Source organism: Dendrobates tinctorius, unplaced genomic scaffold (assembly GCF_039654945.1).
Source record: "Dendrobates tinctorius isolate UK_male_01 unplaced genomic scaffold, ASM3965494v1 ptg000265l, whole genome shotgun sequence".
In the NCBI taxonomy this organism is placed as follows: domain Eukaryota; kingdom Metazoa; phylum Chordata; class Amphibia; order Anura; family Dendrobatidae; genus Dendrobates; species Dendrobates tinctorius.
In genome coordinates this window covers 14,920,723-15,064,901 of record NW_027361932.1, presented here as the reverse complement: position 1 = coordinate 15,064,901, position 144,179 = coordinate 14,920,723, and the positions used below count along the sequence as shown (strand labels likewise).

General features: G+C 44.8%; 1 protein-coding gene across 1 annotated transcript; it reads right to left on the bottom strand.

The window, feature by feature from the left end:
* Positions 1-79,853: 79,853 nt before the first annotated feature.
* Positions 79,854-140,932, bottom strand: LOC141069551 (carbonic anhydrase 15-like). The gene is made up of 8 exons (XM_073559203.1): positions 140,866-140,932; positions 130,310-130,345; positions 120,204-120,374; positions 119,983-120,128; positions 118,597-118,689; positions 118,455-118,521; positions 117,453-117,616; positions 79,854-80,198 (listed from the first exon to the last, which is right to left on the bottom strand). The coding sequence occupies exons 1-8, from the start codon at positions 140,930-140,932 to the stop codon at positions 79,992-79,994; spliced, it is 951 nt and encodes a 316-aa protein (XP_073415304.1). The 3' UTR covers positions 79,854-79,991.
* Between the last annotated feature and the right edge of the window lie 3,247 nt (positions 140,933-144,179).

Here is a 144,179-nt window from a genome sequence, read left to right as displayed (position 1 = left end):
CATAAAGGGGACTTGAAGGATATTTACTTTTGTATCCTAGAAATAAGACCACATGCGAGAGGGAAGAACCATGATAGATGGATACTACAAAAAGAGAGTGAGTGATCTTTCGCATGGACTCCTTGGCCCTAAGAGGCTTGAATGAACACAACCGTAAGGCTGCGTTCACACGTTCAGGTTTTTTCGCGTTTTCATGGTGGTTTTTACTGCGAAAGCGCAAAAAACAGCATCCTATGCATTCCTATGGAATTCCACAATGCTGTGCTAATGCTGCGGATTTTCCCGCGGCGGAATCGCATCGCGGAAAAATCCGCAGCATGCTCATTAATTTGCTAAATCGTGGCGATTCCGCCCACATATGAATGCGTTGTTCTGCTTACTTTCCGCATGTGGCTTTGCCCACCATGTGAAAAGTAAGCAGAACATTTGCGGATGGTACCCAGGGTCCGGAGGAGAGAAGACTGTCCTCCGGGCTCTGGGTACCATATCCCTGTCAAAAATAGAGTTAAAATAAAAAAATCGGGTTATATTCACCTTCTGACGTCCCGCACAGCGTCCCCAGGCTTCAACGATACACGCGGCAGGTCCCATTCCCAGTAATGCATTGCGATGACCTTTGCTGACATCACATCTCGCGATGCTGTAGCGGTGTCGCGAGACCGCGACATCTTCAAAAGGTCATTGCCGCAATGCATCACTGGGAACGGGACCTGTTTGAGCATCGCGGAGACCTGGGGATGCTGCGTGGGACGTCGGAAGGTGAATATAACCCGATTTTTTATTTTTTTTATTATTTTTAACATTAGATCTTTTTACTACTGATGCCGCATAGGCAGCCTCAATAGTAAAAAGTTGGTCACACTTGTCAAACACTATGTTTGATGACTGTGACCAACCTGTCAATCAGTTCTCCAAGCGATGCTACAGATCGCTTGGAAAACGCTAGCATTCTGCAAGCTAATTACGCTTGCAAAACGCTAGTTTTTCCGTGGGAAAATCGCGGGAATTTAAAATGTGATTTTCCAGCGGAATGGAATTCCGGAATTCTAGCGGCAACTTCCGTGGGAGTTCCGCAACGTGTGAACTTAGCCTTATGCCTGTTTTTTGTAAATCATTCTAGCTTTTTTTGAGGAAATTTTTTTAAAAAAGGAGGGCACTACATACAGTATATATAAGTGTTTACTTGTCATTGCTATACAAAGCCTATTTTGATTAGGGATCATAGTTCAGTGTGGAAAATAATTATTACATCCTGATTACTAAAAGTTTATCTACACCGCCATCTGAGCCATAGCAGTGAATCCACAACAGCAAAATATAATTCTTACTAATTTTCTTGTTCCCCTCGGAGTTAAGAGAAGGAGTCTAAATGATTGTCCAGTTAGATTGAAATTGAGTGTCCCACTCTATCTGTTAAATCTGTATGTATCTCAGAATAAGGAAGTGACGGAGAACTACCCCAAGGGATAACTGAGGGATATACTACATAGAAAATTGTGGCTAGAAATGATGCTCTTAACTTACTTAGGCTGGAGTCACACACAACGAATAAAAAATAGGTCCCATTTTAACGGTCCGAAATCGCACAAAGGTATCAACCAGTGATGCGTTTTTGATGCGATTTTTCATCATTGATCCGATTTTAATCGCATGTAAGCATCCTTTTGACATCCGTCTGGCGAGATTTTCTCGCAGGATAGCAAAATGGACATATAATGGAGCCCAATGACAGGTTTCCCCACACAAACGAATTAATAGATCTAGACACACATATATATATATATTTAGATATATATATATTTTATACATGTCATAGAGACACATTTATACATATATTTGACATTCATACAGTTCATCATAGCAGAATAGCCGCAGAAACATTTGCCAGCTTTTGTATAATTATTCTCCTGCCCGACATGAAATGACACATGGTTTACATATAGTTAACCATTTCATTTCATGTTTTTTTTGTAATGTCTATCACTATTAATTAGATGAGTGTTTGTGGGTAAAAATATGGAGTTGTAGGGGTTAATTTAAGGGGTTAATTCGTTGTATTAAATTATGGGGACTCCCTGCAGCCTCAGTGACGTCAGCAGGAGTCCCTGCAATTTAATACAACAAATTAATCCCTTAAATTAACCCCTACAAACCCATAATTTTACCCACAAACACTCATCTAATTAATTGTGATAGACATTACAAAAAAAACATGAAATGCAATGGTTAACTATATGTAAACCATGTGTCATTTCATGTCGGGCAGGAGAATAATTATACAAAAGCCGGCAAATGTTTTTGCTGCTATTCTGCTATGATGAACTGTATGAATGTCAACTATATGTATAAATGTGTCTCTATGACATGTAAAATATATATATATACATACATACACATATATATATATATTGTGTCTAGATATATTAATTCTTTCTTTATTTAACCGGTCTCTGAGATTTTACTGTATTGGAATAAAGAATTGCCGGCTTTAGCTAAAGGACACCGGGTGCGATTTAATCGCAACTCACACATCGTGTCCGTTTCTAGTCCCATTTTTTCTCGCCCCCATAGACTTGTATTGTCGAATCCGATCCGAAAATCGGTGACAATCGCAGCATGCTGCGATTGTCTCGGTCAGAGGATCGGATGCGATAAAAAATTCGCAAGATGGGAGCTGCCCCATAGAATAACATGGGTTCGAATGCAATGCGATTTTTTATCGCATTGCATTTGTCCGTTTTATTCGCCAGTGTGACTCCGGCCTTATAAATGTAACTGGTTCCAAATGAAGCTATTGCGGTTGCCATGGTGAGGTGTATATTGCAGATGGCCAGAGCTGTGAGAAATACATCACATCCGGTGGTATGTGCTCCATTGTGACACGCAGTGAGACACGAACATGCACAGTCATGACCCGGAACGTCATTTCCGGTCTCCCAGATACCTCTACCGTCAAGAAGATTGCGCATATGCAGTCAGACAATGGGGACAGGAGACATCATAGAGCAACATACAAGGCTTACTACCTGTATCAATGGTCCTCCAGGAGCAGGGTCATTGGGAGGGGATACATCTTTAAATGTTTTGACACGAGCATCGATATTTATATTTGTCCATTACCCCCCTTTTGATTAATTGTTAATTGTTTGGCAGTCATCAAAATTAGGACACCAGACCACTTTTTTGACTGTGATCTTGCAGTCTTTTCCCTTTTTTTCTTTTGGGTTTATGGGAATGTTGGCACTTACAGTGGGGGAAAAAAGTATTTAGCCAGTCACCAATTGTGGGAGTTCTTCCACTTAAAAAGGTCAGAGAGGCCTATAATCAGGAGTGAACCTAGCCTCTCTGCTGCCTGAGGTGAACAGCAAAATGACGCCCTCCACACACACAAAGTAAATTTTTATATCTATCCTGTAAAACTGAGTACAATAGTGGACATTTTGATTTAGATAAATAGAAAAAAAAGGTGTCCAAACACAAGGATGTCAGCGCCATCACACGCACATACAAGAACAACACAGAAGTATCCAGAACAAGGGTCATTAATGTCAATGGTAGGCCTGGCACAGGGCCGGACTGGGACAAAAATGCAGCCCTGCCACACAAATCCCACCAGCCCACAAACTATAACACTCATCAGCCCCGATCAGTGAATTTTTGCAATACTTTGTCATCCCCTTATCACTCTCTTAAAGGAGTTATTTGAAGAGCCACATGTGAATGGCACCACAGTGAGTATGATTGACCACAGCTCCATTTACATGGTGCTCTTCAAAGCTGCGCTTCCCAGGATGATGGGGGTCCCAGCGGTCAGATCCACAACAAAGAGTCATCCCCTATCCCCACATAATGCTCCATACAGTATTATGGGCCCCATATATTACTGCTTACAGTATTATCAGTATTATGGGCCCCATATAATGCTCCATACAGTATAATGGGCCCCATATATTACTTCATACAGTATATTTGGCCCCATATATTACTTCATAGAGCATAATGGGCACTATATATTACTTCATACAGTATAATGGGCACTATATATTACTTCATACAGCATAATGGGCCCCATATAATTCTTATCCCCATACCCCGCTGCTCTGGTCTCCTCAGTGTATTCTGATCCTCCGCACTGCTTGGCACAGAGACATCATTAACTTTATGTATATAATTGTCCACATGGACTGATAGTAATAGTGATTTGTTTGTACCCTGTTGTCTGGGGCTGGCTCACTTTATGGGGGTACTCAGGGCATATGATTATACATCAGTAAAAAGTATGAGAGGCTCAATGTGACCAGTGCCACCCAGTTTCCTACCCCTCTTATTCTCGTCCTGTTGTAGTTTGTGGCTAATTATGTCCATACCTTTTGTGTGTGAGTAATTGAATAATAAAGACTTTTGTACATTTTTATACTGATTTTGTCAATTTTATGCACTATTTTCTTCTTTTGAGATATGTGCTCCTGTTCTCCATTTTTCAGGATGATATGCTCACTGTACATTATGTAGGTCATACTGCTACATCTCTATATATATATATATATTATATAGGTGATACTGCACAATATTTTCTATATATTGTATATACAGGAGTATCACCTATATATTGTATATACAGCATTCTGTACACATTATATAGGCGATTGTCATGGGACAGTAGTGGGAAAACAGGGGACAATGAACCAGGGCCCCTGAAATGCCCCTCATTCTAAGGGGGTGCCCTGACTTTCCTTAACTTGGGGGGTACACTTGATGGTATTGAGGCCCAAGTCCCTGACCTGTCCCTGTCTCCTGTTTAGCCCTGAACTAAACCCCCAACCCCCTCCCGAGGAGGTGATACAGGGAATAAAGTGAACTGCACAAATAACAAGAAAGGAAAAGATAAAACAGACACCATGGGGTTACAGCTAGCGTTGAGCATTCCGATACTGCAAATATCGGGTATCGGCTGATATTCGCGGTATCGGAATTCCGATACTGAGTTCCGATACTTTTTGCATATCGAATACCGGAATCGGAAGTTCCCATAATGCTATGAATCAGTTTGATTTGATTCAGCAATGACAATCCTCAGAAGTGTGGGCAGTGGGTGACCGGATCTCATATGGGGGGAAAAAAATGTCGGAATCTTGTTCGTCTGGACCCCACAAAACGATTCCCCTTTCCAGATATTGAGATAGCCAAAATTTGAGCTCGATCAAACGACATTAACCCGTGCCGCTCGTTGCTCAAAGTCTGAAAAAAATCCAAATTTTTGGCCAAAAAGCTGACATATGGAGCCATAACTCCAGAATGGTAAATAATAAAAACACGCTTAATATCTCAAAAGAAAGCTGATGTTGTTCTTCAAAATTTATATGTTACACACAGGGTGCATGTAATTTCTATTTTAGGGATGGTGATTTTACTTCAGCGTACAACCGACCTTTTATTTATTCAGTTTAGTTTCTAAAGTGCCTTTGAGATGGTTAGATCGAACAATTATCCAGTGAAGATATTTTAACGTTTTTTTTAAATTTTCCAAGTGTGTGTGTTATTGTTTTTATAGCTATTATTATTATTATTATTATAGCGCCATTTATTCCATGGCGCTTTACATGTAAGGAGGGGTATACATAATAAAAGTACAATAATCTTAAATAATACAAGTCATAACTGGTACAGGAGGAGAGAGGACCCTGCCTGCGAGGGCTCACAATCTACAAGATGTGGGTGATAATACAGTAGACGAGGGTAGAGCTGGTCGTGCAGCGGTTTGGTCGATCGGTGGTTACTGCAGGTTATAGGCTTGTCGGAAGAGGTGGGTCTTCAGGCTCTTTTTGAAGGTTTCGATGGTAGGTGAGAGTCTGATATGTTGTGGTAGAGAGTTCCAGAGTAGGGGTGATGCGCAATATTATAGTATTATTTTAAAAGATATTTGAAAATATTTTATTGAAATTAAAGTTTGTAAGGGTATGTTCCCACGTAGTTTTTAGTCTCTGCGGATTTTGTAGAGAAAACCGCAGGAAATCCGCAGGACAAAGTGCTGCGGTTTTTCTGCGGATTATCTGCGGATTATCTGCATTTTTTCTGCGGTTTTGCCCTGCGGTTTTACACCTCATAATGGATGAGGTGTAAAACCGCAGCGTTTCTGCACCAAACAATTTTTTTATTTCCATAGGAAATAAAGGTACTGTACAACGCAGCAAAATCTGCTGCGTTTCTGCAGAGCCAAAAACGCTGCGGAAACGCAGCAGAATCCGCAGCGTGTGCACATACCCTAATATATTTTGTTTCGTTTTTCTAGTTAACTGTTATTTACCTATTGGACTCTGAAATGGCATTCACATCAGGTGTACAAAGCCGGAACAAGGATAAATTATTTCTTGTGGGCTATCCCATTCACCAGATCACCGGTTGTAAACTACCCTCAAATCGTCAAGTCTTATGTGCTTTATTTTATAATTTACGTACTGTGAAATTAACTGTAAGAGAATCAGCAAAACTGACCATACGAGAAGTGTTCATTTTTTGGGGGAAAGCTTGAATCCCGACTAAACATGAGCAAGATGCAATTACTAAGCTGGAAAAACTTCACGCCGAGTGGAGAAGTCTTCAAAAAGACCGGAAGAAAACATCGGAAACGGCCAAGAACAAATTTAAACAGTTTGTTGAAAAGTTGAATGATCTCTTTGATATTGCTCAATAAGCTGCCTTGGCTCTGATTAAATTGGAAGAAGATAAGGCATTTCTCGTGAAACAGAGGCAGAAGGGCCGCCCAGGTTCCATGGCTGGAGTGGATCTCAAGTTGTCTCGAGCTTTAGAAATCAAGGCGCAAAAGGAACTTGCAAAAATGAACCGACAAATCCAAGAAGAAACTTCTGATATTGGTGAGTTTATTTTATTATTATTATTATTCTAAAAAGTAGATAAACAAATAAGTAAATAGTTTCATTATAATTGAAAGAAAATTGTACATGAGAGCATCATTTGGCATCTTTATGATTGAGTTTATATTCTTAAAATAATACCTATTGATAATCAGAAGTAGGTAATTTAGTACCTATGTATTATTAATATTCTGCTAAAATGACAAGTTTTTATACTCTTTTTTTTCTCTTTCTTTTGTTGCTTCTTAGAGACGGATGATGAAGACAAGCTCGAAGAAGGAAAAGAAGAAGATACTGAAGAGGACAGCATCTACCAGGAACTTGAGAGCTTGGAGGAAATGGACATCCCTGAAGAAGCTGCAGAAGATCCAGGACCATCTGAGAGCAAGAGGATGAAAGTTTCATTTGCAAGGGGCGTTAAAGAGATTTTAAACATGAAATTATCCATTGTATTAGATCGATGTAAGGTATCCGACAGAAATGCCACGAGAATTTTAATAGCTACTCTAGAAGCACTAAACCTTGACCCTCTTGAGTACAAAGTCTCGAAAACTTTATTACATTCTAGAAGGCAAATGTTCAGAGAACAATATACTAAAAAAAATTTAGATAAAGTAAACATTCCTGAAAAAGAGCCCGTGGTTGTCCATTGGGATGGTAAACTTTTACCAGGTGTTTTAAAACATGAGCAATGTGAGCGAATAGCTATTGCTATTTCATATGGCGAAAAGGAACAGCTGCTGGGAGTTCCTGTAACAGCAAGCAGCTCTGGAGAAGAGCAAGCCATAGCCATATATGAATGCCTACAGGAATGGGGTCTTCCCAACACCGTCAAGGCGTTGTGCTTCGACACTGCAGCATCGAACACGGGAAGACTCAAAGGAGCATGCATCCTATTGGAGCAAATGTTAGGAAGAGAATTGCTACACCTAGCTTGCCGTCACCATATCTTGGAAATTGTGTTAAGAGGCGTATTCGACACAAAAATGGGATCAACCACTGGACCTCATCGAGACATTTTCAAAAGATTCCTCACTGCGTGGCCCAAGATAGACAAAGGAAAATACGACACAGGTATCAGTGACAATCTAATACAAAAGCAGCTAACTCCAGAAGTAATTGCAAATGTTACTGCTGAATTCGAGACCAAATTAACTGAGAGCCACCCCAGAGATGACTACAAGGAACTGTTGCAGTGGGTTCTCGTATTTGTTGGATCACTAGACGGCAATGTTGTGGGTTTTAGAACTCCAGGAGCCATTCATCACGCTAGGTGGATGGCAAAGGCTATTTACTGCTTAAAAATGTTCATTTTTCGTCGTCAATTTAAGACGTCTAAAGAAGAAGAAAGTTCTGTGCGTGCCATTTCTGTTTTCCTAGTTAAAATTTATTGTAAAGCTTGGTTCAATGCTCCAAAAGCTCATCTTGCACCAAAGCAAGATTTAGGTATTTTGCATAGTCTGTTAGACTATAAAGAATGTGACAACGACATTGCAGAAATAGCCCTGACCAAATTTTCGAACCATTTGTGGTATTTGAATGCAGAGTTGGTGGGATTATCGTTTTTTGATCCCACCATTACAGACGATGAAAAGTTGTTAATGGCTAATAAATTGCTCAGTAGCACAGATGAACCATCAGAGCATGCTAGGGTTGTAAATCCAAAAGTTAGGAAAGAAAAATTAAAAGAGGTAGTTGATGGAGGATTGGTAAATTTACTTACCAAAGAAACATTTACATTCTTTGACCGATTTAATATAAAAACAGATTTCCTAAGACAAAATCCAAACACCTGGCCTCAAAATAATGACTTCCAAGAAGGATTGAAAATTGTCAAAACATTAAAAGTAGTTAATGATATGGCTGAGCGTGGTGTTAAATTAATAACCGACTTTAACGACCTTCTGACAAAAGATGAAGAACAAAAGCAATATGTCCTGCAAGTTGTAAGCAAATGCCGAACATTATATTCTGACGTTTCAAAAACTACTTTAACAAAAGCACTAGAATAGATTAGATAACTATGTAAAATTATCAACTCATGTGGGTACTATGTCTCTATCTTTTCTGTGTCTGTTTTGTATGTATTATATACCTCATTTTTTTATTTTAAAATAAAAAATGTCATTAGACTTATCAGTATTACTTGTTTTTTTGTTATATTTCTACTTTAAACTTAAAAATATACCAAAAAAAAACAAAATTTATCACTTAATAACAAAATATACGAAGTATGCTCCATTGCTCCTAGTGGTACCAGGTCACGTTCTTGGGGCTAAAAGCTGTTGTAACTCAGTTTGACTTAAAATAACAACAATTATGTATAAAATATAAATTTTGAAGAACAACATTAGCTTTCTTTTGAGATATTAAGCATGTTTTTATTATTTACAGTTCTGGAATTATGGCTCCATGTCAGCTTTTTGGCCAAAAATTTGGATTTTTTTCAAACTTTGAGCGACGAGCGGCACGGGTTAACGTCATTTGATCGAGCTCAAATTTTGGCTATCTCAATATCTGGAAAGGGGAATCGTTTTGTGGGGTCCAGACAGACAAAATTTCAACATCGATTTTTTGCGGTCACCCTAGTGGGCACATCCTGTTAGGCATGTAGGCATGTTAACTAATGGCATGGCTGTGATTGGCTGCTGAAATGATGTCATGATGCACTATAAAAGCCGCCGCCGCCACCATTTCGGATTCACTCTGCTGTGAATTCAGTTAGGGACAAGCTGCTGTTCAAGACTCTGAGGGACAGTTAGAGATAGCGATTTTCAAAATAATATTGTGCTTTACCCAGGCTACATTATCAATCAGTGTAGCTTTCTTTTGCCTTGCAGCACTGTTCACAGCTGTCTGCAAGGTCTGTGTGAGTGCAGCTCACGCCAAGTAGTGTGTCCTGCAGCCACGTCTGGTTGTAGGCCGCTCAGCGTGCATCACTGCCTCATACATATTTTTCTTTTATTGCTGCAAATTTTTCATTAATTCTCCTATTAGTGTGCATCCATCCGTATCCATCTACATTGGTTGCAAACACTATAGGAGCAGACAGCGGAGCCTTTCTGCAGCTTTTCAGTGCTAGAGCCCAGTTATCTGCACTGTTCACGGCTGTCTGAGAGGTCTCTGTGTGTGAGTGCAGCTCACGCTGTAGTGTGTCCTGCAGCCACGTCTGGTTGTAGGCCGCTCAGCGTGCGTCACTGCCTCACACATATTTTTCTTTTATTGCAGCTCATTTTTCATTAATTCTCCTATGAGTGTGCATCCATCCGAATCCATATACATTGGTTGGTTGCAAACACTATATAGGAGTAGATAGAGGAGCTTTTTTTCTGGCTTGTGCCCTGCAGCTGCAGCCAGATTAGTATTACCCTATTTTTTGGAGCCTCATCTATTGCATTGTAGTTTACCTTCCTGCATTGTAATAGCTCCAAAAAGTTTGTGATACTATCGCTTTCACAACTTTGGTCACATCCTTTTTGTTTTTTTGAAAAAAAACACCAAAATAAAGTTCACCAAACACTCCACTTGACAGTTGTGTAGGCCACATTAGCTCATATTAAAGTGTAGTCCACACACTTTATAAAATTAGTGTTTCTTATACCTGTTAGCAGCTGTTCAAGAATGAGCACACTAAGCCCCCTTTATACTTTTCTGCCTATCTTTATCAGTCTACCAAGATGAAGAAGGCAGGGAGTAAGGCACGTGGTCGTGGGCATGGAGTTGCAGAAGGGAGAGGACGTGGGGATTCAGCAGGGAGAGGACGTGGGGATTCTGTGCCTGCTGCGGACACCAGTGAGTCAGCATCCCCCAGTTTTACCAGGCAACAGTCCTTTCTGCGCAGCTTTGTAGGACCTCACCGTACCCCACTGCTGCTGGACGAACAAATTGAATCCGTTGTCGGATGGATGGCAGCTAACGCATCGACTTCAATGACTTCCACATCCTCTCAGGGCCAGAGAACTGAAGAGCAACCATCTGTCTCTTCACCACCTGCCAAAGTGCCCAGGCAGTCAGAGAGCCCTGGACAGGAGCCATCTCAGTCTCTACTTCTGTTCTCTGAATCTGTTGGCTTGGAAAGAGGGGGCCAGCCAAGCAGCATTCAAGAATGTGAAGAAGAGGGAGTATGCAGTGATGCGCCACTGTTTTGTCCCTCTGAATCTGAACAGGCGGGTGGGCCAGTGCCTATGGTCAGCACACCTCAGTACGCATCAGATGATGAGACTCAGGTGCCACTTTCTGGTGCGTACGGTGCTGGTGAGACTACCCAGGAGAAGCAGGTATTTGAAGAGGGGAGTGTAGATGATGAGGTCCTTGACCCATCATGGCGTGAGGAACAGGAAGGTGGTGGGAGCAGCTCTGAGGAAGAGATTCCCCGAACGGCCAAAACAGGAGGGAGAGGGAGGGGGCAGACTTGGTTGCCTGTAGCCTCCACTTCGGCACCCGTTAGGAGCATTCCTCTTCCAAAAGCTAAAACGGGCGCTCCCAAGACTTGCAGTGCGTGGTCCTTTTTTGACACAGTTGCAGATGACATTTACTTTGTCAAATGCAAGCTGTGTCACCAGAAAGTCAAAAGAGGGAAAAGTGTCAGCAACCTCAATACCACAAATATGTGGAAACATGTGCGGTTCAAGCACGTGGTGGAGTTACAAAGACACACTGAAGACTAAGGCCAACCTACAGCACCACCTACCACCTCTTCAGCTCGTGTTGTAGCCTCTTCCTCCAGCTCACACACAGCTGGTTCGGCTTTCTCACAGGATCGCCATGGAAGAACCTCTGGCACTATTGTCTAGAGACCCAATGACATTCCACCCACAGCACCATGTTCCCGTTCATCCTCACACTCCCAGGCCACTCTACAGCCATTGGTAGCACAGGCATGGGAGAAAAGGCGGCAATACTCAGCAAACCATCCCCGAGCACAGGCTCTGAATGCTGGCATTGCCAAACTACTGGCCCTTGAAATGCTCTCATTCAGGCTGGTGGAGACAGACACCTTCCGGAACTTCATGGCATTGGCAGTCCCACAATACACCGTGCCCAGCCACTTTTATTTTAGCAGGCAAGCCGTCCCTGCCCTGCAAAAGCATGTGGAGGGAAAAATGAAACATGCGCTACTAAACGCCATCAGTAGCAAGGTCCACCTGACCACCGATGCGTGGACCAGTAACCATGGACAGGGACGATACCTTTCCCTCACTGCCCATTGGGTCAATGTTGTGGAGCCGGGTACAGATCTTGAGAGTGGCGCTGTACATGTTCTGCCAACTCCAAGGATTGCAGGAATCCAGTCTGTACACATTGACTCCTCATCATACTCCAGTTCCTCAGAATCAGCGCTGCAGGAGCCTGTTACGACCGATATGAGCACAGCCGTGGCCAAACGTCAACAGGCCATACTGAAATTAATTTCTTTGGGGAATTGAAGCCACACAGCCCAGGAGCTCTGAAATGCCATCAAGCAGGAGAGCGACATGTGGTTTGTGCCAGCGAATCTCCAGCCAGACTTGCTAGTGTGTGACAATGGCCGAAATCTGGTGGCAGCTCTGGGCCTAGGCAACCTCACTCACATCCCATGTCTGGCACATGTGCTGAACTTGGTCGTGCAGAGCTTTCTGAGGGACTATCCGGATCTTGATGCACTGCTGCACAAGGTCCGCATAGAGTGCGCTCACTTGCGGCGTTCCAGCATGGCAAGATCGCGTATTGCAGCTCTGCAGCGCCGATTACGCCTTCCGGAACATCGCATCATATGTGACCTACCCACCAGGTGGAATTCAACGTTACATATGTTGGAGCAGTTGTGTGAGCAGCAGGCAGCAGTAATGGAGTACCAGCTGCATCAGGCGCAAACAAGTCGCACTGTGCGCCGGTCACACTTCATCACCACTGAGTGGGCCTCTATGAAGGACATCTGCCTCGTTTTGCGTGCCTTCGATGATTCCACGCGGATGGTGAGTGCAGATGATGCACTAGTCAGCATGACTGTCTCCCTTATCTGCCTGCTTCAAAAAACACTGCAAGCACTAAGGAATGAGGTTTTGGAAGAGGTGGAGGATGTGGAGTCACAAATGCCATCTGCTTCTGGACAGTCTGCGCTACGTGGTTCCTCACAAAGGCCTAGGCATGGGACACTTTGTGAGGAGGATGAGGAGGAGTCAATGGAGGATGAAGACATCTCTCCAGAGGAGGGAGGTACATAATGCTCTAGTCAGTATGTACAGCGAGGGTGGGGTGATGCAGAGCAGGCAGAGATGATGCCTCAAGCAGGGGACAGCGTTTCCTTGGCAGTTGGGAGTCTGCAGCACATGGTTGATTTCATGCTGCAGTGCCTGAGAAACGACTGCCGCATCGCCAACATTCTCAACACGGCTGATTATTGGGTGTACACCCTCCTAGATCCTCGCTACCGGGACAACTTACAAAGCCTCATAACACCATTGAACCGGGAGCGTAAAATGCAGGAGTACCAAGAGACACTGGTGCATTCCATCATGTTCTCCATTCCACCCGAGGGCAGTGCTGCTAGTGCTTTACAAAGCAGCTCAGTGAGTCGAGGCAGTGGAGGAAGATCTGCACAAAGAGGGAGCAGAGGCAGCTCCTCAGCACAAGGCAAGACCAGTATGGCCCAAATGTGGCAAAGTTTTGTGTGCCCGCCACAAATGTCTACACCATCACAGACGGCTCCAGTCAGCAGGAGGCAATGTTTCCGTCAGATGGTGACAGACTACATGTCTTGCCCTGCCAGTGTACTCCCAGATGGCTCTTCCCCTTCAAGTTTTGGGTATCTAAGCTGGATACATGGCCAGAGCTTAGCCAGTATGCACTGGAGGTGCTGGCTTGCCCTGCTGCTAGTGTATTATCGGAACGCGTCTTTAGTGCCGCAAGTGGTGTACTAACAGACCGTCACACGCGACTATCCTCCGATAATGTTCACCGGCTTACTTTTCTGAAAATGAACAAGGCCTGAGGAAGCGATACCTTGTGTACGCGAAACGTGCGTCGGGGTATATGACCTAGGTCTAGACGGGACTTTATACATACCACTATGGGTAATTATTTTGTATCACTTTTCTTACAAATCTCTCCTTTATCATGCATTGAATTATACACTTGTAAAGACGCTAAGTAGTGTCTATGGGAGGTTGTTTACTTAGCGGTATAGGAATTGTACACTTTGGGGAAGCTATTATTGTTTAATCCCTATCGCTGGATAACATATGTCTGTAAATTACCTATAACTTTTTACATGATCTTTTTTGAATACTGCATGTGTTATTTAAATATTGGGTCCCGCCTTTTCCTGGTCATTATTTTGACCCATGGAGTTAGTCACATGACATTTATGTATGCCCATGCATGTATGTTATATACATATGATATTTGTATTACATATATTTATTAAAGTATTACTTTTGATAAATACAATTGTCTTCATCCAACTTTATGGCTATATATACTCGTTGTTCCTCCTTTATTGATGTATGATATTGAGTCGCCTTAGAGCATGGACATTTGATATACTTTCTGCTGGTGTTTCTATTCATAAGGCCTGGATCTCGCCAGAATTTGCCAGTCCTCTTCCAGAATAAATAATTGGTTGGCAATAGTATCCAGGTCTCCTGTTGTGTTCATGTTTCTACCACCTGAACTGTAATCCCTGGGCTCCAACACCGCCAGTTGTTGCTCAGAAGTGCCGTCTGCACAGAGAAAAACACATGCTCCAGTGTTAGTGGGGTTCAGTAATGCCAGCTGCTCGCCTGCTGTGTGTCCGGCAATGTCTACTGCTGCCTCCACATTCACACTACTACTGATTTTTAACCGTGCTCCAATTAGGCCTCTGGCTCCATTGTCTCTAGTATTTACCCTGTCCTCCAACACCGGCAGTTGCTGCTCAGAAGTGCCGTCTGCACAATCAACACTTGTTCCTGTGTTACTGGGGCTCAGTAAAGTCAGTTGATCCCCTGATGTGTGTCCGGCAATGTCTCCTGCTCTGTCCACATTCCCACTACTAGTAAATGAAATTAGGCCTCAGCCTACACCCAGATTGACCCTGGCTCCAACATCGCCAGTTGCTGCTCAGAAGTGTCTTTGGCATGGGTACTCCCTACTGCACAGCCTGGTTCCAGCACGCCTGCTGTTTCCGTGTTGTGTCAACGTCACTTTGCCACCAATACGTTGTCCTGTCGTGTTGCGGTCGGGTTAGCCGAGTCTATGGTGCCTGCAGTTTAGGTGCTTCCTATGTGGGCTGCGGGTTCTGGTAATAAAGGCTGGTTCCGTAGTGCCAATAGGACAAGCACCCCCTGTAAGGACTGTGGGTTTCGGTAACTGCGGCCAGCTAGCAGCCTTGCAACTTTGTTTTTCATGGGTACCTTCTGCTACCCATCCGGGTTCCAGTACCGTCAGCTGGTTCTCGGCAGTGCCTTTGGCTGAGGTGCCTCCTTCTCGGTATCAGAGTTCCAGCAACGTCTGCTGGCCCTTGGTAGTGCTTTCTAGCACAGGTACCTCCTGCTTAGTAACAGTTTTCCAGCACCGTCAGCTGGTCCTCGGTAGTGCCATTGGCTCTTGTTCCTTCTGCTGCCCCTACGGCTTCCAGCACAGTCAGCTGGTCCTCGCTAGTTCCATTTGCTCTTGCAGCTTCTGCTACCCATCCGGGTTCCAGCACTGTCAGCGGGTTCCAGCACTGTCAGCTGGTTCCAGGCAGAGCCTTTGGCCTAGGTGCCTCCTTCTCGATATCCGAGTTCCAGCAATGTCTGCTGGTCCTTGGCAGTGCTTTCTAGCACAGGTACCTCCTGCTTAGTAACAGGGTTCCAGCACCGTCAGCTGGTCCTCGGTAGTGCCATTGGCTCTTGTTCCTTCTGCTGCCTTTCCGGGTTCCAGCACCGTCAGCTGGTCCTCGCTAGTTCCATTGGCACTTGCAGCTTCGGCTACCCATCCGGGTTCCAGCATCGTCAGCTGGTTCTCGGCAGTTCCTCAGCCTTCTTGTACCTTCTGCTACATTTCCAAGTTCAAGCTTTTGGAAATGGTTTTTGTTTATTATCACTCTGGATCTCCCTGACAACAACCCTGAAGACCACCCCGAAGAAGACAACGACCACGAAAATGATGACCCTGAAGACGACGACCCAGAACACCACCCCGAAGAAGACAAAAAAGATGACCCTGAAGAAGATGACAAAGAGGACAAAGAACATGAAGACAACCACCAAGATACAGAACAACAAGAGACAGAAGACCAAGAAGCAGAAGACCAAGAAGCTGCAGAACAACATTAAGCATAAGACTAAAAATCAGAGCAAAAGACATTATCTAAAGTATAAGCAGAAGAAGACTAAGCAGTGTATGGGGGTGAGTCCGTTCCTTCTCGTGGTGCTCCTGGAAAATGACTGCTGCTGCAGGCCAAACTGAACGTGGACAAATCCTGTTGTAAATCTTTTGTGACAGCAGAACGGAAGGTGTAATCTTCAAACTTTTATAGATAACTACAGGAATGCCTTTCACAAATAAGAATATGATGAAGAAGAAGAATAGGAAGAAGATGAAGAAGTAGAATATGAAGAAGAATAATAGTTGAATAAGAAGAATATGAATAATGTAAAAAAAATAGGAAGAAGGTGAAGAAGAAGAAGATGAATAAGGTGAAAAAGATGCTGCTGCTGCTGCTGCTGCTGAGGATCATGAAGGAGAAAGTGTGGGAGAAGTAAAAAAGAAGGTGAAGAGCATGGAAGTAGTGAAACATACATATCTATCAAAATATAAAAAAGCGGATTAAAAACACAAATGTGACATGCACACATGTGAACACGTCGATCAGACAATGCTCACACCACCCACTAACTGAGATACAACAAGAAAACACAGAATGACAGATTTGCAAAAATACTCTGCAATAAAAAATGGCAGTAATCAGCAAGTGCTGGATAACAAATACAGGGTATTTAGTCGATACGTTTTTTTGCGCAAATAAATGAACACCAAGCCGCTCTACCACGTCATGGTAACCCTATTAAAGCAGTCCCTATCTAATGTATTAAAAACCTGAACATGTGAACAGTGTCTAATATGAACAGGATTCAGACAGGCTGCTCCCTAGTATGGGATTGTGGTCTGAGACAGCTCTTATGTACACGTCACACAAGAGAGGGGTGGGGTCTCCCAAACCATGCTAAGCAAGGAAAAAAAACGGATTAAAAACACAAATGTGACATACACACATGTGAACACGACGATCAGACAATGCTCACACCACCCACTAACTGAGATACAACAAGAAAACACAGAATGACAGATTTGCAAAAATACTCTGCAATAAAAATGGCAGTAATCAGCAAGTGCTGGATAACAAATACAGGGTATTTAGTCGATACGTTTTTTTGCGCAAAAAAATGTACACCAAGCTGCTCCACCACGTCAAGGTAACCCTATTGAAGCAGTCCCTATCTAATGTATTAAAAACCTGAACATGTGAACAGTGTCTAATAAGAACAGGATTCGGACAGGCCGCTCCCTGAGATACAACAAGAAAACACATGTTCACATGTGTGAATGTCCCATTTGTGTTTTTCATCCGTTTTTTTCCTTGCTTAGCATGGTTTGGGAGACCCCACCCCTCTCTTGTGTGATGTGCACATAAGAGCTGTCTCAGATCACAAGCCCATACTAGGGAGCGGCCTGTCTGAATCCTGTTCATATTAGACACTGTTCACATGTTATGGTTTTTAATACATTAGATAGGGACTGCTTCAATAGGGTTACCTTGACGTGGTGGAGCAGCTTGGTGTACATCTTTTTGCACAAAAAAGTATCGACTAAATACCCTGTATTTGTTATCCAGCACTTGCTGATTACTGCCATTTTTTTATTGCAGAGTATTTTTGCAAATCTGTCATTCTGTGTTTTCTTGTTGTATCTCAGTTAGTGGGTGGTGTGAGCATTGTCTGATCGACGTGTTCACATGTGTGCATGTCACATTTGTGTTTTTAATCTGTTTTTTTCCTTGCTTAGCATGGTTTGGGAGACCCCACCCCTCTCTTGTGTGACGTGCACATAAGAGCTGTCTCAGACCACAAGCCCATACTAGGGAGCGGCCTGTCTGAATCCTGTTCATATTAGACACTGTTCACATGTTCAGGTTTTTAATACATTAGCTAGGGACTGCTTCAATAGGGTTACCTTGACGTGGTGGAGCAGCTTGGTGTACATTTTTTTGCGCAAAAAAGCGTATCGACTAAATACCCTGTATTTGTTATCCAGCACTTGCTGATTACTGCCATTTTTTATTGCAGAGTATTTTTGCAAATCTGCCAATCTGTGTTTTCTTGTTGTATCAAAATATAAAAAAGGTTAACATTGTCAATATCTTTGTAACTCCGAACGTCTTTAAAAAAAACTAATTCCTGCTATTCCATTTGATTGGGCTAAACCTCTATGCCTTTAATTTCTCCTCCACCTCCCCCAATACATTCTACATTATTCTTAGTTGTTTTTCTTCTTGTAGAATTAACCTACAAGGAAAGAAAGGGTTTTTTTTCATTCCGATATTTCTGTCCCATTGACTTGAATGGGACTTCCGGTATCAGAATCGGCGATACCCGATACTTTTTGGGTATCGGCCGATCCAATCCGATCCGATATTTCTCAATATCGGATGGTATCACTCAACACTACTTACAGCATCTAAAAACCAAAATCTAGCTTCATCTGCTGCCAGTGCTCCAAGCAGCAGAGTAATGCAACCGATCAGCATTCAGCAGCATCTCCACTGCTCCAGAAAAGCTGAACCCCCTCTGCACCAGGTAGGTCCAGTCTTCACCAAGGTTGGTTAGCAAATTACCAGTGTTACCAACAGTGATCTGCAGCACCAGGTGGCCTTATAAAGGGAAGTGGGTGTAGTCACCACCTGCTGACTAACTAAACATGTAGTAATACCAGTGGCCACCGGGGGGGGGGAACCCAGCAGCCGACCACCTAAAGTCGCAGTAACACCAGCGGCCACCGGGGGAAAAAAACCATATTAACCCCCGAGGGCCAGAAAGGAAAAAGGTTTATATAAGAGAGTCCAGACTCTGACACAGATCCAAAAATGGATCGTGACAGCGATACTGCAATTATACAAAGCAGTTGCTGTAATATAGATAGACTGTGGTGTATAATTGCAGTGTCACCTACATGACATATTTACAATAGTCACAGTATAACCTATGTAATGTATATACACTAATCTATAAAAGTTATATAGGTGATACTACTGCATATACATTATATAAGTGATTCTGCGACTACACACAGCAGTTGTAGTATCATATAAGTAATATATAAGCAGTAGTCTCAATGTGATATATATTCAGCACATGCGGTGTCTCCTATCACATTCAGACTGCTGTATATACATTACATAGGTGATATTGCAACTGCTGTGTATAGTGGCAGTATCACTTATATAATGTATATACAGCAGTATCACCTATATAATGTATATAGATTGGTGTATATACATTATATAGGTGATACTGTGACTGCTGTATATTTGTTATACAAGCAAACGAAAAATGGCCTAGCTATTAGTGGCACTTCCACAATTAAACATATACCTACAAACATACGGAAGCAAATGCCAAATATTTTTATTTAAATGTATAGATATTTATTGAACAAAAAATTATAAAAAATGCAAAATTTCAATGGGAAACACAAGTTACAAAACGGATCTGCAAACAAAGGGCTAGCTATACCTAAAGTATATGGTATGTTAGGTATCAACTTTAGAAGTAATTAAAATTCTTTGTATATAAAGGATGAAAAGGTGGTAAAAATGAGTAAAAAAGTAGTTCCCTTATGTGAATTTAACCCATATTCATTACATCAAGAAAAGGGGATAGACTCTCTCAGGACATATATTTGCACGGTTAGTGCTTGTGAGAGTCAACTTACAAAAACCAAGTCCCGTAGTATCAAGAGTATACATAGTGCTAAGGTGCATGGTGCCACTATAAGTGCTAGTCGGTTAGGTAGATGGTAAGGGAGAGAGGAAAGCTCTTAGAAACAAAAGGTATACATGACCTGGTTGCATAGTAGCACCCCGACACGAGTTTCACATTAGCTTCTTCCTTTGGGGGGTCAGTGGTCATGACCATACACCTTAGCACTATGTATACTCTTGATATTATGGGACTCATCTCAGATACTGTTTACTGCCATTAACTTCATTTGGAAGCTTCGAGCATTGTAAATTGTACCTTCTAGTATACTTTACCTATTGGATGTATAATGTCTGTGTGCATTACTTTTAGTGAGGAGTTGTCACGCCGGCGCCGACTGTCAGGTCTGTACCAGCGCTGCCTGTCAGGTCGAGGCCGGCGTCACCTTTCTTGCCTGGTCCCGCTCTGCCTGCTCTTGCTCCCTGGGTCTCCCCCCAGCTCCCCGCTCACCGCTCCAGCCGGCACACGGCACCCCCGGTCTTCCGTCCTGCAGCTCTGCACAGGGCTTCCTCCTCTTCCTCTGCTCCTGTCCCGGGCATGTGCCTTAGGCCACGGGCGCGCGCTCTTCCCCTCTCTTAACCCCTTCTGCACCTTCCCTGTGGAGCACTTGCCAATCAAGCTCCAGCACAGGGTATATCAGGAAGCTCCTTCCTCATGGAGGTGCCTGATTATTGTGTGCCTTCCGTATGGTACTCTGGCCCCGTCTGGTCACTCCTGGCCCCGTCTGGTCACTCCTGACTCCGGTCGCTCCTGACCCTCTGCCTTGTCTGTCTCACCCGCACCTGAGCAGCCCCTCTTGGTATCGGCTGTCACGGTATTCGACTCCTTTGGGCCTGCTCCTAACGGTCCCTGTATAGGGGTTGGCACCACCTGGCCAGCTCGCCCCAGGGATCTCGTTACCGTGACCCAGATGTTCCACTCTTGCTACTCATAACAGTATAATCAGGCCATGAACCCCGCTGGTGCCTCGGCAGCCACCCAAAAAGGAATTACTCTTTTTGCGGGAGAACCAAACCCGGATTATGGCTTATATGAAGTCCATGGACACTCGCTTATCCGCCATTCAAACCTCCCATCCAAGGAGCGCCCCTCTGCTGGCGGGACTGCAGCAGGAGCTCACGCAGCAGCGTGATACTCAGTCCCATATTTTAAATTACATGGCGTCTGTTGATGAACGTTTGCAGTCCCTGCAGTTGTCCGCAGCGGCCTCTGCCCTGCCCCGTGACCCTGCACCTCACCCACCGCCACGTTTGGGGAAGTCTCCTAGGTATAGCAGGGATCCCAAATTATGCCGGGGGTTTCTTAACCAGTGCCGCCTACATTTCGAGCTGCTGCCCCAGCAATACCCGTCTGATAGGGCTAAGGTGGCATTTATCGTGTCCCATCTCGAGGGGGAGGCCTTGGCATGGGTGAACCCCCTGTGGGAGCAGGATGATCCGGTGGTATCCAGTCTACACGACTTCCTGGATACTTTCCGCCGGGTCTTTGACGAGCCCGGGCGTCTGGCCTCCACCACGGAGTCCCTTTTCAATCTCCGACAGGGAACTCTTACTGTGGGACAGTACGCTATCCACTTTCGGACCTTGGCTTCAGAGCTCAGTTGGAATAATGAGGCGCTGGTAGGGGCCTTTTGGAGGGGGCTTTCGGGGAAAATCAAAGACGAGCTTGCTGGTCGGGACACTCTCACCTCTTTAGAGGACCTTATATCCCTGGCTACTCGTACTGACTTGCGGTTCCAGGAACGCTTCCGCGAGACAGTCAGGGAGAGAGGCCCGTCTAGGTTCAACCCTGTCCCCAGTCCCTGTTTGTTCAAACCTGCCAGTAGTTCTGCCCGGGAGCCCATGCAGGTGGATCTCGTTAAGCTATCAGAGCTGCGGCGCAGGGAAAGGTTAGAGCAAGGTTTATGCCTTTATTGTGGTGGAACCAACCACTTCCTGCGTTCCTGTCCTGAGAGGCCGGAAAACTCCTCTGCCTAGGCCAGGTAAGAGAGGCCTTCCTAGGTGACTCTGTTCCCTCTCTACCCCTTACTATCTCAGCTTTAATTCTCCTAGGTCGGGAGCGTAGATCTGTGGAGGTGTATGTGGACTCGGGTGCGGCGGGCAACTTCATTCGGATGGAAGTAGTGGACAAGTTTTGGATTCCTGTCGTCACCCTTGAAGCGCCGCATGTGATCACCTCGGTGGATGGCAAGCCATTACCTGTTCCTGTCACTACGGTCACTCTTGAGCTGGAAATGCAGATCGGAGCTCTCCACCGGGAGAGAATTGCTTTTTATGTTTTGCCAAATTTGTCTCACGCTCTGCTCCTTGGCCTGCCCTGGCTCAGGTCGCATGAGCCAGTCCTTGCTTGGCGCTCCGGGGAAGTCCTTCGCTGGGGTCACTCTTGCCAAGAACGTTGTCTGCTGCCTGTTACCCGTACCAGTCTGCACCAAGTGCCCGCGTACCTTCGGGGGGCTTCCCGTGGCCTAACATTCGTTTGCGGATGTCTTCAACAAGAAGGAAGCTGAGACCCTTCCTCCGCATTGGGCCTACGATTGCCCAATCGAGCTAGTTCCTGGAGCTACTCCTCCCAGGGGAAGAATATACCCGTTGTCGCCTGCATAAACCTCAGCCATGACGGAGTACATCCAGGAAAACTTGGCCAGGGGCTTTATCCGGAAGTTGTCTTCTCCAGCAGGGGCCGGGTTTTTCTTTGTTCGTAAGAAGGATGGATCCCTTCGACCCTGCATATACTACCGAGGCTTAAATAACATCACTGTCAAGAATAGGTATCCTTTACCACTTATCCCCGAACTGTTTGACCGCCTGCGTGGTGCCCGGATCTTTACCAAACTGGATCTACAGGGGGCCTACAATTTGGTCCGAATACATGCCGGAGATGAGTGGAAGACCACCTTCAACATGCGGGATGGCCATTATGAATAGTTGGTCATGCCCTTTGGACTTTGTAATGCCCCAGCGGTCTTCCAAGAATTTGTTAATGACGTCTTCCGGGATCTTCTATACTCATGCCTCGTGGTGTACTTAAATGACATCCTCATCTTTTCACCAGACCTGTCCTCTCACAGGAGGAGTGTTCGACTGGTCTTGCAATGCCTGCGGGAGAATCAACTTTATGCCAAGTTGGAGAAGTGCCTGTTCAAGCAGACCTCCCTACCTTTCTTGGGGTATATCATCACGGACCCAGATAAATTGTCCGCGGTGCTCAAATGGCCACGACCTGCCGGAGTGAAGGCCATTCAACGGTTCTTGGGCTTCGGAAATTACTATAGGCAATTCGTCCCGCACATTTCTGCTTTAACCAAGCCTATTGTTGCCCTTACCCGGAAGGGAGCAAGACCGAACATCTGGCCCTCAGAAGCTGAAGACACATTCCTTGCCCTGAAGCGGGCCTTTGCCATGGCTCCGGTTTTGCATCGGCCAGAGGTCGGCAAGCCCTTCGTCTTGGAGGTAGACGCATCTTCTACTAGGGCTGGGGCGATTCTTTCCCAAAAGACGTCCACTGGGCGCTTGGCTCCGTACGGGTTCTTCTCCAAGTCATTTTCACCCGCTGAGTGTAACTACACGATTGGGGATCAAGAATTTCTGGCCATAAAGATGGTGCTGGAGGAGTGGCGTTATCTCCAGGAGGGTGCAGTCCATCCCTTCACCATATTCACTGACCACAAAAACTTGGCCTACCTTCAGTCGGCTCACAGACTTAACTCCAGACAAGCCAGGTGGTCATTGTTTTTTTTCTCGCTTCGACTTTGAGCTCCACTTGGACAAGAATTCCAAAGCAGATGCCCTCTCCCGGTCCCTGCAGTCACCCGAAGTGGACGAGGCTCTGTTGCATGTTATCGATCCTGCCCGAGTTATCACGGTAGCTCCTGTGAATCTTCATTCCGTGCCGCCTTGCAAGACCCTCGTCCCGCAAGACAAAAGGGCAGATGTACGATGCTGGGGCCACTCCTCCAAGATTGCTGGACATGTTGGCATCAAGAGGACCCTTGCGCTGGTTTCCCGTTATTACTGGTAGCATTCTCTACGCCAAGATGTGTCAGACTTCGTGGCCTCCTGCTCAATTTGCGCCAGGAACAAGGTACCTAGAAGCTTGTCCTCCGGTCTCCTTTAGCCGTTGCCTGTTCCCGAAGCTCCTTGGCAACACATCGCTATGGATTTTGTTACCGACTTGCCCCGCTCTTCTGGATGCACGACTGTTCTGGTGGTAGTCGATCGGTTTTCCAAAATGGCCCATTTTCTCCCGTTACCCGGCTTACCCATGGCCTCCGAATTGGCTAAAATCTTCATTCATCAGATTTTCAGATTACACGGACTTCCTCAGCGAATAGTGTCCGACCGCGGGGTACAGTTTACCTCCCGCTTCTGGAGATCACTCTGTAAACTCTTGGGCATATCCCTGGATTTCTCTTCCGCTTATCATCCACAGACCAACGGGCAAGTCGAACGGGTCAACCAAGTCTTGACCTCCTACCTACAGAACTTCTCTAATGCCCATCATGACAATTGGGTCAATCTTCTTCCATGGGTAGAGTTCGCCCATAACAATCACTCCAATGAATCCACCACCAAGTCTCCGTTTTTTGTCGTCTCCGGTCAGAATCCAGGTGTGCCTCTTCCAGGATCTTCATCCTCCGGCATACCCGCCGCCGATGCCCTCTCCCAAGAGTTTTCCCAGGTCTGGAGGAAGACCAAAGAGGCTCTTATTCAAGCTGCGGCCCAGATGAAAAACCATGCAGACAAGAGGCGGCGGGATCTCCCACCATACCATCCAGGAGACAAAGTCTGGCTGTCGACCAAGCACATCCGTTTGAAAATCCCTTCGTATAAATTGGGCCCCCGGTACATTGGTCCCTTCGAGATTCTTGGATGCATCAACAATACGGCTTATAGATTGAGGCTGCCTGCTTCACTCTGGGTCCATAACGCCTTCCATGTCACGCTCCTGAAACCGGTCATCCTCAATCAGTTCTCTCCAGCGCCTCCTGTTGTTCCTCAGCCAGTAGGGGCCAATGACGTCTTTGAAGTGAGGGATATTTTGGCCATGAAAAAGGTTAGGGGAAAAACCTTTTTTCTCATCGATTGGAAAGGGTTCGGTCTTGAGGAGAGATCTTGGGAACCGCGAGAGAATGTGGATGCTCCGCGCATCATGGACCGATTTTTGACCAATCATAGAAGTATGAGATGTAAAGGGGGGGTACTGTCACGCCGGCGCCGCCTGTCAGGTCGGGGCCAGCGTCACCTGTCTTGCCGGGTCCCGCTCTGCCTGCTCCTGCTCCCTTGGTCTCCCCCCGGCTCCCCGCTCACCGCTCCAGCCGGCGCGCGGCACCCCCGGTCTTCCGTCCTGCAGCTCTGCACAGGGCTTCCTCCTCTTCCTCTGCTCCTGTCCCTGGCATGCACCTTAGGACACGGGCACGCGCTCTTCCCCTCTCTTAACCCCTTCTGCACCTTTCCTGTGGAGCACTTTCCAATCAAGCTCCAGCACAGGGTATATCAGGCGGCTCCTCTCTCATGGAGGCGCCTGAATATCGTGTGCCTTCCATATGGTACTCTGGCCCCGTCTGGTCACTCCTGACTCCGGTCGCTCCTGACTCCGGTCGCTCCCGACTCCGGTCGCTCCCGACTCCGGTCGCTCCTGACCCTCTGCCTTGTCTGTCTCACTTGCACCTGAGCTGCCCCTCTTGGTATCAGCTGTCACGGTATTCGACTCCTTCAGGCCTGCTCCTAACGGTCCCTGTATAGGGGTCGGCACCACCTGGCCAGCTCGCCCCAGGGATCCCGGAACCGTGACCCAGAGGGTCCACTCTTGCTACTCATAGCAGGAGTAGGTTGCTCTATACATCAATTTTATGAGCGCTAACCGTGAAATCAAATATGTCTGATTGCATACCCATTTTCATTTCTTGGTGTTGAATTTCACACTAGTGTCCTCTCTAAATTAGACCTCCGTATGATTGCACTCAATTTGTGTCCATTTGGATATATACTAACTGCTGTTCAACATATAGCAATCTTTGGACTTCCAATGACTGCTATTAGGCCTTAAAAATTTAATCTGACCATATCAGAAAATCTCTTTTATTCTAGTACTTGGTTTTTGTACATTGACTCTCACAAGCACTAACCGTGCAAATACATGTCCTGAGAAAGTCTAACCTCTTTTCTTGATGTAATGAATATAGGTTAAATTCACATAAGGGAAGTACTTTTTTGCTCATTTTTACCACCTTTTCATCCTTTATATAAAAAGGATTTTAATAACTTCTAAAAAATGATACCAAATATACCATAAACTTCAGGTATAGCTACCCCTGTGTTTGCAGATCTGTTTTGTAACTTGTTTTTCCCATTGAAATTTTAAATTTTATGCAATTTTTTGTTCAATAAAGATTTATCTGTTTTTTAAAAAAATATTTGGCATTTACTTCTGTATGTTTGTAGGTATATGTATATATGTTATGTAGGTGACACTGCAATTATACACAGCAGTCCATCTATATTACAGCAACTGCTGTGTATAATTGCAGTATTGCCTATATAATGTACACAGAATGCTGTATATACAATGTATAGGAAATACTGTGCAGTATCACCTATAATGTATATAGAGCAGTATCACCTATATAAAATATTGAGAGCAGTCTGTATACATCATATAGGTGATACTGCAACAGTTATATTTACAATATATAGGTGATAGTGCAATTATATAAATCAGCAGCAGTATCACCTACATATTTTGTATACACTGCTGCATATACATTATATAGGTGATACTGCTAGTGCTGTATATACATTATATAGGTTACACTGCTACTACAGCATCACCTGCATAACATATATACAACACTAGCAGTATTACATATAGTATGTACATGGACACATTGCTCTTGGCTGGGACTTACTCAGATCCTTGTGCTGAAGAGGAAAGCGATAAGGAGCTGCAGCACGTGCAGTGACAGACATGCAGAGGAGAGGAGGCTGGAGCGGATCCTGAATTTTGCCGGTGACAATGAGGCTGGGTTCACACGTGGCGTTTTTTTCGCGTTTCCGCGGCTGTTTTAACCGCGCGATTTTGCCGCGAAAAATAAGCATCCCATGCATTCCTATGGGATTCCGCAATGCTGTGCTAATGCTGCGGTTTTTACCGCGGCGGAATCGCTTCGCGATGAAAACCGCAGCATGCTCATTAATTTGCGGAATCGCGGCGATCCCGCACCCATAGGAATGCATTGTTCCGCTTATTTCCCGCATGTGGCTGTGCACACCATGCGGAAAGTAAGCAGAACATTTGCGGATGGTACCCACGGTCCGGAGGAGAGGAGACTGTCCTCCGGGCTTTGGGTACCATATCCCTGTAAAAAAAAGAATTTAAAAATAAAAAATATTGTTATTCTCACCCTCCGACGTCCCGCGCAGCCTTCCCGCTTCTCTTCACGCTCCCGTTCCCAGTAGTCCTTTGCGAAAATGCCCACGATGGCGTCCGATCTCGCGGGATCGCGAAGTCTCGCGGTCATTCGCGCGACGTCATCGCGAATTACCGCGAGACGTCGCGATCCCGCGAGAACTGACGTCATCGCGGGCATTTTCGCAAAGGATTACTGGGAACGGATGCGCGGGACGTCGGAGGGTAAGAATAACACTATTTTTTATTTTTTTTTACATTTTATCTTTTACTACTGATGCTGCATAGGCGGCCTCAGTAGTAAAAAGTTGGTCACACTCGTCAAACACTATGTTTGACGAGTGTGACCAACCTGTCAATCAGTTCTACAAGCGATGCTACAGATCGCTTGGAGAACGCTAGCATTTTGCAAGCTAAATACGCTTGCAAAATGCTAGTTTTTCCGCGGGAAAATCGCGGGAATTTAAAATGCGATTTTCCCGCGGACTGGAATTCCGGAATTCTCGCGGTAATTTCCGCGAGAGTTCCGGTACGTGTGCACTTAGCCTGATAAGGAAAAAAAAACTTTTACATAAAGCCCCTGTGTGCGCCGTCCCCCGCTGAGTGCCATGCCGTCGCGGCCGCCGTGCATGTGTCATGACAAGTGCCGCCACAGTTGCCGTGTGTGTGTAATCAACAGGGGCCACCTCGGCCGCTGTGCACGCTTTAGGGAGGGCCGGCGCGCGGCCTTGTCAGCGTGTGCACAAGAGACAGTGTGCGCTGACCACCTTCTTCAAAAGTTTTAAAGGGCCTGTGGCGAATTTGCAACTCAGAGCCGCCGGCCCACCGGGTAAATGCCTTCCTGGGCAGATTATCAATCCGGGTCCTCGACCGCTATGTGGTATGAATCGGTGACCACTGATAATCTCCCTAGATCTGGGGCTCCACGCAAGATCTCACCCAGTGGGGTCAAAATGATCACAAGAACAGTGAGCAAAAATCCCAGAACCTCACGGAGGGACCTAGCGAATGAGCTGCATAGAGCTGGGACCACTGTAACAAAGGCTACCATCAGTAACACACTATGCCGCCAGGGACTCAGATCCTGAAGTGCCAGAAGAGTCCCACTGCTTAAACCAGTACATGTCTGGGCCCGTCTGAAGTTTGCTAGAGAGCATTTGGATTATCCAGAAGAGTATTGGGAAAATGTCACATGGACTGATGAAACCAAAGTACATTAGAACTGTTTGGTAGAAGCAAAACTCATCATGTTTGGAGGAGACAGAATGCTGAGTTGCATCAAAAGAACACCATACTTACTGTGAAGCATGGGGGTGGGAACATCATGCTTTGGGGCTGTTTCTCTGCAAAGAGACCAGGAAGACTAATCCGTGTAGATGAAAGAATGAATGGAGCCATGTATCGTGAGATTTTGAGTGCAAATCTCCTTCCACCAGTAAGGGCATTGAAGATGAAGCATGGATGGGTCTTTCAGCATGATAATGATCCCAAGCATACAGCCAGGGAAACAAAGCAGTGGCTTCGTAAGAAGCATATGAAGGTCCTGGAGTGGCCTAGCCAGTCTCCAGATCTCAACCCCATAGAAAACTTTTGGAGGGATTTGAAAGCCCACGTTGCCCAGCGATGGTGTTACGCCGCGGGTGACAGATGCAAGAGTGGACCCACTGGACCGTGACGCCAAACCCTCCCCGAGCGAGCGCGCCAGGTGGGACCAACCCCTATACAGGGACTGTTAGAGAGTAGGCTCAGGGAGTTCAAGCACCACGGCAGCCAGGACCAGGGGTCGGCTCAAGAGGATAAGCAGATGAAGAGGAGCAGCCGGGGATCCGGAGAGGGGTCCGGGAAACCAGAGTCCAGAGGAGGAGCGAGTAGGAGGGAGGACGGTGGAGGGAAGCGGGACCCCTGAAGGAGACTCGGCTGGAGCAGGAACTGTAAAAGCAAAGAGCACACAGGGAATTAGCAGAGGACAGAGGCAGGCAAAACAGGGCTCAGGGATAGCATGCAGAGGCAAGCAGGGCTAGCGGTACCGAGCAGGGCCTGGACACAAGGAGTTGCTAACTCGATAGTCAGGTGCCTCCACTAACGGAGGGCGGCCTGAAATACCTGGTGGGTGCCTCTGATAGGTCAGAGGGAGCGTCCGGGTCAGGTCATGTCAGAGGGCATAGGAGCTGCAGGGACGTGCGGTCTGTCCCTCCGGCACATGTGCAGAGGCACAGTGCATGCGGCCGATGGGAGAGAAGTGCACCGGGAAGCCGCCTGCCGGAAAGCAGGAGGGTAGGAGGCGCACGCCGGAGCAGTCAGCGTGGCAGTCCCCGGGCCGGTGATGGTGAGTATAGAAGTGACAGTGGGGCCAGCCGCGGGGCAAAGCGCAGTGCTAACAGTCGGGCCCAAAACATCACTGCTCTAGAGGAGATATACATGGAGGAATGGGCCAACATACCACCAACAGTGTGTGGCAACCTTGTGAAGACTTACAGAAAACGTTTGACCTCTATCATTGCCAACAAAGGATATGTAGCAAAATATTGAGATGAACTTTTAATTAGTTAATGACCAAATACTTATTTTCCACCAAAATTTGCAAAATAAATCTTGCCAAATCAGACAAGGTGATTTTCTGGCTTTGTTTTCTCATTTTGACTCTCATAGTTGTGGTCTACCTATGATGTCAATTACAGGCCTCTCTCATATTTTTAAGTAGGAGAATGCTTTTCACATGTTTTACTACTATCTATTTACTTAATGCAGGGTACAGATTCTTTATTTTTATTCTAGTGGAGGCAATCAATCTGGAAGTCTTTATCTCAAAGACCACCTATATCTCCGATTTGGAATTTTTATGTGTCAGACAGGGTAGTCCATAAATTTGTAAGGGTGTGCACACGCTGCGGATTCTGCTGCGGTTCCGCAGCGGATTTGGCCGCTGCGGGTCCGCAGCAGTTTTTGCTGCGGTGTACAGTACCATTATTCCCTATGGGAATAAAAAACCACTGTGCAGACGGTGCAGATTTTTCCGCGCGGTTTTCCTGCGGTTTTGAAACTGCAAAAATAATTGACATGTCAATTCTTTCTGCGGATTCCGCTGCGGTTTGCCATCTCCTCCATTGTGGAGATGAAAAACCGCAGGGCAAAACCGCAGAGCAATCCGCAGGGAAAACCGCAGGTCTTTAGACCTGCAGATTTACCTGCGGATTTTACAAAATCCGAGCAGCCAAATCCGCACCCCATTCCGCAGCGTGTGCACATAGCCTAAGATTATGACTTATGGGAGGAAGTGTAGGAATTTGCTTAGTTTCAGATACCCTCAAGATGAAAAGGTTTTCAGGAACCGAGTTGTAAATATGGTGTTATAAAGCCCCAGTAGTACAAATTATTTATGGGCATAATTCTGCATTTATGTATCATTCAATCCAGTCCATGTTCCTCTGTAAGTTCCCAAAGTACATAGAATATTAAATGCTGTATTTTACTGTTGTGTCATCGCGTTTTGTATTTAGGCTTACATATGTATTACCTCTAAGCATGTGTTGTATCTTTAGGGAAAGGGTCATAGATGAGCAGCAGCATGTTTAATTACACCTTAGAGATCATTGGTGGCTTCTAACAGTTTGTCCTTAACCAACAGAACAAACAGGCACAATTCAGACACATTACAGGGAATATCCCAGCACATGTAAACAACATGATTATGTACATTAGTCACCATCATAGGATATGAATCTAATATATTCTAAGTGGACGCATCATGATACAGATATTCAATATTACATATTTAATAGAAGAAACTTGGTTTTCCTTTTTAAAAAATAAATAGTAAGAGTTATCAAGTCAGAAAAAGAGTCCCCTTTTATATATATATTAGGAAATATTTCTGCCAGAAGTGCAGCCATAGAGGGGGCAGAGGTGATTCTCACATTGTAACCCTACTGCCCGAAATGTACCAATGATTTTATGCAACAAAGGAAGACTATGATATTATTATTATTATTATTATTATTATTATTATTATTATTATTATTATTATTATTATAGAGAAACATAAACTATGAAAAATACAGCTCTAAAATATTGCTAAGTAATGTTAGCAACAAAAATATTAGCTTTAACCCCTTCATTCCATTGCCTGTTTTCACCTTCCTGATCAGGCCATTTTTTTCAATCCTGTCACTTTATGAGGTCATAACTCTGGAATGCTTCAATAGATCTCAGTGATTCTTTTTTTTAATAAAATATTGTAGCTTATGATAGTGGTAAAATTTGTTTGATATGATTTGTGTTTATGTGTGAAAATATCAAAAATTTGGCAAAGATTTTGAAAATTTCAAAATTTTCAAACTTTAAATTTTTGTGTCCTTAAACCATAGAGTTGTGGCAAACAAAATAGTTAATAAAAACCATTTCCCACATATCTGCTTTACATCTGCATCATTTTTAAACATGATTTTTTTTGTTTAAGAGTTAAAATCTGATCAGCAATTTGTCATTTTTGCAACAAAATTTACAGTACAAAACCATTTCTTTTAGGGACCTCATCATATTTGAAGTGACTTTGAGGGGTCTATGTGACACTAATCTAATAACTGCACCCCTCAAAGTGCTGAAAACCACATTCAAGAAGTTTATTAACTCTTCAGGTGCTTCACAGGAATTTAAATATGTAAGGAAAAAATGAACATTTACTTTTTTCCACAAAAATGCTACTTTAGCCTCAAATTTTTTTTTCACAAGGGTAACAGGAGAAAATGGACCCCAAAATATGTTGTACAATTTCTCCTGAGCACGTGAATACCCCAAATGTGGGAGAAAACTACTGTTTGGGCACATGGCAGGGCTTGGAAGGGAAGGAGCACCATTTGAATGAACGAATGAACATAAAATTAGCTTGAATTGAGAGCGGACACAATGTCTTGTTTGGAGAGCCCCTGATATGCCTAAATAGTGGAAACCCCCCACAAGTAATGCCATTTTGGAAACTAAACCCCTCAAGGAATTTATCTAGATGTGTGTTGAGCACCTTAAACCCAAAGGTGCTTCACAGAAGCTTATAACGTTGAGTCGTGGAAATTAAAAACAAATTAAACTCACAAAAATGTTGTTTTAGCCTTAATTTTTTTAATTTTTACAATGGTAATAGGGTAACAAAATTTGTTGTGTAATCTCATCTCTCCTGAGTACAGTGATACCCTATATGTGGGGGAAAACTACTGTTTGGGTGCACGGTAGGGCTCGAAAGGGAATAAGTGATGTTTTGGAACGCAGACTTTGATGGAATGGTCTAAACAGTGCCTAAACAGTGGAAACTCCCACAAGTGACCCTTTATTGGAATTGATCTAGTGTTTTCCTGCTATGTGAATTTTATAATGTGGTGGCATACATAAGTTGTGTAGAGTGCATTGGGTAAGATTGGCATACATAAGTTATGTAGAGTGCATCAGGTTGGCGTATATGAGTTGTGTAAAATACATCAGGTTGGTAAATGTGATTTGTGTAGAGTGCATCAGGTTGGCATATGTAAGTTGTGTAAAATGCATCTTATTGGCATATGTGAGTTGTGTAGAGTACATAACAACGTGCAATAAAATGTAAAAAATAGCATGGGGGGCCCCCTCTATTTGACATGCCTGTGGTGTGTACCCACACAGAAAAGTTGAAACTTTCAACAAGCTTTTTAAGTCTACCAAACCCGAACAGGAAACCGGATGTACAGTAAGAAGTCCATGTTAGGGGGTTCAATACCAGACACTAGGTGTCAATTACAGATCCCAAACTTTACAGTTCGGGTCCTCTCATCCCTTGTTTTGAGGTAACAATTGTTGCACATATAAATTGGTCCAACAAGAGATCTATAAAATTCTTAGAGAAAAAAACTTTGAAAAACTACAGCCGGTAGTGTCAAATTGGATTCCTGATCAGGTCACAAAATCATAAATATATGGCTCAGAATCTTTGTAGGGGTGAGGTCCATAGGAGGTCACCAATGGTGGGTACTGACTTATTTGCTGTCCTGGGGCGTCTGTGTGGCAGTTCATTATCACTTGAGGAGGAAAAATAAAGGAAGGTGGCATCCTCTCCCTCATTATCAGCGTCATAGGCAAGGAAGGCGTATGCCTCCTTGGCTGAATACCGTAACTTAATTAAGCTAACCGTAATTCTATGCAGTAGAAAAAACTGTAGTAGTAAAATTACTGAGCGCTCACAACTATCTGACACTAATCCTGACTATATTCAGTAAAAAATACTGTAGTAGACGTCAATTACTACAGTATTATTTTTATTGTCCCTAATCTAGTCCTATCAACTAATCTAAATTATTATTTTTATTTGATTCTTTTTTCACACTTGTTAAATAAAAAACAACAACCAGTTGCCTAAACATTGAAATCACTGTGACTGGCTGTTCAGAATTGAGTAGCCAATCACAGCAATCATAGTTCTGGGGAGGTGTTCAAAGCCACCCGTGGAAACAAGAAACAGCAGGAACCTTCATGCAATCAGTGTACCTTCAGTTACAGTGCCGCATGATCGCCAGGAACCCGTGGAAACAAGAAACAGCAGGAACCTTCATGCAATCGGTGTACCTTCAGTTACGGTGCCGCATGATCGCCAGGAACCCGTGGAAACAAGAAACAGCAGGAACCTTCATGCAATCAGTGTACCTTCAGTTACGGTGCCGCATGATCGCAAGGACGTATCCTTATGTCAAAGGTCGGAAACCCCCTTCCCAACCAGGACGTGTGGATATGTCCAAGGTCGTGAAGGGGTTTGTTATGAAAACATGTATTAGAAAAATAACCACAGTGACACAGATGGGGAAATTAAAATTCTAAATGTAATGAAAATGTAGGGAAAAGCAATAAATTATATGCTATTTATAAATAAACAGTGGTGAAACCCACATTACAGCACGCAGCATTGCAAGCATTCCAGGGTTGCCAACGCTCCATAAATTCACTAATAGCTCGTAAAAATGGGAAACTCTTTCTTGTGTCTGTGCAAAAAAATTCTTGCATCTGTGATTTTCTTTGAGGCTTGATGAGCTTGTGGATATTCTTATGATTGTAACTCTTATGTTAGACTCCTTCCTCATTTTATAGTTAGATATATATATATTTTCTAGTCTTGGATGTTGTATTTCATAATCTTTATCATTTGCTTATTTCTTGTGTTACCCAATTTCTCTATAAATATATTATTTACACTTTGAGCTTTATATATATATATATATATATATATATATATATATATATATATATATACAATATAATTATATATATATATATACACTCACTGGCCACTTTATTAGGTACACCATGCTAGTAACGGGTTGGACCCCCTTTTGCCTTCAGAACTGCCTCAATTCTTCGTGGCAGAGATTCAACAAGGTGCTGGAAGCATTCCTCAGAGATTTTGGACCATATTGACATGATGGCATCACACAGTTGGCGCAGATTTGTCGGCTGCACATCCCTGATGCGAATCTCCCGTTCCACCACATCCCAAAGATGCTCTATTGGATTGAGATCTGGTGACTGAGGAGGCCATTTGAGTACAGTGAACTCATTGTCATGTTCAAGAAACCAATCTGAGATGATTCGAGCTTTATGACATGGCGCATTATCCTGCTGAAAGTAGCCATCAGATGCCTGTTCTTAGCTGAGAGGAGTGGTACCCAGTGTGGTCTTCTGCTGCTGTAGCCCATCTGCCTCAAAGTTCGACGCACTGTGCGTTCAGAGATGCTCTTCTGCCTACCTTGGTTGTAACGGGTGGCAATTTGAGTCACTGTTGCCTTTCTATCAGCTCGAACCAGTATGCCCATTCTCCTCTGACCTCTGGCATCAACAAGGCATTTCCGGCCACAGAACTGCCGCTCACTGGATTTTTTTTCTTTTTCGGACCATTCTCTGTAAACCCTAGAGATGGTTGTGCGTGAAAATCCCAGTAGATCAGCAGTTTCTGAAATACTCAGACCAGCCCTTCTGGCACCAACAATCATGCCACGTTCAAAGGCACTCAAATCACCTTTCTTCCCCATACTGATGCTCGGTTTGAACTGCAGGAGATTGTCTTGACCATGTCTACATGCCTAAATGCACTGAGTTGCCGCCATGTGATTGGCTGATTAGAAATTAAGTCTTAACACACAGTTGGACAGGTGTACCTAATAAAGTGGCCAGTGAGTGTATATATATATATATATAAAATATAATATGTAGATAGGGGCAAAATTGTTTGGTGAACTGGAACGCGTGGGGTTAAAATTTCCCCTCACAACATAGCCTAGGATGCTCTCGGGGTCCAGACGTGTGACTGTGCCAAATTTTGTGGCTGTAGCTGCGACGGTGCGGATGCCAATCCCGGAAATACACACACACACACACACACACACACACACACATACATACATACATACATACACACTTGAGCTTTATATATTAGATATATATATATATATATATATATATATATATAGTGCAGGAATAAAGAAATAATCAGCTTGTATATACTGTACATACAATCACAAATAATTTATATATTTATGGAGAAATTGGGTAACACAAGAAATAAGCAAATGATAAAGATTATGAAATACAACATCCAAGACTATAAAATATATATCACTATAAAATGAGGGAGGCGTCTAACATAAGAGTTACAATAAAAATATCTACAAGCTCAAAGAAAATTACAGATGCATGCATTTTTTTGCACGAACACTATAAAAAGAGTTTCTCATTTTTAAGAGCTGTTCGTATAATGTAGGAATAAAGAAATAATGAGCTTGTCAACCCTGATGTACTTCATCCTTTAAGGTGTGTAGAACACAACAAGTCATTCCATGTTCCCTAGGGATCTACTTGTCCTTGTATTATCTGGTTGCCACAGTAGCTGTGACATAAATTCTCCAAGGAGTTGCAATGCTTTGTATGTGAAAATCTTGGGCTAACACACTCAGCCCTGCTTCTCAACCAAGATGACAAACCACAGCACTATTGGTTTCCTTTACACTATCTCAGAAGGCTCACAGAGTGAGAGTCCATCCATCTCACCTCAGAGTGTAGGAAGTAATGCAACGCTAAATGACATGGAGCAAGAGCTAAAGACACCACAATCTGGAAAGCAGGATGATGGAAGCAAAATTGGGAAAAATGCACATTTGAACCAAAGGAAAAGCCATCCAAGGCTGGCTCAACTGCGAGGACAAATCCGGGCACAAATCAGGGAGCACAGCCCTAGAAACCAAATGATAGAGCTTGTAGATAAAGTAGCCAATGGACATCTAAATAACAAGAACATTTTAGAGAGAAATAAGCGAAATGGATCTCTAGAAAGTACCAAATATTGCCACTGCTCCAGCCCTTGTTTCTTGGCTTCAGAGCTCGATGGAAAACTGCAAACTGAGCTAAGCGCACTCCGATTAGAGATGAGAAATTCTCTTGAAGCTATGAGAACAGAATTAGGCCAGGAACTCCAAGCCCTACATAAAGAAGTTGCAGGGTGTTGTTACCACTGCCCTCAGAAGGAAGCAGAAGTGTCAAAAGAAGCCGCAAAACGAACTGAGTGGAAAAGTGTCTACAAAAAGGTCAATAGCAAAGAAACAGAAGAAACAAAGGCACCTGCTAAACTGGATGGACAAATGAAAGCAAGGTCTGTGCCATCACTTGTACATCATTCAGGTCCCAGCAGGAACCAAGTACTTTTAAAGGCAATGACCACCATTGCTGCTAAAAATGCGCTTGTGTCTAGACTTGGGACAAGATCAGATTCTGACCCTATCCAACACACTGCTGGAAAACAGATCCACAAACCTGTTGAGAAGACAGAAGAATCACCTACCCATTTAAAAAGTAATGGGAACTGGAAGAGGATAAGCAAAACTGTGGCACCTCTCCCACAAAATGGAATTTCAATTGGTAAACCTCACTAAAGGCTTCTAGCAAGCTGTATACTGTAATGCAAAGGTCTTGATAATTCAGGCTGTGAAATGGATAAGACTTGTCTCTTTGATACTAGACTGGAATGCTACAATATCCAGTAACAAGATTTACATCTGCTTCACTCTGTCTCACAAGTGTCTGGTTGGTTGATGGGTGGACTTATTGTATGGACAACCTTTGCAGAAGGACAGGGGCCTAGTAAAGGGTGAGGGGCCCCGTGCCATCATAAAAGCACCTAGCTTCTTCTTACTGTATATTAGACTGCATGTAAAGAACTGAGCTAATGAATTTCATAGATGGATTGTTGGAAAAAGGCATAAAGCGGGTGATTTATAATCATCTATTGGAAAGCAAGGGGCTTATACATTGTTCTTGAATAAGGGATCTTCTGTTGTCTGCATCTACCCCTTAAGTGATTGAGATGCTTTGATTTAAAAAAAACTGTATTAAATATAGCTTAACCTTCTCTAGTCATGCTGTAAATGATTAAATAACAAAGCACTCTGTGAAAGAGATATGAGTGCTAATACTTATAATTCACAAACGCTGGTTGTACAACCTAATTGCAGTTTTATTCTACAATAGATGATTGGAAATGTAACTATTTCCATACTGAATACATAACAATTATAATTTATTTTTCCAATATGTTAGATTATAAAAAAGGCACAATTATTTTGTTCTGTTTCTTGCAATAAATATTTGTATGTAATAATATATATATTTTTAAGATGTATTTATAAGCAGTCTTTTTAAGAAAGTGAGCAGAATAATAGAGCTGTGGTAATGCTTTTGCTCATATACTGCAATATTTTTATGTGCTCCTTTTTTAAGCAACTCTTTTCAACATCAAATGGGTCTTTATTTCAGATGTCCAAATTTCTCATTAAGTAATAGGGCACAGAACCTTACAGGGTTACACAATATTACTAAGATGTTCAGTAGTTGCATAATACCTTCCTGTTTGGCATAGAACGGGTTAGTAGGCTGGATAAAGCGGGAACAATAGTCTTGGTATTTTCACTCTCTGCAAGAATTTCCTCGATATAGGAAAATATGTGAGGTCACAAAAGAATTGATAGGCTGTTAAGGAACAAAAGTATAAGAAGTCAGGCATTATCCCTCACGCTCTTAAAGACAGGGATAGACTTAAGGTGCTGTCACACTTAGCGATGTACCAGCGATATGACGCGGTCAAGATTGCTGGTACATCGCTAAGTGGTCGCTAGTGAGCTGCCACATAGGCAGATCTCACCAGCGACATCGCTGGGGTCGGGGGTCACTACTTACCTGTCACACTAGGCAATCCTGCGTCCTCCCGCCCGGCTCCACGCTCGTCGCTCGTCTCTCCACAGGAAGCGCCGCAGGAAGCTGACGACGAGAAACAGTCCTGGACATTCTCGCGCGCTCAGCGATAACCAGCGAGGGAGTGGGTCGTAGGTAAGTATCCGACACAGCGATGTCGCTAGCAATATCGCTATAACGTCACAAATTATAGCGATATTTCTAGCGATATCGCTTAGTGTGACAGTACCTTTACAGTAAGGTTGTTGTATTAGCTATTTAAGCCTGGATCATCATAAACCCACTATCTGTATTAGAGTAGATCAAAGATACAGTCTGATGTTTGCCCATAATACTTTGGAGACATTCCTCATGTATACGAATTAATGGGAATATATTTTAAATATTATATATATATTACATAGTTTCCTCTCTTATTATGTATAGCACCATCTCTTACTACATAGAATTCTCTCGTTATGTATAGCACTAGCCCTTACATATATCGTATTCTCTTGAAATTTTTCTTACACTACTTACAGCGCCCTTTCTTTATTACTTATCGCCCTCTCTTTTTATTGATAAGTTGCCTCTCTTTATTTCATAGCATCCACTCTTGTTAGATATAAATTAAAATAACGACTGATGTAATATAGGAAAGTGAAAGCTTGTTTTCTAATGGAGGTGTCTGATGGACTGGTCTTCAGGACAGGTGCTGGTCTATCAGCAGTCATTTTATTTTATATCTAACACGAGATGACTATGTAATATAAAGAAGGTGCTGTCTGTAACAGAAATAGCAAAAATATACTATGTAAGGGACGGTGCTATATGCAATAAGAGATAATGCTATGTAATCATGGGTTGGCGCTATGCACAACAGAGGGCACTACATAATAAGGAACGGCATCATACATAAATCGAGAGGATGCTCCAGACTAAGGGATGGCACTGTAAATAACAAGAGAGGATGTTATGGAATAAAAATTTTAAACCAAGCCTGCAAATGGTGAAAATTGGTGGAAATGTAGGTTATATGTAATTAAATAACCAGAAATGTTGTTATTCCTCGTGTAAGCACATGACAGCTTTTTTTGAGAAGTCACCTGAAACTATGGGAACTCCTCAATGATTACTTCATAAACTATGGGGCCGAGTCATTAAGACCTGCATTGTACATACCAGTGTTAATGAACTGGCTCACGGGAATATGATGTGCCTAATCCATTAAGTGGTGCATGTTTCTCTTAACTGGCCTTCACCTCTGCAGGAAATTAACTCAAGTCAGAGACTGGAGTACATTACTTGAAAAATGCATGCCACTTAAGCGGCTTCAATTTTTATTCATTATATGGGCATGCTTAGCATATCCTGTCCCATCTATTCTCTGCCTGTATTGATTAAGCTGGCTCAATCTGGCATGAAAATGCTGAATGTAACAACATTTTTGCTCAATTTACGAGTTGTGCTGAAATTTTGAAACAAATTAAATATACACCAGAAAGCTTCATGATTTCGTCCCTATGACTTATGACTGACTTAATGGTGATGCAGCATTAAAAGGAGCATAAGTCAGTTAATTATTGGCCTCTAATTATTCATTAAGACTAAATCAAGGTACAAACAACCACCACTCTCCATATTAAATGCGGCCAAACATTTCTAATACATAGTCACTATATCTAATGTGTTCTTTTCTGCCTCTATCTCAAAGATTGGTGCCCCAGATTAGTCTCGAAAGTGTCCTTTGGGATGGGGATTCCTGTGTAAAGTTTAAGCACCTCCCATGTATTTCCATTGTTGTGAGATAGATTCACTTCTGCTAAGTTTTCCTGCACCTACAGCAAAAATTAAATTAGGCACCTCTCCTGGACACAGCTTAAGCAGTTTGAGTAGTCGTCATGTGACCACTCATATGCAATTTGCAAACTTTTAGTCACATGTCAACTAGCTTTTCTTCCTAATTCTCAAAATATTCAAAACTACAGCATACAGGAAAACAAAAAGAAGAAAAAAGAGAAGCTAATTGGCATGTGTCCATAAGTATGAAAATCACATATGGTTGGTCACATGATGACCGCTGGAATCAGCAAGCAGAGCCGAATCCTGACAGTGAGTATATTATTTACTGTTTGGAGCATTAAATTTAAAATGAAGCACTGTATTGTGCAAAATCCTAACATAAATACAGATGCGGTAATCTTTAATTTGTCAGACAGCACAATTCTTTACTAAAATAGCCATTTATCACGCCATCTGACATGTTATGGATTGATACATGTGTATAGAACACATAACACTACAAGAATACAGCACCATACAGCAAGAATACAGCACCAGAAGCACCATCAATACAGAAATACACCATCAAAACCACCATCAGTATAGAAACACAGCATCACAACCACCAACAGTACATTAATGCGCCACCTGAACCACCATCAGTATGTGAATACATCACTAGTACCATCATCATTAGATGAATATATCATTCAGTGCCAGCAACAGTACATGAATATATCACTGGAACAATCAGTATATGAATACAGCACCTGAATCAACATTAGTATATGAATACATCACCAGAACATTCATCAGTACATGCATTTAGCACCATAACCACCATCAGTATATGAAAACAGCATAAGAACCACTATCATTTCATTGATACATCACCAGAACCACCATCAAGGAATTAATACGTGACTGGATTGTCTTGCCCGCCATGTCTGATATGCCGCATGACCCCTGGAGCAGTGTGCAAGCGCACCTAACTGTCTTGCCCGTCATGTCTTGTGTGCTGCATGAACCCTGGAACAGTGTGCACGCGCGCCTCACTGTTATATCTGTCATGTCTGTTATGCTGCATGACCCCTGGAGCAGTGTCCACATGCACCTCATGACTATTATGCTGCATGATCCCTGGAGCAGTATGCACGTGCACCTCATGACTGTTGTGCTGTGTCACTCCTGGAGCACCTCATCTCATGGCTGCATGCTGTGGCTGTGTGCACGTCCATCTCTGCTCTGCCTGCTGTGATCATATCTATGGTCCTGGAGGCCCTGATCATGTGACCCTCTCTATGTTCAGCAGTATCTGATCCAGCAATCCTCTCTATGGTCCTGGAGACCCTGATCATGTGACCCTTTCTATGGTCCAGCAGAATCTGATCTAGCTAGCCTCTCTAAGATCATGGAGGAACTGAACCGGAAGTCCTCTCCTGGTCTGACCCGGAAGTGCAGGTGCTAATGCCCTTTATCGGACCGCCCCTTCCTATGGTCAGGGCGTGAGTATCGTGTTGCTTTCCTGCTTGGCTGCATGGTCCTGCTGGGTTGCTCCCTGTATTCTGTGCCCTTGCACTCTGCCCTGTTGTGCCTCTCTGCACACGCTCTGTGCTTGTATTCTGCCTCTTGTCTTGTGCCTTGTCTTGTGTTGTCTTTTGTGCCATGTATTGTCCTCGCTATTCTATGCCTTGTAGTACTTCCTATGTTCTCTGCCTTTGCCTGTTTCGCCATGTCTTGTCTCTGCTATTCTTGGATTTGTAGTACTTTCATGTTCTCTGCCTTTGCTTGATTTTCTTTACTCTGTCCTATGGTGCTCTCTAGCACATTCCTGTCTAGTCTCAAGGCCCTGCCTTGACCTGGCTCTGGGCTTCGGCCTACGTTCCGCTTTTAGCTCTATGTCTCTGTACCCGGCTCTGGGCCTCAGCCGTGCTCGTCGGCCAGTGACAGCTGTGTCGCCTGTTATGCCTCAGCCGGGTTTGCCTCAGTCTTGCCCATCTGTCTGTGCCTCAGCCCGACCAGCTAGCCAGTGCCTCAGCCATGATCTCTGTGCTTCCTTGCACCCACGCTGTCTCTGCACTGTGCATTGCGTGCCCTCTTAGCACGTGCCGGCCCTAGCCTGCTCCTTGGCATACCTCTCCGTGCCTCTGTAAAAGTATGCGCAGGTCATTCCATGTACCCTGTCGTGTCCTCTAGCACGCACAGGCCTTAGCCTATACCCTGTCATGCCCTCTTGCACGCACAGGCCCTGGCTTGTACCCTGTCGTGCCCTCTTGCATGCACAGGCCCTAGCATGAACCCTGGCGTGCCTCCTAGCATGTGCAGGCCCTTGCCTTAGCCTGAACCCTGGCGTGTCTCCTAGCACGCGCAGGACCCCGACTTGAACCTGACCCTGGCGTGCCTCCTAGCACGTGCAGGCCCTTGCCTTAGCCTGAACCCTGGCGTGTCTCCTAGCACACGCAGGCCCCTGACTTGAACCCTGACCCTGGTGTGTCCCCTAAACACGCACCATGCCTAGTGTGTTGAACCCTGCCTTGCACCTTGCCTTGGACCCTGGCGTGTCCCTAGCACGCACCTTGCCTTGCACCTTGCCTTGGACCCTGGCGTGTCCCTAGCAAGCACCTTGCCTTGCACCTTGCCCTGGAACCTGGTGTGCCCCTAGCACGCACCCTGCCTTGAACTTTGCCTTGGACCTTGGCGTGTTCCGTAGATGCACCATGTCTGGAGCTCTGTCGTGCCTCCTTGCCTGAACCCTGGTTTGCCTGCCGGATGCACGGAGCCTGCCGATCACTGCCAGAGATGACGACTGCGGCCTAATGTCCGGAGCTGATGTCCGCAGCCTGATGCCCTGATCCTGTCGATTGTTGCCAGCTGTCCGGAGGCCGATGCCATCGAGCCCTTGCCTGTACCCAGGTGTGCCACCTGGTACATACCATGCCATGGACCTTGGCATGCCCACGCACGCACCTTTCTGTGTTTTCCTGTTTTCACGTTTTGCACCTGATGTCACCCTGAGTTTACCTTAAAGAAGATACCTTGAAATCACGTCTTGTCTTGTTTCCTGCACGTCCCTTGTCGTCAGAAACTCGTGTCTTCCTTGAGCCGGCCGTCTGGTTCCAGCAGTCGTGGTGGCTCACCCCCTTGGTCTTGCCCCTGACACTCCCTGTATAGGGGGTGGTTCCTCACAAGGTCAGTTCACCCTCGGTGGGTGGGTGCTACGACCCAGAGGGTCCACTCTAGAAAACGACTCAGCGATAGCTGACTCCGTCACATGGATGCACCATCGGTACATTGTTAACTCCTTTCCGACATTGGGCGTAATAGCGCTCCCATGCCGGACGCCGGCACTGAGCCCGCACCTTTCCGGACACATGACAGCTGATCTATACAGCTGACATGTGCCCGCAACATCCATGGGTGGAATCGCTGCCTCCACCGGAGAAGAAGGGAACGGTTGTGGAAGGACGGCAGAGATCGTAGCTCCTGGGCAGCAGTCCTTACACGACTGACCCCAGCTGACTACTTCCCTGGACCGCCAATCTATCACCGAGTTGTGTTTTTTCAACCAAGGGAGTCCTAAAACGACGGGTGTTGGCATCCCCCAAGATGTAACACAACAGGGACTCCTTATATGCAGGTGTATATCATCCATGACTTGGGTCACCCTCCCTTGGCTGAGTGGGATGGAGTTAATGACCTGGATGCGCAGGGGTCTCGCTAGCATCCTACTCCTCAAGCCATTGATCTGGACAAAGTGAGCATTGAGCATCCACCAGATTGACACCAGCTCCACTGTCCACAAGCACCAGTATACTCTCAGTTACCCCACCAACCACCACTTCAGCAGACAACGTACACTGAGGGGAAAAAAATGGTATAAATATACACTCCCTGGTCGCCTCCCTCCACACAACCAGGGGGATGCGGCTTCTTAGATGGTACTACTTTGGCACAAGCTGGGCAGACCCGGATAAAATGACCAGTTTGCCCACAGCAAAAACATGCCCCCACACCACAGTGAACCGCAGGCAACCCCGTTTGGTAACCAACTCCTCCCACCTGCATAGGTTCGTTCGCCTGCTCAGGTGTGTCCTCCTCCCTAGCAAGGACTACAGGGGGCACATTTGGTGTATGCCTCTCCCTCAAGCGTCTATCCACCCGGATGGCAAGGGACATGGTGGCCTCCAACGACCTGGGGGCAGCATACTGCACAAGAGTATCCTGCAACCTTGGTGACAGACTCTGCATAAAATGGCTCCTAAGGGCAGGGTCATTCCACTGTGTGTCAGTAGCCCACCTCCTGAACTCTGAGCAGTACTCCTCAGCCGGCCAGCCACCCTGCTTGATTGAATGGAGTCGGAATTCCGCCAGGGAGTCGCCATCAGGATCTCCATACACCAGAGCCACAAAAAACTCGTCCACTGACTGTAGAGATGGTGAATCGGTCGGAAGGGAGAAGGCCAAGGATTGGGGATCACCCTTAAGAAGGGATACAATGATTCCCACCCCCTGATGAATGAGGGCAGAGTATAATTCACAGGCTTCCTGAGAAAACAAAAATGTATCTCTCCCTCCAGCGAACCTGTCAGGGAGAGATATCTTGGGTTCTGGTTGAGCCTGCCTCTGAGCCGAGACCCAGAATCCCATCAACTGCTGCAGCACCACCTCACCACTCAGTACCTTGAGCTCATCAGTGAGAGTTTGGAGCAGTTGGGCAAAGGCCTGCATTTGAGCCATGGCTCACCAGATAAAAAAAATGGATGGTTGGTGATAATGTCATGGAGTGACTGACCAGTGTGACATGATCCAACGATTGGTCGGTCACCAAACGGCATTGCACAATGCCGATGGAATAGGGGAGAGGTAGGCCCCGACAATAGGAAATTAGGGATGGTCACTTCCTGAGCCTCTCCCTGTTCCCCCTGCTGACCTCAGGATACCTCGTCCCTATTTGTCACCTAGATTTGCCTTGGCTAGTGCACTGGCCAGCAAGGAACTCTAGCCTCACCTCTGCAGATAAAACACACACGGGGAAGTGACAGACACCAAAGGGACAAGATAACAAAAATACACTTAGCTTGTGCATACCGCTTCTTAACTCCACACCACAGATAGCAGAGCAACAGGACTCCAAACACCAGACTTGGCTGATACCAGAGAACTGCTTCTGCAAAGGTTGGTCTCCAAAGCGGAACTGTATCACCAACAGTCAGCTGATGCAACAGGTGACTTTTAAAGGATGTGGGAGTGGTCACCAGCAACATCCGCTGACCCAGCAGCACTGCAGTAACACAAGCATGCCAGCGGGGAAAAACTGCATTTAACCCCTGCTGGCCTGAAAGGAAAAAAGTTTTAATGTGAGAGGAACCAGAGCTGCCACAAATTAAAAAATGGATCGTGACAGAAGGACACTGCTGAAAAGAGGCCAGATTGAGTCAAGTAACTCTGCTGCCTCATTATAGTGAATGGATCTCTTGGGGGTTTCATCTGAATCACGTCACTCAGAGATTTAGATGGAAACCCCGATGGAAGTGCTCAGCATAGAGCGCCAGATAAATGTAATCCAAAATGTTATGTAAAATGTGCCTAACAAAGGCAATCCACAAATAAATCAAGTCCCCACTCAGGTTCTTCATCTGTTAACGGAAATATGGGGGGCTTCCATGTTGCTGGTAGTACAAAGGCTCTGGAAAAGCAAAATGGCTCCTCACCCTCCAAAGAAATTCAGCAGATGCTGAAATCCAAATGCCCCCTCTCTTCTGAGCCCCACAGTGTGTCTATCCCAGATATAGAGTCCACGTTTGGCATTTCTGAAGGTATGAGAGCCAGCCTGCGTTTCTCCAAAAGAATGAGCTGGGCATAATGTACTGGTCACTATGAGATACTGTTCACTACAATGACAGTTTGCAATTTTCACTCTGCAACATTCATTGCTGCTTGTTTCTGTAAAACACCCATGGAGTTAAAATCATTGTTACTACACCTGTACATAAATTCCCAAAGGGCTACAATTTCCAAAATGGGTCATTTGAGGGAGTTATTCTACTCTTCTAGTGGAGCGCCTGCCAGGGCCGTGGGGTACTGGGTACCGGGCCGGTTCTTAAAGGGATGAGTCACGGCAGCAGTGACCCGGTTCGTGGCCCTGGGAGTCCAATGAAAAATGATGATTAAAGGAGAAATAAAATTTATACGAGATGATTCGTGACGCCACCTGTGGTACTCGGCTATGGATGGCCGACGCTGCTTAAAGAGACTGGGGCTGATGGTGATTCAGCAGAGTTGATACAGCTCTCCACAGGTAGAGCTTAGTCCCAGGGCAATTATATTGTTAAAGATGGTGATGATGGATGTAGTGCAGGGTGGATGACGCAGTAAATAACTCCAAGGACACAGCAGGGTACAGTTTCCACACTTTTACTCACAGTTTGAAGTGGAGGCCGGGGCACTAGTTACAGATGACAATGGAGGTCTGGGGAGCCTGGAAGCAACTTAGGATCCACTAAGCCAGATGGGTTTTGAGGCCTCCTTACTGCGCTGTTCTCTGAGGTCCTTGCTGCCTAAAGCTATGCTCAGTCCTCTGTTCCTTATTGTTCTGAAGTACTTGCCCTTGTGGCAGGCAGCTTGAGCCTATTGCAGATGTCACTCCTTTATGGCGGCTCCGGGCTCTGGTCTGCTGCTGTGCCTTTGGGTGTTTGCTGGGCCAGGAGACCTGCAATCCCCTGCCCTTCGGATTTAGCTGCTGGGACTATTGTACCCGTCAGCCACGGACTCTGGAGTCGGACTTCTAGCGCTATACTCTGGGTTGAGCTTGGTCACAAGTCCACTCCCCAGGTTCTCTTTCACTTCTCCTCTCTCCACTCAGACTCTGTCTCTCTCTGTCCCAGACACTGACCGACTGACCTCGCCTCCAGGCTAGAACTAATAGAGAAGCTCCCCCAAAACCAGGTTTAGAGCTCCCCCTTCTGGTCTGAAGTCAGGAAAAGTGTTGGATGTGTTTTCTGGTCAGGGAACCCCTCCTTGCTTCCAAGCATATCATTACCCCCCGTGAGGGAGGCAATGCCACTGTGGCAACTGGACTCCTGGGATGCCACATTAGCACTTAGGAGCTCTGTATATGGAGTCTGCAAACTATTCTAGAAAAATCTGTGCTCCAGGATGCAAATAGCGCTCCGTTCCTCCCGAGTCTTGCCGTGTGGCTAAGCAGTACTGTGTAGCCACATATGGGGTATTGCCACGTTTAGCAGAAATTTGGGGACGAATTATAGTGCCATTTTTACCCACTTATTATGTGAAAATGTAAAATCTGGGGCTAAAATAAAAATGTTAACTATTTTTTCTTCACTGCCCAATGGTATAACATTCTGTGACACACCCGTGGTGTCAGTATGATCACTGAACTCCTTGATGAATTCATTGAGAGGTGCAGTTAGTAAAATGGGGTCTCTTATGGGTTTTTTTGCTGTTCTGGCTACTCAGGGGCTCTCCCAGTGGGATTTGACACCCGCAAACAATAACAGTAGAATGTTTACTAAATTATGGCACTCCTTCCCTTCTGAGCTTTGCACTGTGCCTGAAAAATATTTCCCAATTAAATGCAGGGTATTGGCGCACTCATGTAAAAATGGACCTCAGTTTGTTGTAAATGTTTTTCCTATTAGCCCTTAGAAAGATGAAAAACTTGGGGCTAAAACAACATTTTAGTGGCAAAAATGTAATTTGTTCTTTCTCCACTGCTCAATGATATAAAATTCTGTGAAGCACATGTGGTGTTAATATGATCACTGCACCCCTAGATGAATTCATTGGGAGTTGTAGCTTGTAAAATGATTTCACATATGGGGGGTTTCTGTTGTTCTGGCACCTCAGCGGCTCTGCCAATGTTACATGGCACCCTCACACCTTTCCAGCAAAATCTGAACTTCAATTTGGTGCTTCTTCCCTTCTGAGCTTTGCATTATGCCTCAAAAGAAGTATTCCCCCACATATGGGGTATCGGCATACTCAGGACAAATTGCACAGCAAATTGGATGGTGCAATTTCTCCTGATAGGCTGAGGTCACACTTAACGTATGAAAAATCTGTCCGAGTCTCCCTGCCGAGAGTCACAGAAGTGTAATGCGTGTGTCATGAGAGGAAAATCTGATTTCTCACACATAGCCTCCGATTTACATCCTAATGAAGTGCAATTGCTATCCGATTGCAATGCGACTTTAAGATGAGCTTTTACATAGAGCATTTCTCTGTTATTTACATATCGTTTTCAAGTGAAATATTCTTCAATTCACACACACATACATACTGTATATTATATATATATATATATATATATATATATATATATATATATAAATATAAGATAGATTGATTAAAAGCAGGCAAATCATCTGCCACGTAGAGTATAATCACAGAGTGACAAGTTAGAATAGATATATACATATAGAATACATAGATATATAGATGTTAGTGACACACACACATATATATATTGTGGTATGACTGGTGGTCAAGTGGTTAATGGAAGGTATGTGTCACAGGTATGGTAGCTCCCTGTGATGCAGCCCGGAGTGTTTTTCTTAAGTCAACGTAGATTTTTAAGTAGTTGCTGTTCACATTTGTGTCCGGGCTATGGGTAGCTATGAGAGTTGGGAGGGTCTGGCTACCCATGTACCACACACTGTGGGAGGGGGCTCACTGTACCCCGTTTTGTCTGAAGAAATGTGTGTGGTTGTGAATCTGCAGGACCTGCAATGAGGTCATGAACCATGTGATCCATGACTCACCTGTGGGTGTAGTGATGGACGATATAATGTGCCTGAGGTCTGATCACATGAGAGAGTGCATGGATCTGATTGGGCCATGTGGAAGGTCCCGGAAGGCCTAGGTGCTGGACGGTGTGCTGCCTCCCTGAAGAGCACATGCTGAGGCCGCTGACCTGGTGAGGCCTGTGTATATTGGCCTGTGCATGTTGGACAGTCCCCAGGAGGGAACGGACATCCAGAATGAGAAGCAACTAAGAGGTATCCCCGGACAGGGGGAAATAACTGTGAGGCTATAGAGCCTGGTTGCTGGACAAAGCACAGCCTGTGTGACCACAGGGCTAAGAGAGCGGAGCTCTATTATGAACATTCGTTTGGTCTGGTGTAAGACTGTTGCCATTTCTACATGCTCCTATGGTTTATGCCATGTAACGATAAACCGTATGGACGTTTTATGTGAAAAACCCTGTGCCAGACGCTATTAATCGGCTGCCAAGTGAGTGTCCCCAACATGAATAATAAGCACTACCTTACAATATATATATATTTATATTGCATAGATAGAAGATAGCCGGTAATTCATCTGCCGTTTTCTGTAAAATCACTGCAGGAACCGACAGGATGGAGGAGATGGATTACATACAGTAAATACAAATAGAATAGGTAGATATATAGAGGTCAGTGACAAATACAATTAGTACAGTGTGTGTGCAAATTAGTGTATATGTATTTAATTAATAAAAGATTATTTTTCGGAAACAAAATGGCGTGGGCTCCCGCACAATTTTCATAACCAGCAGAGGTAAATCCGACAACTGGAGGCAGATGTTTATTGCCTGCGAAGGGGGTAATACCTATGGAGCGTCCCTGGCTATTAATATCAGCTCACAACTGTATACTTAGCCTTTACTGGCTATTAAAATTATTATAATTAATAACTAGCAAAGGCTATCTACTCTATTCTAACCTGTCAGTGTGAATTTACTGTATGCAGCACATGAATTGCCGGCTTTTCAAAGGACACCGGTGCGTAAAAATTGGACAGCACTTGCATGATCTGAGTGCTGTGAGATTTTTTTTCTCGCACCCATAGGCTTGCATTGGCGAGTCTCGGATGATTTACGTGTGCAATCGCAGCATGCTGCGATTTTACACGCACGTAGAATACGCCTGAGAAAAAAACGGTGATGTGAGCTGGCCCATAGATTAACTCTGGTCCAAGTGTTATGCAATGTTTTCTCACATAGCATGTACATATTCTATGGTAGTGTGACCCTGGCCTTACTCTGGGGCTAAATTGGTGTTAAAATAAAATTTTTGTGGGGAAAATGTGATTTTTTATTTTCATGGCTCAACTTTATAAACTTCTGTGAAGCACCTGGGGGTTCAAAGTGCTTACCACACATCTAAATACATTCCATGAGGGGTCTAGTTTCCAAAATGGCATCACTTGTGGGGACTTTCCACTGTTTAGACACATCAAGGGCTCTCTAAATGTGACATGGTGTCTGGTAAATGTTCCAGGAAATTTTGAATTCAAAAAGTCAAATGGCGCTGCTTCTCTTCTGAACTCTGCTGTGAGCCCAAACAGTGGTTATCCCCCACATATGGGGTATCGGCATACTCAGGAGAAATTGCACAAAAAATTTTGGGGTCTACTTTTTCCAGTAAACATGTAAAAATAAAAAAATAAAGTAAAGTAAAATTTTTGTGAAAAAAGTTAAATGTTCATTTTTTTTTTTCCACATTCCAAAAATTCTGGTTAATAAACTTCTTGAATGTGGTTTTGAGCAACTTGAGGGCTTCAGTTTTTAGAATGCTGTCACTTTTTGGTATTTTCTATCATATAGACCCCTCAAAGTCACTTCAAATATAAAGTGGTCCCTAAAAAAAATGATTTTGTAAATTTTAACCGTTATAACTTCCTAACAAAATAAAATTTTGTTTAAAAAAATGTGCTAATGTAAAGTAGACATTTATTAAATGTTATTTATTGTGTCATTTTGTGTAACACATCTCTCTGATTTAAGCGCACAAGAATTCAAAGTTTGAAAATTGCAAAATTTTCACCAAATTTCCGTATTTTTAATCACAGCTGACCTAAAACGGGAAAGGTTTATTCCAATAGTGTAGCTACCGGGGGGACAGAGGGGGCGGTGGCCCCGGGCCCCGTGCTCTGAGAAGGCCCTCCCGGAGCTACGCTACTGTCACTGTATCGGCATGCCAGCTCGCCGATACAGTTACATTCTGCGGCAGAGCAGGAAGAATCGATCTCCCTGCTCTGCTGCCCGGCCGCTATGGGGCCCCTGAGCAGGCGGTGGGGGGCCCTGTGTCAGCAGTGGGCCCCCCGCCCGTCATCGCAGGGTCAGCTGTATCGGCATCTAGCCGATACAGCTGACCGCAGTGATGAGAGAAGGAATGAGCGTGCCTTCTCCCATCATCCTCCTCTCAGCGTCTGACAGTGGGGGCGCTGACGTCACTGCCGGCGCCCGCTGTCAGGAGATGAGAGGGAGCAGTGAGCAGAGCAGGAGCCGGGAGGAAGAGAGGTGAGTATTGGATTTATTAATTTTGTAATGGGGGTGCATTATAATACAAAGGTTGCCTATGGGGGTGCATTATAATACAGAGGCTGCCTATGGGGGTGCATTATAATACAAAGGCTGCCCATGGGGTGCATTATAATATAGAGGCTGCCTATGGGGGTGCATTACAATATAGAGGCTGCCTATGGGGAGTCCATTATAATATAGAGGCTGCCTATGTGGGTGCATTATAATATAGATGCTGACTATGGGGGTGCATTATAATATCGAGGCTGCCTATGGTATACCTCCCAACTTTTGAAGAAGGCAAAGAGGGAAAAAGGCTGTGGCGCGCTTAGCGCAAAATTTAGGCCACGCCCTTAGCCACACCCATTTTAGTAGTCACACCCATATCCACGCCCCAACCACACCTATTTAGCACTGCTGATCACACTGTTTCATAAACAATAATTATAAACAGGAAAAAAATGGAGCGCTGATGCCCCGCCGCCGCTTCTCTGTCCTCCTGCGGAGTCCCGAACGATTACCTCCTCCAGAGGTGATATGCTATAAGCTGACCGCCGGAAATGAGGTCAGCAGTCATTTCCGGCGGTCAGCTTAGGCCTGTTTCACACATCCGTTTGTCACCATCAGTCAAGATCCGCCGATCTGCGAAAAAAACGGATCCGCCATTTTTCTTGGCAGATCCGTTTTTTTCCTCATACACTTGCATTATCGGCGGATCTTGACGGATGGTCATCCGTTCGATCAGCTATTGTATGGATCCGCCAAGATTTTGCCGTCCGCTAAGCGGACAGGACGGATCTTGAAACGTTTTTTTCATGTGCGGATACGCATTTTGCACTTGTCCGGGTGATTTAACCCTATATCCCGGATGCAAAATCTCTCTCTCTCTAACTGAAGGATAAAACACGATGTAACAGCAGAATAGTGAGTTCAGCTCTGGAGGTGACTGGAGGATAAGACACAATGTTATAGCAGAATAATGAGTGCAGATTCGGAGGTGACTGGAGGATAAGACAATGTAACAGCAGAATAGTGACTGCAGCTCTGGGGGTGACTGGAGGATAACACAGGATGTAACAGCAGAATAGTGACTGCAGCTCTGGAGGTGACGGGAGGATAAGACAGGATGTAACAGCAGAATAGTGACTGCAGCTCTGGAGGTGACTGGAGGAAAAGACATGATGTGACAGCAGAATAGTGAGTGCAGCTCTGGAGGTGACTGGAGGATAAGACACAATGTAACAGAATAGTGACTGCAGCTCTGGAGGTGACTGGAGGAGAAGACATGAAGTAACAGCAGAATAGAAATTGCAGCTCTGGAAGTGACTGGAGGATAAGACACGGTATAACAGCAGAATAATGACTGCAGCTCTGGAGGTGACTGGAGGATAGGGACACGATGTAACAGCAGAATAGTGATTGCAGCTGTGGAGGTGACTGGAGGATAAGACATGATGTAACAGCAGAAAAGTGTCTGCAGCTGTGGAGGTGACTGGAGGATAGGACACAATGTAACAGTAGATCTCTCTCTCCCCCTCCCTCCTCCCTCCTCCATTCCTCGCTCACCCGACTTCCTCCATCCCTCGCTCACCAGACTTCCTCCCTATCTTCTCCGCCTCCTCCATTCCTCGCTCACCCGACTTCCTCCCTATCTTCTCCGCCTCCTCCATTCCTCGCTCACCCGACTTCCTCCCTATCTTCTCCGCCTCCTCCATTCCTCACTCACCTGACTTCCTCCCTATCTTCTCCGCCTCCTCCATTCCTCGCTCACCCGACTTCCTCCCTATCTTCTCCGCCTCCTCCATTCCTCGCCAGATCTCGGCCCCATATCGCGGGATAAATAGCTTCCCAGCCGGGATGGGGGGATACGGCCCCGAAATCGGGACTATCCTGCGAGAATCGGGAGGGTTGGGACCTATGCTATGGGGGTGCATTATAATACAGAGGCTGCCTATGGGGGGTGCATTATAATACAGAGGCTGCCTATGGGGAGTGCATTATAATATAGACTCTGCCTATGGCGAGTGCATTATACTATATTGAGGACTATATGGTGTATTATGCTATAAGGGTTCTCCAACCTGTAGCTTGGGAGCCACATGTGGCTCGTGGTCCCATGAATTGTGGCTCGCGACTGTCTGCCAGCTTGGTGCATTAGTCCAGGAGTAGCAAACAGGTATGAAGAGCACATCTCAAAATGGTGAATTTTGTGAGTACCCTGCACAGAAGAGCAGATCTGGATGCACATATACTGGTCTTAGGGGTTTAGAGATGTTTTAGGTAAGGTACGCTGGAGGATGGTACTACCTGTTAGAGGAGGTGCTCAAAGCTGGATGTGACAGTGTGTTCGTAGTCCTTGATAGGAGAATACTGAATGGGGGTATTGTGGGAACCCCTGGATCTTAGTGTACTGCTTTGGAGTGATTTCTGTGGAAAAGCTTTGGTTATCATTATACCTGTAATGGGGGCTTTGGTTGACACTACTTTGAGGGGGGTGGGAGCTGGATGTGGCTCGTGCCTCTCTCTCAGTGCTGAATGTGGCTCGCGACCCTCTGTCTAAGCTGAATGTGGCTCTCAAGGTCAGAAAGGTTGGAGACCACTGTGCTATATGGATGCTATACAGTGAGGGGGCATTATACTCTGTATAGAGGAGCTATACAGAGGGGAGACTTGGGATATTATTAAATGTAAAGTGGGCACTCGGGTTACTGTGACTGTTAAAGGGGCACACACAGGGCAATAATACATACTAGGGGACAAAATGTGGGCACTGTTTTCTAGGGCCCTTGCACCCGGCATTACTATATTCTAGAGGGTTGTTTTAGAATTTAGAGGTCACACAGAACCACACAATAGGTGAAGTAATAGGGACACATACGGCAGCAGCGGCTCAGTATTGGGATATCAGCAGGATGAGCAGTTTGTGCAGGATGGGAATAGTCCAATTGGTGACAGTGCCAAAAATATGAGAAGTGAAACGTGTCTTTGTTGTATTCTCTGCAGCCGAGTCCTGGCTGAAGGAGTCGTCATGTCAGTCTGGGCCAGATGGAAAAGACATGAAAAGTGAACAATTCCATCAGAAAGAATGTCAGCGGAAAGTCATTATCTGTAACTCTGCTGTTATCTATTATATGTTCTGTAGGACTGGTATTATTTACCACTGACCATATGGCGGTAATATCAATATTGGTCTTTTCATAGAGATTATTTTTGGCAACAGCGCGGTCATCTGCTGAGGTTCTCTGGTTAGGGGTCCACTCAGAAGTTCCCCCCCCCGAACCAAAACCCTAGCTACGCCTCTGGTTTATTCTGATTTCATGTCACGTTTTGAGAAAAACATGCATATGTGTCTTTTTATATAGCGTATGCAAACTTCTAGTTTCAACTGTATAACATAGATTGAAACATTTAGACGTCATTTATTTAGGCACTACTTATCAGGACAGACTGCAACTCTTCAATTCTTTAAACCCAGTATCAGTCATTTTAACAACCTACTATCATCTTCCAGACCTTCTCGATTTTGTATTATTTGTCAGCCCTTAATAAATATAAATGCTTTCGAAAAAAAAGTATTTATTTATGAGCACTAAAAGTTTTTATATAAATCAGAGTGACGGTTAGGGAGCTGATGCTAACTATATCGTCATCCAGGATGCTGATACAGTTGAACTTGCACTGACGAGTGAGGGGACCTCGTGGCTTGCCACCATTGGCAGAGCGCCACTGGTGAGGAGGGAGTAAAGGCTTGAGCGCAGGCAGAGAGAAGGGTGAATGGTATCAGTGACTGACACTGGTCCACTGTGTGCGTGCACCCTGGCCTGAATGCCTGCCAACTGAGAAAGGGGCCAGGAGGCCGCAGGCATTCAGCCATGTCATTTTTTTCCCTAAAGTGTGCCCCCCTCTGGGAGGCAGGAGGTAGCACCCTAGGCAGGTGTTTACCCTGCCAACCCCTTGTCCCATCACTGTGCTAAGGGACAAGTCATGAGGAGAATATTATGGAGAGGCGCTGTGTGTGGGTGATAGTATGGAAAGGCGTGTGGGGGGTATTATGGAGAGGACTGTGTGGGGGGAATATTACGGAGAGGAGCTGTAGGAGCGAATATTACGAAGAGGAGCTGTGGGGAGGAATATTACAGAGAGGGTCAGTGTGGGGTAGAATATTAAGGAGAGGAGCTGTGAGAGGGGAAAATTACAGAGAGGAGTGGAGTGAGGGGAATATTAGAGAAAGGAGCTGTGTAGGTGGAAATATTATGGAAAAGAGCTATGTGGGGGAGAATATTAAGGAGTGGAACTGTGTAGCGAGATATTATGGGGAGGAACTGTGTGAGGGGAATGTTACAGAGAGGAGCTGCGTGGAGGGAATATTTTGGAGAGTAACTGTGTGTGGGAACATTACGGAGAGGAGCTGTGTGGGGGGAGTATTACAGAGAGAAGCTGTGGGGGGACATTATGGAGAGGGGGAGTGTGGGTACAATATTTTGGAGAGGAGAAGTGTGGTAGAGATATTATGGAGAGGCACAGTGTGGGAGAATAATATGGAGAGGTGCAGTGTTGGGGAATATTATCGAGAGTTACAGTGTAGGGGAATATTATGGAAGGGGCAGTGTGGGGAGGATATTTTGTGCAGGATGCACAGTGAAGGGCAAATATTTATTTAGGGGTGCACCATGGGCGATATCTTTATTTATGGGTGTCAAGAACCAACAGGGGTATCATGCTGATTCCACCATTGCATCAGTTTATTAGGAATCAACAAGGGTTTCACGCAGATCCCACTGCTGCTCCCAATATGTCAGTTAAATAGCCAGGAGATCACACAGATGCCTCCCCGATGCTACCAGGTAATCACGAGCCAACACGCCGTTGCACCATTTATCAGGACAATTGCACAACTGAAAGGAGTGATAGACAAGGCCTCTTTCCATTACTAGGCCAGTTATTGGGGAACTCACTGTGAACGTATAGTATATATACAATATACACATCCGATTCCAACTTATGGAATATACACTACTCACAAAAATTTAGGGATATTTGGCTTTTGGACAAAATTTCAAGATGAACCTAAAATGCGAATGCGTTCTAACCTTTTTAAGTGGCCTTCTCTAAACTTTTGAATGCACATGTCCAACTGTTCAGTGTTTCAGTACTTTTTGTAGAACTTGTTGTTCTCGGACAAGGAGTTTAATGGCAAAATTCACAACAGGTGTTTGATCCAGGAATCGGCCAATAAATTTCAGGGTTCAATAAGAATTGGTATTTAAACTGTCCTCCACATCATACTGTTCAGATTTTAACATCATGAGACCAAGACAACACCTAACAATCAACAGTACCTCGCCATTATGATGCTTCAAGCAGGATGTTCTCAAACGGAATTGGCCACTGAGCTTAGAGTGTCATCAGAAATTTGCAACAGAGAGAAACAGAGACAGGAAGAGTCACAGAAAGACAAAGAAGTGGATCAATGTCACGCACAGTGTAGGACAGACTAAGTGCAACACAAAGGGATAAGGGAAGTGAAACCAATCACTAGGGAAGGGGAAAGTGGAGACCCCTAGACTGATATAACATCACCCTGTCTGTCCTACCGTCCCTATATAGGATCCACACCTATAGCTGAACAGGATACCTAGTCCCTGTGTGACCCTGGCGATAAGCCCTGCACCAGGAAGGACAGGATGTTGCTAGTCAATCCCACTAACACTAAAGACAGTAAGGATAAATGAAACCAGGGGACACTTAGCTTGAATAGACTCAGAGAGCAACGGCCATGCCCTCCAAACTCCAAGAGGACACTAGCAGACTGCTACAGCTCCAAGTCTCAACAGAGAAGTGCAAACAGGAAATAACACCCGCACCTCCTAACACTCAGGTCCAGGTGTGGTCATTAGCACCGGGGAAGGTTGCCACTAGTCTGCAAAGCAAGCCAATGAGACCTTCTCCAGACAGATGCAGTGCAACAGTCTTCAGCCTTTGACATATCCGTGACAATGTCCTTTGGCTACATCCCACATTGATGACTGCTTCATTGTAAACAATACCCTTCTGAACCTGATAATGAATGCCACACAACTCCAGGCACATTTAAGGGAGGTTAGAGGCACCCAAGTGTCACTTTAGACCATTTGAAAACATTTACAGCAGCGTGGTCTGCATGCTAGATGACCTGTAAAGGTACCTGACCACACCACCAGACATAGCTGTTATCATTTTGCATAAACCAGGGAGCATGTACGCTGGATGAGATACCATAGGGCCTCAGTGCTGTTCACTGAAGAAAATCGATTCACAATGAGCAGAAATGATCATCACCAACATTGTTGGAGACGTCAAGAAGATTGAGTCACACAGAGTCACATCCTTTGGAATAATTAACTGTGGCCAATTGCTTCCTATGGCCATCAACAAGCTTTGTACACTTCTCAACTGGAATTTTGGACCTATCTTCTTTTGCAAACTGCTCTAGGTTTCTCATATTTGAAAAGTTCTTTCTCCTGACAGCAATTTTAAAATCTCTCCACACGTGTTCAATGGGATTTAGATCTGGGCTCATTGCTGGCCACTTCAGAACTCTTCAGCGCTTTGTTTCCATGTCTCATTACTTCTTGATGTATGTTGAAGGTCAATGTCCTGCTGGAAGACACATGACCAGGGAAGAAAACACAGCTTTCTGACACTGTACATTAAATTGTGACCCAATATCCTTTTTTTATCTTCAGATTTCATGATACCTAATGCTTTGTTTCCATCCATATCTGGGTCCTTCTTGAAGCATACTTGAGGTCATTATCCTCTTGGAAAATCCATGATCTAGAACACAAACCCAGCTTTCTGATACTGGGCACTACATTGAGACCCAAAGTCCTTTAGTAATCTTCAATTTTCATGATACCTTGCACACAGTTAAGGCACTCAGTGCCAGAGGCACCAAAACAACCCCAAAACATCTTTGAACCTCCACAATATTTGACTGTAGGCACTCTGTTCTTTCTTTTGTAGGCCTCGTTTCATTTTCAATAAACAGTAGAATGATGTGCTTTACCAAAAAAGCGCTATCTTGATCTCATCTGTACACAAGACGCTTTTCCAGAAGGATTTTGGCTTACTCACGTACATTTTCTCAAATTGGAAATAATTTCACACAAAACCCCCAAAAAGGGTTGGAAAAAATTGTTGGCACCTTTCCAAAATTGTGGGTAAACAACTTTGCTTCCAGCATGTGATGCTCATTCCAACTTTACTGTGGCAAGTAACCGTGGGCAATATGAAAATCAGCCTGAAACAAGATAAGAAGGGGTGAAGTTGACTCCATCTTTTCATTGTGTGTCTGTGTGTGTCACACAAAGCATGGAAACAAAGAGAAGAAAACTGTCTGAGGACTTGAGAACCAAAATTGTTGAAAAATATCAACAATCTCAAGGTTCCAAGTCTGTCTCCCAAAATCTTGATGTTCCATTGTCCATGGTGCGCAAAGTAATCAAGAAGTGGCAGCACGGTGGCTCAGTGCTGATACAGAGACATAAAAAAGCTAGACTGTAGCTTACCAAAATGTACGTGAGTAAGCCAAAATCGTCCTGGTAAAGCACCTTGTGGACAGATAAGACCAAGATAGAGCTTTTTGGTAAAGCACATCATTCTAAGGTCTATCGAAAACGAAATGAGGCCCACAAAGTACACAGTACCTACATTAAAATATGGTGCTGTTTCAAAGATATTTTGGGATTGTTTTTGCTACCTCTGACACTGAGTGCCTTAACTGTGTGCAAGGCATCATGAAATCTGAAGATTACCAAAGGACTTTGGGACACAATGTAGTGGCCAGTGTCAAAAATCTGGACTTGCGTCCTAGATCATTGGTCTTCCAGCAGGACAAAGAACCCAAACATACTTGAAGAAGCACCCAGAAATGGATGGAAAGTTCCAAAACACACAAAGGAAATAAACATGTTTATAACAAAACATGCGTAATAGCAATAATTTTCTGGGAAAAACCCTTTATTTTCTGAAACAATTTCAAGGATGCCAACCCTTTCGCCCATGACTGTATTACATTGTATATATTTAACCAGAAAGTAGGCAGTGTTTATAAAAATATACAAAGATATTGTAGAAGTTAAGCTCATGTGAAACCAGCATTAGTCATTTGTCGCCAGGATCTATTTCTGAGTTGATTATTGGAGAGTTTATGGAAATGGCCGTTTTATATTGTGTATTGTGATATTTTGCATTCATACATGTTGCATATGTATACACATATTTATGATGTCAGTCATCGGAAGGGTAATGGTTCTTGATTTTAAATTGAAGTATTTGTAAGTAAATCACATGTTACAATTAAGGTCAGTTCATGGTTAAAATGCGTCAAGATGATTTTTGTCATTTTTTGCCAAGACTAAATAAAAATTGGAATATTTTAAACATACAGTTGTGCTCAAAAGTTTACATACCCCAGCAGAATTTTTGCTTTCTTTTTTGAGAGAATATGAATGATAACACCAAAAGTTTTTTTCCACTCATGGTTAGTGGTTGGGTGAAGCCACTTATTGTCAAGCTACTGTGTTCTCTTTTTAAATCATAATGACAACCCAAAACATCAAAATGACCCTGATCAAAAGTTCACAAACCCTTTGGATTTTGGCCTGATAATGCACAGAAGTTGACACAAATGGATTTGAATGACTACTAAAGGTAACCTGTGACTTGTTTGCTTGTAATCTGTGCGTGTGCGTTAAAACTGAGTGAATTTCTGGGATTCAGACAGACTCTTGCATCTGTCATCCAGCCACTGACGTTTCTGGATTGTGAGTCATGGGGAAAGCAAAAGAAATGTCAACGGATCTACGGGAAAAGGTAGTTGAAATGTATAAAGTAGGAAAGGGATACAAAAAGATATCCAAGGAATTTATAATTCCAGTCAGCAGCGTTCAAACTGTGATTAACAAATGGAAAATCAGTGGTGCTGTAAAAACAAAACCAGGGTCAGGTAGACCAACAAAAATGTCATCCACAACTGCCGAGAAAATTGTTTGGGATACAAAGAAAAACCCATAAATAACATTAGCTGAAATACTGGACTCTCTGAAAACTAGGGGTGTGGCTGTTTCAAGATACACAATAAGGAGGCAATTGAAGATAAAAGGGATGCATGACCAGAAGAAAGCCATTACTGCACAAATGCCACAAAGTATCTCGCCTACAATATGCAAAACAGCACAAAGACAAGCCTCAAAACTTATGGAACAAGGTAATTTGGAGTGATGAGACCAAAATTTAACTTTTTGGCCAGAACCATAAACGTTATATTTGGAGAGAGGTCAACAAGGTCTATGATGAAAGGAATGCAGCTTTACCATCTGAGAAAATAAACAACCTTATCCACAGCTACCACAAAAGATTTCAAGTTGTCATTGATGTTAGGGGGGCAATACATGGTATTAAGAAATGGGGTATGTAAACTTTTGATCAGGGTCATTTGGATGTTTTGGGTTATAATTATGATCTAAAAAGAGAAAACATAGTAGTTTAACAATAAATGGCTTCACCCAACCACTAACTATGAGTGGAGAAAAAGTTTTGGTGTTATCATTCATATTTTCTGAAAAAAGACCAAGAAAGCAAAAATTCTGCCTGGGTATGTAAACTTTTGAGCACAACTGTACCATTAGCCTAATATTTTTACACTGCAGAATTCTAATGTCACGTCACCGTCAGACTCGGGGCCTGCTGTCCCGGCCTCGGCCACTAGGAGGCGCCGGACTGTCACATCGCCGTCAGACTCGGGGCCTGCTGTCCCGGCTTCAGCCACTAGGAGGCGCCGGACTGTCACATCGCCGTCAGACTCGGGGCCTGCTGTCCTGATTTCGTCCACCAGGAGGCCTCGGACTGTCACGTCGCTGTCTGACTCGAGGCCTGCTGTTCCTGCCTCGGCCACTGGGAGGCGCCGTGGTTTGCCCCCGACTGATGGCGGCGACAGAGAAGGGGCTCCTGCGCAGGCATCTGGTGGACGCAGGCTCCGCTCCTCTGTCAGTCATGAAGGGGTTGGTGCATCACCATCTGGCCTGGTCCTGGGGGCGGTCCTGATGACATCATTAGTCAGGGAACCTGTGAGGGATGACCTGATCCCTCAAATACCTTGGGACTTGTCTTGCAAGCCGCCAGATATATTCTTGGTTCCCCTGTGTGCTACGGTGTTATTTGCTATTGTTTGACTCTGACCTCAGCCTGGATTTCTGACCCCTCTACTGCCTGACGATTTTGTACCTCTGCTACTCTCCTGGTTTGTGACCTTGGCCTGGATATTCGACTCTACTACTGCCTGCCGTTTTTGTACCTTTGCAACTCTCCCGTTTTGTGACCTTGGCCTGGACTGTCTACTCTGCCACTGCCTGCCGATTCGGTACCTCCGCTGCTCTCCCGATTTCTGTCTACGTTTTTGGTTCCCTGTCTTTTTCCCTTGGCGACAGTACTGCTCTGGTCCACTGCTCCTCTAGACAGCCACCCCCTGGGCCTTGCTACAATTCCAGATCCCTGTATAGGGGTTAAGGGTCTCGGGGTTTCTCGGGGTGCTGTCCCTATTGCAGCCCAGATTCGCGGACAGACGTCACATCTAAATTATGGGATTGGCCGGCAGAACAAACCAAGACACACACAGTTGTCTTGTAAGAGAGTCTCATTTAATGGTACATAAGTTCCCCCTTTTATAGGGTTATTAGTATCATGCGATAAATCATAAGACAATACATTTGCAAATATATTGATGGGTAAACACCTACTTACATATGTGATATTCTATGTTACCACCAGTGTTATTGTCATTGTTATCATCATGTGTTCTTGGCATATAATTTTAGTTTTCCAGGAGGACATAAATTTCTATTTGCGTAAGTCCTTCCTTCCTGCTGCAGTTAGGCTGTATAATCAGCACTGTCCAAAATGGAGAACGACCCAAACAGTGAACTGATAGATCCAAAGTTGTGATAGTCCGGTTATATCTTTTTTTTCGTATATGTACCTACCTACTGTCAATGTAATGCCTTTGTGCATCTGTACAAATGATATGAGCACGGAGCTAAGAGGAGGAAGGGGAAAAAAAAAAAAGAGGTTTAAGGGAGCCAGATAATGGAAGGAGAAAAAAAAGGAGACAAACAATATAAATAATGAATTTTGAAGAGAAAAAGTTAATGGAGGAAGAAAAAGAAGAATGGTACTAGTTATTCTCGTATATTTCCTTTGATCCGGTAATTTCTCCAAAATTTATTTTATTTTTTTTCCTGTACGCAACTAAACATGTTATGTCATATATGAAGTGTGAACCTTGTGTTAACTGGTGTTTCTCGTTTTTTTTGTCATATATTTATACATTTTTGATGAGTATCATCTTCCATTAGCCCTTGTAATATTGATTCTGAAACACAGTGGTTTTTAGGTTTTTAATTGTTTTTTTTGTGTTTTTCGGTCTTTTGTTCCCAGTCTGATGATGGTCTGAGTTGTAGACCGAAACGTCATATAATTTTGGGAGAATCTGTTGTACAAATAAATTTCTTCTGCATATATTTCTTTTGAGTGCCGGAATTTCTTATACTATATATGTCAACAGTGTGATACAGCAGCAAAAAAGGCAAATGCAATTCTTGGATGTATTAACAGAAGCATACAGTCTAGATCACGTGAAGTGATTATTGCCCTCTACTCCTCTTTGGTCAGACCTCATCTGGAATACTGTGTCCAGTTTTGGGCGCCACATTTTAAAAAAGACATCAACAAACTGGAGCAAGATCAGAAAAGAGCGACCAGAATGGTGATTGGTCTGCAAACCCTGTCTAATGAGGAACGATTGCAGTATTTGGGAATGTTTAGCTTGCAGAAGAGAAGACTGAGAGGAGACTTAATAGCTGTCTACAAATATCTCAAGGACTGTCACATTGTAGAAGGATCATCTTTATTCTCATTTGCACAAGGAAAGACTAGAAGCAATGGGATGAAACTGAATGGGAGGAGACACAGATTAGATATTAGAAAAAACTTTTTGACAGTTAGAGTGATCAATGAGTGGAACAGGCTGCTAAAAGAGGTGGTGAGTTCTCCTTCAATAGAAGTCTTCAAACAGAGGCTGGACAGACATCTGTCTGGGATGATTTAGCGAATCCTGCTTTGAGCAGGGGGTTGGACCAGATGGCCCAGGAGGTCCCTTCCAACTCTACGATTCTATGATTCTACAGTACCAGCGAAATGAGATTTCTGAAATCTCATGCATGTGCTGCTTATTTTTTATTGCAGATTTGAAGCAGTTTCAAGTCCACTGCATGTAAATTATTTCAGAGTTTTGGCAGTGCTGTTTATCAACTCAAATAAATGGGTGAAAGAAACGCATTAAATGTGTATGCAAAATAAAGTTAAAAATGCATTAAAAAGTGAACAAATTACACAGAGTTTGTCGTGTCAAAAGACGCATTTTTGGGGCAGAAATTTCTGCTGTAAATATTCAACGTGTACACTTAACCCAAGGACAAATCAGATGATTTGCCCTAGATACAAATGATGTACTCTGATGTACTCTGAATTTCACAAAGTATCAATAATAAATGTTTTAAATATTTAATTCTTTATATAATTATAACATACTAGATTATGGCCCGATGCTATCGCATCGGGAGGATGCGATAGCATCACACCTCTTGCCATGTTAACCCTCAACACACACACTCCACTCACCTTTCACCATCTCCACTCACTCTTTCACTCCACATACGACCCCTTCTCTCACTCCGTCTCTCATACTCACGCCGTCATCGCCGCTGCTCCACGATCCCCGACATCTTCTTCCGCCGGCGCCATCCTGGATCCAGACGTTGTCCATGCCGGCGATATGTTCTTGCGGCGACGCCATCTTGAGTATCGTGAAATCCCGCGATAATCAGGATGGCGTCGTCGCAAGAACATGTCGCCGGCGTGGACGACGTCAGATCCAAAATGGCGTCGGTGAAATCTCGCGAGTTTTCGCCGACGCCATTTTGGATCCCGACGTCGTCCTCGCCGGCGACATGTTCTTGCGGCGACGCCATCTTGAGTATCGCAGGATTTCGCTGATCCAAAATAGCGTCGCCGCAGGAACATGTCACCGGCGTGGATGCGGTCGGGATCCAAAATGGCGTCGGCGAAATCTCGCGAGATTTCGCCAACGCCATTTTGGATCCCGAAGTCCTCCACGCCGGTGACATGTTCTTGCGGCGACGCCATCTTGACTATCGCGGGATTTCGCCGATCCAAAATGGCGTCGCCGCAAGAACATGTCGCCGGCGTGGAGGACGTCTGGATCCAGGATGGCGCCGGCGGAAGAAGATGTCGGGGATCGTGGATCAGCGGCGATGACGGCGTGAGTATGAGAGACGGAGTGAGAGAAAAGGGTCGTATGTGGAGTGAAAGAGTGAGTGGACGTGAGTGGAGATGGTGAAAGGTGAGAGGAGTGTGTGTGTTGAGGAGGAGTGGTGTGTTGAGGGTTAACATGGAAAGAGGTGTGCGGTGACGTCACCGGTTACAACTGGACGGAAGTTGTTACAACCGGAAGCTGCTTAGGGCATTTATTATTATTATAACATATTATATGTTGTATCACATTTTTATGAAGGGTTATTCCGATTGTTTTTATCGGTAATAATGGGTCGCCCTCCCAGAGCTATGGGGTACTCGGTACCGGGCCGGTGTCAGCGGAATGTGTCACAGCAGCGGTGACCCGGTCCGTGGCCCTGGGCGCCTAAGTATTAGGGGAGATTGAATGGTGGAATGTGGTTAATGGAATAGTTTGTGACGCCACCTGTGGTGTTCGGCAAGTGAGATGTTAAGCCGACGCTTTATGCAGATCCACTGGGACTAATGGTATGGTGCAGCAAAGATGTAAAAGCTCCCCACCGGTGAAGCTGTAGTCCCAGGGCAGTGTAGATGTGATTGGCACGGGGATGTAGCAGTGCCGGAAGGGTAGGAAGCAGACAAAGACACAGCTGGGTGCAATTTCTGTACCTTTACTTGATAAATGCAGTCCAGGGTCCTGATTACAGATGGTACTGGAGCAGGCTAGCTTGGAAGCAGCTCAGGGATTCTCTCTCAGCAGATGGGCTGTGCAGTCTCCTTCTTAGCGCTTATTTGAGTGAAGTACTCCTAGTACTGAGTTACACTGAAGTTCCTCCTAATTCTCTTCTACTAGCACTCCTCGTATGGCAGACAGTTGTAGCCGCTATTCCTCTCTTGGCTCACTCCGTGCTGTTGTGCCTCCGAGTCTTAGATGGGGGTAGGGCATTTACAGCCTCCTTCTCCTCTGGTGTCTGTTGCAGGACCATTAGTATCCGTACAATTGTGGAGACCAGGCTCCAGTTCATGCGCTCTCGCTGTGAGGGAGCTCTCCTTCCTCAGCTCAACCTCCAGCTTCTCTCCACATGTCTACACACGTGGCCCTCCTCACACTAACCAACCACTCCTTCTCTTGGCCCTCAGAGAGCACTCCTCCCTTCAAATCCGGTTCAGAGTCCCCCTCTGCTGGCCCGGAGTGGAACTGTGTTGCATGTATAGGTTAACTGCGAGAGAGACCCTTTACTGCTTCCAAGCCTGGCATTACCCTCCCTGGAGGAAGGCAAGGCCACTGTGGCTGCCATACTCCTGGGGGCGCCACAATAACTTTATACAACATGTTATATTTTTGCATTTTGTGCAATTGATTAAAGGGCATCTGTCACTAGAATCAACTCCCCTAAGCCATCTCTATGGGTGTCATGCTCGCGCCTTTGCTAATGGGTGCGAGCCGGGGGATTGTGGCCCCACTGTGCCACAGACCAGATTACCCTGGAAGGGGCGTGACTACGACAGCTACCTCGGTCTTCACTGGAGCCTCTGATGGTGAGGTCAGGCTTGTGCGTCAGGTAGCTGCCGGGTGCCACTCCAGGGTGGCGTCTGGCTGTGGCTGCTGATCCCACTCGGGGACAGGACACCTGGTCAGCTGCAAGTGACAGGTAGGCTGAGACACAGGGCAAGCAGGCTCGGCTTGGAGACACAGGGCAGACGGGCATGGCTTGGAGACACAGGACAGGCGGGCACAGCTTGGAGACACAGGACAGGCGGGCACGGCTTGGAGACACCGAGCAGGCTGGCATGGTATGAAAAGAAACAGGTAGGCCTGTTCACACAGCAGGTGCTGGTATCGGGATAGACAGGAAGGAGTGGAATATGAAGGAACAGGTTTTGGACCTGTTCACACAGGTGGTGTAGGTATGGATACAGGCAGGAGTGCAGAGCCGCAGGAGTGCGGAGTAGGCGGAGCTGCAGGAGTGCAGAGTAGGCGGAGCCGCAGGAGTGCAGAGTAGGCGGAGCCGCAGGAGTGCAGAGTAGGCAGAGCCGCAGGAGTGCAGAGTAGGCAGAGCTGCAGGAGTGCGGAGTAGGCAGAGCCGCAGGAGTGTGGAGTAGGCAGAGCCGCAGGAGTGCGGAGTAGGCAGAGCCGCAGGAGTGCGGAGTAAAGCTGAACCACAAGGTCTGCGGGGAGAAGCTGCAGCAAGAGGTTCTGCAGCGGCAGCCGTAGCGGAGCAAAGCTGAACCACAAGGTCTGTGGAGAGAAGCTGCAGCAAGAGGTTCTACAGCAGCAGAGCAAGCTGAACCACAAGGTCTGTGGAAAGAAGCTGCAGCAAGAGGTTCTGCAGCAGCACAGTAAGCTGAGCTGCAAGGGTGCAGAGCAGTCAGAGCTGCCAAGGCACAGACAGAGCTGCAAGGGTGCAGAGGCACAGACAGAACTGCAAGGGTGCAGAGGCACAGACAGAGCTGCAAGGGTGCAGAGGCACAGACAGAGCTTGCAAAGGTGCAGAGGCACAGATAGAGCTTGCAAAGGTGCAGAGCACAGACAGGGAAAGACACAGCAGGGAAGGAAGCCACAGACAAGGAGACAGTACAAGACAAGGTACAGGGACAAAGACTCAAGGACCAGGATATTCTGCCTCCTGGCAGGCGGAAGGACAAGTAAACACAAAGCTAGGACCAAGACACAGAGACCAGGATATGCAGCCTCCTGGAGGGCAGACAAAGAATACAAAGCAAGGCTAGAAGTATTCCTCCAGAGAAGGAGATACACAGAACAGGGCCTGGCTTCCTCAGCAGCAATACACTAACTGATTTTTCGACATTGCACAGGCAATGTTCAGTGGGTGTGGTGGATCTAAATAGTCGAGGGCTCTAGGTAATTGGTCAGGGACAGAATGAACAGGTGCACCCTGACTGCATAAGAACCAGAGAGTTCTGGCGCCGACCCCTATACACACATAGCCAGGAAGCATACAGGAGAACAGAGACACAGAGCACAGAGCATAGGACTGGAAGCAAACAGAATTCACAGCATGACCCGGAGCAGTGAGTAAGTTGGTGTGCAGGGGAAGGGATGCCATGCAGTGATGCCAGCAGGGTTGTTACAGTACCCCCCCCCTTTACAGCCCCTCTTCCTCAAGCCCGCCAGAATAACTTGTAGAAGGAGGATAGGGGCACACACAATCAGAGCCATCACAACATTCCTCGGGTAGGATGAGGCAGATGTGACATCAGGGATTTCAGGTTGCCAAGTCTCTTTGTGCCCAGTGAGGTCAGCTCCCAACACTGAAGATATGAGGACCAGGACCTCCTCCTGGTTAGCAGAAAGCAGGGATTTGGAAGCTTCTGTTTCGACCTCTACATCAGCCGGCCCCCTGGGAACTGAAGACACCTTCACTGAGTCCAACTTCAGCCCATTATGCCAAGAAAATTGGACCTCCTCCTTAGTATCTTCACTAGCCGACCAAAAAGTTGAGGGTACCCACACTGAATCCATCCTTCGCCTGTTATCAGAAGAAAACTGGACCTGTTCCTCCGGGTTGGTAAAAAACGGAGATACAAAAGCTTGTGCTCCAACTTCTTCATCCACCTGCCACATGGAATCTGAAGGCATCCTCACAGGATCCATCTTCTGCCCATGGCCTAGAGAAAAATTTTCAAGCGACAAATGTTAAGGACGGCGGAACGCACTAAATATAAAATAATAGAAAGTGCGTTCGCCGCCCGGGGTCCACCGTGCAGAGGTGTTAAACTGCTGCTATATAATGGCAGACGCAGAATATGGCGGTATATCGCACACGGGTTGAATGTCCCCCGGTGTGCACTGGGCGTACTCTGTTAGCTTCACAGAGATGCCTTAAACATAAGCATAAGTACTGAGCCTGTTGGACTCACAGGTCTCAGAGAAATGCACGCACGGTATATGGTCACAGGAGCTAAGCCCAAGGCAGAGGGACAGAGTCCGTCTACACCTACCGTGCGTGCGGCGTCGCTAACGCGGACGCCCACAGCTGCTGCAGGCTGCAACGCGGCGACTGACACAGCCGCTATGCAACAGTGCCCAGGAGGGGCGCACTGTCAGACGCTAGTTAGGTGATGATATGCTCTGTGGCCTGTAGCGTGCCACTGACTAGCGCTGACTCTATGACTAAGTCCCTATCCACACACGTAATATCAGAGGGAGGGGAGTCTTAATGAGTCATTCGCAGGTTCATGCATCCGTCATCATTCACACATGTAGCAAGTAGAGTCTATACTAGCACATGGCCGAGCAGCCATGCGGGCCTTTTATAGCCGTGCGCTTCCGGGACCTTCCAGATCTCTGAGATGGACCAATCAGATCAGGAGAAGGACCTGAGCATGTGACTCTCGATCTCCACTGGGAGATCGTCTTGTGAGCATGACCAGTAGCACGGCGAGAGGACTTAGCCTCTGGAGTGGCTTGCTGCAGAGCAGGCTGCACTACTATTGCTGGTTGCATGGCTCTGGATTCCTGCTGTGCAGCTGCAGGAACCTGACACCTAACATTACCCCCCCTCCTAGGACCCCCCTCTGAGCCTCGCTACGCTCAAAGGCCGCGATCAGGAGCGGAGCGTAGATGTTCTCCACTGGCTCCCAGGTCCAGGCCTCTGGACCATGACCCTTCCAGTCCACCAAATAAAAATTTTTGCCACGCACAATCCTGCGTCCCACAATGGCGTTAACCTCAAACTCATCCGAAGACAAGTCTGATGAGCCGGCAGATAACTCGGAGAACCGGACCATGTGAACAGGTTTGAGAAGGGACACGTGGAAGACATCAGAGATGACCAATTGTGGTGGAAGAGCCAGGCGGTAGACCACCGAGCTGATTCGCTCGAGAACCTTAAAAGGTCCGATGTATCGCGGCGCGAACTTGGTAGACTCAGCCCGCAGCTTGATATTTCGAGCAGAGAGCCACAACAAGTCGCCGGGGGAAAAGGTTGGAGCAGGACGCCGATGTGTGTCGGCGGACGCCCTCATTCTTTCTTTAGATGCTCAAAAGATGCAGACTGCAGCGCGTCGACTGACACAGCCGCTATGCGACAGTGCCCAGGAGGGGCGCACTGTCGGATGCTAGTTAGGTGATGATATGCACTGTGGCCTGTAGCGTGCCACTGACTGGCGCTGACTCTATGACTAAGTCCCTATCCACACACGTAATATCAGAGGGAGGGGAGTCTTAATGAGTCATTCGCAGGTTCATGCATCCGTCATCATTCACACATGTAGCAAGTAGAGTCTATACTAGCGCATGGCCTAGCGGCCATGCGGGCCTTTTATAGCCGTGCACTTCCAGGACCTTCCAGATCTCTGAGATGGACCAATCAGATCAGGAGAAGGACCTGAGCACGTGACTCCCGATCTCCAATGGGAGATCGTCTCGTGAGCATGCCTAGTAGCGCGGCGAGAGGACTTAGCCTCTGGAGTGGCTTGCTGCAGAACAGGCTGCGCTACTATTGTTGGTTGCATGGCTCTGGATTCCTGCTGTGCAGCTGCATGAACCCGACACCTAACAACAGGGATGCTTCTGGGTACTGGTCACAGGAGGTGTGTGGAGAGGGCACCCCTGCTTCTTATCCTTCAGTGATGTCAGCACACTATGACTCGATAGCCAGCTGATCAGGTGGAGAAGGTCACAACACTGTAGCCTGACCTTGCAACATTGGAACTAGATACCTCTGGTGACTAGGTAGCTCCAAGTGTAGCACCACGCTGGGTCTTCGGACAGGAACGGGCGGTAGAGTACCCGGTTCAGAGGGACCGATGGGCAAACTGGTCAGCCAGTGGAACATAATCTTCTCCAAATATAACGCTCTGATTTGGAGCTGTAGTTGTCCCTTCAACACTGGACTGTTCATAAGTAGGGCACGGCCATCACCAAACACCCTCACTGGATTCTGGAACTGTGGAACAGGAACCACACATAGACTCCATCTGGCTTGCAGTTTTAACACATCTGCAGGGCCGAAGCTCCCATAAGGCACTGGAACAGTCATAGACTTTAGTGGAAGTGAAGTACTCTCACCTAGGGCAGCCTCTCCTACTGGCCCAAGGTTCTGGAGCTTTAGATCCTCTGGAGAGAGGCCATCCGGGTGTTCCCCACAATCGCAGTAATACAGTTTACCCTTCTTATGACTGCTTTTAGGCTGCTGCTTTGCCAGCCCACTCTTAACAGTCTTCTTGGGTTCAACTCGAGTAGCTGCCTTAACAGGTGGAGGAACTGGAGGATTTTGGATGGTCACGGTCTGACGTGGCAGTTTCCTCATTGGTTTCGCCCGTCTGGAGCACCTCTCGGATCTGGAAAGGGAAGACTTGGTAGGAGTAGCCTTACTAGGTACGTCAAAGGCTTTACGGAAGGCCACTAGGAAGGCCTCTAGGTCCGTGACGATAGGATCCCCTGCTTCCCAGAGGGGTCAGATCCACATCAAAGCTTCTCCTGCTAAGAAGGACATTATATATCCCACTTTGACCCAATCAGAGGGGAAACAGGCTGGATTCCACTCAATGAACCTCAGGCACTGCTCCAGGAACCCTTGGCACTCCTTAGGATTTCCATGGAACCTTGGAGGATCTGCAGGGTCGAGCTTCTCATAAGCCAGGAGCTGATTGTTGAGGGCATTGGAGACAATGATGGGTTCAGAAGTCTCAACAATCGGGACCACGCAGGGTGGAACAAATTCTTCCAGATGCTCATACTGGCAGAGAGAAAGTTCATCATGCTCTTCGAGCAGAAGGACATGGGACTCAGCAGGGACCATGGCCTGTGCAAAACTGTCACGCTCACGCCTTGGCTGATGGGCGCAAGCCAGTGGATTGTGGCCCCACTGTGCCACAGACCAGACTACCCTGGAAGGGGCGTGACTACAACAGCTACCTCGGTCTTCACTGGAGCCTCTGATGGAGAGGTCAGGCTTGCATGTCAGGTAGCTGCCAGGTGCCACTCCAGGGTGGCGTCTGGCTGTGGCTGCTGATCCCACTCGGGGACAGGACATCTGGTCAGGTGCAAGTGACAGGTAGGCTGAGACACAGGGCAAGCAGGCACGGCTTGGAGACACAGGGCAGGCGGGCACGCTTGGGGACACAGAACAGGCGGGCACGGCTTGGAGACACAGGACAGGCGGGCACAGCTTGGAGACACAGGACAGGCGGGCACGGCTTGGAGACACAGGACAGGCGGGCACGGCTTGGAGACATCGAGCAGGCTGGCGTGGTATGAGAAGAAACAGGTAGGGGCCTGTTCACACAGCAGGTGCTGGTATCGGTATAGACAGGAAGGAGTGGAATATGAAGGAACAGGTTTTGGACCTGTTCACACAGGAGGTGTAGGTATGGATACAGGCAGGAGTGCTGAGTAGGCGGAGCCGCAGGAGTGCGGAGTAGGTGGAGCCGCAGGAGTGCAGAGTAGGCGGAGCCACAGGAGTGCAGAGTAAAGCTGAACCACAAGGTCTGCAGGGAGAAGCTGCAGCAAGAGGTTCTGCAGCGGCAGCAGGAGCGGAGCAAAGCTGAACCACAAGGTCTGTGGAGAGAAGCTGCAGCAAGAGGTTCTGCAGCAGCAGAGCAAGCTGAACCACAAGGTCTGTGGAAAGAAGCTGCAGCAAGAGCTTCTGCAGCAGCAGAGCAGTCAGAGCTGCAAAGTCACAGACAGAGCTGCAAGGGTGCAGAGGCTCAGACAGAGCTGCAAGGGTGCAGAGGCTCAGACAGAGCTGCAAGGGTGCAGAGGAACAGACAGAGCTGCAATGGTGCAGAGGCACAGACAGAGCTGCAAGGGTGCAGAGGCACAGACAGAGCTGCAAGGGTGCAGAGGCACAGACAGAGCTGCAAGGATGCAGAGGCACAGACAGAGCTTGTGGGTCGCCCGCCAGGGCAGTGGGGTACTCGGTACCAGGCCGGTATCTCAGTGGGAAGTGTCACAGTAGCGGTGACCCGGTCCATGGCCCTGGGCATCCATGTAAAAGGGGTTAAGCGTGGCTGGTTAAAGTTTTTAAGTGGAGGATATGTGACGCCACCTGTGGTGATTGGCAATGAAGGGGTTAAGCCGACGCTGCAGGCAGATCCTCTGGGACAGATGGTATAAGGCAGCAAGATGTAATAGCTCCCCACAGGTGGAGCTGTGGTCCCAGGGCAGTGGTAATAGGTGTTGAGGAAGAGGGTGTAGTGTCTGGCACAGAGATGTAGCAGTGCTGGAGGGTTTGCAGGAAGAATGCAATGACACAACAGGGTGCAATTTCCGTTACCTTTACTGTGCTCTGTGAGTGCAGTCCAGGATCCAGATTACATATGGAACAGAAGCTGGCCAGCTTGGAAGCAACTTAGGAATCTCTCTATGCAGATGGGTTGTGTAGTCTCCTTTCTAGCGCTTATCTGAGGTACTTGCAGTACTATGTTACACTGAAGTTCCACTTGCTTGTTCTCTTTTAGAACTCCCTCGTATGGCAGACAGCTGTAGCCTTCTTCTTCTGGCTCACACGTTGCTGTTGTGCCTCCAAGTCTTATGTGGGAACAGAGCATTTACAGCTTCCTATTCCTCCGGTTTCTGCTGCAGGAACATCAGTATCCATACAACCTTGGAGACCAGACTCCAGATCATGCGCTACAGCTAGAAGTGAGCTTGAACTCTGCTCAATCTTCCAGCTCTTCTCCCCACGTCCACACACGTTTCCCTCCTCACACGAACTAACTAATTTCCCCTTCCTGGCCCCTAGAGAGCAGCCCTTCCCCCAGTTTTGGTTCAGAGCTCCCTCTGCTGGACTGGAGTGGGAAATGTGCTGTGTGTTGTATTTACCTGACAGAGAGATCCTTCATTGCTTTCAAGCATGACATCACACTGCCTAGGAGAAGGTAATGCCACTGTGGCGACCATACTCCTGGGGGCGCCACATTTGCAAAGGTGCAGAGCACAGACAGGGAGGACACAAGGAAAGACACAGCAGGGAAGGAAGCCACAGACAAGGAGACAGTACAAGACAAGGTACAGGGACAAAGACTCAAGGACCAGGATATTCTGCCTCCTGGCAGGCGGAAGGACAAGTAAACACAAAGCTAGGACCAAGACACAGAGACCAGGATATGCAGCCTCCTGGAGGGCAGACAAAGAATACAAAGCAAGGCTAGAAGTATTCCTCCAGAGAAGGAGATACACAGAACAGGGCCTGGCTTCCTCAGCAGCAAAACACTAACTGAGTTTTAGACATTGCACAGGCAATGTTCAGTGGGTGTGGCGGATCTAAATAGTTGAGGGCTCTAGGTAATTGGTCAGGGACAGATTGAACAGGTGCACCCTGACTGCATAAGAACCAGAGAGTTCTGGCACCGCCCCCCTATACACACATAGCCAGGAAGCATACAGGAGAACAGAGACACAGAGCAAAGGACTGGCAGCAAACAGAATTCACAGCATGACCCGGAGCAGTGAGTAAGTTGGTGTGCGGGGGAAGGGATGCCATGCAGTGATGCCAGCAGGGCTGTTACAATGGGCATGTAAGAGGGAGAACAAGATCGGGGGTACCTTTCTCATTCCAGTTCCGGAACTGCCGGGACTGTCACCAATGTTACAGGGGGACGTCTCCCAGAGAGGGACCGACCCTTGCATGTGACTGAGGTAGGCGGGGCAGAGGTAAAGAGTGCTGCACGCGGGAAGAGGGTCGGAGGGCAGGCGGGAAACCGAAGCAGGCAGACGGGTACAGTGTCGGCCGGGAAGGCAGAACATCCCGTGAGCGCAGGCCGACGTGACGGTTTACCTGCATACAGGTCCGCTGCAAGTAGTCGACGGACAGCCTGTTCCCAGCTATCTTCCATGCCGGGAGGTGACTCACAGATGAGACCAGAGACTGTAATGCTCTCACCTCACTCTAAGCCTCAGGAGATTAGGACAGAGCACTTCAGCCAAGTTCCCAATACGCCGCGGAGTGAAGCCTCACTCTGGCGTTTACTTGCACTAGAATAGCACAGCGTTTGGAGTTCCTGGGTATGGGAGCTTCCCGTGCGCTTCAGAGACTCTTCTCCTGCTCCGTGGATTGGAACCCGGACCTCTACAGACACCTCCAAGACGTCACGTGCCGCTGTTGCCGGTGCCACCGTTGGAGAACCGAGATGCTGCAGTCAAGAGGACTACAGACTGATACGTTTTTTCCCTTTTCCATCTGAACTATCGTTCATCCCTGTCCTACCCCGTTCAAACTTCCTGTCCCGTCCTTTGTCCTATCATACCCCTCTATGTCCTGCCACTCCCTGCGTGGAGTGTGTTCGCTGTTAATAAAACCTTGTTAATTCTTGACCTGTCTCCTGTCCGTGATGACATCTCAAGTTCTTGCAGTTTCTACAGGCATGCAAGTCATAAGAAGCTAAAAAAAATGATATCTTGATATCTGTAATCCAATTTATTATTCCAGAAATATCCAGGAATTTCTTATACGTAAATGAGCTGTTTCAAGTTATAGGCTGGACACTGATCTGCATGAAAATCTGCCTTACGAGCTTATTTTAAATCAAAGGATGTTACCAATGTGAGACGTGTAATTAACAGAGAACAGTAGAACCAAACTTTGTATCCTTACAAATATATTTGCAGCTGCAGGTTTCACAGCTCTGCTGTATTGTAACCCTGTCTGCCTGTGAGATGGAAGCTGAAACTGAGAGGAACCCACAAGTGTGTCAGTAATTATCACACACAGCTCTGCAGTGAGATCAGGAGGGCAGAAAGCCATTACACTTCACACTGGTGACTTCCCCTTTTATTTAAAATATCTTCTGGAGCAAACTCTCATGCAGATCGTTGTCTTGTCCATAGCTCTTAACAGCTCATCTCATCTGACAGCAGCACAATGTAGTTAAAAATACTCTGAATCCAATGATGTATAACTTAGTTTACTTGGTGCAGCAGTTGTGACACAATCAGAGTTTTTATATTTAGCATGAAGCAAAGCTGAGAACCCCCACCCACACAAGGCTCTTTATGTACATTGTCTATAGACAGTGAGGTGCTTATCACAAGAGGGGGCATGGTCAGTCTAGCAAGGGCAGGCCAGCTAGTCCAGACAATGATAATCACCAGGTGATTAAACCTTCACTGTAAGGAAACAACAGCACACAGCTTGTGACACATCCTTGAATTCTGTGTTTCAGCCCCTATCACCTGCTGTCTACAGATTACATAGCAAAAGCCTGCTGACAGATTCCCTGTAAACACATGTTATCGGTACACTTCCAAATAGCTTCCATTTTACTTTTGTTTCTCACAGATCAGATCCATAGCTTAGTGATTAATTTGAATATGATTTGATTTAAAAATAAAAAAAAACCAGCAGTCTTTTTATTGGCTTGGGAACAAACAACTCTGCAGTTGAAACAAAAGAGATAAGAAAAAAACAGGTGCAATATGATGCCACCAAGTTGGCAAATTTCTCACAGATGGTAAATTCACGTAGATGCGTGAATGTAGTCTTTTTCAGATCAGGGCACTTAAACTTTTGTTTTTATAGAGAAATCATTTTTTTGCAAAGTAGTGATATGGCATCACCAGGTATCGTAGGAGTCAGTGCCAAAATGAAAAACATTGGTCATTTCTCCTTTCACTTGTTTTCTAAACTCAAAAGAATATTAATCAGACACAAAAGGTATGCTGATAAACAAAGTATGACTACAAACAGAAAATGGATTGTGCAGTATAAGTTCATTTTTTAGAAAACCTTTCCTGAGCTGCACCCCACTAATAACAATTGTGCGCCTCACTGTTAAAGGGAACCTGTCAGCAGGATTGGGTAAAATAACCTACAGGCAGTGTCAAGTCGGCGCCGTTATACTGATTACAAAGATACTTTGGTTGATGAAATCCATCTTGTAGTTGTTGTTTAATCTTTATTTTCAGTTTTGAGTAAATGCTATGCTTGTACTCCAGGGCGGCCTGTTGGTGGGTCTTCATGTGGTGCTCTGCTTATGTATTCATGTGTATGGATTTTGACACTGATCCCCCAGTGGCCTGCCCCCTAGTTTACATAATGAATATATATATATATATATATATATATATACACACACACATTAGTAGCTGAAGAGCCCGGCGTTGCCTGGGCATAGTAACTAACTGAGGTTAGTTATAACAAATTATGATGATTATATTGCACATAAAAACATTTTTACATCATATATTTAACACTATAGATTTGCAACACAAATTAACTAAACGATTACCTAAGTATTGATAGTACTTTATTTTCAACTCATTCAAGAGACTTTTGATAAACAACATTTTTGGGCTTTCCTTTCGGTGCAAAGATGAACAGATTTTTGGCAGTTCCAACTCTTGAACAGGCCACGTAAAGTTGACCATGAGAAAGGCATGGAGATTGCAAATCTATCCCTACTACTTTCAAGGATGGTCCTTGACCGTTGCTAATGGACAATGCAAATGCCAGTCAAAGCGGAAACTGGAGGCATTTAAAATCAAAAGGCAAATTAGATGGAATGAGTGGAATTCTTGGAATGAAAATGTCCACTACTTTGGCACATCCTGTTGCTGAGCTGTGTATCTAATCCTATCCTGTGTGATACTGTCTGCTGAGCTGTGTATCTAATCTTGTCCTGTGGGATACTGTCTCCTGAGCTGTGTACCTAATCCTATGCTGTGTAATACTGTCTGCTGAGCTTTGTATCTAATACTATCCTGTGTGATACTGATTGCTGAGCCGTGTATCTAATCCTATCCTGTGTGAAATGGTCTGCTGGGCCGTGTATCTAATCCTGTCCTGTGTGATAATGACTGCTGAGCTGTGTATCTAATCCTATCCTGTGTGATACTGTCTGCTGAGCTGTGTATCTAATCCTATCCTGTGTGATACTGGGCTGTGTATCTAATCCTATCCTTTATGATACAATCCGCTGAGCCGTGTATCTAATCCTATCCTGTCTGATACTGGGCTCCACCTGCAGTCTGTGTCTCAGGGTCATCTGTGTCAGCACAGTAATAAATTGTGCTATTTCTGGCTTTACAGAAGGACGATAACACCATAGAAATGAATAATAGGCCTCAGTTACCACAACTGTCTACAAGGAAAACTGTTGCTCATAGCAACCAATCACAGCTCAGCTTTTTTTAAACAGCTCTGCTGAAATGAAAGATTGCTTAGTGATTGGTTGCTATCTGGAATGGGCGTGGCTGATACACACACACACACACACATATATATATATATATATATTAAGAATATATATATAGTGCAGCGGTAGCACACTTATGCAGTGCTGAGGCAGTGACCCAGTCAAGTTCCAAACAAAAGTCACTTTAATGCATTTACTTCACAGCATTTAAATGTCCAACTCAGAAAATCACAGCATTAATGTCCAACTCGCAGCTCTGCATAGTAAACGATATCCTCTGGATCGCATCCGGGAACGGTATCCTCCAGATTACAGTCCTAAAATAAACTAGTCCACCTCTGCCTGCTGCCGTGGGCAACTGCACGACTGTGTACGCTGCAGGGCTCTGTGTTACTCTCACACAGAGCTGAGCTTTTGCAGAGCAGTCTGTTTTGCTTGCTGCAAACTCCACTCTGATACTGACACACCCAAACCCTTTACTGCAGGGATTTTAAACTAATATCTGTGGCCTTAGGTCACCTGTAAGACCCGGCCTGGAGGAATCGGACTGGCCCCACTTTCTTCCTGCAGTCCATTTAAAAAATAAAAGCCCATATCAGCTTTTCCTGAACAATTCCAGACCAGATAACTTGACCACGTCCACGCTTACTTTTATCTTACCCTGTGACTCAGAGGCCTCCTGCTGTGACTACAAGGCACTTTAGCAGGTCTAAAGGCCCCGTTACACATAACGATGTCCCAGCGATCCCACCAATGATCCAACATGATGGGATCACTGGGACATCGTTAGGTTGATCACTGGTGAGCTGTCACAAGACAGCCTCTCCAGCGATCAGAACCAGCGACGCTGGACGCTGGTTTCTAATGTAAACATCGGGTAGCCAGGAGCCGTGGCTCTTGGATACCGCTGTTTACCTTGGAAACCGGCGTACACGCCGGTTTCCAAGGTAAACATCGGGTATCTAAGAGCCGCGTGACTCCTGGATACCCGCTGTTTACCTTGGAAACCGGTGTAGACGCTGGTTTCCAAGGTAAACATCGGGTATCTAAGAGCCGCGGCTCCTGGATACCCGATGTTTACATTAGAAACCAGCGTCGGTCTCTCGCTGCCACACGCAGCGATGCGTGCTGGCCAGCGGGAGACCAGTGATCGAAAAACAGCCTAGGCTGATCGAGCACGATCAGCGATAACCGGCGGGGGGCCGGTCGCTGATCCCCGTCACACACAGCGAGATCACTGTGGCGTCACAAAATCAGCGATCTCGCTTAGCGAGATCGCTGTGTGTGACGGGGCCTTTAGGCTAGTTTCACACTAACTTATGGAGGAGCTGCGGAGGGCTGCGGACTTCCTCAGTGAAGCTCTGCCCACTTCCGGGCCTCCTCCGGTCAGCTTCGCCTCCATCGGCATGCGGCCTGCGTACCCTATCTTTAGCATTGGCTCCGCATGCGTCTTTTTGACGGTGCGGCGACCGCAACAAAATGCAACATGTTGCGTTAGGTGAAGACTGAATGAAGATCCCCCTTCTCCCCACCACAGACCGCCCCGGAGTACGAGCATATCATTTACTCAAAACTGAAAATAAAGATTAAACAGCAACCACAAGACGGATTTCATCAAACAAGATATCATTTTAATCAGTACAACAATGCCAACCTGTCACTCTCCGTAGACTGTGCTCAATTCTGCTGACAGGTTCCCTTTCAGAAAAACACTGATTTAGAAATGAGCAAGGAAAGAGCACAACATGAGGTTATCTTTGATAGCTAGCATTTTATAAATGTATAAATGGGGACAGTCTCATTGATGCCTGGTTTTCTTGGTGGTGTAACAGTTCCATAGTTTATCCAGTGTGTCCAGTGATGTGTGATCACTTGCATGCAGACCCATTATTTATCATGCATTCTACACTTCCTTCATTTTTCAGTATGTCCAGTCCAGTTGGAAAATTTCAGAAAACAATAGCTGCTAAGATAGCAAATCTAGTCTTGAAATATTTTGGCTGTTGTGTATAACAAAGTCAGGGTTAATACTGAGGTCTGGAGCGCAGCTGAAGAACTGACAGTGGCATCTTTAGAAGCAAATACTTTGCGACCCTTAAGTGGCTGAGGTGGTCGGAAATTTTCTGTCATTTTTTTACGCACTTCTCCTTGAGCAGAGAAATAGGCTGTGTCTGTCAGGATTCGAAGCTGTAAACACAATACGGAAGAATCATTATGTGGCATAGAATAAAGATTTGTGGATGTCCTTAATTTAGCCTGAGAGGAACACCTAGATATCACAGACTGTAGATACTATTTCGCAGTCTTCTAATGTGCCTCTTCCCACCCCTTCTCTGGGTATGTCAAGTATTAGATCAGATAGACAGGGTCGACAGCAGTGTGAGTAGCCGCTTCTTACCTCAGTACGCCTGGTACAGTATCTCAAGTATTAGATCAGCAAGACAGGATGGACAGCCTATTCTTACCTCAGCACCCCTTGGTATCTCCAGTATTAGATCAGATAGACAGGATCGACAGCAGTCTGAGCAGCCTCTTATTACCTCAGCACCCCTGGTATCTTCAGTATGAAATCAAAAAGATTGTGGAAATCAGTCTGAGGAGCCTCTTCTTACCTGAGCATCCCTTGGTATCTCCAATATTAGATCAACAAGATGGTGGACCCAAGAAAATTTGTTTTTTTCTTTTTGGAAAAATAAACAAAAATCTATTGAAACGAAGAGTAAAGTAAAAATAAATAAATACAAAAATAAAAGCCAAAAAAGATAGTGGACAGCAGTGGGAGCAGACGTTCTTACCTTAGCACCCCTGGTATCTCCAGTGTTAGATAGGAAAGACCGGGAGGACAACAGTGTGAACATCTTCTATTTACCTCAGCTTCCTTGGTATCTCCAGCATTATATCAAAAAGATGATGGAAAGCAGTTTGGGCAGCCTCTTCTTACCTCAGCATTCCAGGTATATTAAGTATTTAATCAGAATATACACCAGGAGCACATCTTCCTACACATGAAGGAAGGGGGAGGTGCTTCCTTATGTACATGCTCACAGGCACTTTCCCTATTAACATTCTAGGTCAGTTTCTGTACCCCCCACAAAAATGTGCTAAAAAATGATCAAATGTCATATGCACATCAAAATAGTATCAATAAAATCTAAGCTCACAATTCAAAAAAATACCATATGTTTTTTGGACTATACGCACTGGACCATAAGATGCACCTAGGTTTTAGAGGAGGAAATTAGAAAAATAAAATTGAAGCAAAAAATGTGTTAATTCTGTACTAATATCCCAATCCTGTTTATAAATATATATATATATATATATATATATATATATATTCCCCAAACCAGTTATACATAGTCCCCTCATCCCCATCCTGGTATGCATGGCCCCTTCATTCCTATCCTGATATGCATGGCCTCCTCATCCCCATCTTGGTATGCATAGCGTCCATTCCCATCCTGGTATGCATGGCCCCCTCATCCCTACCCTTGTATGCATAGTCTCCTCATCTCTATCCTGGTATGCAGGACCCCCCATCTCCATCCTGGTATGCATGAACCCCTCATCCCAATCCTGGTATGAATGGCCCCCTCATCCCTATGCTGGTATGAATGACCGCATCATCCCTAGCCTGGTAGACATGGCCCTCTTATCCTTATCCTGGTAGTCATGGTCCCCTTCATCTGTGTCACGGTATGCATGGCCACCTCATCCCTATCCTGGAATGCAGGGCCCTATCTCCTTCCTGGTATGCATGGCCCCATCTTCATCCTGGTATGAATGACCTGCTCCCATGGAAGTGGAGAGCAGTAAATATTCATTCTCTTTAATAGCGGGCATACGTGATCGCCCAGCAGCTGTAGGAGCTAGCGGCTGTGGCTACCACAGTGCCCTCTATTAAAGGGGATCTGTCACCCCATTTTAGCCATATCAGCTGCGGCCACCACCATCAGGGGCTTATCTACAGCATTCTGTAATGCTGTAAATAAGCCCCCGATGTAACCTGAAAGATAAGAAAAAAGAGTTATACTCACCCTGGCGTTCGGTTCGGTCTGATCGGTGTCGCCGTCCCGTCCAGCGCCTCCCATCTTCATACGATGATGTCCTCCTCCTTGCTTCTCCCTCGGCTCCTGTGCACGCGTACTTTATCTGCCCTGTTGAGGGCAGAGCAGAGTACTGCAGTGCGCAGGCGCCGGACCTCTCTGACCTTTCCCGATGCCTGCGCACTGCAGTACTTTACTCTGCCCTCAACAGGGCAGATAAAGTACGCGTGCGCAGGAGCCAAGGGAGAAGCAAGGAGGAGGACGTCATCGTATGAAGATGGGAGGCGCCGGACCGCGACACCCATCACACCCGACTCCGCCCCCCGGTGAGTATAATCTAACTCTTTTTTCTTATCTTTCAGGTTTCATCGGGGGCTTATCTACAGCATTACAGAATGCCGTAGATAAGCCCCTGATGGCTGTGGCCCCAGCTTATGGGGCAAAAATGGGGTGACAGATTCCCTTTAAAGATCAGTGAATATTCACTGCCCTCCACGCCTATGGGAATGGGGAGCAGTGAATATTCATTCCCTTAAGTACCGGGCACACATGAAGGCCAGCTGCTGCAGGAAGCAGGTGACTGCGGCTAACAGCATGTCTGCTATTAAAACAATATTAATATTTACTGCTCTCCACTCCCATGGGCGTGAAGAGCAGTGAATATTAATGTCTCTTTAGCAGCTGACACAGATGTAAGCCGCAGTTGCTGGCTCCTGCCTCTGTGATTCGCTGCTCCACCGCTGCAGCTCCCCCACCTCCCCATCCACAGCCAGAGTAGGTACATCCTGACTATAATAAGCACCCCCATATTCCTCCACATTTTTGGAGGAAAAAAGTGCATCTTATAGTCTGAAAAATACGGTAAGCCCTCATACAACTCCATTGACAAAAAAAAATTGAAAAGTAATGTTGACACAAAGCAAAAAAAAATTTTTTTACAACAGTTCTGAAACTTTTTGAACACTAAAATAAAAAAAACCTTTATGAGTTTTGTATCACTGTATTTACCTGTAGAATCAAAGAGCCACCCTAATGAATGCTGTAACATTCAAAAAGCAATGATGGAAATGTATTTTTTTTTACATTTTCACAGAACTTGTTTTTTTTTTCCTCTCTTGTCTGTACATAACATGGTAAAGTAAATGGTGTCTTTCAAAAATACAACTTGTCTCACATAAATCAAGCTCTCATTTGGCTATGTTGATGGCTCTTGAAAGAAAGGGAGTAAAAATTTGAAAGCGCAAAAATCTGAAAATTTCCCAGTCATGACATGGTATTAAAGGAATTGAAGAATTTATTTATAAGAACATTTTCTATTTTTACTATGTATACATAATAAGCTTAAAACTGGATCACTAGCCAGATATGACAGTCACTCCAATATCTGTGTCACGGTTTTACTGCGACAGAGAGTAGCCAGAAGACCCCATCATCTAATTTCTCCTTCTCCTGCACTGATTAGAAGCACTTCACCTTCATAAATTTAAGTGTAAATTTCTTTTACCAGTGCCAGAGTTAATCTGCTCAGTTGAGAGCTCCGGGAAGCTATCCTGCATTAAGGGTCTCAGCTGTGCACTGTTAACCACTCCCATCTCCTATATAAATTGTGCCCTGGCTAGAACTCGTTGTCAGAGTTAGCTTTTGCTGCATGGCTGGTGGTGCTTGGTGATTGTTATTGGAGAAGGTGTTTGGTGGATTTATCTGTGATTGTTTCTAGTATTTGAGTGTGAAAATTCTCTTTCTTCTCCTACTTTGGGTTAACCCCATTCTCCTCTCCCTGGTGTTTACCTCTGTTTATTTTTATGATTGGTATTTTCCTTTATCCCTGTTTGTATTACTTTTTTATTCTGGCTGGTGTATTACAGTACACTGCTACTCACCTTTTCCCTGGGTGGGGGAAGGGTACAGACTGAGGGGGTTTCAGGAGCTAATGCAAGGTACGTGGGCCCCGGCATCGTCACCATCAAAAGGAATCCAGGGAACACTGTGAGCTAGGGCGCCCCTAGCGCTAGGGACAGAGAAAAAGCCCCTGGCACCTGACAACAGAGTCGTGACAATCTGCTTATACAAACTAAATGATAGGTGAGCATTCTAATATCCACAAAACCATCCACGGTTCTGTACTTTCCTATATATCTTTGCACTTTCCAATACAACCTTGCTCAGCCTTTGTAATTCAATACATGACCTGTTTCCTAATAATGGCCACAGCCCATGGGCGGACATACTACCGGTTCATGGAAGGCTGTGAATAGGAGCCACTATTATATGTAGATGGCTGTGTGGGGGTCATTATACTGTGTGGTGGGATGTATTGGGCAATTATCCTATGTGAGGTGCTGTGTGGGAGCCATTTTACTATGTAGAGAGCTGTGTAGGGCCATTATACTCTATGGAGAGTTATGGAGTAATTATACTGTGTGAAGGGCTGTGTAGGGTACATTATGCTGTTTAAAGGGTTATGGGGGCATTATACTGTGTGGAAGGCTGTTTTTGGGCCATCATACTGTGTTGTGGGGCTGTTAGAAACCATCATACCTTGTTGTGTGAATGTTGAGGGCTATCATACTGTGTTGAGGGACTGTGGGAGCCATCATTCTATGTTAATGGACTTTGGGAGCCATCACACTGAATTGTGAAACTATGGTGCTATCATACTGTGTTGGGGTCAATGGGGGCATCATATTGTGTATGGAGGAACTTTTAGGATACCATTTTGATAGAAGTATTATGCTGTGTTGGGAGCACTGTGTGGGCATCATACCTTGTGATGGAGGATGGGCTACTGTGACATAATCATATGGTGTGTTAAAGATACTATGGAGAAATTCATATTTGGAGGTATCCTACTGTGTTTGAGGGACATTTTTGTTAACATAATACTTTGTAAGGTCCATGACAGGTGTACCTTAGTGGGTAAGAACACTAAGAGGCTTCAATAGGGGCAAAATTACTTTGTAAGTGCCACAATTGCACTACTGCTTTTGGGCTTTGTCGGCAGTTGGGCAAAGCATACTGCGAACGCGATGAAATACCATTTCAATGCGCACGCGCGAAATCTGTACGCGATCTCCGATATTCACGGCAAAGAATGAGTAGAGCAAGCCGAGGACGGGTGGAGTGAGGGAACAGAGGTAACGCCCATCGGACCAGACCGAACAGTTTACCATACAGCGCGGGACAAATAAAAAAGGTTTTTTTGGGTGATACATGGGGAGTCAGGGAGTTTCAGAAGTAGTTGTTGAATGCATAGCTGACACCGAATTAACTGATGTCTTTAGATGGTAGGCAAAAAAAAGTGGTGACCTGTCAGCTGTTTTGGCCGCTATAAGATGCATCCACCGCCTTTCAGAGCTTATGTACAGCATTCTATAATGCTGTAGCTAAGCCCCCGAACTGACCTGCAAGTGAAGAAAAATAAGCTTTATTATACTCAACCGGGGGGGCCATCTTCTTGCGATGCCGCCCTCCTGCTTGGTTGGTGGCTCCCCGACATTGCGCTCTGGCGCAGTCTTACTTATCTGCCCTGTTGAAGGCAGAGCAGAGTACTGCAGTGCACAGGCGCTGGGCCTCTCTGACCTTTCCCACCACCTGCTCACTGCAGTACTTTGCTCGGCCTTCAACAGGGCAGATAAGTACGCCTGCGCAGGAGCGCGATGCCGGGGAGCCATGATGCTTTCAGGAGGGCGGCATCGCAAGAAGATGGGAGGCGCCGGACCCAGACCTGCGACACCCATTGGACAGGACCGCCCCAGGTGAGTATAATAAAACTTATTTTTCCTATCTTTCAGATTGGATCGGGGGCTTATCTACAGCATTATAGAATGCTGTAGATATGGTCTGCAAGGCAGTGGCCGCATCTTATAGTGGCCAAAACAGGTGACAAGTTCACTTTAACACAGTCCCTTAGTATATAGTGTACTCCCTTATTATGTAAAGCACAGTTCCTTAGTATATAGTGTACTAGCTTATTATGTATAGCGCCATCTCTCAGTATATAGTGTAGTCATTTTTTATGTATAGCACAGTCCCTTAGTATAGTGTACTCACTTTTTATGTATAACACCATCCTTAGTTACATAATTTCCTCTTTTGTTATGTATAACACCGTCCCTTATTACATACCATCCTCTCTAGTTATATATGGTGCCGTCCCTTATATAGCGTCCTCTGCTGTTATGTACAGTGCTGTCTCTTACATAGTGTATTCTTTTAATTTTTGTTATTCACAGTGCCCTCTTTTATTACATAGTCCGCTCTTGTTAGATATAAAATGACTGCTGATGGAGGAGCCGTTGACCAGACTACAAGTCCATTATCTCCTCCATTAGAAAAGAAGCTTTCCCTTGCTCCATCAGTCATCATTGCACTGTATATCTGTCAAGAGAGGACGGTATGTAATAAAAGCCAGGGCTCTATATAATCGAATATGTAAAGGATGGTGCTGTACATAGCAAGAGAGAGCACTGTATAAGGGACGGCAATATACATTATAAAGGAGACTGTGTAATATATATACACATGTATGTGTGTTGATTCTATGTAGCTTTGTCGCCATAAGAGGAAGGGGGGGCCCAGACACATTTCTTGCACAGGGGTCCCAAGTGGTCAGTGTCCACCCCTGAGTATGTTATTACTGTGTATTTTTACTGACCTTTAAAGAAAGTTGCCTGCATAAGTGTCTGAAAAACACTCAGGGAAAGGCTTTAACCTCTTGACTGTTTTCACCTTCATGACCAGGCCAAATCTTACAATTCTGACCACTCTCACTTTATGAGGTAATAACTCTGGAACGCTTCAACGTATCCCACTGATTCTGAGATTGTTTATTTCATGACATATTGTACTTCATGATAGTGCTAAAATTTGTACTATATGACTTGCATTAATTTGTGAAAACATGAAATTTGGCAATCTTCAAATTGTAATACCCTTAAACTAGAGAATTATGTCACACAAAAGAACGTTTCTGACATGTCTATTCTACATCAGCACAATTTTTGAAACATAATTTTTTTTGTTGTTAGGAAGTTATAAGGGTTGAAAGGTGACCAGCGATTTCTCATTTTTCCAACAAAATTTACAAAACCATTTTTGGGGGGGACTTTATCACATTTGAAGTAACTTTGAAGGGACTGTATGGCAGATAATACCTAAAAGTGATACCATTCTAAAAACTGCACCCTTCAAGGTGCTCAAAACCACATTGAAAAAGTTTATTAACCCTTCAGATACTTCACAGGTACTGAAGCAATATGGAAAGAAAAAAAATAACATATAACTTTTTATACAAATACACGGGCACATTGGCGCTAACCCAATTGGTATTACTAAAAGCTGCTGGCACCTGGGCAGGTTCTGTGTATAACCCTACCTAAAGGAAGCTGTTAATAGATGTATCAAAAAAGAGGGGGCTGCCACGCTATTAGCATCTAAATTCCTGCAGTGTACACCAGGAACCCGTTGCCAGAAGGTTGGGATGTCCCCTGCAGTATAAGATTGTGTGCAGGTTGATGTGGCACTTACTTTGGCGTGCCCGGAGATACCATCTTCCTGTTGGTCCTAGAGGAGATGCGGCAATTGGAGTTAATTAGCAGAGATGGGGAGCATCCTCCCAGGTAACAAGTGCCCCATGCACTCATGTCTTCAACATGTGGCGATAAGCTCCGGCGTGGTGAGCAAGGGATGTGGTTAGCGGTGACGTCACCTGTCCAGTACAACAGACTCGTGTATGGGCCAATTTCACAACGTGTTTCGAGGGACTAATTCCCTCTTTCTCAAGGTCAACTTGTTACCTGGGAGGATGCTCCCCATCTCTGCTAATTGACTCCAACTGCTAATTGCACGACAGCCCCCCTTTTTTTTTTATACATCTATTAACATTTAACTTTTTTCACAAAAATTTTACTTTACACCCAATTTTTTTTTATTTTTACAAGGGTGACAGGAGAAAATGTTGTGCAATTTTTCCAAGCATGCCGATACCCCGTTTGGCTTTTGAACACAAAATTGACTATAATTGAGAGTGGACGCCATTTGGAGAGCCCCCAATGTGTCTAAACAGTGGAAACCACCCACAAGTGAGCCCATTTTAGAAACAAAACCCATTAACCGCTTTCTGACATCAGACGTACTATCCAGTCCATGGGACCCGGGCCCCTATGCCCATGGACGGGATAGTACGTCTATCGCGATCAGCGGCGCCCACTTGGTGAGCGCCGCTGGTCGCGGCCGGGTGTCAGCTGATTATCACAGCTGACACCCGGCACAATGTGTCAGGGGTGGTCACGGACCGCCCCCGGCACGTTAACTCCTTGTACACCGCGATCAAACATGATCGCGGTGTACCGGGGGTTAAAGGGAAGCATCGGCAGGGAGGGGGCTCCCTCCGTGCTTCCCTGAGCCCCCCACGGCAGCGCAATGTGCAGCGCTGCTGCGGGGGACTCCTTCCCTACAGGCCCCCGGATCCAAGATGGCGACGGGGGCCTGTAGGGAGCTGACTTCCTCACTGCCTGCAAAGCGCACGCATGAGGAAGTCTGCAGAACTGCCTGTTACAGATTGCTGATCTGTCATAGTGATCTGTGATGTGACAGATCAGCGATCTGTCACAGGACAGTGATGTCCCACCTGGGACTATATAATACAGTAAAAAAAAAAAAAGAAAAGTGTAAAAATAATTAAAAAAACAAATCGCTAAATAAATTAGTAAAAAAAAAAAAATATTCCCCAATAAATTTATTTTTTGATTTATTATCATACCACCGAACAAAAAGTGCAATAACGCGCGATCAAAAAGACGTATATAAATATCCATGTTACCGCTGAAAACGTGATCTTGTCCCGCAAAAAACGAGCTGCCATACAGCATCATCCGCAAAAAAATAAAAAAGTTGTAGCTCGCAGAATAAAGCGATGCAAAAATAATTATTTTTTATATAAAATTGTTTTCATTGCAAAAAACCGACAAAACATAAAAAAAGACCTAAATGAGGTATCGCTGTAACCGTACCGACCCGAAGAATAAAACCGCTTTATCAATTTTACCGCACGCGGAACGGTGTAAACGCACCCCCCCAAAAGAAATTCATGAAACGCTGGTTTTTGTTCATTCTGCATCCCAAAAATCGGAATAAAAAGCGATCAAAAAAGTCTCGTGCCCGAAAATGGTACCAATAAAAGTGTCAACTCGTCCCGCAAAAAATAAGACCTCACATGACTCGGTGGGTCAAAATACGGAAAAATTATAGCTCTCAATATGTTGTGATGCAAAAACTATTTTTACAATAAAAAGCGTCTTTTAGCGTGCGACAGCCGCCAAACATAAAAACCGCCATAAATAGTAAATCAAACCCCCCGTTATCACCCCCTTAGTTAGGGAAAAATAATAAAATAAAAAAAAGTATTTATTTCCATTTTCCCATTAGGGTTAGGGCTCGGGCTAGGGCTAGGGCTAGGGCTCAGATTAGGGTTTGGGGTGTGTTGGGGTTAGGGTTGGAGTTATAATTGGGGGGTTTCCACTGTTTGGGCACATCAGGTGCTCTCCAAATGCAACATGGCGTCTGATCTCAATTCCAGCCAATTCTGCGTTGAAAAAGTCAAATGGTGCTCCTTCCCTTCCAAGCTCTGCCATGCGCCCAAACAGTGTTTTACCCCCACATATAGGGTATCAGCATACTCAGGACAAATTGCAAAACAACTTTTGGGGTCCAGTTTCTCCTGTTACCCTTAGGAAAATAAAAAATTGGGGGCAAAAATATCAATTTTGTGGAAAAAAATGATTTTTTTATTTTCACGCCCAGGCGTTATAAACTTCTGTGAAACACTGGGGGGTTCAAAGTGCTCACCACACATCTAGATAAGTTCCTTAGCGGGTCTAGTTTCCAAAATGGGGTAACTTGTAGGGAGTTTCAACAGTTTAGGCACATCAGGGGCTCTCCAAAGGCAACATGACACCCGCAGACCATTCCATCAAAGTCAGCATCCCAAAACGTCACTACTTTCCTTCCGAGCCCTGATGTGTGCCCATACAGTAGTTTTCTCCCACATATGGGGTATAAGCGAACTCAGGACAAATTGGACAACAACTTTTGGGGTCAAATTTCTCCTGTTACCCTTGGGAAAATAAAAAAATTGGGGACTAAAAGATCATGTTTGTGGAAAAAATATGATTTTATTATTTTCACGCCCGGACATTATAAACTTCTGTGAAGCCCTTGGGAGTTCAGAGTTCTCACCACACATATAGATAAGTTCCTTGGGGGGGTCTAGTTTCCAAAATGGTGTCATTTGTGGGGGGTTTTCACTGTTTTGGTACATCAGGGACTTTCCAAACGCGACATGGTGTCCGATCTCAATTCCAGCCAAAAAAGTCAAATGGCGCTGCATCCCTTCCGACCTCTGCCATGCACCCAAATAGTCATTTCCACCTACATATGGGGTATCAGTGTACTCAGTACAAATTGCACAATAACTTTTAGGGTCCTGTTACCCTTGGGAAAATAAAAATTGGGGGTGAAAAGATCATTTTTGTGGAAAAAATATGATTTTTTAATTGTACGGCTGTACGATATAAACTTCTGTGAAGCCCTTGTGGGTTTAATGTTCTCACCACATATCTAGATAAGTTCCTTGGGGGGTCTAGTTTCCAAAATGGGGTTACTTGTGGGGGGTTTCCACTGTTTAGGCACATCAGGGGCTCTCCAAACGTGACATGGCATCCGACCTGAATTCCAGCCAATTTTGCATTGAAAAAGTCAAACGGCGCTCCTTCCCTTCTGAGCTCTGCCATGCGCTGAAACAGTGGTTTCCTCCCCACATATCAGGTATCAGCGTACTCAGGACAAATTGCACAATAAATTTTGCAGTCCAATTTTTCCTGTTACCCTTGGTAAAATAAAAAAATTGGATCTGAAGTAAATTTTTTGTGAAAAAAAAGTTAAATGTTCATTCTTTTTTAAACATTCAAAAAAATCCTGTGAAGCACCTGAAGGGTTAATAAACTTCTTGAATATGGTTTTGAGCACCTTGAGGGGTGCAGTTTTTAGAGTGGTGTCACTTTTGGGTATTTTGTATCATATAGACCCCTCAAAGTGACTTCAAATGTGATGTGGTCCGTAAAAATAAAATGGTGTTGCAAAAATGAGAAATCACTGGTCAACTTTTAACCCTTATAATGTCCTAACAAAAAAAAATTTTAGTTCCAAAATTGTGCTGATGTAAAGTAAACATATGTGAAATGTTATTTATTAAGTTTTTTTGTGTGAAACATCTCTGTGAGTTAAGGGCATAAAAATTCAAAGTTGGAAAATTGCGAAATTTTCAAAATTTTCACCAAATTTCCGTTTTTTCACAAATAAACGCAAGTTATTTGAATGAAATGTTACCACTAACATGAAGTACAATATGTCACGAGAAAACAATGTCAGAATCAGTGGGATCCATGGAAGTGTTTCAGAGTTATGACCTCATAAAGGGACAGTGGTCAGAATTGTAAAAATTGGCCCGGTCATGAACGTGCAAACCACCCTTGGGGGTTAAGGGGTTAAGCCGTAAAAATTTAAAAAAACTTACAGTTTTTCCCAAAAATGTTTTTTTAGCTTCAAGGGTAGCAGGAGAAAATGGACCACAAAAATAATGCAATTTCTTCTGAGATACACCATATGTAGAGGACAACTGCAGTTTGGGCATATGGCAGGGAACGGAACGGAAGGAACACCTTTTGACTTTTTCAAGGCAAATTGACTGAAATAAATAGCGGATGCCATGTCGCATTGGTGAGCCCTTGATGTGCCTAAACAGTGGAAACCCCCCACAAGATACCCCAATTTGAAAACTAAACCCCTTCAAGTAGTGTGTCTAGATGTGTGGTGAGCACCTTGAGTACCCAGGTGCTTCAAAAATACAGCAAAAAAGGCTTAAATGCTTACCTGCCAAGGCTTCCAAACCAATGTACAGTCGCTCACATCCTACCAATCCATGGAGGGGGTGGCTGCTTGCTATATAAATGCACAATGAAAACTTGTATGTGGCGCTGTTCACACTATGGCAATGCACAGCATCCAGGTTAACAGCCTATTAGTTACGCCCTTCTATTAGATCAGGAGGGCTGCCCAGCCCTATCAAGATGAATCCCATGTGAACAGACAACACAGTTTACAAGACCAGGATGTGAGTGACTGTCTCATCAGTATTCTTGCACCTGTGTTGCCGCCATCTTAACTATATGGGTCCACTGCATCCTGATTTGCTGTATTTTTGAATTATTGAAGGATTTTCAAGTCCTCTTTTTGTGCTATTGCTGTTTAGTGTTAGGGGCTCGTAAATGTGGGGATCCGTGACGAGGATTACGAGTTTACGTATTTTGGCCAAAATATCAACTAATACCTCACATTTTTAATGTGTTTTTTGCACTTTTTTATTCGGGGTGCAGTTGGGCCCATTTGGTTTTGTAAACTGTGGTGTCTGTTCACATGGGATGCATCTTGATAACGCTGGACAGCCCACCTGATCTAATAGAAGGGCGTAACTAATAGGCTGTTAACCTGGATGCTGTGCATTGTGAACAGCACCACATACAAGTTTTCATTGTATATACCAAGCAGCCGCCCCCTCCATGGATTGGTAGGATGTGAGCGGCTGTCTCATCGGTATGCTTGCACCTGTGTTGCCGCCATCTTAACTATATGGGTCCACTGCATCATGATAGTTCAAATGTTTGGAGGCCTGGGCAGGTAAGTATCTCTGCCTTTTTTGCTGTATTTTTGAATTTTTGGAGGCTTTTCAAGTCCTCTTTTTGTGCTATTGCTGTTTAGTGTCCCCAGGTGCTTCACAGAAGTTTATAAAGTTGAGCTGTGAAAATAAAAAAATAAAAAATTCTCCCACAAAATGTTCTTTTAGCTTATAATATTTTTTATTTTCACAAGGGTAATAGAAAAAATTGCATCACACAATTTGTTGCACAATTTCTCCTGAGGACACCAATACCCCATTTGTGGTTGAAAACTACCTTTGAGGAACAGTGCAATTCTCAGAAGAGAAGAAGTGCCATATTGGAGTTCAGATTTTGCTGGAATGATTTGAGGGTGCCATGTGACATTAGCAGAGCCCCTAAGGTGCCAGAACAGCAGAACCCACCCATATGTGATGGCATTTTACAAAATACACCTCTGAATTAATTCATCTAGGGGTACATTGAGTATTTTAACACCACATGTGCCTCATAGAAAATTATACTACTGGGCGTTGAAGAAAGAATAATTACATTTTTACTGCTAAAATATTGTTTTAGACCCTAATTTTTATAAGGGCTAATAGGAAAAAATGGACCTCTCAGTTTATTGCGCAACTTCTCCTGCCAATACCCTACATGTACTCAGGAACTGCTTTGAGGCACAGTGCAAAACTCAGAAGGGAAGCGCCATAACTTAGTGCAGATTTTACTGTTATGGTTTGCGGGTGTCATGACTAGAGTTGAGCAAATATCTTTGGTTCCCCGCTTATTCAGCAAGGTATAGTGCTTGCCTAGTAAGCTACAGCAGGAACTCCGCTTCCTGGATTGCGCCAGCTGATCAGCTGTTCGGCGCCGCAGCTGCATGTGTCTGTCCCTCCTGTGTCTCACCGTGTGGATAAGCAGTACTGTACAGCTACATATGGGGTATTTCGATGGTCAGCAGAAATTGTGTGACAAATTTTGGTGCCATTTTTACCCATTTCCCAGTGTGAAAATGTGAAATATGAGGCTAAACCAAAATTTTGGTGGTAAAAATGTAATTATTTTTTTCTTCACTTCCCAATGGTGTAAAATTCTGTGCCACACCGTGGTGTCAATATGATCACTCGCAATATTCTGAGAGCTATAACTTTTATATTTTTCCACCAATGGAGCTGCAAGGCTACTTGTTTTTGTGGGACAAGATGATGTTTTCAGCTATACATTCATCTTTTTTTTCGCGTTTTATTTTACTTTGTGTTCGGTGGTATGATTAAAAAGCATTGTTTTTTTGTCTCTTTTTTTTTACGGCATGCAGTTTTATAGGTTGAGTTGATTCAGATGCAGCGATACCAAATATGTGTACTTTTTTTTTCAATAAAAATACTTATTTATGGGTATAGTATATCTTTTTTTATTTTATGATTTATTTTTACAATTTTTTTTTCCTTTTTGTCTTTTTTTTACATAGTCCCTCTATGGGACTTTCAATTTTTGCAGTCTGATCGCTTTTTAAAGCATTGCAATTCTTTATAAGCTGTTGGTACTGAACTAACACAAGCTAGTTAGATCATGCACTGCCGTTAATCTAACTACCTTGCTAGCTCTGGTAACCCGGATGTCGTCATGACAACATCGGGTCACCATGGCAATGATCGGCACCTCGCAATGACGTTGCGGGGGTTCCAATTGGAGGGGACAAGGGAGCCCCCTCCCTCTCCCTGCCTTCTAAATTCTGCAATCTATATCGATCGCAGCATTTAGGGGGTTAAACTGTCGGGAGCGGTGTTGGTGAGTGCTGGGTGTCAGCTGTTATGTCAGCTGAACACCCAGCAGCGATCGACAAGACGTATCCATATGTCCAAGGTCGGGAAGTACATCCCAACCTAGACGTAAGGATACATCTAAGGTCAGGAAGGGGTTAAAGTATTTTCTTATTCATTACTATTGTTAAACAACTTGCTGTTCATATGTTCAGGCTTTTGAGTGCTTTTTAACTACTTCAGTTTTCAAAAACGAAAAAGCGGTTAAAAGAAGTAAGATAATAATTCTTCAGGCATTTTCCTTTATGAAGATGCCCCATACTTTTCAATAGAAATAAATGTGGAGGCTGAAAGCACGCCCGAAAACACCTGAGTATCTTTTTCCGAATTTTGTAACCTTTCTTGCTCAAAAAAATGTAGGATTTTATTCTTTGCTTAATGGACATAAAATTAGAAATTAACGCTCCCTACCACCAAAAAAAGAACGAGACACCTAAAAACTATTGAAAAAAAAACTAGAAAAACTTAATAAAACACTCAAGAAAAATGTTACACTGCTTCAGGAAATGTTAACAGAACGTTAACAAAAACGCTTTGGGAGAAAAAAAATGCAAGTGTTTTCTGAGGTAGTTCCTGCTTGAAAAACTTGTCATTTTTGACCGCCTGAAAACAAAAATAGCCTGAGGGTGTAAATGTTGAGTTTTCTAGTGGAAAACAGTTCAGTGAACATTGTGCACACATCTGTTTTTCAGGCATGCAAACCACCACAATTTTTCAAGAGGATGATGATTCCGGTAATACCAGCATTTTTGCTACTGAAGCTTCTTTATAATGTTTTCTTTTGCGATTTCCTGAGCTCTATCTTGAAGATTTTAGTGATTTAACAGCATTTTTTGGGGGGGGTCTATTTTTACTGACATTTTCTGGGTGTTTAACTCAATTCAACAAAGAAACTAGGATATCTGTCCCAGTGTTGTGCACTTATATAATGCTGGGCAGCCTGCCTAAACTAATAGCGTAGGCATCACTAATAGGCTATAAGCAAGACAGTATGCACTGTGTGATCAGCGCCCTATACAAGCCTGCTTAATTGCACACAAATAAATCACCCCCTCCATGAAATGGTAGGTTGTGAGTGGTTGTCTCATGAGTATGTTGCTTCCATCTAAAAAGCCATATACCATATTTTTTTTTATAAGGCCATGTTCAGACATTCAGTGTTTGTGCAGAAGTGGTGATGTGGCGCCCTGCGTCTTTACCACCACAAAAGGGTTAAATATGTACTGCTTTGTATGTGTTTTGTGAGCAATGGGAGTTATGCTTTCTCTGCTAGAGACCACACTCCCTTACTTGTCTGAAGCTTAGAGCTTTGCAGACATACCCTGAGGGGGAGGGGCCGAGTAGTTGTTTCAGTGGAGGAGAAGAATGCTCCTGGCAGCCATGATGACATGTGCTCAATCCAGGAGTGAGAGCTAAGAAGCCTCAGGGTGTCAGCCCCTAGACAATCCATGCTTTCAGAGCAGGGTGGTAAGCTGAGAGACTGTGTGGATTTATACAACCAACAGCATTGTGTTTTCTCCCCAGAAAACTGCAACAACCTAGCAGTGAAGAATAGTGCAAGTGGGAACTTGAGCTGCTCACACACAGCATCCATGCTGCAAGTTGCCAAAGGACAAATACTCAGAGAGTAGAGGCTATATCGGAAGTTTTAGACTCTGGGAAGCCTTGGTCCCTGAAGGGATTGGAATAGCAGGAAGTTACACTGAGTCACAGCAGAGAGGATAACTCCCATTCTCCAGAGCAGACTGTAACCTGGTGAGAGTTGTAATATCTCCTCTGAACTGCACCTGAACTACAGTAAATACTAAAGTGACTTTCCTTGTCTCCTGCCTTATTACTCCGTGCCTTCTACTTCCATCACAATCTCTGGGGGTCTGCCCTGGTTGGAGAGGGTTTAACATCTGCACTACCATCACCATCTACTCCCCCAGGGATCATCTGCAGTGCCAGCTATACTACATTCGAACACTCCAACTAGCGTCACGAATCACTACATAAACTTTATCCCCATCCAATTCCACCCCTTTTACATGACCACCTGGGGCCAGGGACCAGGTCACCGCTGCTGTGACATCTCCCATGGAAGTTAACGGGCCAACAGTGACATGTTTATAATACACTTTTCTTCTGATTGTTACACTCCTGATTTTAGCTTACAAGTAATGAGGTAAAAAACTAACCAAAATACTGAACATGTGAAGATGGCCTAAGACGCACTTTTTAAGAAGAAAAACCCTTGCTACAAAGTGTGCACGTCTTATTGTCTGAAAGCAGCTTCCGGTGATGGAGAACACTGGCACCGCATCCTTCCTTATCAAAGAGAGAACTACTCTCTCTTAGCCGTACATTTATCTATGTGATTGGTGCAGGGCAGGAGAGCAAGCCACTGGAACATGTACGATCTGAACAGCTGAAGGACCTTCCACCCGATTAACTCAAGGACCTTTCAGGTCATGTGATCAGTCACATTATTATTATTAAAAAAGAGTGGGTCCAACTAGATGGCTCCGAAGGGACAATGTTGAAAAAGCAGATATCCTGGGGAATCATGAAGCACTATATCCATGCACATGGCTATGGGTTTCTCATGGAAGAAACAACTGGGCAAAGAGTTTATGTCAATGCTGAATCCCTCTGGTGAGGCCTCGTTTACAGGAAGGCAAACATGTCCAGTTCCTGAAGGAAGATGGACTGCTAGGCTGGTTTGCGGTCGCATTCTTTCTGGTCCAGACTGAGAGAAAGGAGGAGTCAGCAGGTAACCAGCCTCGCCAGGAGGTGGCAGCATCCATGGTCATCACACCCCTACGACATAGGGTCAGAAACCCCAGCAAAGAGACAGACCCAAGCTCTTGTGGGGCCTTCTCTGATGGTAGGGTTTAGGAACCGTTGGAGATGATGGCCAATGTGGCCATGGTGTATGTGGCTCAGGGAACGCACTCGGCTGTGAATGTGAGGAGAATAGAGGCCAAGGTAACCTGGGTCTGAACATGGCCATCCGAAGAAAAGGAAGACAAGTCAGATGATGAGCATGCGTAGTTGTGCAGGTTGCAGAGCTCAAATGGGTCAGGAGACCCACAAGATCCAGGAGTCCCCTATATCGATGGCCACAGACTGACAAGAAAGTTAAGTTTCCTACTTTCCAGTTATGTTGTAATTGTTGCACATCCCCCTGCTGGATTGCAGAGCTGCTGCAGCCACTGGAGGCTCCTACATCCTCAGCCAAGGAATGAATCCCAGCAAACGGGAGGAAACACTAAAGGGACTTTGCCCCTCATGGACTGTGTCCTTTACACAAGGACCAATGTTTGGAAGGATGGAGGGGGGATGGATGACCCGATGTCCCAACCAATTTGAAGCCTTGTAGATGGCTTGTGAGCCTTTGTGGAGCAGGTCCAATACTGACCTTGCAGAACTGTTGCCAGGACTCAAGATAGTTGGAACATGCCCAGGGACTGTTGGATAGCTGTGGTTATATTGGCCTATGGGCCCAAAGAACTTGAACTCTGTTTCGTGGTCCTAACCTAGTGGGACCGGGGTCATGCTGGCCCAACATGAAGAAGGAACTTACCCCATTACAGAGACTATTTGTGTTTTGTGTTGCATTGGTGCCTTTCAGGTTTCGGATAGTCAAGGACAACCATCGTTAAGAGGGTAGGAATGTAAGGGATGTGGATTGGACAGTCACGTTCCTACCCGTGAAGACACCAATCGTGTGTATTGTGTACTTCGTCTTGTGTATATATAAATATATATACAGTAGATATATAGATATATATAGTGTCATGTGAAGTGTAATATCTTTTCCTTTATAGTGTAATAGTGTATTAATAATTTTGGCAGTGTACAGTGTAGGATAAATGTAGGATAAGACATAGTTTAGGACTTAGAACAGATAGGGACAACTTCAAGTAGCAGTAGGAACTGTCTGTGAGCAGTGCTACTATTGTGGGTGAACTACAGCAAGGGAGACTAAGGGACAAAGGAGTAGTGTGACCTGGAATTGACTGAAGATGAGATAAAGTGGCCTTCCACCTTAAAGGGGTCCTTAGATAAGACTGTGTCACAAGAAACCCTGCGTGTCACGAGATGATACCAATGGTGCTCTCCCCTGATGAACACTCAGCCCCCAAGTCAAGGACTGGATCAGAGACTAAGGGCCCCGTCACACATGGTGACTCACCAGCGATCCCGACAACGATATGAACTTGTCAGGATCGCTGGTGTGTCGCTACATGATCGCTGGTGAGCTGCCAAACAGGCAGCTTCACCAGCGATCAGCACTAGCGACGACAAGCGTGCGCGTCGCTGTGTCCCTTAGATACAAGCGCGCTGGTGCAGGGAGCTGGTAACCAAGGTAAACATCGGGTTTCTAAGCGCCGCGCTTAGAAATCCGCTGTTTACCTTGGATATGAGCTGGGAGCTCGCTGATCGCTGCTCTCCCGCCTGCCACACGCAGTGATGCGTGCTGGCCAACTGGAGACCAACGATCAAAAAAAGGTCCACGGCATTCGAGCACGATCAGCGATACCCAGCAGGGGGGGGCAGTTGCTGAAAGGTGTCACACACAGCGATCTCGCTGGTGAGATCGCTGTTGCGTCACAAAACTTGTGACTCAGCAGCAATCTCGCTAGCGAGATCGCTGTGTGTGACGGGGGCTTAAGGTAACAGGACCCCTAATGTACCCCACTCTCCTCCAATGATGGGTCAGGTAGCAAGCTCTAACAACCATTTACACCAAAATTGTTACCATTTTCACCAAAAAAATACGAGCAAAAGTGAAAGACTGTTGTCGTATTCTTATAGTGAATCTGATTCTGGTGACATTCATGTAGAGATTGTTGTTTCGGTGCTGTATTTATCACCAGAACCATCATCAGTTCATGAATATGAAACTAAAATCATCATCAGTACATAAATAGAAGACCAGAGCCATCAATAGTAATTAAATAAGGCACCTGAACTATCACCAATAAATAAATAGCACACCAGAACCACCATAAAGTACCTGAATACGGCACCAGAACCAACATCAGTAAATAAATACATCAGTAAATAAATACACCAGTTGCATCATCGGTACATGAATACATCACCAGAACCACTATCAGTATACGATTGCATCATGCTTGGAATTGTTATCAATCATTATCAGACTGTGAACCATACAGGAACCACAGTACTGATGAGACGCAGGCAGGATCACAAACATTTACATCCAGGTACCTTACAGGTGACTTCTTCTCTGATTGTAGTTGTTCTTTCTTTTCATCTCCATCTTTTCCAGACACCATGATGACTTTTCACATCCACATCTCGTCCCGGCATACTTCCCTCTGCTTCGGTCTTCTGCAGCACATCACCACACGGTGCCCTTAAAAATAGGAGCGTTATTAAAATGTCCCCTCTGTACAAAAAAATCTTTCTATACAATGCCCTAAATTAACCTTGTTTGGTATATTACCTCTACACGGTCTGCCCTTATGAGCTACACTAGCCACCTTAATGATCTATAACCACCCTACTGTCTGCCATTATCAGATATAACTACCACAATGTCAGCCCCTATAGACCACGGCCTATACCATGGCTGTTCCTTCTCCACTGTTTTTCCTTACACTTTCTATTTCCACACTGTCCCCGCCATGGTAACGTCTCTCCATACTGTGCTCCCATTTCATGCTACCTCCTTTTCATTTCGATTCTTTGCCCCCTCTTCGCACTATGCAATCATACTGCCTACCACATTTTCCTCTCCAAACTGTACCCCCTCCTCACACTGTCCCCCTACATGGTATGATGTTCACTACACCATAATAATTTACTCCACAGCCAGCTTCCCCCAGTATATGTACCCCACAGTCAGCATCCCCCAGTATAATATGTACCCCACAGTCAGCATCCCCCAGTATAATATGTACCCCACAGTCAGCATCCCCCAGTATAATATGTACCCCACAGTCAGCATCCCCCAGTATAATATGTACCCCACAGTCAGCATCCCCCAGTATAATATGTACCCCACAGTCAGCATCCCCCAGTATAATATGTACCCCACAGTCAGCATCCCCCAGTATAATATGTACCCCAGTCAGCATCCCCCAGTATAATATGTACCCCACAGTCAGCATCCCCCAGTATAATATGTACCCCACAGTCAGCATCCCCTAGTATAATATCCCCACAGCCAGCAGCCCCAGTATAATATCCCCACAGCCAACATCCCCCAGTATAATATCCCCACAGCCAGCAGCCCCCAGTATAATATCCCCACAGCCAGCAGCCCCAGTATAATATGTACCCCACAGCCAGCTTCCCCCAGTATAATATGTACCCCACAGTCAGCATCCCCCAGTATAATATGTACCCCACAGTCAGCATCCCCTAGTATAATATCCCCACAGCCAGCAGCCCCAGTATACTATCCCCACAGCCAACATCCCCCAGTATAATATCCCCACAGCCAGCAGCCCCAGTATAATATGTACCCCACAGCCAACATCCCCCAGTATAATATCCCCACAGCCAGCAGCCCCAGTATAATATGTACCCCACAGCCAACATCCCCCAGTATAATATGTACCCCACAGCCAGCATCCCCCAGCATAATATTCCCACAGCCAGCAGCCCCCAGTATAGAATCCTCACAGCCAGCAGCCCCTAGTATAATATCCCCACAGCCAGCAGCCCCAGTATAATATGTACCCCACAGCCAACATCCCCCAGTATAATATGTACCCCACAGCCAGCATCCCCCAGCATAATATTCCCACAGCCAGCAGCCCCCAGTATAGAATCCTCACAGCCAGCAGCCCCCAGTATAAATCCCCACAGCCAGCAGCCCCCAGTATAACATCCCCACAGCCTGCATCCCCCAGCATAATATTCCCACAGCCAGCAGCCCCCAGTATAATATCCCCGCATTCGGCATCCTCCAGTATAACATCCCCACAGCCTGCATCCCCCAGCAAAATATTCCCACAGCCAGCAGCCCCTAGTATAGAATCCTCACAGCCAACATCCCCCCCAGTATAATATCCCCACAGCCAGCAGCCACTGTATAATATCCCCCAGCATAATATTCCCACAGCCAGCAGCCCCCAGTATAGAATCCTCACCGCCAGCAGCCCCTAGTATAAATCCTCACCGCCAGCAGCCCCTAGTATAAATCCCCACAGCCAGCAGCCCCCAGTATAATATCCCCACAGCCAGCAGCCCCCAGTATAGAATCCTCACAGCCAGCAGCCCCTAGTATAATATCCCCACAGCCAGCAGCCACTGTATAATATCCCCACAGCCAGCAGCCGCAGCATAATATTCCCACAGCCAGCAGCCCCCAGTATAGAATCCTCACAGCCAGCAGCCCCTAGTATAATATTCCCATAGCTAGCAGCCCCCAGTATAAATCCCCACAGCCAGCAGCCCCCAGTATAATATCCCCGCATTCGGCATCCTCCAGTATAATATTCCCACAGCCTGCATTCCCCAGTATAATATTCCCACAGCCAGCAGCCGCAGCATAATATTCCCACAGCCAGCAGCCGCAGCATAATATTCCCACAGCCTGCATCCCCCAGTACAATATTCCCACAGCCAGCAGCCGCAGCATAATATTCCCACAGCCAGCAGCCGCAGCATAATATTCCCACAGCCAGCAGCCGCAGCATAATATTCCCACAGCCAGCAGCCGCAGCATAATATTCCCACAGCCAGCAGCCGCAGCATAATATTCCCACAGCCAGCAGCCGCAGCATAATATTCCCACAGCCAGCAGCCGCAGCATAATATTCCCACAGCCAGCAGCCCCCAGTATAATATCCCCGCATTCGGCATCCTCCAGTATAACATCCCCACAGCCTGCATTCCCCAGTACAATATCCCCACAGCCAGCAGCCCCCAGTATAGAATCCTCACAGCCAGCAGCCCCTAGTATAATATCCCCATAGCCAGCAGCCACTGTATAATATCCCCACAGCCAGCAGCCCCTAGTATAATATCCCCACAGCCTGCATTCCCCAGTATAATATTCCCACAGCCAGCAGCCCAGCTGTATAATATCCCCTAAGGCCAGCAGCCCCCAGTATAATATCCCCGCATTCAGCATCCTCCAGTATAACATCCCCACAGCCTGCATTCCCCAGTATAATATTCCCACAGCCAGCAGCCCAGCTGTATAATATCCCCTAAGGCCAGCAGCCCCCAGTATAATATCCCCGCATTCAGCATCCTCCAGTATAACATCCCCACAGCCTGCATTCCCCAGTATAATATACCCACAGCCAGCAGCCCAGCTGTATAATATCCCCTAAGGCCAGCAGCCCCCAGTGTAATATCTTCACAGTCAGCAGGCTCCAGTATAATATTCCCATAGCCAGCAACCCTCAGTATAATATGTCTACAGTCAGGAGGTCCCAGTATAATATCCCCACAGCCTCTGTTGTGATGGCCCCATTCATTAAACAGCATAAGAAAAATAAAAAGGCTTAGGCTGGTTTCACATTTGCGTTTTTTTGCGCTGTAAAAAAACGCATACGTGCGCATGCGTTTTTTCCCCTATATTTAACATGGGTGCGCATACCCGCGCGCTGGCATGCGCACGTATGCGATTTTCATGCGCTGCGTTTTTTTGGGGTGTGCGTTTGTATTTTACAGACGCAGCATGTTGCATTTTTTGGCCCTGCAAAAAAGCGCATGCGCACGTATGCGCACGTTTTGCGCTAAAAATGGCCATTATAGCCTATGGATGCGCATACGTGCGCACTGGCATGCGCATGTATGCTTTTTTTTAGCGCTGCGTTTTTTTGGTGGTGTCCACTTGTTGTACTAGTTATAATCTTCTAAAGTAAAAAAAAAAAAGTCTATATAAAGGAGGTGCCTGCCAAAACTCTGCCACTACTACACTGACAGATTGGAGAGCAGACAGTCAACAAGGAACCCATCTTCTATCAGCGAAGAATGTGAGTATATTACATTATATGCCTGTCCTTTTAAATTATGTATGTACTAATGATTTTTATTATTTTTACATGCAGTATGTCTTCAGAATCCGAGTATTCCCCATCGCGGCAGGAATTGGCGCAAGCAGACCGTGAGGTGATTATTTTCGTGCATCTGGTAAGTATATCTGCTGCTTCTCCAAATCTTACGTTTTTTTCAACTTTTTTAAGACATCGTCATCATCATCTTCTTCTGCGGACGGGACTAGTGAGGGCGAAGAGCAGGAGCAGCGAAGCCAAGTCCCGGTGGTGATACGGAATGTATGTATCAAATGATTTGTAATGTTCTTTATTTTTTATCTTCTATTTTTACTCTTTTTTTATGTTTCTTTTTTTGTAACTTTTTATTCAATTTAAATTTGATTATTCTAATGAATGTGTTTTGTCTAGGTTCCACAACGGGATGAAGACGTCTACCTGGATAATGAGCAGCTCATCAGCCTGGTCCAGGAGCGTTCGCCGTTGTGGGACAGCCGTGACCGGCTGCACAAGGACATTGTGGTGACCCGGCGGCTATGGAATGAAGTGGCCGCAGCGTTGATGGATGGCTGGGACAGCGCCACAGCATCCTCCAAAAAGGCGTTTAGTGAGTATTTCCCTGCTCTGTATTGTGCCGCAGTGACTGTTGTCCTTGACGGCACTGTTTTTTTTTTTTTAACAACAGTGGACAAAGTCCGAACACGTTGGCGTTCGATCAAGGACCGCTTCAACAGTGATGTTCGTGCTGAGGGCCAGGTTCGCAGTGGATCTGCGTCAAGGACCAGAACTAGATACCGTCACTATCACGCGTTGCAGTTCCTAAGACCGGTCCTTGCCACGAGATCGTAAGTATTATAAATTTTGGGTTTTTATTAATCTGTGTTTTTCTAATCCACAGCTGATGCTTCTTGTAAAGGCATGGTAGTAATGATTTTCCTTTCTTCCACAGCACCTGGAGCAGCACCCTGCAACCTGGCCCTGGAGCGGTCCTTCCTCGGACGTCCTCTGACCCGTCCCAGCCATCCGACAGCCAGGAAGCACCTTGCAGGTCAGCCACACACACAGCTGGTGACCAGGAAGCTGGGCCATCAGGTGTTCCCCTGTCCCAGGTCTCTGCCACTGGTTATGCGGGCACTACCCGCCAGCGGCAGAGGGCCTTGGACAGGAATGTCTTGCCCGAGTTTATGCATTTGAGCGAGGCCTTTAATTCCAGCCTCAAGTCACTGTCCGACAGAGTTGAAAGCGGTTTTGCACTCATGGAACGTGGTTTTAACCACTTTGAACACCGCTTCAATTCTGTAGAACAGCGCCTTGACCGTCTGGAGGCTGACCTCAACAGACCAGCACACCATTTTTTTAGTAAGATTGAAAAGGGCATGGCGGAACACCTTAGTCCTGAGCAACAGCTGAATGTGCTGCAGGCCTGCAACAATGCTTTCTTGCAGGCTATGCAGCATAATCGGTACGGTCAGCAGTCAGTGGTGTCATTTCCACCTGTGCCACCATTGACTCGCTTCACCTCACTACCGACTTGTGCTGCATACCACTGCACGGACACCTCTATTCAAAGCCAGGACACCCACCGTTACACCACCACAAGTCTGAGTGCAGCTGTTCACTTCACCGACACCACCATGGCAAGCGCTGCTCCTGTCTGGAGCACCACCGCCACTCCCATGCATGCGTGGAGCTCAGCCACCACTAGGCAAACATGGAACAGCCCTGCCGCTACAACAACATGTAGTAGCCCTGCCACCACCACTCTGCAAACCTGGACCATCACTGCCGCCACCAGTCCTCCTGCAAGGACGAGCACTGCCAACGAAGAGCAGCAGCAGCAGCCACCTCAGCAGCAGCAGCAGCAGCCACCTCAGCAGCAGCAGCAGCAGCCACCTCAGCAGCAGCAGCAGCAGCCACCGCAGCAGCAGCAGCAGCCACCTCAGCAGCAGCAGCAGCAGCCACCTCAGCAGCAGCAGCAGCAGCCACCTCAGCAGCAGCAGCAGCAGCCACCTCAGCAGCAGCAGCAGCAGCAGCCACCTCAGCAGCAGCAGCAGCAGCAGCCACCTCAGCAGCAGCAGCAGCCACCTCAGCAGCAGCAGCAGCAGCAGCCACCTCAGCAGCAGCAGCAGCAGCAGCCACCTCAGCAGCAGCAGCAGCAGCAGCCACCTCAGCAGCAGCAGCAGCAGCCACCTCAGCAGCAGCAGCAGCAGCCACCTCAGCAGCAGCAGCAGCAGCCACCTCAGCAGCAGCAGCCACCTCAGCAGCAGCAGCCACCTCAGCAGCAGCAGCCACCTCAGCAGCAGCAGCAGCAGCCACCTCAGCAGCAGCAGCAGCAGCCACCTCAGCAGCAGCAGCAGCAGCCACCTCAGCAGCAGCAGCAGCCACCTCAGCAGCAGCAGCAGCCACCTCAGCAGCAGCAGCCACACCAGCAGACGGGGGACCTACACTCAATATTTGCCCCTAGTTCAAGGCGAAATCTATCGAGGCGGGCATTGGGCCAAAGTCGGTCCAGGCACACAAGCCTACGGCGACATGCCATTACAACTAATGTACCTGAACAGATTTCCTCTCCTCCAAGTGTTCCTAGTTTAATTCCCTTAACTGGACTACCTTCCCCCACAAGTTTTGTTGCCCCTTCCCCTCAAACACCGTCTTCAACTGCAAGTGTTGCATATTCCCTGCACACCCCCAAATTGAAACCATCTGCCCCCAAACGCTGGAAAAAATAATTTTTTGGTTTATTTTTGTGATTAAAAATAAATTTACATTTGTGGTTCACCATTACAAAGTTTCATTAATGTTGTTTGCGCCGCTCACACACACTGATGGGTAAATACATGTTAAAAACCAACCCAAGGCCTAGTATAGTCATATGTGAAATAACACGGACTAGTATAGTCATACCAAGGCCTAGTGTAATAACTCGAGTTTTACCAACTTGGATCTGGTTTCATGAAAAACAAACTGTTGAAACTTGTCTAAAAAATAAGTTTCTTTCTAGTTTCACCAGTTTGTTTTTTGTGAAACAAGATGCTAGCTGTTAAAAATCGAGTTATTACAGTAGGCCTTGGTATGACTATACTAGGCCGTGGTATTTCACATATTACTATACTACTAGCCCCAAGGCCTACTATACTCATATTTGAAATACCACGGCCTAGTGTAGTCATTACAAGGCCTAGTGTAATAACTCTAGTTTTACCAACTAGAATCTGGTTTCATGAAAAACAAACTGTTGAAACTTGTCTAAAAAATAAGTTTCTTTCTAGTTTCACCAGTTTGTTTTTTGTGAAACAAGATGCTAGCTGTTAAAAATCGAGTTATTACAGTAGGCCTTGGTATGACTATACTAGGCCGTGGTATTTCACATATTACTATACTACTAGCCCCAAGGCCTACTATACTCATATTTGAAATACCACGGCCTAGTGTAGTCATTACAAGGCCTAGTGTAATAACTCTAGTTTTACCAACTAGAATCTGGTTTCATGAAAAACAAACTGTTGAAACTTGTCAAGTTTCACCAGTTTGTTTTTCGTGAAACAAGATCCTAGTTGGCAAAAATCGAGTAGGCCTTGGTATGACTATACTAGGCCGTGGTATTTCACATATGACTATACTAGTAGGCCCAAGGCCAACTATACTCATATTTGAAATACCACGGCCTAGTATAGTCATTCCAAGGCCTAGTGTAATAACTTGTAAGTTGGAATCATCCACTCAATGCTGACTTGTATTCCCCATGGACTTTCATTGGGGTTGGGTTTTGAGGGTTGTGTTTTGAGAAAATCACATACTTTTTTTTCAACTAGTTGCACAATTTTCTCTTGAAAAAAATTGGTTTCCTGATTCATGGCCTGCAGCTTTGCTCGTTCCAATATATTTCACGCAGACTAGCAATGCTGCATTTTAACTCATATGTGTATTTACCTGCCCAGGTGTGTGAACATCAAAAAATTAAGTTATACATGGGAAGTTTTTTATTTAATTGGAGTTTAAAAAATATAGTGCACTCAGTAATGGTATCAAATAAGGTTTTTTATTACCATAAACAAACAAAAACATTACACCATTTCATCTTGCCAGTGCACCCGTCCTACATCAGAAATAAAGTAGGCCGCAAATTGGTCCCTCATTTGGCCAACTTCAACGGATGACCTGAGAGTGTGCTGAGTGAATTCAGGCAATGGGTTAGGAGCATCATCGTCAAGTTCAAAGGTCGGGTGCTCTTTAGCCATCACAAAGTTATGTAGAACCACACAGGCCTTCACCACCTCATCGACTGTTTCAAGTTTAAGATTAATGGCCGTGCCCAGAATTCGCCATCTGGAGACAAGAATCCCAAAAGCACACTCGACAGTTCTTCTGGCCCTGGTCAGCCTGTAATTAAATATTTTTTTGGTGTGGTCCAAGTCCCGGCTGGAGTAGGGTTTCAGTAAGTTTCCGCACATTTGAAAAGCCTCATCGCCAACCATTACAAAGGGCAGTGGCGGAGCTTCGGTGTGAGGAAGAGGCCGTGGCATAGGGAAATTAAATTGGTTGCCATACAACCTCCGGCCCATGTCTGAGTTTTTAAAAGCCTGTGAGTCATTACCACGGCCAAATGCTCCAATGTCCACTGTTACAAACATACATCCGGCATCCGCAATCGCCATGAGTACTATTGAAAAGTACTTTTTGTAATTATAGTACTCAGATCCCGTTCTTTGGGGTTTGATGATCCGTATGTGTTTACCATCAACAGCTCCCAAACAGTTGGGAAAATTGCATACTGTCCAGAATTTGTCAGCAATTTCCATCCACTTTTCAGCGGTGGGCAGGGGCATAAATTCTGGACAAAGAACATTCCAGAGAGCCCGGCAGGTGTCAGCAACAATTCCAGACAAGGTAGAGATTCCAATACGGTACTGGAAGTGTAGTGAAGATAGGGTTTCTCCAGTCGCCAGGAATCTGTGAACAGACAAAGAAGTAAAATTAATATTTATGTATATTATTTTAAAAAACTATAAAATAAAATATTAGTACATTCACGAAAACTAATTACCCAAGGTTTTGAATACTAAATTTAAAAAAAAAACATCAGACCGCACCCCTTGGTTTTTAAAACATACCGTAATGTCACCAGTAGCCGTTCCTCAGGAGGAATCGCACGACGGAGCTGTGTGTCCTGTCTCCGGATGGATTGTTGGACACGAGCAAGCAAATCCATGAAACTTTCGTGGGACATCCGGATATAATCTGTAAATTTCTCCGGGTTTGACTGGAGCTCGCTGTAGAGGGTGTGGTATGCCCCACGGCTCTCCCGGAGTTCAACAATCGGATGTATCCACATACGCCGCCGTCTTCGCTGCCTCTCTCTCTTCCTTTGTTCATGGCAAGCAACTGCATACGCCTGAGCCATCGCGATGTCCAAATCCAAGTTGAAGTGAAAACTCTTCCAGCGCAGATCCATGGTCACGAGAAGAATCAAGCAAATGTGAAGAATACTGTAGACAGGGTCTATATATTAACATACCACACCCACAATGAAGTCCCATTGGTCTTGTGTGTTGTTGAATGGTTGTTTTTTCTTTTTTGTGGGGTTTTTCCAAAACCTGTAAAAAAACGCAAACGCACAAAAAACGCATACAAACGCACAAAAACGCTGCGTTTTTTTCCTGCATGCGCATAAAAATGCTTGAAAAAAACGCAGCGTTTGTATGCATTTGTATGCGTTTTTTCAATGCGTTTTTTTGCGGGAAAAACGCGCTGCAAAAAAAAGCAAGTGTGAAACTAGCCTTATACTCGCATAATCCCGGCTCCCTGTCCAGCACAGCCAGCGTCAACTCTTCTATGAAGTGCAGCAGTGGACGTTGGATGGCGCTATGAAGTCACTGTGTCACACCATCCAACGTCCCCTGCATGCCCAGTCTCCAATAAGGCGCAGGCTGGAAGTGTCCTGCGTTTTTCTGGAGTTCCTGGCAGGGCAGGTAGCTGATTACAGCTCCTCTGCTCCTGTCCCGGGCGGCACTCACTTCAATTTTATTGGCACTTGACAGGCGCGAATACAGTTTACTGCAGAGAAGAAGCAACGACCGGGGCGCAGGATAGAGAGGGGTGAGTGGTGTCAGTGATGGACACCGCTTGCCTGCATCCACGGTTGCCACTGTGCTAAATATCTGCGGCTTGGGAAAAGCACTGGGAAGACACAGACATTCAGCACAGTAGCATCCTAGACAGGTGCCTAGTCCTCACCTCAACCCTACACATTACATATACAGCTCTGGCAAAAATTAAGAGACCACTGCAAAATTTTCAGTTTGTATGATTTTTCACTTTATAGGTATATTTTTTGAGTAAAATGTACGTTGTTGTTTTATTCTATAAACTACTGACATAAAAATGTTGTATTTATTTGCAGCAAATGAGAAATTGACAAAATCATAAAAAAGAAACCGTGCTTTTAGACCTCAAATAATGTAAAGAAAACAAGTTCTTATTCATTTAGAAACAACAATACTCATGTTTTAACTCAGGAAGAGTTCAGAAATCAATATTTGGTGGAATAACCATGATTTTTAATCACAGCTTTCATGCGTCTTAGCATGCTTTCCACCAGTCTTTCACACTGCTTTTGGATGACATTATGCCACTCCTGGCACAAAAATTTAAACAGTTCTTTGTTTGATGGCTTGTGACTATCCATCTTCCTCTTGATTAGATTACATTCCAGAGGTTTTCAATGGGTTCAGGTCTGGAGATTGGGCTGGCCATGACATGGATTTGATGTGGTGGTCCTTCATCCACACATTGATTGACCTAGCTGTGTGGCATGGGGCATTGTCCTCAGGGCCGCCATCAGGGCATGACAGCCCTTACTGCTGTATGGCAATGGCGGATCTTAATAGGGGCGGATGGGGCGGTCGCCCCGGGCCCAAGGTTTTTTGGGGGCCCAGGGCAGTGGCGTATCCAGGGGGGGGCAGGCAGCAGGGGGGCGCAGTCGAGCCGCCCGGCCGCCTAATGCAGCGGTCCGCAGTATGCCAGTATCTCTCTATCTCCCTCCCCCCCCCCGGCGGCTGTGTTCTGCCGCTACCAGTCCTGGGAGTCGGCGGTTCTCTGTGTCGGCTGTCAAGCTGACAGCCGACGCAGAGAAGGAGGCCGCGCCGACTCCCAGGCAGCAATTGTACTTGGCGTCTATAGACGCCAGTACAATTGAAGCTCTGACCGCCAGGTCTGAGCGACGTCAGCAGCGTGATCAGGTCATGTGATCACGCTGCTGACGTCACTCCCGGCGCCCAGAGCAAACGCTGGTGGTAAGTGTGCTCCTCTGTGGAGCTGAAGAACCACCGAAGATGGGGATGGGGGTTAATGAGTGGAGAGGGTGGTTAATGAGTGGAGATGGGGGTTAATGAGTGGAGATGGGGATTAATGTGCGGAGGTTAATGAGTGGAGATGGGGATTAATGTGCGGGGGTTAATGAGTGGAGATGGGATTAATGTGGGGATGGGGGTTAATGAGTGGAGATGGGGATTAATGTGCGGGGGTTAATGAGTGGAGATGGGATTAATGTGGGGATGGGGGTTAATGAGTGGAGATGGGGGTTAATGAGTGGAGATGGGATTAATGTGGAGATGGGGGTTAATGAGTGGAGATGGGATTAATGTGGGGGGTTAATGTGGGGATTGGGGTTAATGAGTGGAGATGGGGGTTAATGAGTGGAGATGGGGGATTAATGAGTGGAGATGGGGGTTAATGTGTGGGGGGGATTTGGAGTGGGGGTACATAATGTGTGGGGGGATTTGGAGTGGGGGTACATAATGTGTGGGGGGATTTGGGAGTGGGGATGGGGGGTACTTAATGTGTGTGGGGGATTGGGGATGGGGGGATTTGGAGTGGGGATGGTATTTAATGTATGTGGGGAGATTTGAGGACACAAAATGAAGAGTATGTATGAGGAAACAGTATGGGGGATGGGTGCAGACAGTAAGGGGTGCGAATGGGTGAATGCATGTGGACACAGTATGGGGAGTCGGGGATATGTGTGAGCAGACAGTATAGAGAGTGAGGGGGTAAATATATGAGGAGACAGTATGAGGAAGGAGGGGAATAGTGTGAGGAGACAGTATATTGCAGATATTTGTATTTAGGGGCATTATAAAGACACTTCTATCTTTAAGGACGTCGTGTGGAGATTTGCTGCAGAAGACCGGAGAAGATGGAAGTCTGCAGAGGCCGCTGTGGATGAGAAAACTCATCATGGGGTCTGGACAAGAAGAAGAAAAGGAGAACGATTCCAGAGATGACGTCATCTATAAGGTACCTGGATGTAAATATTATTTGTGATATTGACTAATTCTCATGTTTTTTATTTATGTCAGGAGCATTACAGGGGTTGTCCAGGTCTGTGCTGAGTCTGCAGTCATTCTATGTGACTGCAGACTTCTGAATTCTCACAGTGCTCACTGAACGCTGTCAGGATTCTCTCGTGCTGGTAATTTACATACATGCGGTCACATGCTGACTAGACATGTGTGGCCTCACTCAATGAAAGTGAACGGAGCGAGGCCGGGCACGTCTAGTTGGAATGTGGCCAGAAGTATACAAATCACATACTTGTGTTGACATGACTGTATATCGGCAAGGGAGAATCCTAAAAGTGTGCAGTGCATTCGTTGTGAGAATTCAGAAGCTGCAATGTCAGGATTCAGCTCTGCAGGTTCCAGTACTCATCACATGGACACCTCACTTGACACGCTGTCAATTCCCGCACGGGGACCGCAGCGCTCAGGTGGGAAGAGGGGTACAGGGGCCCAGGTTTTATGAACAGCCCCGGGCCCATAGTCCACTTAATCCGCCACTGCTGTATGGGGCCCGGTGAACAGCAGTACAGAAGGGGGCCCGCAGATCAGGGGCCCCGCTCCTGTGCTGCCAGTCATCGGGCCCCAAGTGCTGTGTGTCATAGGGGCGCCGGGCGGGCCCCAAGTGTGCGCTGTGCCGGGCCTGCAGCACACACATCAGCACAGCCGCCACAGCGCCCGACATCCGAAAGATAGAGAAGTGCTGAAGGACCTGTGGTGATGTCATCATTATCACAGGCCTTCAGCATTGATCAGCTCCGCTCCCTGATCACATGACGATGACGTCACCACAGGTCCTTTCAGCTCGCACAGCAGCAGCTCCATCTTCAGCGCAGGAGCGAGGTCAGGTAAGAAGAAAGTTTTTATTTTTGAAAGGGGTAATATGTATCCCTGGCAGAATGGAGACAGGGGGCAGGATGGGAGACACACAGGGGCAAATATGGAGACAGGGGGCAGGATTGGAGACACACGGGGGGCAAATATGGAGACAGGGGGCAGGATTGGAGACACACGGGGGGCAAATATGGAGACAGGGGGCAGGATTGGAGACACACGGGGGGCAAATATGGAGACAGGGGGCAGGATTGGAGACACACGGGGGGCAAATATGGAGACAGGGGGCAGGATTGGAGACATGGGGGGCAAATATGGAGACAGGGGGCAGGATTGGAGACACAGGGGCAAATATGGAGACGGGGCAGGATTGGAGACACACAGGGGCAAATATGGAGACGGGGCAGGATTGGAGACACACAGGGGCAAATACGGAGACAGGGGGCAGGATTGGAGACACACAGGGACAAATATGGAGACGGGGCAGGATTGGAGACACACAGGGACAAATATGGAGACGGGGGGCAGGATTGGAGACACACAGGGACAAATATGGAGACGGGGCAGGATTGGAGACACACAGGGGCAAATACGGAGACAGGGGGCAGGATTGGAGACACACAGGGACAAATATGGAGACGGGGCAGGATTGGAGACACACAGGGCCAAATATGTAGACATGGGGGCAGAATGCGAGACATGGGGGCAGAATGCGAGATATGGGGGCAGAATGTGACAGTGAGACACGGGTGGGGGCTGAATGTGACAGTGAGACAAGAGGGGGCAGAATGCGAAACATGGGGGCAGAATGTGAGACATGAGGGCAGAATGCAGGGTGTGAGGGCAGAATGCAAGACATGGGGGCAGAATGCAGACATGGGGGCAGAATGTGACAGTAAGACACAGGAGGGGGCAGAATGTGACAGTGAGACACGGGTGGGGGCTGAATGTGACAGTGAGACAAGAGGGGGCAGAATGCGAAACATGGGGGCAGAATGTGAGACATGAGGGCAGAATGCAGGGTGTGAGGGCAGAATGCAAGACATGGGGGCAGAATGCAGACATGGGGGCAGAATGTGACAGTAAGACACAGGAGGGGCAGAATGTGACAGTGAGACATGAGGGCAGAATGTGAGACATGAGGGCAGAATGCAGGGTGTGAGGGCAGAATGCAAGACATGAGGGCAGAATGCAGACATGGAGGCAGAATGTGACAGTGAGACACAGGAGGGGGCAGAATGTGACAGTGAGACACAGGAGGGGGCAGAATGTGACAGTGAGACACAGGAGGGGCAGAATGTGACAGTGAGACACAGGAGGGGGCAGAATGTGACAGTGAGACATGGGTGCAGAATGTGACAGTGAGACACAGGAGGGGGCAGAATGCGAGACACGGGGGCAGAATGACCATGGGGGCAGAATGTGAGACACGGGGTCAGAATGGACATGGGGGCATAATGTGACAGTAAGACACAGGAGGGTGCAGAATGTGACAGTGAGACACAGGAGGGTGCAGAATGTGACAGTGAGACACAGGAGGGGACAGAATGTGAGGCACGGGGACAGAATGTGACAGTGAGACACAGGAGGGGACAGAATGTGAGGCACGGGGGCAGAATGTGTCAGTGAGACACAGGAGGGGCAGAATGTGTCAGTGAGACACAGGAGGGGACAGAATGTGTCAGTGAGACAAAGGAGGGGGCAAAATGTGTCAGTGAGACACAGGAGGGGGCAGAATGTGTCAGTGAGACACAGGAGGGGGCAGAATGTGAGACACATGGTGCAGGATCATGGGGCAGGATGGATACGATGTAGACAGATGGGACAGGATCTGGAGATCATGTGGGGGCAGAATGGATACTCATGAGGGCAGGATGAGAGAAAATATGGCTGGAGCCAGGATGGGGGATATTATTACCATAGGGGCTAATTGAGGGATATTATTACTGCAGTGATGTATTTATTTTATTTTTTTGAGGATACTGTTTTAAATGAGGAGAGGTTCTGTTACTGTGCAGAGCGACGCTGTCTCCATTTTTTCTTCATCTGGTGTAGTGTAGAAGTTGGGAGAAAAATTAAGTAATGTGTTCTGCAAGTGGAGCTCTAGATGACTGTTATTTCCTGCAGAGACGAGCCCTGGCTGGAAGACGTGATGGCGATCTGTACTGGATGAAAGATGAAAAGCAAAGATGAAGGACTTCACCTAAAGACATCACTGGTGAGTTTGTGTTACCTGTACAATGACACTATACACTATATACAGAGTGCTTTTGTGCAATGTCACCCGTGATCACTGTATTACCTGTACACTGACACTATATACGGAGGTCCTGTGCATAATATCACTGTATTACCTGTACAATGACACTATATACAGAGTTCCTGTGTATAATGTCACTGGTGATCACGGTATTACCTGTACACAGACACTACATACGAAGTACAAATCTTCTGTGTATAATGGCACTTATGGTGATAGTAATATTTTTTTTATTAATGATCAGTCACCATGTGCTGGTAATATGTGGTCTGGTCATGGTGCGGTGGTATTTGTCCCTTGTATGTGCTATTATTCTGTCACTGGTGGTAATATGTGGTCTGGACATGGTATGGCTGTATTTGTTCCTTGTATGTGGTATTATTGGTCACCATGTGGTGGTAATATGGTGTCTGGGCATGGTGTGGTGGTATTTGTCCCTTTGGATGTGATATTATTGGTCATTTTAAAAATTGAAAAATAAATAAAAAATATACCTAAATTGTATTGGATATTTTAGCAAATGTTTAATAGGTTAGAGTAGCGTAGGGCCCATCCAAAAGAGTCTACCTTGTGGTGGCAGATTTATAAAATCTTTTGGCCATAACAAGAGCTGCTGGCTATGTGTGTGATCTGGAGATGGGAACTGTTAATGTGTGATTGGTGAGAAGTGGAGTTTTTCCAAGAGAGCGGTGGGGTTGAGGGCAGGGCTGGGGTGGAGCCTGGGCGGAGTCTCAAGGGGGCCCAAAAAATTTTGCCAGTATGGGGCCCTGAAATTCCTAGTGGCAGTCCCGATTGTCCTGCTGGAAAAACTAGTCCTCGGAGTTGGGGAACATTGCCTGAGCATGAAGGAAGCAAGTGTTTTTAATCTTGTATGCGGCTTCATTCATAAGTCCTTCGCAAAGAATAACCTGCCCAATTCCAGCCTTGCTAAAGCATCTCCAGATCATCACCGATCCTCCACCAAATTTCACAGTGGGTGCAAGACACTGTGGCTTGTACTCCTCTCCAGGTCTCCATCCAACCATTAGATGACCAGGTGTTGGGCAAAAAAATAGACTCATCAGAGAAAATTACCTTACTCTAGTCCTCTATAGTCCAATCCTTATGGTCTTTGGCAAACTTCAGCCTGGCTCTCCTTTTCTTCTCATTGATAAAAGGCTTTTTTCTAGCTTTACATGACTTGAGGCCTGCCTTTGGGAGCCTGTTACGAACTGTTCTTGCTGTGCACTTCACCCCAGCTGCCATTTGCCATTCCTTTTGTAGGTCACTTGATGTCATCCTGCGGTTGCTGAGTGACATTCGAATAAGGTGACGGTAAGCCCGGTCAGTGTAGAGTCGTTTTCCCCCTTTGCCGGTCTGTAGCTATCTTGTCCCCAATGTCTGCTGCTTGACCTTCTTGCAATGGACTGCAGTCTTCAAAATTTTAAGGATGGAGGCAACATGACGCTTACCGGTTCCTTCTGCTAGTAAAGCCAGAATTGAGCCTTTCTTTTCCTCACTCAAGACTTTTCTTTTCAACTCCTTTGGCATGGTTAAGTTATTTTTTCATTCCTATTACTTTTGGGATATTACTAGCACATGTTTTGCCATCCAGCTTGTCTTATTGCAAGAGGATTGTGAACACCACAGCAGGGTTTTTTATACTTTCCCTCGTTAAATAAGATTTGGTTCAGGTGATCACCTAATCAGAAGCACATTAAGTAGAATGAGGTGTACTCTGGTTGGAATTCAACTGACACTGGAATGGAATGGCTGTCAGACATGTAGAGAAGCTGATTGTTATAAAACTGTGCAGTGGTCTCTCAATTTTTGCCAGAGCTGTATATATTTGCATGTTACAGAGCTGTGTGTGTCTATATGTGCAGATTACACCTATATTTGCAGACAAATAGAATTTTTGTATGTGATAGCATCCTGGCAGTACAATGGCTCCGTAGTTAGTTCTGATAACTTGCAGCGCTGGGGTTCTGGGTTCAAAGTTCACCATAGACAAAACCTACAAGGAGTTTGTATGTTCTCCCTGTGTTTGCGTGGGTTTTCCAGTTTCCTCCCACACTCCAAAGACATACTGATAGGGGATTTAGATTGTGAGCCCTATTAGGGACTGTGATGTCTGTAAAGCGCTGTGGAATTAATGGCACTATAGAAGAAGTAACAAATTATATGCCGACCTCATGTGATCACCATAAAGTGAGTAGCTTACAGTTATAAACCCATGCTAAGGTTATTGCACTAGGAGTCGCAGTATTTCTCTCTTTTTCTCTACCCAGCACATATAATAAAGGGTTTTCTGCCGCAGACAAGTTCTTGAGTTTCCAAGGTTCATTTAAAATCAAAGACTCAGGCGTAGACCTGATCTAATAAACATGTTCTGATTGTAGTCTATATGGTTGGGAAGCTCGGCAAAATAATTCATTTTTTTGTAGTTATGCAATGATGTAGCAGTTTTTGTTTCTTTTACCTGTGTTTGACTAACAGAAATTGGAAGCTCAAAAACTGTCCAAATCACGGCCTCAGAGCAGTCCGGAGTTGTGAGAGAGCCTTGGTATCGATAGTACTGGGACAACTTATTCTTGGGGGGAAGGAGGTTTTCCAATGGAAACGTTGGTATCTCAGTAAAGTCTCCTGAAAAAACATCAGCAATGGGATGAAATTCATGTGATATATTAGAAAACCTGAAATAAAAATAATTCTATTTTTAATTTAAAAAAATGAATTTATGCACTATTATATTCCTGGTGAAATATAGGTCCAGATTCTTCAAGAAAATTGCCAGACTTGATGAAGGGGTGTGGAGAAGTCAGATACTCCTGATTCATGAAGAGGCATCTGACAAGTGGCGTATGCCTAGAAATCTTACTCCAGTCCCTGAATGGAGAAACATTTCTGGAGAAGGGAACTCCACAGCTTGGTAGAGCCGTGCTGAGGAATAATTCACAGCATGCCCGAGTTTGATCCAATATTCGGCCATGCAAGTCAATGAGTTCGTGGAAATCATCGGACTGCACACAGATGACATCTGGGTGCAGTCTGTTTTTCACGGACTAACAGAATGGGGAAGATGTAGACTTTTTTTCTACATCTTCTGTAAATGTTTGGAGGTATGCATGACGTATTACTTAAAATAGTGCACAAAATTAGATTATATAGCAATTATTTATTGTTGTTATAACGTCATTTATTCCATGGCGCTTTACATGTTTACATAATAAAAATAAGTACAATAATTTTAAACAATAAAAGTCACAACCAGTACAGGAGGAGAGCGGATCCTGCCCGCGAGGGCTCACCATCTACAAGGGATGGGTGAGATTACAGTAGGTGAGGGCAGAGCTGGTCGTGCAGAGGTACAGTGGAATGAGGGTTACATATTAACATTTTAATAATAATTCAATTATATTATTTAAAGAAAAAGATTAAAAAAACAGCATATGCTTATAGATTATTTACTGCCTATACTGACCTTCCAGAGACACATTCTTCATAGCCGCCACCAATGTACTATAATTGGGGTTCTCAGCTTCTCCTACCTAAACATCAAATCTATATTAAAATCGTCCAGAGAAATAAAAATGTTATTTATCTATATTTTGCACAGCTCTTACCGTGATGAGAATGCCTAATACTGCCAGGCCTTGAGGATCCTTCTTGGCCTCTGTGATGCTGGAGAATTTAGTATTCATGTGAACAATATGCAACTAAGGAGAGATATCAAGAATCACAAATTTAACACTTAAGGTGTTGTGGGCTCAACTTCTTTCCTTAGGCGTGCACCAGTTTTCTGGCTCTCAGCTACCTATCTGCCATGGGTGGTGTGCTCCTGAATGTTGATGGTTCAGAGGATCAGCATTGTTGTGCTTCTGATCTGAACTGACTGCTATCTGATGGCGCTAGCAGAGGAAGCTTTATCTCCTCATCATCGGAGGGGAGCAGGGACTGTATGGCGGGCCAGGATCTAGCATCTGGCCAATTTTAGAGAAGCACTTGCAAGCTGTATAGCAACTTGTAAGTGTTGTCTTTGTCTAGGCAACGGATCAAACCAATCTGAGCTGTCTGATAACCTAGGCAAAGAGTAGTAAACTATAGCTTGTTTGTTTTTTTTTAAACCATCTGTTCTGAAGTATGGAGAAGATTTAGTTTGTGCTGCCATTTTTTGGGACCCATTGATTCATTTAAATCTTTTGCTCTGTGTGAGGGCTTGTTTTCTTAGGGACAAGCTGACATTTTTATTGATACCATTTTGTGGTACATAACATATTTTGATCACTTTTCATTAAAGGTGTTTGCAGAGGTGTGACATTCGAAAAACAGAAATCCTGCCGTTTCAATTTTTTTTGCAATATAGCATTTACCTTTCTCTGTTAAATAATTTAATTTTTGGTAAGTCCGACATCTACGGATGTAGCAATACCTAATGTTTCACTTTTTAAACATCTGTATTTATACTGAGGGAGAAGGGGTATTTTTTTCAAATTTGTCATTTTTTTTCACATTTTTAAAACATTTTATATTTTTCACTTTTTTTTTTTTTATAGCCACCTGAAGAAAAAGTCGGCACGCCTTCCTCCAGGGGGAACTCTTATTCTTTATTCAAAAATCATGTGCATAGACCACATTTAAAAAAATACGTATCAGAATATTTTCTTGAGCGTTTTGGAATGAAATTTCTTAATCCTAGCTAATTAAGGAATTTCATTCTGAAATGCATAAGAAGATGGTCTGATACATATTTTTTAAATGTTGTCTATGCACATGCTTTTTAAATAAATAACAAGAGTTCATCCTGGAGGACGGCATGTCGACGTTTTTTTCAGTCACAACCCTTTTAATAAATTAAAACACCAAGTTGATATTATTCCTATAATTGCATGATACCTATTAATGGCTGACTATGACCTTGACATTTACCACCCAATGATCTTAACACAAATATGAAGTACCGTAAATATTTGAACATGGGATTTCACAACTTGTTCGAAGAAGAACCATACCTCAATAGGAAACTGCTTCCCATCGAGTGTATGCTCTGATCCGTCCTTGTTGGGACTTCCCCAGTGGAAGTGAAATTGTAATGCTTTGTAAGTATTTGGCAGTCCTGCTCCACTGAGATAAATGTCTCCCGACAGACTCAGCAAGACTGGAAAAAGTGATAGGTTAGAGTCTTTATAAATTCAATAATTAAGGCTGCAAAAAGAGACAGAAAAGGTCCAACCTGAATGTCCATCATTCATAAGCTTCCACTGGCCAGGCGGAGCATGATCAAATCCCTGGAAAGTGATACCATCCAGGTGGTCATCTCTCTTTACTTTTGTCTTTTCAATGTTGATTGGAGATTGATGGTCGCCTCCACAATTGTGACTAATATCCTTCCAGTGATCAGGACCTGGCCAGAAATACAGAAAATAATGATATGTAGAGCAGCAGGATTTTTAGAATTAGGCGTTCACACGTTCATGTTTTGGTCTACATCTGCAAACATTTTTACATACGGTACTTGTGACTATTCATTTATTTTACTCACTTATGCGCAGATCGCATGCAGCCGAGTGCGATAGTAGGCGGCGATGACCGGATGGGGCGGGCAGGGAGCCGGCAGGGGCGTGGCTTAGCGGCGCCGAGCGCTGCGTGGAAGATAAGCTAGTGTGAAACTAGCCTAAACACTCAGATAGGAATTGAGCTGTTGCACCAAACATATTCCAACACCCCCACTCAACAACTACTTATCCTGTTAGTCCCATTGCGGTTCTGAAGTCCACACCTTGGCTCTTGATAATGGCTCTGTCATACCATCAGCTATCCTCTTGTCAGACTCGCAATACACAAACTTGAGTACACCAGGTTAAACTAAGTCACGTAAGTGGTGATGTTTTACATCAATATGCTTAGTCCTTGCACTAATCTTCTCACTGCTGGCAAGTTTAATGCATCCTTGGTTGTCCTCATAGATAACTGTTCATTGAGCTAATGGCTTGCTGAAATCTTCCAAAAGTTGTTTCAACCAAATTACTTCTTGACTTGCATAAGCAGTAGACATATATTCTGCTTCTGTAGAAAATAATGCGACTGACACTTGTTTTCTGCTGAACCAAGAAATTGAATTTTCTCCTAACTTGAACAAGTAACCACTTGTTGATTTCCAATCACTTGAATCTCCAGGACGGGTAGTTCTGGTTAGTGAGACTTGCCACTGAGAACTTGACAGGATTGCTGCTAGTGGATATCTTCTCTGTTGCTCTATGCTGCTTTTGCTTTGGGCTTCTGTTGCTGTGTTACTCTAGGGGTTCTGTTTGAAAATACTCGCCAATAGTGTAAAAACTGAAATCACTCCCTTTTCCCCATTAAAAATAAAGAACGAAAGCAAAATAGGAAACTGGAAACCACTGGGTAAATTTGACATGTAGAAGTACTTGGGGATCCTAGTTAATTATAAACTTACCTGGAGCAGGCAGTGCCAGGCAGCAGCTGCCAACACAAACAGGATCATGAAGTGCATAAAAGAGGTCTGGATACACATGATGAGAGCATTATACTGCCTCTGTACAAATCCCTGGTTAGACTGCACATGGAGTACTGCATACAGATTTGGGCACTGGTGCTCAGGAAGGATATAATGGAACTAGAGTGAGTACAAAGGAGGGCAACAAAATTAATAAATGGGATGGGAGAACTACAATACCCAGAGAGATTAGGATTATTTATTCAAGAAAAAAGTCAACTGAGTGGCGATCTAATAACCATGTATATAAGGTGACAATACAAATATCTCTCCGAGGATCTGTTTATACCAAGGAATGTGATGGTCACAAGGGGGCATTCTCTGCGTCAGGAGGAGAAGGTTTTTCCACCAACATAGAAGTGGATTCTTCACTGTTAGGGCAGTGAGAATCTGGAATTCCTTGCCTGAGGAGGTGGTGATGGCGAACTCAATTGATGGGTTCAAGAGAGGCCTGAATGTCTTCCTGGAGCGTAACAATATTGTATCTTACAGTTATTAGGTTCTTTAGAAGGACTTAGATGGAATATAGGCTGAACTGGATGGACAAATGTCTTTTTTTCGGCCTTGCTAACTATGTTACTATATTTGGTATCGGTTCATAAAAGTTTGATTTATTTAAATATAAAATTAAGTAACCCAATAGGTAAACATAAAAAAAATCAAAATGCCAAAAGTTTAATTTTTTAGTCACTTCACATCCCTACAAAAATGTAATAATAAGCAATCAAAGCATTGTATGGACAGAAAATTCCTACATATAAAAACATGATAAAATGAATGGTGTCATTCAAAGCTACAACACATCCTGCAACAAACAAGCGCTAATACGTTTATGTTGACAAAAAGTAAAAAAAAAAAAGTCATGGCTCTTGGAAGAAGAGGAGAAAAAAATAAAAACTAAAGACCAAAAGTGAAAAATTCCTTCATCATTAAATGGTTAATCAATTACTCTGGCACTGCCACTGCCACTGCCACCTACGATATCTATTTCTGGAATGAGCTGTGCATTTTGATCTCTATCCCTCTGCTGCAAAAGCATTATTCGAGGCTGCTTGGCCAGATCCCATCTTTTATACTCCTGTCATATTCCCCCATGATTGATTGTGCCAGACTATGTTATGTGAGAGCTGCAGGGGATTTTGGGGAAGTCACTTGGCCACTCCTGTTGTCATCAACCCGCTCTGTGATTTTCAGCTGTTGAGAAATGGCTGGCACCATCCATTTTATTCATTTTTTTCTATCTGCCCAAATCAAATCACAAACTGATAGAATTCTATTCACCAACAATGGCTCCAATCATTTCTATAAAGCAACATTTGAAATTGGTCTATTGAGAAACTTTAAAACTATTGTCCAGTTTTGAGAGTCTGCAACCACTCTATATGACTGCAGACTTCTAAATCGTGACAGCGTGCGGTCACACTCCTCCTAAATGCATTCATCTTCTGTCAATCCACTTATATTGAGGAAAACCAAGTGAGACTAGTCAGCAATCAGCATGTGACCACATGTATACAATTCGCATAAATGCCGTCACGTGACCGCTCACTCGCACTGACAATACCAGGAAATCTAGACAGACTTGCATGTTGACATAGAGTGACTGCAGACTTCCTCTCAAACTTGGACAATCCCTTTAAGCTTTCTGTTAGGTCACACTCTCTCTAAAATATGCAGAACTGCCTCTGTTACATGTGACCAGCTCTACTTATGATAGGGAAAGTGATACATATCATTAAAAACAATAAATACAAAAATACTGTTCTCCTCCAGAAACTACACCATCATGTGTGGACATATCGTCAGTGCATCCAAGGCAGCTGCACCAGGGCCCAAAGGTGGAGAGGGGCCTACCGACACCAGAGACTATTTCGGCTGGATGTGGGTATAAGGACGCACGTTTAGGTGAAATGTATTGCGGAACAAGGAACCCGCTGTCTCCCTGAGCTGCAATACTTGCCGCTAGCCAATCAGAGGCCGACTACTGATATCGTCATACCCATGACTGCTGGAACATGGCAATGACATCATGTGCCATGGCGGGGATGCTGAAGTCACCTGTCAGCTATCGCACCAGCTATAGAAGAGGACACTCCGCGGTGTGGGAGCGTGCGGAAAGGTGAGTAGTATTGTTTGTTTTTAATGTATTGCAAAACAAGGCCACATTATAGCAGGAAGGGGACATTATACCAGAATGGGGCAAATTGTCGCAAGATGGGGCACATATATACCAAGATGGGGGACATATATGAGGATAGGACACATTATACCAAGATGTGGCACATATATACCTGGTTGGGGCACATAAATACCAGGATGGGGCACATAAATACCTGGATGGAGCACATTATACCAGGACTGGGGGCATAGATATAAGGATGAGGGGCATGTATTCCTGAATGGGGGCATATATCATGATGGGGGACATTATACATATATATACATGGATGGGGGACATATATGCAAGGATGAGGGACATGCATTCCTGGATGGGGGCATATATACTATGTTGGGGGGCATGTATACCTGTATGGGGGGCATATATACCTGGATGAGGGGCATAAATATCTCAATGATGGGAAACATTATCCCATGCAGTGGTCCGGTATGAGGGACATTACTGGAAAGGGCCTCCCTTATTACGTAGCATCCCTTCTAATTATGTATGGGGTAGCCCCTTGTTATGTAGCATCCTCTGTTATGTGCAGCGCTGTCCCATTATTACACAGTATTGTCTTTGTTAAAAACAGTATAGCACTGTCCCTTACATAGCTTATTATCGTTATTTTCGTTAGTCATAGTGCCATCTATTTATTATATTGTCCTGTCTTCTTAGATATAAAATGACTGATTATTAAAGTTGAGCGAATTTGTTCAGGTTCCCTCTTATTCGGCAAGTTATAGCGCTAACCGAATAAGCTGCAGAGGGAACCCTGCTTCCTGCCCAACAAACAGGCTCTCCATACATGTGCTGTGACACAGCCACGACACATGCAGCTGCAGCGCCAGCGCGATATCTTGCCGAATAAGAGGGAACCCGAACAAATTCACTCAACCCTACTGCTGATGGGGCAGCATCTGACCAGAAGACCAGTCCATCAGCCGCCTCCATCAAAAAAGAAGCTTTACCATGCTCCATCAGCAGTCATTTCAGTTTATATCTAACAAGGGAGGATGGTACGTGATATAGAACAGTGCAATGTAAATAGCAAAAATAACAAGAATCTGATATGTAAGGGACAGTGCTGTAGATAACAAGAGTTGGAACTGTGTAATATGCATAATGAGAGGAGACTAACAATATTGTGTGTATATATATATATATATAATATATATACTGCCCAAAAAATAAAGGGAACATTATTCCATTTGCAACAGGCTGTTTGTGTTCCCTTTATTTCTTTGAGCAGTGTGTGTGTGTGTGTGTGTGTGTGTGTGTGTGTGTGTGTGTGTGTGTGTATGTATGTATGTATGTATGTATGTATGTATGTATATATATATATATATATATATATATACACACAGCTCTGGCAAAAAAAATAAGAGACCACACTGCACAGTTCTGAAAATCACCATCTCTACATGTCTGAAAGCCATTCCATTCCAGTGTCAGTTGAATTCCAACCAGAGTACACCTCATTCTACTTAATGTGCTTCTGATTAGGTGATCACCTGAACAAAATCTTATTTAACGAGGGAAAGTATAAAAAAACTCTGCTGTGGTCTTCACAATCCTCTTGCAATAGGACAAGCTGGATGGCCATACAAGTATTAGGAATAGCCCAAAATTAATAAGAATGAAAAAATAACTTTTAACCACGTCAAAGGAGTTGAAAAGAAAAGTCTTGAGTGAGGAAAAGAAGGGCTCAATTCTGGCTTTACTATCAGAGGGATACAGTTAGCGTCATGTTGCCTCCATCCTTAAAATTTCAAAGATGGCAGTCCATTACAACAAGGTCAAGCAGCAGACTTTGGGGACAACAAAGCTATAGATCAGCAGAGGGCAAAGCGACTCTCCATTGACTGGGCTGACCGTCATCTTATTTGAATGTCACTCAGCAACCGCAGGATAACATCAAGTGACCTACAAAAGGAATGGCAAATGGCAGCAGGGGTGAAGTGCATGGCAAGAACAGTTCGTAACAGGCTCATAGAGGCAGGCCTCAAGTTAAAGCTAGAAAAAAGCCATTCATCAATGAGAAGCAAAGGGAGCCAGGCTGAAGTTTGCCAAAGACCATAAGGATTGGACCATAGAAGACTGGAGTTAGGTGATCTTCTCTGATGAGTCTAATTTTCAGCTGGTCGTCTAATGGTTAGATGTAGACCTGGATAGGAGTACAAGCCACAGTGTCTTGCATCCACTGTGAAATTTGGTGGAGGATCGGTGATGATCTGGGAATGTTTCAGCAAGGCTGGAATTGGGCAGGTTAATCTTTGCAATGGACGTATGAATCAAGCCGCATAGAAGGTTATTCTTGAAAAACACTTGCTTCCTTCTGCTCAGGCAATGTTCACCAACTTTGAGGACTGTTTTTTTACCAGCAGGACAATGCCCCATGCCACACAGCTAGGTCAATCAATGTGTGGATGAAGGACCACCACATCAAATCCCTGTCATGGCCTGCCCAATCTCCAGACCTGAACCCCATCAAAAACTTCTGGAGTGTAATCAAGAGGATGATGGATAGTCACAAGCCATCAAACAAAGAAGAACTGCTTAATTTTTTGTGCCAGGAGTGGCATAAGGTCACCCAAAAGCAGTGTGAAAGACTGGTGACAAGCATGCCAGGACGCATGAAAGCTGTGATTAAAAATCATGGCTATTCCACCAAATATTGATTTCTGAACTCTTCCTGAGTGGTAAATATTAATCGGTTGTTAATTTAAATTATCACACTAGAACTCAGTTCTGTACTGAACACACTGCCTTCCGCTAACAATACATATGTTATTTCTGTAAGTTTAGCTCATGGTAAATGTCAACCCCATATATAGAGACCACGTGCTCTGAGAGACGTATATAATGGCCTGCAGGAAGGAGGGGGGCTCTCTTGCCACTCTCTTCGGCCACTACGTTGAATAGACAGCTGGTATGTAACTTTTTTACCACGTGTGACTTCAAGAGAAGCTTATGACAGAGACAGACTTAAAAGTTCCTTGCAGGATCGCAGGAAAGAAGTGGAGCAAGCTTTGCTATGAACAAATGGACAATCTCTTTATAACTATTTTACCTGTTCTCATATTTCACTATAATCTTTTTTTGGTGAGCAATCCAAATAAACCACTACATTTTTTTTTTTTTTATAAGAAACTTTGTGAAATTTCCTTTAGAGAATCACATCTGGTAACAAGTCCTGAATAAGTAAATATAAGAGAGTAAGTATTTTTAACACTGAGTCAACATGAGTATTGTTTTTTTCTACATGAATAAGAACTTGTTTTCTTTGCATTATTTGAAATCTGAAAGCCCTGTTTCTTTTTTATTATTTTGTCGATTTCTCATTTGCTGCAAATAAATACAACTTTTTTACCTTTAAATTTCGGAGACATGTTGTCAGTAGTTTATAGAATAAAAAAACAATGTACATTTTACTCAAAATATATACCTCTTTATAGGTAGAAAAATCCATTAAATTGAAAATTATGCAGTGGTCTCTTAATTTTTGCCATACACATGTGCACAGTGGGTCCAGAAAGTATTCAGACCCCCTTTAAATTTTTCACTCTTCATTTCATTGCATCCATTTGGTAAATCCAAAAAAGTTCATTTTTTTTCTCATTAATGTGCACTCTGCACCCCATCGAGACTGGATAAAAAAACAGAAATGTAGAAATGTTTGCAAATTAAAAAAGAAAAACTGAAATATCACATGGTCATATGTATTCAGACCCTTTGGTCAGACACTCATATTTAAGTCACATGCTGTCCATTTCCTTGTGATCCTCCTTGAGATATTGCCACTCCTTAATTGGAGTCCAGCTGTTTAATTAAACTGATAGGACTTGATTTGTAAAGGCACAAACCTGTGTATATAAGACCTCACAGCTCACAGTGCATGTCAGACCAAATGAGAATCATGAGGTCAAAGGAACTGGCCCAGGAGCTAAGAGTCGGAATTGTGGCAAGGCACAGATCTGGCCAAGGTTACAAAAGAATTTCTGCAGTAGTCAAGGTTCCTAAGAGCACAGTGGCCTTCATAATACTTAGATGGAAGAAGTTTGGGACCACCAGAAGTCTTCCTAGACCTGGCCGTCCAGCTAAAATTGAGCAATCGTGGGAGAAACAAGAGCCTTGGTGAAAGAGGTAAAAAAGAACCCCAAGGTCACTGTGGCTAAGCTCCAGAGATGCAGTACGGAGATGGGAGAAAGTTCCACAAAGTCAACCATCACTGTAGCCCTCCACCAGTCGGGCCTTTATGGCCCGACGGAAGCCTCTCCTATGTGCGAGACATATGAAAGCCTGCATAGAATTTGCTAAAAAGAAACACATGAAGGACTCCCAGACTATGAGAAATAAGATTCTCTGGTCTATTGAGATGAAGATAGAACTTTTTGGTTATAATTCTAAGTGGTATATGTGGAGAAAACCAAGCACTGCTCATCACCTGCCCAATACAATCCCAACAGTGAAACATGGTGGTGGCAGCATCATGCTTTTGGTGGTATTTTTAAGCTCCAGGGAAAGGAAGACTCTTCCAGGGTGCTCTGGACCTCAGACATGGCCGAAGGTTCACTTTCCAACAAGACAATGACTCTAAGTACACAGCTAAAATAACAAAGGAGTGGCTTCAGAACCAACTCTGTGACCTTTCTTGACAGGCCCATCCAGAGCCCTGACCTACACACAAATGAGCATCTCTGGAGAGACCTGAAAATTGTTGCCCACCAACATTCACTATCCAACCTGACGGAAGTGGAGAGCATCTGCAAGGAAGAATGACAGAGGGTCCCCAAATCCAAGTGTGAAAAACTTGTTGAATCATTCCCAAGAAGACTCATGATTATACTAGCTCAAAAGGGTGCTTTTACTCAATACTGAGCAAAGGGTCTGAAAACTTAGGACCATGTGATATTTCAGGGTTTTTTTGTAAAAATTTCTACATTTCTGACTTTTTTCAGTCAAGATGGGGTGCAAAGTGTACATTAATGAGACAAAAATGAACTTTTTTTTTAAATTTACCAAATGGCTGCAATTAATATTAATAATAATAATAATAATAATCTTTATTTATATAGCGCCAACATATTCCGCAGCACTTTACAGTTTAACAGTGTCAAAACACAAGTCATAAGTAACAACGTTAACAATACAATAATTAAAGCAAAATAAGACAACCCTGCTCGTGAGAGTTTACAATCTACAATGAGGTGGGGGAGATACAGAGTACAGGTGTGTATTTACAATGGTGTGATAGGCCGCTCTGAACAAATGTGTTTTGAGGGAGTGCCTGAAACTATGCAAATTTGTGGATAGTCCTAATTTCTTGGGGTAGAGCATTCCAGAGGATTGGCGCAGAAACAAAGAGTGAAAAATTGAAAGGGGTCTGAATACTTTCCGGACCCACTGTATATAATATATATTGTGACAGGGTCACTGGCACGGTGTATGAGGGAAGATATCTGTCATTGTGCATACTGACATCAGTGATGTGAAACCAGGATATTTTTCCTTCAGCACACTAATTGTTGAGAGGATTAAATTTAAGTTGCATACATGGGCTGGTTTTATGTTGATACCCATAGAGCGGGTGGAAGGGTGCTCACCATATCTCTACTTGCAGAGCCGACACAGGCATGTGTACTGACAGGACCTGAGATCATCACATAGTCTGGCTTAAAAAGCTTGTCTAGAGGGTCAGTGTGTGGTGTGTATTGGGAGAGGAGGAAAGCCCACGTGGCTCAAGGAGGAGCTGAAGACGGTGTGTGCAACCTGTGGGTGAACCCTGGAAGAAAAGGACTCTTTGAACTGTATCTTTGTTTTATTTTATCGGTTCCCACTAAGGGTTACTGATGTGCTAGAGTACATTTATATTTCAAGATAATGTATTTGTAACACAATAACTAGTAAAGAAAACATAGGGCACAGCAATCCAGGCTTCTTTCCTCGTTAGTACAACTACTCTTATGATCTGCCATAGATTTATTCTAGACTACCACCAAGCCCGCTGACTCCATCATCCTCAGAGATACGTTGTCCACTCTGGCAGTGCACCTGTCCCTCATATAACTCAATGTCCACCAACCTTGTGATGTCAGAAGACCAGGCCCGTTTCATGGTACCTGGCCGAGACCTAGGTTGCAGGTGCCATTGGAATGTCCATCAGGGATCTCCATTTGGCCTCCCACTGCCTTGAATGTTTGGCCCATACTGCTTCTAGCAACCCACCGCACCTGAACTTGAACTCCAATGTACACTTGTTCACTGCCTGACACTGAATTGCATCTAACCTTCTTATCAGCACTAATGCCAACCCACTGGACTAGTCCTATCCTTAACCATTTTCTATCTTTTTATAAGCTAAGCCTATTATCCTTATTCTATATCCTATGCTGCCCTAAGCTTACCCTTATGCTATACTCCCATTATGCATTAACACCTTATATAGTGTGCATCAGCATAATATATTACATTACACTACATTGAACAAACATTACTTTTACATATAAAACCGCAGAACGGTATTCACATATTGCATCGGTTGTCTTCAGGAGTAGGAACAAGGTAAGACAGTCCACTCCCTACAAGTATATAGTCATCTGTCCCATAATCAGGGGAAAAATAACATTTTTTTGTCCAAATAACTGTTTTGCATTGTACTTACCACACACAGGGTTTTGAGAGGTGTAACACCATTGGCCTGTATTAAAAAATATATATGTGAAAAACATTTTCTTTGCTAAAATGTACTAACATATTTATCATTTAAGTGTCAATACTTTTTTTCTGCATTTTTTATGTATAATGTGAATTCTTAAGGCAACACAATATTTTTACTTGACTTTTGATTCTGATGCAATAGCTGGCCACAGATGGCTTGATTTTATAATCATTCCAGCCATTGGTCCATCCGACATGTAAAGAGCTGCTCATAAGCCTCGCTGGCAATCAGAAAGGTCATTAACCCCTTTCACCTCAAAGTCTGCTTCACCTTCCCAACCAGGCCGAATTTTCTAATTCTGACCAGTGTGACTTTATGTGATAATAACTCTGGAACGCTTCAACGTATCCCAATCAACGGATTCCGTGTTTTTTTTCGTGAAATATTGTACTTTATGGTACTGGTAAATTTAAGTAAATATGTTTTTCATTTATTTATGAAAATATTGAAAATTTGGGAAAAATGTTTAACATTTTGCAATTTTCAAACTTTTATTTTTTATGCCCTTACACGTGAGAGTTATATCACACAAAATAGTTAATGAATAACATTAACCACATGTCTACTTTACATCAGCATCAGTTTTGAAGCATGATTTTGTCTGTTAGGAATTTAAAAGGGCATACTATCCTGAGCCTAATGAACCTTGTTGCAGATTTATCGTGTATTTTCTCTGAAGACCATCTATAGCTACAGTAAGTGAAATAATGACGTTAAAAGTGAAGGATCTTTTTCTACTTAAGCCATAAAACACTCCAGATGAACCTAATACATAATAAAGGGAAACGTGTCGAGTGAAGTGGTAATTAGTGAAATGGAAATGAGTGAATAATGTCATACTGATGTATGTTAATAAGCTAACTGACTTAGTTTTCATGCATTGTATCAGTATTCATTTTTCTGGTTGGTTTTGTGTCAGACGGTTATCTGTAAGCATGTGTTCCTTAGCAAGCATATGTTGATATACCCTGATTATCAGGTGACTCTATAGGGTCCATAGCATCTGAATAAATACTTGAAGAAGCACTTCAGCCTTTATGTATGATTTTCTGTGTCATTTGTATCTTGTATCACGTGTATCCTGTGATAAAATTGTGTTATTGACCCCATCTACTTATTTTCAGTAGGGTCTATTAGGGGCAGGAGGGATAGTTGTCGGTGAGCGGGGGCGCCATATGCGCAGGATTGTTAGGGTGCCAACCTTCGATGTAAGGTAGGGCTACAACAGCACTTTATTAGCGCAAGACATAGCCCCCCTTGTAGTTTTATCTTCATATTCATGTCTGACATTAATGAGACTATTTCAAGTTGAGAGAATATCCCTAGAGTAACATATGGTAGCCTTATTGGTTTTTTTTTATTTCGCATTTAATATTTTGGAAATGGTAACACTGGTGTTGTTTTTGGTGTACAGTTATGATTGTTATGATTGTATCTCGCTCTGATAAATAGGGCATTACAGGGCCAGGAGGGATAGCTGCCATCGCTCAGGGGTGCCATTTGCGCAGCAGCGCAGTCCTCTAATGTGCCAACCTCCGCGGCTAGGCAGGGTGACATTAGTCTTTTTCTAAGGTGAGATACATTTTTTCATTTTTTGCCCCCTTGTGTGTTACTTTGAAAAACAATTGTAGGTATGGTCATTGTCTTTATGATAAATTTTAATAAAAAATAAAAGTTATAGTTTAGTGTAATGAGTATAATTTGATAGTACAGTTCTTTTCGGTGAAGTTAGAAGGGTTAAAAATGTATCCACAATTTCAAATTTTTTCTACAAAAACTTTTTTTTAGGGACAACATCACGTTTGAAGTGACTTTGAGAGGCCAATATGACAATGCACAAAAATGATTCCATTCTAAAAACTGCACCCCTCAAACGGCTCATAAACAAATTCAAGAAATGTATTAACCGTTTAGATGCTTCACCGCAATTCCGATGTGGCAGGAAAAAAGATAATACAGTTTCCCCAAAAAAATTTGCTTTAGCCCCAAATTTTTCATTTTCACAAGGTAACTGTCACGGTCACGTGTGTCTGGACGCAGCGAGTACCGCAAGGCGAACCCATGACACACGTGACCCTGGATACACCGCCTCCAGTAGGGCGAATTTAAATAATAAAACATGCAGCTGGATACACCGCCTCCAACAGGCGAATTTAGGTAATACACGTTATATATACAGTAGTCTGGAAACCCCGCCTCCAGTAAGGTGAATTTAAATAATAAAGGGGAAACCTGGGTTCCAATAACAATGGTGGGCCCTGCAATAGGGAATAGGGACATGGAGACCTCCTGTACTCCCCTGAGCCAGTGTCCCTGCACTCCTAACGTTCCCTATGCCGGTTCCGCACCGGGCAACGCACGTGTACCTTAAAACTCTGACTCACCCTGCACCTAAACCCTCACTAGGGAATTGGTCGGTGCGGAATCTAATCCCACCACTGCACTAAACACACATAAGGGAAAATGACAGAACAGGGGGACACCACTTAGCTTTGCTCTGTTGCTTACGCTCCCAGCAACAGAGCCCACCACCTGCGTGCATCTTCTCCTCCAACTGGATCCATCACCATAACCGGATCCATCACCATAGTGCAGCCTTGGAGCAGAGTCCACTACTAGTTGCAGCTGCCCAGTAAACAGAGTCCAAAAGATGAGTCCAGCTTCTGCCAAAAAGTCCAGCATGCTTGAGTCCAACTTTTCTGCCAAAAAGTCCAGCATGCTTGAGTCCAGTTTTCAGCAACCAAGTCCAGCATGCTGAGTGCAACTCTCACCATAGTCGCCACTCCACCAAGCCATGCAAGCACTTTCTGCTGACACCATAAACTGTGAATCCACCACGCCATGCCAGCCCTACTTACAGACCACATCGTTGGACTCCACCAATCCATGCCAGCACTCCTTGCAGACTCCAAAGCTGCCACTCGTCCCCACTGGCTGGGCTGCCCAGGACTCTTGCTCAGCTCCATCTTTCACCCAGGCTTCCTTGAGAATGACTAACTATCACCAACAGTGATTGAACACACCTGACACTCTTTTATAGAGCCTCACACCTGATTTGTAATTACGAGCACATTAAACCAAAGTGCAATAGTGCGATACCACTCACCACCACCGGGGCAACTTAGAATGAACGACACCACGTGTAATAATTCTAATGGCCACCGGGGGGCAATCACACCACACTTTGGCACCCAGCCAAAGGAAAAAAAAAAGTTCAATTTGTCCATTTAACTTGTCAGATGCAAACTGGATCATGACAGTAACAGGAGAAAATGGACAAAATTGGTTTTGCAATTTCTCCTGAGTAAACCAATACCCTACATATGGTGGAAAACTACTGTTTGGGCACAAAGCATGACTCAGAAGGGAAGGCGTACCATTTGACTTTTGAAGCGTAACATTAATTGGAATAGATAGCGGTCACCATGTCATGATTGCAGAGTCCCTGATGTGCCTAAACAGTGGAGACACCCACAAGTGACCCTATTTTGGAAACTATGTAAGGAAGAAGATCGGGCTGTGGCTACCTATGAGAAACCGGGTCCGGAACTGCCGAGGCCATGTCCAGTGTTGCAGAAGAGAAGGAATTGGTTGTTGGAAAGAACCTATCACCTAGAGAGAAGGGATGTGGTAAACGAGGGGAAGAGAGAGAGTCTAGCGTAGGAAAAGTCAGAGAGTTCACGCCATAGGGAAGAGAGCGCAGGGACCTGCTGCGCGCTGCATAGAGAGACTGCAGAGCAGAGACCCAGGAGGGGCACAGTTGGGACTCCCGGGTACCAGTGGGTGCACAGAGATGGGTGTCGAGGGAAGGTACCAGCGGGTGTACCGAGTGTCGAGTGCAAAGTGCCAAGTAGAAACTTGCGCAGAGCTTCACTCTTTTGCTCTGCAGTTCAATGGACTAGTTGCTCAGCGGGCAAAACTGGTGACCGCCCGCTGCCTCCAGTAGCAGTACCGTGATTTAGGTGGGGGAAGCCTGACGACGCAGCACCAGCCTCCGCCGGTATCCCATTACCCATTGGGCTGCAAAGGACAGCGGAGTCACGATAAGTTGAATCTGATAAAAAGACTGTTGAGATAAATAACCATTACACTGTTTAATTTGTTTAACACCTTGTTGGCTCCCTGCGAGGAGAACCCCTCGTGTTAAACCGCACCCTTGTTAATGGGTCACCCTCCCAGGGCTGTGGGGTACTCGGTACCGGGCCGGTATCAGTGGGATGTGTCACGGTGGCGGTGACCCGGACCGTGGCCCTGGGTGCCCAAGTAATAGGAAGATGTAATGGTGAAATGGAGTAAATGGAATAGTTCGTGACGCCACCTGTGGTGTTCGGCAAGGGAGGTGTTAAGCCGACGCTGCAGACAGATCCTCCGGGACAGATGGTGTGGTGCAGCAATGATGGTATAGCCCTCCACAGGCAGGGCTGTTGTCCCAGGGCAGTGTAGATGTGGAGACACTTAGGTGGTGTAGTGTCCGGCGCAGGGGATGTAGCAGTGCCAGGCGGACGGACTCAGGAAGGAATGAAGGACACCAGGGCTTGTAGTTCCAAAGCTTTACTCACAGTCTGTAGTGCCCGCTTCTGTGCCGTGTCCTCCGGGTCAGGGACTCAGTCAACCTCCAGGCAAGATGGAATGCTCCCTTCCACACTCCGCCAACTTATGTGCCTTTCCTGAACGTCTCCTCCTGACAGATGTTCCCAAGAACTCTACTTGCACGGCAGACAGCTGTAGCCTGCTTCGGGGACTCTCTACTCCTAAGTCCCGGCTCTCTATCTGTGTTGCTGTTGTGCTCTCAAGTCTTAGATTGGAGTAGTGCATTTACAGCCCACTACTCCACCGGTGTCTGCTGCAGAACCATTAGTGTCCATACAACCTTGGGGACCGGGCCCCGGCCTTGCGCTTAGAACTTCTAGGCAGGGTTCGTCCTCTAACTCACGTCCTCTATGTTCCCTTCTACTCCTACGTTCCGTACTTGTCCTTTCCTTTCTATGGAAGCTCAGGCTTCAGTTCAATGTCCTTCTCCTTCTTTCCCTTCCCGTGCCAGGTGGCTCAGATCACTGAGGCAGCTGCAGCACTCCTTCCTCCATCCCTCTTCCAGGGATCCCCACTCCTCTCCATGTGGCTTCCTTCCTCACTGACCTCCTGTCAGACTGACCTGTAATCCTAAACCATCCCGCTCATATATATTCTGAACTCCACCCACCTCCCAGCATATCTAGTGTTCCAAGCAGGGAACCACCAAAGGTGCTCTGCCTCTCTCTAAGCAAAGAGCCGCAATGTGGTTGTGCTGAACTACTCTATTGTGTGGGGTGCGAGTGTAGGAGCGTGGTCAGGAGAAGGTGCAGTACCTCTGTGGCGACTGAGCTTCAGTGGCGCCACATTAACCCTTGCTCTGCGTCTCTCTGTTACTGCATCCTTTTACCTGCTTTACATTTACACCCATCAAGGAATTTATCTAGAGATGTGGTGAGTACCTTGAACCCACAGGATGTGAATGTCACTAACACTGCGATGTCCGCTCCCCTAGTGTGCTACTATGAAGCTAGTTGGTACTATTTTTTTTTTCTACGAAAAAAACAAGTCATTAAAGGCCCCGTTACACATAACGATGTCCCAGCGATCCCACCAATGATCCGACATGGATGGGATCGCTGGGACATCGCTAGGCTGATCGCTGGTGAGCTGTCATATAGACAGCCCCTCCAGCAATCAGGACCAGCGAGCAAGCTGGTTTCCAGCGTGGCTGATCGCTGGTCTCTCGCTGCCACACGCAGCGATGCGCGCTGGCCAGCAGATGACCAACGATCAAAAAACGACCCAGGACGATGGAGCGCGATCAGCGATACCTGGCAGGGGGGCCGGTCACTGATCCCCGTCACACACACAGCGATATCGCTGGTGAGATCGCTGTGGCGTCACAAAATCAGAGATCTCACTGGCAATATCGCTGTGTGTGACGGGGCCCTAACACTATGACATCCGCTTCCCTAAATCTGTGGATGTACCCTGAGGTACTCTGGTGCAGCCTGTACAGTTTCATACAGTACCTCGCAATATTACTGGGGAAGTATTGTCAGAGTTTTAGTCTCCCTTTGAAAATAAACCAGTGATTCATCTATTCTATACAGATGTCCCTTTGGGTTTGTAAGCCTCAGCAAATTTTTTGCTGAAATGTTAAACTACTGGCCGAATCTTGTATAAACAATCAAAGTTAGGATTGCCTCGGGGAGGACACTGCGCATTATCAATATAACGCAAACATTTTCAGATTGATTCAAATAGCGTCCTTGTCATGGCCATACAGAAAAGTGGTGTGCTGTATAGTATATCAGTACTCCAGTACTGCCAAATATTTTTTTTGGTCGCTATGCTCATGGGACGCCTTCACACCCAGGGCAGTGGGGTACTCGGTACCGGGCCCGATGGTCCTCAATGGGAGATGTCACGGTAGCTGGGGCCCGGCCCGTGGCCCTGGGCGCCCATTGTAAATGTTCAGTGTCAATGTGTAAGTTGTGACGCCACCTGTGGTGTTCGGCAATGAAGATGTAAGCCGACGCTGCAGACAGATCCTCTGGGACAGATGGTGTGGTGCAGCAGTGATGTTATAGCCCTCCACAGGCAGGGCTGTTGTCCCAGGGCAGAGTAGGCAAAGTGACACGTAGATGGTGTAGTGTCAGGCGCAAGGGATGTAGCAGTGCTGGGCAGGTTGGAGCAGGAATAAGTGGAGGACATCAGGGCATGTAGTTCCAAAGCTTTACTCACAGTCTGTTGTACAAACAGGTGCCTGCCTCCGTGCCGTGTCCTCCGGGTCAGGGACTCAGTCAACCTCCAGGCCAGATGGAATACTCCTTTCCAACACCCCGCCAACATGTGCCTTTCTGAACGTCTCCTCTTATAGCGCCTTTAAGTGAAGTACTCCTAGTACTGAGTTACACTGGAGTTCCTCCTGTCCGATGTTCTTATGAACTCTACTTGTACGGCAGACAGCTGTAGCCTGCTTCGGGGACTTCTTGCTACTAAGTCCCGGCTCACTATCCAGTTGCTGTTGTGCCCCCAAGTCTTGTGTGGGAATAGAGTGGTCACTACTTCTATTCCTCCGGTGTCTGCTGCAGGACCATTAGTATCCATACAATCTCGGGGACCGGGCCCCGGCCTTTCGTTTGGAACTTCTAGGAAGGGTTCTCCTTTAACCCACGTCCTCTGTTCTCTTTTACTCCTCACGTTCCATACTAATCCTTTCTTTCTATGGAGAATTAGGCTTTCAGTCTATGTTGCTCTCTCACTCCCTTTCCCGTGCCAGCAGACCCAGGTCACTGGGATCTGCTGCAGCACTTCCATCCATCTATCCCTCTCTCCGGGGATCTTCTTCTCTCTAGCTCTCCAACCAACTGACTTCTAATCCTAAACTCTTCCCGCTCCTTGTAATGTAATCTAACTCCACCCACCTCCCAGCACGTTTCCTGTTCCAAGCAGGGAGCCACCAATGTGTGCTTTGCTATACTCCAAGCAGGGAGCCGCGAAGATGCTTTGCTACACTACTTTGTGGTGTGGGGTGCAGGTGTTGGAGTGTGGTCAGGAGTATCCACCTTACCTGGATGGTAGGATACCACACCTCAGGAGGAGGTGCAGTACCTCTGTGGCGACTGAGCCTCAGGGGCGCCACACTCATATGCAGCACAATACCCCAAAATGTCATCATTTCTGATGCATTTACAGGTGTAATCTGACATACAAGGACGTTGAATTTTGGGTGACAAATTGATGGACATATAAATTTGTCTGTGCCACAATAAGATATATTATTTCCTGGCGGAAAAATAATTTGAAAAACTTCATTTCAGTGAGGCATGTAGTGTCAAATGGGATTCCTGAGCTGGCCATTAAATCCGGAATAAAATGCTGATAGTTTTCAAGGGTGGAATTCATATGGGATCGATTGCAGAAGGGGTTTCCTCGATCCTAGGGCGCCTTGCTGGGAGTCCCTCCTCACTATATGAGGAGGAGGAATTAAAATGGAGGAATGTGGGATTTTCATCACTGCCTGAATCTGTGAGAGGCGAGGAAAGCAAATGGCTTCCTCTGGTGAATTGCTTCTTCTTGACAGATGGGCCTTTTTTTACTTTATTCTTGTGTGTGTAAGTGGTGCTTTTACAGGTGTATTGTGTGGGGTGTGTATTTAATGGTATTGTTTATTATTAAATTTACTATAAAAAGTAGAGAAAAAAGAGTAAAGAACAAAAATTAGAGGAAAAAAATTAGGGGGAAAGGAAAAAGTAAACATTTAGAATAAACACTTACGGTAGAAGAAAAAGAAAATGACAGTGACGTTTACTACACTAATGATCTACCTATAAAGCTACTTAGTACTATTTTTTTTTTTGCCAAAGAAAAACAGACATCACTAACACTACGACGTCCGCTACTCTAATACACTACCTATGAAGCTACTTGGTACTATTATTTTTTTTCGGGGGGTGGGGGGAAGCTGGAACAGGGATTGGGAGCTGCTGCTGCTCTAACCCCAGATGAGTCGTGCAGCAGAGCAGACAGCACAGCACAGAAGATCAGACGATTGAAGCACTGAACACAGGAGGACAGCAGCCACTGGCCACCAATTACCTCTCTCAGGGCTGCGTATAAATCAGACAAGTGTAATCAGACAAAAAATTGGATTGCACACTGGCTAATGTTATTCACTGCCTTAGTGCTCATCTGCAATTTTTTTTTCTCAGCTAGAATCTAGATTAAAAAACAAACCGCAGCATGCTGCAAGTGGCCCCGTATATCGGACGAGACTCGCCAATGCAAGTCAATGGAGAAAAAAATGCAATTCATACGCATGTCATATGGATGTGAGAAAAATCGCATTGTACTTGCATGACACTGCTTTTCTGGATCAACTTCAGAGCGATGTTTTAAACACAGATGAGTGCGAGCCCTTATAGGTACACCGGTGGACGTGGTCTATATAACCGCTCTGCATACCAGATCTGCAGGAAACATGGTGTGCAGAGCGACAATAGGTTTGTTTTTTTTTCAAAATTAACCCTTTTGGCGCCGATTGGCTGATCCAATCGGAACCAAAAGGGTTAATATACAGAGGTGACAGTGCAATCACCTCATCTATTTTCACTGCTATGATTCGTGCTGTCTCAGATAGCAAAAATCATATCTTGCCACATTGTAATTTTATTTTTTTTTTTACTTTATTGCTAAAACGCTGTGATTGGCTTGTCAGAATTGACAAAGAAGGACTGAGCTGCTTTTTCATAGAAGATGGTAAGATCACGATCAAGAGGAGTGGTAGATGTGTCTGATAACTGGTGAAGGGTGCGGATTTCTCTGATGGGATACATTTGCAAAGTTGTTTTTTTTCATAATCGCCTGTATTATTGATGAATGAAAAGTTTATTCAAAGTGCAGTTCACGTTTAAATGGCAAATTTTCCAATTACATTTCTGATTGTGTTCCATATAGATACCAAGGTCTTTTTTTTTTCCAGAGGCTGGTCTGGTGAAGAACACAAGTGCACACCTTACTTTACTGAAAGTAGCAGAGATATTGAAATCTACCATATGAGGCTGTAATAAAAAAAAAGAAAATCAACTTTTCACTAATCTACATTTGTAAGGTATATAAAACTATATGAGATAATATATGTAACTAAAGAAGGTGAGCATCTAAGTGTTTTAGGTTTCCTTCACATCTGCAGCAGAGATGTTATAAACATTCAAGACAGGATCCATTGGGGACCATTGGTATCGATGAGACAGACAAATTAATTTCATTGTTCCTCTCCTAAATTTAATTTAACTTAAGCCTCAAATTAAGAATTCACTATTGTAAATATTAGTATTCCCTAGTATTCCAATTTGTACATACAGGGAAGGTATATATATACACACATATATATATATATATATATATATATATACACGCTTTATATACGTGTATATACATGCACACACACACTACCAAGTATAGTATTCAATTATTCAATGACATTTGGTAGTGTGCATGGGGACATAGGGGGCAGGGAGTAAACTATACCTCCTATTCAAAAAGTTAGATGGACAAGAATACAAAATACATTTATATTTGTATGTATTTGATGTATTCTTAGCTACCTACCTTTTTGTATAGGAGGTACGTAAATATAAATTTTAACAAAATTTTAATAATGTTTTTCTTGGTTTTCTTCTACAATACCAGTATATTGCAAACTCTATTGAGATTTCCCTATAAATTATATAATTAGGAATTTGATTTAAAACAAAAAAGGCAAATTTCACATGCAGCTGCTTACAGGGCATTTGGTGTTACATTCCTCTTTGTAGATAAAAGTAATAATACAAGTATTTCATGCACAGCATCTAACTGAATTACAGAGCAAAGCAAGCCATTATGTACAAAATGGTGAATGATCTAGTGTTAGAAAGAGTGGCGGTAACCATGTCTAGATTTCTTCACATAACAGGACAATCATATTAATTTATTCTCACCTCCTCCAGATACCTGTCTAATCACAGGTAAAGCTATTAAGGTCAGGCAGAGCTGAAAGATGTCCATGGCGACTTTGGATTCTGGAAAGTTACGCAGCAGATCTGAGCAGGAACTGACCCCACCACCAGGTAGACTGGACAGTCCCATATGGCTCAGACATCACGGTTTATATATCTGTAAAGATCGGGGCTGAGTTTTAAGATCAGTCTTTCCAGAACATTAAGCCTGGCTCCTCCTGGGCTGCTGAGGTAACTCTACCTGGGACTGTCCATTGTTCAGCAATGATTGAAAGGTTGCTTGCTCCCGTCTGACCAGCCCCAGTATACGTTATAATTGCTTAAAGTTCCCACCTATTAACCTCGTTTTGTCCATCAATTATTATTTATTACTAAATACTATCATATTGTTTCATATATATTGTTTATATACTATTGTTCTCCATTGGAATATTCCTCATTAATCCTTATTATAAAGGCATACAATGATTTAGAAATTCATTCATAAATCATTTCTTTTTCCTTATTTGAAGATAACCTATAACCTTCACCACTTATGTAGCCAGTGGTTATATAATATACATGCACATTGTTCCCTGCATGAGGATCCAAAATCTTACTGGCAATCACCAGTTCTGGTAGTTTACTGGGGACATAAGTAGATACATAATCATGAAAATAAAAAAGCTCAATGACTTGATATGTACAAAATACAGAATTATAGTATGGCCCTATGCTCTCCTGAACCCCCTCATTCATCTTTCATAGGGAAACATACAGATTTAATTCTCTGTCAGACCAATCCAACCGTATATTCCACAGTGAGGAGTATTTCAGAAATAGAGCACCTGTCCTGTTCTGCACTATCGAGCCACAGAGACTCTGTGTGGTGTTGAATAGCTTTTTTGCAGATACAGTGGGGGAAATAAGTATTTGATCCCTTGCTGATTTTGTAAGTTTGCCCACTGACAAAGACATGAACAGTCTACACTTTTAAAGGTAGTTTAATTTTAACATTGAGAGATATAATATCAAAAATAAAATCCAGAAAATCACATTGTATAAATTACATAAATGTATTTGCATTTTGCAATGAGAAATAAGTATTTGATCCCTCTGGCAAACAAGACTTAGTACTTGGTGGCAAAAACTTTTTTGGCAAGCACAGCAGTCAGATGTTTTTCACAGTATTGGAGTTGATGATGAGGTTTGCACACATGTCAGGAGGAATTTTGGTCCACTCCTCTTTGCAGATCATCTCTAAATCATTAAGATTTTGAGGCTGTGGCTTGGCAACTCGGAGCTTCAACTCCCTCCATAACTTTTCTATGGGATTAAGGTCTGGGCCACTCTTTGACCTTAATGTGCTTCTTTTTGAGCTACTCCTTTGTTGCCTTGGCTGTATGTTTTGGGTCACTGTCTTGCTGGAAGACCCAGCCATGACCCATTTTTAATGTCCTGGTGGAGGGAAGGAGGTTGTCACTCAGGATTTTACGGTACATGGCTCCATCCATTCTCCCATTGATGTGGTGAAGTAGTCCTTTGCCCTTAGCAGAGAAACATCCCCAAAACATAATGTTTCCACCTCCATGCTTGACAGTGGGGACGGTGTTCTTTGCATAATAGGCAGAATTTCTCTTCCTTCAAACATGGCGAGTTGAGTTAATGCCAAAGAGCTAAATTTTTGTCTCCTCTTACCACAGCACCTTCTCACAATCACTCACAGAATCATCCAGGTTTTCATTGACAAACTTCAGACGGGCCTGCACATGTGCCTTCTTGAGCAGGGGGACCATGCGGGCACTGCAGGATTTTAAACCTTTACAGTGTAATGTGTTACCAATGGATTTCTTGGTGACTGTGGTCCCAGCTGCCTTGAGATCACTATCAAGTTCCCCCATGTAGTTTTAGGCTGATCTCTCACCTTCTTCATAATCAAGGATACCCCACGAGGTGAGATTTTGCATGGTGCCCCAGATTGATGTCGATTGACAGTCATTTTGTATTTCTTCCATTTTCTTATTATGGCACCAACAGTTGTCTCCTTCTCACCCAGCGTCTTACTTATGGTTTTGTAGCCCATTCCAGCTTTGTGCTGGTCTATGATCTTGTCCTGTCCCTGAAATCATTAGAAAGCTCTTTGGTCTTGTCCATGTTGTAGAGGTTAGAGTCAGACTGATTAATTGATTGTGTGGACAGGAGTCTTTTATAAAGGTTACTATGTAAGACAGCTGTCTTTAATTCATGTAATGAGTTGATTAAGACCATCTAACTAGTCTGTAGGAGCCATAACTCTTAATGGTTGGTAGGGGATCAAATACGTATTTCTCACTGCAAAATGCAAATAAATTTATATAATTTATACGATGAGATTTTCATGATTTTATTTTTGATATTCTATCTCTCAATGTTAAAATTAACCTACCCTTAAAATTATAGATTGTTCATGTCTTTGTCAGGGGCAAACCTACAAAATCAACAAGGGATCAAATACTTGTTTCCCCCACTGTAAGTCTGCTATATACACAAGGCCTATCTATATTTTTTTTTTAAATGTCACTTTTATAGGTTTCAAGTATCTTAATTTCTACTTAATTCAATACTCCTAATGATCAATTAATTAATCTATGAATCCTGAAAGTTTAAAATGGCTCAAAGACACCATGGCCCCCTTCCCACTAAGCTGTACCCACTTTTAACAAATTTGACCAGGACTGCTATAAAATCAAAAGTCGAAAACTACAAGCTGCACAAAAGATTGGAAATATTTCAAATGGTTTTATGCTGGAAATCTGGCAAAAACTATCTGATGAATTAGACCCAATGTATGACCCAGGTTTGAAATAGAAAGTCTTTTATAGAGATCTTGTGTATATATATGTAGTCACCAAGTCTCATTTTTTAGGATTTGTTAACTTATTTTCCTTTATAAAATTGTTGTAATAACCAAATAACATGCTGCCTTTAGGTTAATTCTTCAAGGAATAACTTTAAACATAACATTTCAGCAGATTTTTAGACCCCAAAGTAACCTCATCACGGCAAAGTATCTGTAACAATGATTACTTCCATTCTTTATATGTCCGTATCTCTATTGTCCTGTAATCCACTGGTGAATCCTTATGCAAATGAGCTGACCAATGCATAGATTTGATCTGCAATTCTAGATCTCTTCCTACTCGCAGTGTCGGCCTCCTGACAGTAATTGACAGATCACTCTTCTCTATGACTTGCTCCCACGGCCGACACCATGTGCAAATGCTGTCATTCCTGGGAGAGGAGCACGTGCAGTAATGTCCTGATGACATTGTGAGAGC

Excerpts from the sequence above, each read along its gene's own strand:
- LOC141069551 (XM_073559203.1), bottom strand. The coding sequence starts at position 140,932 with ATGGACATCTTTCAGCTCTGCCTGACCTTAATAGCTTTACCTGTGATT. Across the intron at positions 118,522-118,596 it reads TATTAGGCATTCTCATCACG|GTAGGAGAAGCTGAGAACCC; the intron begins GTAAGAGCTGTG and ends TTTGATGTTTAG. Across the intron at positions 80,199-117,452 it reads TTTCTGTTAGTCAAACACAG|CTTCGAATCCTGACAGACAC; the intron begins GTAAAAGAAACA and ends TTGTGTTTACAG.